General features: G+C 37.8%; 3 protein-coding genes and 1 long non-coding RNA gene across 5 annotated transcripts; 3 read left to right on the top strand and 1 right to left on the bottom strand.

Moving 5' to 3' along the window:
* Positions 1 to 14,486: 14,486 nt before the first annotated feature.
* LOC145989478 (uncharacterized) lies at positions 14,487 to 20,773 on the top strand. Its single transcript, XR_014441867.1, has 4 exons — positions 14,487 to 14,565; positions 16,537 to 16,686; positions 18,029 to 18,100; positions 20,610 to 20,773. It is a non-coding gene; the product is annotated as an uncharacterized LOC145989478 (long non-coding RNA).
* Positions 20,774 to 68,489: 47,716 nt separating this feature from the next.
* LOC146002490 (uncharacterized) lies at positions 68,490 to 69,035 on the top strand. The gene has a single exon (XM_083140412.1). It carries the CDS (start codon positions 68,490 to 68,492, stop codon positions 69,033 to 69,035), a length of 546 nt encoding a protein of 181 aa, XP_082996538.1.
* Positions 69,036 to 69,944: 909 nt separating this feature from the next.
* Positions 69,945 to 118,438, bottom strand: LOC145994298 (pleckstrin homology domain-containing family A member 8-like). 2 transcript variants are annotated; one of them, XM_083130412.1, is made up of 10 exons: positions 118,309 to 118,438; positions 114,334 to 114,450; positions 110,929 to 111,081; positions 106,688 to 106,812; positions 96,920 to 97,084; positions 92,532 to 92,581; positions 77,991 to 78,211; positions 76,423 to 76,612; positions 73,780 to 73,912; positions 69,945 to 70,709 (listed from the first exon to the last, which is right to left on the bottom strand). In XM_083130412.1, the coding sequence occupies exons 1-10, from the start codon at positions 118,346 to 118,348 to the stop codon at positions 70,524 to 70,526; spliced, it is 1,380 nt and encodes a 459-aa protein (XP_082986538.1). In that variant the 5' UTR covers positions 118,349 to 118,438; the 3' UTR covers positions 69,945 to 70,523. The 2 variants fall into 2 exon arrangements, with proteins under 2 accessions (XP_082986538.1, XP_082986531.1); XM_083130405.1 differs by having other exon boundaries at positions 69,947 to 70,709; positions 110,923 to 111,081.
* A 530-nt stretch (positions 118,439 to 118,968) lies between these two features.
* cold (coiled) lies at positions 118,969 to 138,840 on the top strand. Its single transcript, XM_083130395.1, has 4 exons — positions 118,969 to 119,100; positions 133,598 to 133,717; positions 135,301 to 135,479; positions 137,675 to 138,840. The coding sequence occupies exons 1-4, from the start codon at positions 119,046 to 119,048 to the stop codon at positions 137,762 to 137,764; spliced, it is 444 nt and encodes a 147-aa protein (XP_082986521.1). The 5' UTR covers positions 118,969 to 119,045; the 3' UTR covers positions 137,765 to 138,840.
* The last annotated feature ends 5,339 nt before the right edge of the window (positions 138,841 to 144,179 follow it).

Here is a 144,179-nt window from a genome sequence, read left to right as displayed (position 1 = left end):
CAAAAAAGATTTACAGATACTCTGCTGCCTATCTGGTAGGTGGATGTGTTCAGTGGCTGTGGGATTGCTGTTTGGTTGTTGGAGGGTCAAACGATGATAATACGATGCCTACGAAGCTAAATGATAACAATTATTATCCTATGTAAATCATGTCACTATTTTTGGAACGAGTGTTAAAAATTAATTTTTATAAGTTGGAGGATGTTACCAATTGTATTGTGAAGGTAACACTGAGAGAACAAACATATTTTCAGTGCAAATTCACCTACACTAGGAGACAAAAGCATTGACTATCAATATCATTGACATAAATCAATGGATACAGTTGCAGCTCTCGCACTGGGCAGATGTGATTAGTAGTGAAAATAACTACCAATAGTTTTATGTGTGTTTCACATCTGATTCTTCTCCATGGAATAGAAATTGGCCACTCGGCATAAATTATTTTCCAACGTCATAAATAATAATTTATTAACATGTAGACCTAGGCTTACAAGGAATAAAACTGACCAAGCTTGCTGATTTTTGCACTAAATTGCAATGTTTAGTTGCACAAAGGCTAATCGGGACAAAACCTACAGCCTATAGTGGAATCCGGGCCACTTAATTAAATGTGCCTAACCGTGGATCGAACTCGTGACCCGTCCATTACAAAGCATCATTATTACCGCTAACCGAGGCGGGAAGGTTCACTCATAATCTTTCTAATTATTAACATTTAAGAGTTAGTTAGTTTCTTTAGTCTTTTAATTCCTTAAAAATTTTTGCCTCTCGGATGTTTTCAATAACAAAAATAGATGTAACGATGAAAGGATTGAGAAAACATCGCTGACAATTATGTTCATTGCAAATACTCGAATGATAAACTACAATCAAAAAAGCTGCCCCCCGTGGCGGAGTGATTAGCACATCGCGCTTCGACGCCAGAGGTCCTGGGTTCGAATCCCAGCTTGGGTATGGGTGTCCATTCATCAATTTCATCATATCATCACTCATCCCCCATATTCGCAATTAGCCAAAAGTGACGGAAAAGCCATGTAAAGTAAACTAAATCAATCAATCACTACAAACAGAAAATAAACTTGACGGTTCTTGAGATGTTGAACGTCCTCCAACTTTCAAAAAATCATTTTTCACACCTATTCCGGAAATTGGAAACACCATTTGTAGAGGATAATAATTTTACACATTTAACTCTATGTATAACCTATAGAACCAAATAACAATCTCACAGCTACTGAATAAATCCACTTACCAGGTAGGCAGCAGAATATCATGTCAATTTCGTGACAAGTTTGGCGACTCATGATTTAACAATTTCTTAATATCAAATGATCAGTGGGCATTGTTGGCCTGCCCTTCCACGATTTTAGAACACATGGTAATAAGGTAACATCTTCCTGAAGTAGGAAATGTACTTGAGCATTGTAATGACCTTTTATGAAAGTTTTAGTTTTATAATGAAAAAAAAAATATCTTGTTTCGGTCGAAATGCTTCTACTGTACAATACAAATCTGAGGGCTAAGAACTATTTTGACGGACGGACTCCAACCCTCACTACCCCCTCACCTAGGATAATCCACAAACTGCAGAAAACACAAAAGAATGTCTTCCGCCTGTTCTGCACATGTGTCGCAACAGGGTGAATAGCTATGCACTACTACAAAACATCGTCATTATTTCCCTAGTTTACAGCACCATACAAAGGTAAAGTGCTCCCCTGTGCATAGCACCACTTTCTTGATCCCGGTCGTGAGTGGGGGTGATGTGATCAGCATCACGCCCCTGACCGCCTTTACCCCCCAGGGTTTCCCCCAGGTACCCATGTTATTCGACGCTGGGTGGGCGCCGGGGCCGCTTCCATCGTTAGAAAAGTTCCCGGATTTGAACCGGCCGGGGATCGAACCCGGGACCTTGAACATGGTAGTCAGACGCGTTACCGACTGAGCCACCGCGGCACCATACATCCTGCTACTCGATGTTATAAACTATTCCATATATGTTGGTCAGAGGCGTGCGCACGGGCGGGGGGGGGATTGCCCCCCCCTTATCAGAGGGTCTGCGCACGCCTATGATGTTGGTACCTTCTTCTAATAATAAAAAGAAATTAAAATAACTGTAATATTAAATTAATAATTAAAATATTAATTAATATTGTTATTACATGAATGGGAAAAAGACGGTATATGAATAGGAATATAGCCGCACATATTCATTATCTAGCTCATGAATAGTTCAGATCGCTTCAATTTGTATAAAAACAACTGCCCTGGCAAGGTGTTTGTGAAACAGATAAGGAATTGAATATTTATTGAATAACGAAAAAGGATGCTAGATCCATTTGACGAAAAGTAAAGCTCTTAATTTAATATTTAAGCATATTACTTAGGTAGTGGTGTGTATAAATCTTCTTTGATACAGTCATCCAAAGTTGTATGACCCCAATGTAATCCTTCCCTTACAATAAGTTTGACGGAAATACACCTATCTCGATTATACGACAGATGCTAAACAAAACAAGCATATTTACATAATTTAATTTTAGTAAGTCTCTCGTGGAAGATTCGGACTCCCTGGACACCCCGCCTCCCCTAAATAGTCCTTGGCTCTATTACATGTAAGTTGTATTGCGATGTTCGTCAATGTGTGTTTTTCTTCTTTCAGACACTCGGAACATGTGTTGTCCTGTCACAGAAACCCTCTCGGCTCGGAGTTATAAACGTTCGGGCTCAAAAGAAAGGTCTATTATGGTCAGGGAACCTTGTCTTCTGTTTCTTTCGACACAGCAACCCTCCCACCAGTAAAGTCTCAAACGGTCTACCATGCAATGGATTTGCGTTCGAAGGGGGAAATGGAATCAATATTGGCAAGACTAGGAAGAAAATTTGACATCTGTCCGGTGCGTTTTTCGAGTGACGCTGATACGGGCTCTTAAGTAAGGGCTGGCTAGGATTTAAGTAGCACTGGAGCAAAATCACAAATGACCTGATTAGACAAAAAGTAAGATAAAATTAATTGAGAATGCAATAATTAGGGCTTGTCGTCATAAAACCTGTACATGTCATGTATAATTTCTTGTGTCGATGACCCCATGAGGATTGAATCTGAGAGAGAATGTGAGAGTGCAAGTGTGGGGACCTGTAATAATTCCATTTTTGTTGGTTATGAATAGAATATACTTTTTATTTTCATGTTAATTTTGGGCTATATCATTTTCGTATGCATGTCGCTACCCGTGATTTTCAGGTATACAGCTAGCCGCTTCCCGGCTACAGGTAAAGAGGTGGTAATTTGAAAGTACATATGTCTTTGTTTTTATTCGATATGGCTTATTACTATGCACTGTTGGTCACCGGTTCCTACACACGAACTTAACCTGGACCGTAACGCTATTTCGCTTGTCCGAGGGAGATTTTGTCGCCTCTATCTAGGTAGTGGTAGCATTTGTTTTCCCGGGCAAGGGAGGGCGTAACAATATATTTATGTAAATTATATTGTATATAGCAAATTGTAATGCCTATTGTAATTGGAGCAGCCGCTCTGTTATAGGCGATTGGTTAATAAATAAATAAATAAATAAATAAAGTCTTTCGGGGGGACCGGACCGCTGGACCCCCCTAAATATGTCCTTCCTGTCTTTCAAAGTCGCATGATCCCATATAACCCTTGTCTTCCAATGTTAAGCGAGCATATTTTCATTATTTAATATTCGTACTTGATAAGTCTTTCGGGGGCTCCGGACCCCCTGGACCCCCCTAAATAGTCTTTGGCTGTAGCCCCAGCTCCTCCCCTGCGTACGCCAGTGCTTCCTTTCATTCACTTTAATTTAACGTAAAACGTACTTTTTGTGTTTTTTCGTAGTAATTCCTTATAATTAAAAGTCATAATAATGAACGTATTTAAATTATCGTCCGTTTTCATAATTTCTAAATTAGGATGGATCAGGATACGCTTCAAGATTGTGTGAAGGTGTCAGCTGAGAGGGCGACGAGGAACCCACAAAAAGTTTCATTGATGACGTCATCCACAGATATGTTGCAGCATCTAGAAGGCCTAGACGTCTTAGTTTGCTGTTAATGTAAATTATTGCATGCTATAGTATTATTTTATTGATTCTCATAGTTTCATTCTTGGTTTGGTTTGATTTGGTGTTTTAAGTCCACTTTGTGCACAGTAAGGCTAATCGGGATTGGACCTACAGTTTATAGTGGGTTCCGAACCACTATGTGCCTCTACCGGGTATCAAACCCGGGACCCCTTGATTACAAGGCAACGACGCTACCACTGCGCCATCGGGGAGGTCCAGTTTCATTCTTAAAATGATAGTTAATTATATCTAATTATACTTAATTTCATTACATATCAGAAGCAAGAGCCAGATTAAAAATATTAGTGTTGTTTTATTGGTAACTGTCTGATTACCCAGCGATTCCCGGTCTTAAATCCACTCCGCAGTACTTAATAGATCGAGAAAGTAAGTGTCTCTCTCTCTCAAATGTCATCGTGAATGACACCAATTAGCTTAGCGACTCCAAAAACTATAAATTCAACACTAATGTAGGTCATTTTTTACATTTTATTTTTCACCCTCTTTCACCCCCCCCCCCATGCCGATAGGTGATGAACTTGGAGTTGAACGGCATTCGGAGTGTCACTATTCTTCTTAGCGACCCCGAAAACTATGGATTCCACACAAATATCGCTCGTTCTCGATTATTTTTACATGTCACCCCTTCCCACCCCCACCCCTAGGGGTGCCAGGAGTGTCTTACCCCACAGTATTTCTTTCCAAATTGTAAGTCATATGTGTACCAAGTTTGGTTGAAATTGCTCCAAGCGTTCGAGAGTTATGCCGGAACAAACATACACACATACATCCATTTTTACATATAACTTGATGCCTATGATATTGTCCCCGTGAAAGCTTGATATCCTCCCCGGACGAAAGTAGCTGGATACCACGCCACTTGGGCATACAATATGTGGGGTTAAAGTTATTGCAATTAATAAACAATCAATGTGTATATATATTTCGTATTCTAAGAGCAATGAACAGAGCAAGATGAAGTTAAAAACTAAGAATTATGGGAGGCTAATGAAAGTTTCTCAATTAGCGTTCTCTATCATTTCCCCGGGGTGTAAAGGGTGATCCTTTCAGTAGTACACCCAAATGTCTACCTCCCTTCCACGTAGGACGCTCTGGACTGGCATTTTGCAGACTAATTAGTTAACGAGGCTCTGGAACCAGTATAATTCTCTGCAGGATACGTCTTGTCTCGTCCGTAACTCCGTATATGTTTGTGATTGTCCTTTCCATCTATCTCATTACATCATCATTCATCCCCATCGTCGCGATTAGCCACACGTGACAGTAAAGCGACGTAAAATAACCCGATTCAATCAATTTTCATTTCCTATGCGCCCGCCACTAGTACGACGTTCAAAACTGGATGTGTTCAATATCAAACAGATATTTGACCTATCAATTTTTTATCATATCCAACAACATTCTGTATATCGCAATTCTCTTTGGTTTTTTGTTCTCAGCATTTTGACGCTATAGTTAATTTACATTGTTTCATACAAAATAATCTTTCACCTCATGATTTCATTCTTCATACATTAACTATTCTCTTTCTAATTTTGATTGAAATGTTTGAACGTGGTTTTTATGTGGTACTTTGTTTAGAGATTTCAGTACTTCTAAATACGTCAAAAACAATCTATGACGCCAGGAAAACTCGGATTTTTTGCTTAAATGGAAGCACCAGCGTCTTATAAACTCTGAATAAACAGTACACAAACATTTATTTTTATTTGGCACGGGGCCCGAGTTGCCCCTCCCTCCCAGCAAGAAACGAATCAAATTTTACACCTAAATGTCATGCCACTTAAATGCCACTGTTGCGTATTTCTGTGCATCATAATAGTGTGTGCCGGTGACTTTTTTAATACACGCTCGTCACGTCATCACCAAAAGTATCGTAACATCCTCTAAAATTGTTCACAAAGGCCTAATCTATAGCCACTTTGGACTAAATTTAAATTTGCATTCCCTGTTGTCTTAACCTTACACCCATGGTTGGGCGAATTTTGCGTTAGTTAAAAAAGAAACAAGTAAAACATGTTTTATATAGTGCAAGAGCAAAAACATAGTTTAAACAAATAAAACGTTCAAAACATATCCAAAGAAGATGTGTGGTCAGGGCATCGAGTCTCTCATCGCTGCCGTTTTCTGGCTGTAGAGACAAGAGTCCGCTATTTCTTCTATCCGGTAGTCGGACAATTGCGATGACGGGCAATTAGTGTTGCCCACGAGACGAGACGAGACGAGACTTTGGTCTGTCCCGTCCCGTCTCGTGAAAATGCTGTCTCGTCTCGAAAACATTCGTTTGTCCCGTCTCGTGTCCCGTCTCGAAGGGTTCTGTCTCGTCTCGTCTCGTCCCGTCTCGTTTTGTCCCGTCTCGTTTTGTCCCGTCTCGTCTCGTAAAAGTGATCCGAGATATCATGCCAACAAAAGTCAAAAGTAGCAGAAACACGAAATATTTTTCCGGAAAGTGGGATAAAGCTCCAAATATTTTACCCATTGCGTGGTGAGAATAAATAAGGTTCGTTAATCATGATGACATTAATATTAAAAATGCAGTTTGTTGGTTACTGATTGCTAGGTATCTTATGAAATCTACCTTGTGGTTTTTCTCGCTTCATACAACTGTCTATCCATCGTCCATTTATACCAAGTTTGTTAGAACCTGTCCCGTTTCCCGCGCTAGCGATCGCTCGACAGTTTTGGTGCCAATGAGAAACGAGGAAAAAGTCGTCTGCTGGGCAGCGAGGAGCGAATGGAAGCCAGAAGAGAGGAGCTTACGTAGACGTTGTTGCCACGTTGCGTATTTTAATTTGCTGCTTGGCTTTGGCTTTCCCCAGCACGGAGTTCAGGCGGTTTTCAGCAGTAACACCGCTTGGTTTATGCTAGAAAAGCCAGCGATCAGCTACCGCAGGAAGCCGGACAGGTTGTAACAAACACGGTATAAGTGAGTGCTCTTCTTCATTACTGCTATACCTTTTGGAAGTCTTGAAATGTTTTCCAATAGACCTTCTTTCTTTCTGAATGTCGAACTTCCGTGCACTATGAAAATGTACATTTTTTCTTTAAATTCTAAGCTTGGCGCTGGTGAGCAACAAAAAAGTTTTTAAATGTGTAGTACGAACACAAAAGACTATTTAAAATTTCAATATTTAGTATATTACAAATAGAAAGCATTTATTGTTCTTAATATTGTTAAACATCTTCTATGACATAAGTTTCAACAAGTGTTTCTTTGTGATATTGTGCTGTTTCTTATGTTCAGCTTATGACGCACATACTTCTTTGTTTTCCCTTTAGCCCCTAAGTCCGGTACCACCACCGCTTGATCTAATTTATCCTTCGGCAGGCACGCATCTAGAAATATATGTCGGGGGAAGGTGTCCGAGCCAAGTGTTTCAGAAAAAATGATAATAATAACATTAACGACAACAATTAAGCAAATGTTTAAATTAATGCATTAATATAATTCATAGGTCTATTCACTTGAATATGTAAATTAATCAATTCTATTATTGTTATTGCATGACATGTTACAAAGATGGTAGAAGAATAGTAATATAACAGCACAAATATTAGCTAATATCTAGCTTACGTGTAGTTAAGATCGTCAAAATCTGCACAAAAACAGCTGTCCTGGCAAGAAAATTAATGTAAAAAAAGGTGATGAATTGAATATTTGCTGAATAACAAAAAAAGATGTTACATCCAGTTGACGAAAAATAAAGTTCCTGATTAATATTTTTTGCTCATTATTATAAGTAGTAGCGTACATAAAACTTCATTGATACTGTCATTCAAAGCAGTATGATCCCAATAGAATCCTTGTTTTCTAGTAAGTTCGGCAGGAATATGTAACCCTCGATTATGCTAAACAAATATATTTTTTGTTTAGCTAGAGCAAGGCCCCAGGAGGATGCAAGAAGCCTTTCCTGCAAAAGTGTATGTTTCACGAAGCCAAGAAACGTGACAAAACCACCACGTATGGAAGGCAAACCTGCATTAATTTTATATCGCACGTTTACAGAGCCGTGCCTCCTGAAGTTATAAAAATCCCAACTTCAATGATTCTTTTAGACATGCTATAGTTGAAAAAAATATGTTTAGATGCACGATGTTACATCCAACAGCACAAAAGACTACACTGCAAAAAAAAAGGTGTGTTTGGGGTGAGTTTCGCTCTTTGGAGGCTTCGAAGGTCAGAATACTCGGAATCCTCACCCTTTTGAGTGAGTTTCTCCTCCCTACCCTAGGGTGAGTGCAGATCTGTCGTGAAAACCTTCCCTATACACCCCTTTGGGTGAGTTTCGGCTGCACCGTGATGCCACATGTACAAACTTTCCCACTGAAAATCCACTCACAGGCCTTGTCATAGCGAAAGAATGTTGCCGACATGACAACGTTTGTCGTCCTGGACCCCCTGCCAGGCTCTCCGAGGCAATTTTTTCTACCTGCTGAACCCTTTTCCCAACAAATTACCACCCTGTAGCAGTTCTCTAAATATTCAGCAGAGGCGCTGTACTGCAAGTGGCGCTGATTCGAGTGACTAAATCGTGAAATACTTTCAAAATAGGTCGAAAACCTAAAGTCCGTCGACGTTGTTCGTGTGGGGGAAACTAGCGGTCGAGGAACCTTGGAATAAACCTGTCAGTTTTGAGATCCCTGTGATGTTTTAATAATTAGAAAGTGTACGAAATAAATACCTGTATGTTACATGTAAATTTCAGGAATAATCTATTTGAATAGTCATTTCTTATTTTCAAGTACAATTTCACTGCTTTACGTCAGTAATTAACAAAATTTAAGCCGAAAGAAAAATATGATTTTTCCTCACTTAAACAAAGGAAATACATGTTTATAGCCTGAAAGAACGTGTGACATATGCAATCGTGCAAGTGCATACAAATTAAGGCATAAAAAACTGTGTTTTTTTTGTTTACAATATTTCTTCTTTCTTGTTGTTCGAACCTGTATGACTGCATCTTTGTAGTTATTTTCTCATGAAAATATAATGTGCCTTCATTATCAATGTTATCTTGGAGAAGTAAATTTTGTTACTTGGAGTCGGTATTTCTAGTGTTCATTCATAACGCTTATCTGTCGGGCTGCATTACACTTTTCCTATTCTTATTTCATTACTTTTTTCGGCTAGGAGGAAGCTCTTATGCAAAACACAGATTACAGATATAGCACCAGGAGTACACATCCTGAGTACTCAATGTAATTGGAATTATTTTTTAACGCTTAAATAATTTCTTTAACCTTACTATTTTACAGTAAATTTAACGAGAGGCGTCAAGACAATTCTCTGTGCTGAGATGTAAAATAAACTTAATGTTTAAAATGTGACCCCACCACAATTAAAAATTTAATATTTCCGAAGTCACTGGGATTATCGTAAAGGATTATGACCATAAGAGAAGGGTTATGCCTTCTTGTTATGAGGCACGTAGCCAGGGGGAGGGCTAAGGGGGCTGAAGCCCCGAAATCCTACAAATATCTAATTTAAATAGTGCATAGAGGTAATTAATTTTACTTACTTAGCAGGATTAAACATTAGATCGAAAAAAGTTTAGTGTATAATAGAGAAACCAGTTTATATTGTTATATTCTACCATTTAATCCAAAGAATAAATGGATCCACCAGCTCTCAAAATTTATAGTTTTCTTTGTGACAAGTCATACTATATAAACTTTATGAGTAAAATTTGGGCAAAACTTTTAAAGCCTTTACTGACGGAATGTGTAAAGGATAATAACAAAATACAATAACTATGAATTTCAGTACACTAACTGTACAAAATGTAAAAAAAATGGACAATGTGTTGGATATACACTCATACAGTGGATCGAGTAGCAGTCTCTCTCCATTTACACAATAATAATAATAATAACAAATAATTTGGATTAAAATTGGTTAATTTTCAATAACTTATAATAGTTGTTATTGTAAAATGATAATTATAACCGTGGTAAACTGGTAATAATTATTATTGTCATTATTCTTTCTACCAATCAATGGCCTGTCCCCTTCTGCAAATATTTCTGGCGACGCCTGTGGTGATAAGGATGAGCCCCCCCCCCCGAAATAAACGGGCCTGTGTTATAGTCATGTTCCTAGAATTCCCATCGTTCCTGCATTTGAAATTCTTTTTTTAAAGTTCTCTGCCAAACAACTTACGTACGCCACCAATATGACATGTGACGAATACTTCAATTTGCAATTTGACGAATGGCTTAATTGTAACGATGAGGATAACACTGATGAGACAAAGAAAAGGACATATTCAAACTTTACCCAAACCCTCTGCTTCGTAGTTTACTACACCAACGACTATCTTTTGCATTTATTCAAAAGGTATGCCTAAGGGCGGTAACGTCAACAACAAACAGTCTAATAGAAAATGTTTCATCCCACTTTGCGTTTTATCCTTGCAAGGGACCGCAACTCCAGAAGACATTCAACTTTCATTACTTTTCCCCCACCCCTACATCACAGTCAATGTACAACCTAAAATGCTTATCCATATTTTTGAAATCTTTAGAGCTGCATAAACAAAAATCATAAAAGTTTCTAAATAGGTCCGCTTATCTAAGTATTTAAAAAGAAATTTTGGTTAAGCTAATTAATTTCAATGAGCACATAATACCATAAACGCAGTTCCAATTTGTTATTCTTGTTTCATTTCCAAATATACGCTACATTTAATGAGGCAAACTGGTTCCCTTTCTGAGCCACTGTCTTCAAATAGATGTGGCAACAAATAAATTTTGCAACGACGTGTTGAATACCATACGTGAATATCCTCCAAAGTTCCGTTTCTGGACTTTCTCTCCTTTTCCTTTGTAACGAGCAACCCCTTGCTGTGCGCGTCACGCGTCAATGCACCAAACCTGAAGTCTTCCCTGGGAATGACATTACAAGTCGAAGCAATGTTTTATTTCTGGTACACGATTATATTCCTCTGATAAACGCTGTGATTAAAATTTCTAACTAGCTTTGAAAGCTTTTTCTTGAACAAACTGTACAAAAGTTAATTGTCCTCGTCCTGTGCTTTGGCCTCCGACGGCATGGGTTCGAGTCCGCCTGGGTTCAGTCTCTGGGTTCTCGGCCTGTGCATAGGACCGGTGGCAACCCACCATCGTGAGGAAATTGGCGAGCTACGAGTGAGTAGTGTAACCCGGTCACGGATATCTCCTATAACGGCTGGGGGTTCGACGTGCTGACCCCACGTCACCCCATTACTGGTTGAAGATCTCCACACCTCTAGGTAGGATTGTGGGATGGAGCCTGGCAGCCGGGAGATAGGTCAAGGCCCTTCGAGGGCTGTAGAGCCACGGGTATTATTATTATAGAAGTTAATAACAAAATTTAATGACTATAAGCATCTCAGTCAAGTTACTGTTGCGCTGGAAATTCATTTATCAAGTGGATCGAGAAGAAAATTCTCTCCAAGGAGGATATAATAATAATAATAATAATAGTAATGATAATACATTTGGAATAAAATTCGGTTTATTTCAATTAGTTTATAACAATAATAATCATAAGCATGATAATTATTATTGTTATTAATATTACTGTTTAAATTTTATTGTTGGCCTGACCACCCCTATAAAGAATTCTGCTTCCTTGTAATCCACGCGCACGTCACCTACTAAATCAAGAGATTATTATTATTATTGGTTTGGATATATACGTGGATCTTTTCATAAGCCAACTAATTGACCGTCAAGCATTCGGTAGCAAAATCCTTGAGTCTACTATTCAACGTGCTCGGTCACGGCTAACTTATTACATTTATTTCAGACAGTTTGCATTATACTGGCACGTAAGATTTCTCAAAATATGGTCAACTGAAGTTAATCAATGCCATTGAACATAGGATTACTTTTACAAAAATTAATAAAAGTGCAACATGAATTTAGGTTACAAACTGAGACGAGAGTCGTGAATGAAGGGACCTTTCGTTCTTCGCCAGACGTCGCTGTAAGCAGACTCGTTCTCGTTGCTCTTTCTTTCCCGAAGGAAAAGCCTCGGTCTCGTTTAGATTATCTCAATAATAAATATATAAGAAATGTTCAAAGACATTTAGTAATATAACTTAAAAACGAAAGTTTTAGAAAATTAAACATCTTTAAATAAAAAGTAAATCAAGTTGCATATTATAGAAATTTTGATTATAACGAATTCAAAAAATAATTTACACTACGATTTACCAAATCCTTGAACAATACAAGGCTTTCGGACAGTATAAGTCTCGATTATACAGACGGCTGTCACTCTCGGTCTTGTCTTCATTTTAAATTGTGCTCGGTTTCAGCCAAAGTGGCACAAAAGCGAAGTAAAATAAAGCAAATCAATCAATCAAAATAATCATAATACGTAATAATAAATTTTATACCAACGGCCGATCTTCCTTTAAAAAAATCTGGTTTTCTATTGTTCTAGTCAACAGTCGAAGGCAATCGATATATGTAATACCTCGAATGACGTGTCTGCCTGCCAGTGAGAAGGAAAAGAAAACAGCATTATTCCTGCTTACCACTATCTAAGATACAGTTTTATTAGTAGTGCAAGACCCTGCATTCAACGACTAGTTAAAAAAAATGAAGTTACTTATTGTATTTTGGATGATACGTCCTTCATATCTTCACATTCACGCTTGTTCATTAACTATCTGGATTATTTTTAAAAAATGTTATTTTTCGCAAGTTCTCGTGTCCATTGGCAATATGTACAAATACAGGAAAATAATTTATCTTATGGAAATGGCTATTTCAACAGTCACTCACCCAGGCTCGAACCTGGACACCAAGTGACGAGAGCGTTGCACCACAGCTCTGCACCCTGTCCGTGGGGGTCCCCTTATTGAGAAGAACTTATTGCTTACAAATCCCGCAGGAAGAGTACATTATCTTTGGTAACGACCACCATATAAGTTATATTTTCTGGAGTTCTTTGTTCCAATCAGTATATTAGGACACTACAGTAAATGCAAAGACAATATTTTCAACAATAAGACATTAAATACTCATTTATTATTATAAAATTTTAATTACAGATTATTGTAACGAACTGATAATAACCAGCATTACACAATAAACGCAGTTTGAAGTTTTCTTTATATAAAAGCGACAAAAAACATTCTCATGTTCACATTAGTTTTTTAGGGGGTAAAAATCTAGATTTTTGGTCAACTAATCATGTGTATTAGAAAGTATCAATGTCAACTATTAACTAATAAGTTCTGGGGAAATTTGAAGTTGTTTGTTGCGGAACCTGAATCAACTGCCCTTATCCTCCCACCCCCCTACTATAGGGCTGTTCCTGGATGAGAATTACAATATTATATTCTACATTAATATTATTATGAAGTACTTATCTCTGTGAAGGAAAGCCGGTCTCCATGGCGGAGTGGGTAGCGCAACGAATCCAGGCCTGGGGATGTGTTTTCTTTGCGAGTGTCCCTTCATGAATTTAATCATATCATCAATTCATCCTCATCTTCGCGATTAGCCAAAAGTGACACAAAAGCGAAATAAAATAAACCAGCTCAATCAATTTGTGGAGGAGAGAAATTCTGTCCTTTATTTTCTTAGGACTTTGGTATCCACAGAGCGCTTTCAAATTGCCACAAACCAGTGGCGGATCCAGAAGTTACAGCTGGGAGGGGCGAATTTAATTCGAATGCCTCACCTCACCGAACCTCAATTCTAACATACACTACACTGCTATATATAAACAACATATTATACTGTAAACAGGAACGAAGCTGATTTTGTGTTCTAGAAGATAGAGAATTCCTTTGCAAAAATAGAGGTCGAGGACTGGAATAGGTGGTTATTATTGTATCATAATGCCTCTTGACCTCCTATTGCCACAATGTAATCTGAATGAGCAGATATGAGAAATATAGTGAATATTCACAGAACACGAAAGCCTATTCCCTCAAGGGGTCTCAGTTCGATTTCATTTTGAAGCATATTGCACAGTGATTCAATACAAATTTAAACTGTAGTGTCAGTTTCGATTAGCTTATCTTGATCATAAGGTTGATTTATTTTATAAATATTATCGAGCCTTTTAAATTTGGGGATAAAAGTCGGAACATTTGAGTCTCAAAAATATCAGGTATAATATCATATCCAAGAACTGGCAGTTGGGAATGGAGATCGCTCCCATCGCCCCCCCCCCCCCCAGTGGATCCGCCTGCCACAAAAGTTGTCTAAACCACCCCCACCCCCAAAGATCGTTGCTTTGTTTAAAGGACATTCACTTTTAGTGTCTTTTGTTGCAAGTCACGCGTCGTATACGGCGCGCTTTTCGTGTGGACCAATCGAAGGTCGTCTGGGACAAGCAGGCCCAGAATAGCCTTGCCGTTGACATTGTGTGAGGTCGTCTGTGCCGTGGGCCAGAATAGTTTGTCTGCTGAGTGGGTATTTGAAAGTGAAGATAAGAAAGCAGGATTCGAAGGTAAGTAAGTTCAATAACGTTTTCAATATTTTTACACTGTAAGTTTTCTTTATATATGCTCAGATTGTCCTATCCTAAATGCTTAGACCAAAATGTGTTTCACATTTCGAAATAATGACGGTACACGGTGAGAGGGCACTGTTTAGCATGCAGTGTGAGCCCTTTCAATAGTTCTCGTCCGAAGATTGGCATTCGTGATGGTTTGATTTGATTTGATTGATTCGTTTTATTTTACTTCGCGGTTTGTGCCTCTTGGCTAATTTTGAGAATATGGGGATGAGTGATGAAATTGATGAATGGACATTTACAAACAACCATGCCCAAGCGGGATTCGAACCCGGGACACCTGGCGTCGCAGCTCGACGTGCTAAGACATTTAAATAACTAGCGAAATCACAAATATTACTCTTTATTACTTTGCTCCTCAGGTCGCCTAACTTGAAGATTCTAACAAATGTGAAAATTTTGGGGGTCCTTGTCCCCGCCAATTTACGCCTATGGTTACGGAGACTGAGAAATCATGGTTTAAGTTCGTTTCCGTCCTTCCCACTCCCATTTTTGGAGAGAAATAACTGGAAAACTATAACGATAAAAAATAAAATTTCAAGTGCACAAACGAAATTCTATCCAAGAAGTTGCTTGATTTTTTCTTCCTCCATGATGGGGAGCTTTTAGTTGTTTAGTTTAGTTATTTCAATGGTACAAACGTAATGATTTTGTCCTTCATTTTAAAGTTGGGGGCGAGGGAACTTCAAATATTAATTTAATTTACTCTCAAATCGTTACGGTACAATCAAAAAAATGCGCTGGGATAAAACTGTACGGGCTACCTGAAGTCCCCCCCCCCAAGTTCAATTTGTGAATACTCGAACTCTGTAATGTTGCAAACGAAAGTAAATGCGATACAATCCGGTACAAACGAAACATAATCTTACTTTAAACAGAATATGTGGATGTTTGGGGGAACAACGTCACAAAGGTTGACCCTACTACAATTATCACTGCTACTAGGATTCTCTATCATCTTTATTTCTTTCTCCGTTTTCATATGTTTCAATTTTTCTCTGCTCTCTTGGTTCCTCTGTTTCCATTTCCGTTATTCTTCTTTACCTTTTGTCTCTTTCTTTCTACGCTTCCTTCTCTCTTTCCCATTTCCTTCTATTTATGTTCTCTGTCATTCGCTGTCAATGTATCTTCGGTCTCTTTCACCCTCTCTCTTTGTGTTCTTCTGTTCTTGTGTGATTCTCGCTGCGCTGTAAGCAATCCCAATTTTTAACTGTTGGCTATTTGTGTTAGGAGGAGATGGGCCAAAAATATTTCGTTGTGGGCTAGAGCCCCCTTTGGTGTCGACTATTCTGACTGCGACTGGCACCTTCGTTTGGTGTGTGATGTTCCTAAAGTTGTAAAGTAACTTGTTGCGCATAATTCATAATCTTTCGTTATTGCCTGTCGGAACGTACCCCAGAGGGATTTGTAATTGATTTTTAAGTAAAGAGGCCAAAATAATGCAGTGGGATACTGTGGGACGTAAAGTTAATTTGCATGGGAAATATTATTTACAAAACAGGCTTCTGTAAGAGTTTATAAGATTTGTAAGCTGCTGCTTAAACTCCATTCATTCGTTGTAGTCGATTGCATCTAATTTACAATTTTTTAAAGGAAAAAAGACACATTGTAAACAAGGGCGTGAAAGTTAAATATACCTTGACATTAATTTTCGGGAGCAATGATCGCCTTCCCACATTCAGACGCTGATATTCGTGAGGTTTTCTGTAGTGTGCGTCCATAGTATCTTCTAATTTTCGGTCCTTGGGGGATTCTAAACATTAACAATTTAAGTTAAGAAAACTTACAATTTCAAGCAGCAGCTAGAATTTCTTTTAGAGTGTTGTCTTAGATTTCTTTTACACATAAATATGGTTGTGTAACATAAAATTTTAAGTATTATTTTAATTTTCAACTCCTTTTCAGGAATGTGCCATGCATAGAGAGGAGTGAATACGGATAATACCCACAAACACACTCGCCTTAGTTCCAATCTACACTGAACATTTCGCCACTCATCACCGATAGCAGTTTTTCAAGGATCCTGCATGGGTTGGGTTTACACAGATATGCAATGTAAGTAGAGTAGTTCAAATCTAATTTTGTTCTCTTTTCAAGGGAATTTATTATTCATTATTTTCATAAGTTTTAAGCTGTAGGAACTTGAAATGACAGAGGTCTCTTAGGAAGTAAGCTTATATGTTGAGGTGGGAGGACCAGTGGCGACCACTATATGTACCCAGGTGTAGCGCACGCTAGAGGTGGTCAGCTAGTATTGAACATTTAGTCATCATAGTGAGTGTGAAAAGAAAATTAAAGTGTCAAAAGTACATGCATACATAAATACATGTATCAAGGAGTCCGAGGTTCCATACTCGGTAGTGGTTCAGATTTCACTTTGAACTTTAGGTGCAGCCCCGATTAGCCTTTCTGTGCATAAAGTGGACTTAAAAACAAATTCAAACAACAAATCTGGAAATAGGAAAGGGTGGGTGGGTGTCTCATAGCTTCGGTTATTTCTGTTTCAAAGGGAGTGTTCGCCACTGGGAAGGACAGTACTAATAGTTATACACAGTGTAGGCTGGAGTGTAAAACTTTGTTGTGACTGTCTTAAGAAGTATTTGGAAATTGATATGGCATACTAATTACACAATGTGTACAGCGAGATGTTAAAATATTACCAGGCAAGTTGTTCATAATTTTCAATATTTTTTGACGTCCCACGTGTATTTAAGGAATTGAACTGCATTGAACTTCTCCGGGAAATATTTATGCATCTCACTCTTTACATACCTTTCCTAATATCTTTGTTACACAATTAATTTCATGGAGGATTAGTGAAAAAAAAATGGTTGACTAGACCACACAGCAAATATATTTCTGTGTCAGCATCTTTAAGTTCTGAGAATCGATTGCTGCTTGTGTACAATTTAGTGTTCTTGTGGATGTGGGATGAAGTAAGTGATTCATACATTTTATTTGTTTTCTCTTTTCAACTTGCAAAGTGAGGGTCTGTGATGCTACATTTATTGGCTATCAGTTACCCTGTAAAAGCCTACATACAAATTTTGTCTTTGGAAATTAAATTCATTTTGAGATGTTATGTAGAAGAAAACACACAGATAAAGAAATTAATTCTTATTTGAAAAGTATCTAAACTTTCATCATTCTGGGTTTCTTTCATTCAATCTTCCACTGTATATATAGACATTCCTTAGGAGAATTTAAATTGCTGGGGGGATCCAAATGATACTAACTTTGCATGATAATTAAGTTTTATATGTTAAATCCACTTGAACGCTTCAAATAGTCTTCCATCTATTAAGAAATATAGTTGTACAATAAACTGTTGTATTGAAGAAGTTAAATTTTTGCTACTTTCAAGATTAATCTAATTTAAATTTATTCCTTATTTCAGACATTGAATGCTGTTTAACTAAAATAACCACATCTGATGTTTGAAGATGATCCTGATTTTGTAAATGGAAATGTAAGTAAATAAATCAATTAACCTGAAAACATCTCTGAAAATGTCAGAATCACATAAATAGAACTAGGAACGTAAAATATAATGCTGCGTGTGCGAACCATACATACACACCTTTCATTTTGTAATCAAGAATCTTTGGATATGCATTTCCAAAATGCACCTTAGCATAAATATACAAATTATAATCTTTATGTATTTCTTTCGTAGCCTACTAAACTTTCAATAGAACTTTATTTCTGCTACTTGAAAACAGAATCATATCCATGCTTTTATTTTTGGAGAGTTGAACTTTCATGTAGCTATGTCTTGTTTCTATAGAAAATATTTAAAATTGTCAAGGGTATGTGTCTCTTGTCTGCTGGGTGAAGGGATGGAATGAGGCATCCACTCACTTCTCCTTCTGGCACTGTACCTGTTACATGCTAGTATAATGTACAGAATAAATAAAATCTTTTTACCTTTTCGCTACATGATGTTTACACATACACTTTGACAGGACAGAACTACAGGGTGCAAAATCATTGAAAACTGGTGGGGGAAGAAAGTTCTTAATTTACATTCCCCCTCCGCCACATGTGTGTATTATTAAAAGTAAATTAATTTGTTACTTTTATACATATCAGATATTGTAAAGCAGCCAACTAATTCCTTTAGTAACTTGGTTAAAGATGTTATAAATTATGAAATAGTTGAAGTGCTTTTATTATGTGTAAGTTTTTGTTTTGTTTGTGCTTTATGTTAATATAAATCAATTAGATTTCATAGTTATAATTTTCTTGCATTCTTGTTTTACTTTAATTGTGCGTATTGGTGTAGATTTGTTAATGATTTCTTGAGAGAGAAAGCATTCAATACTCACAACTACACTAATTTGTGTGTGTTTTCGAAATTATTCTTAGTACAGTATATTTGAAATTAAAAGTAATTGCTTATCTTTCGTTTGTTATAACAAAAAATCTTCCCCCCGGAAATTTTTGGTGGGGGGATTTTTAAGGCCAAGATTGTTGGTGGTGGGAAATCCCCCTGTCCCCCCAGGATTTCGCACCCTGCAGAACTAACAGAAACAAAAGAAAGCTAAAGCTAAACACTCAAAAATTAGTAAAAAAAATATTTTTCACACCAACATTGAATGGTACTGTTTGAGCTCTTAGGCGACACCAGAAAGGTGTTTGTGTGTGTGTATTGGGGGGCAATCCATTGACTTAACTTAATAGTAGAACAAATATTAACAATAAGAATCATGGTTATGATAATAATTTTACAGTAATAACTATTATTACAAAAAAATAAAATTATATTATTATTATTACTATTATTAAATCCTTTGGGAGAACTACTAGATGAATGAATATCAAGTACAACTTTTCCTTATTACTATAATTCTTTTTTTTTTACATTTTACACAGTTAGTGTACTGAAATGCACAGTTATTCTGTTTTATCTTTAAGTTTTAACTTTTCAATAAAAGCTTTCTAAACATTATTTATGTTATAACAACTTCTGCTTTTTGTGACTTGAAATGGCCGATGGCAATTCCAGGGGGTGGGGGGGGGGGTCAACGGATATGTTCCACCTCCATCTCCCGACACCGATGTTTCAGCACAAAATATTATCCTAAAGTCATTTCTTACTTTTGAAGATAGTGTGCCATTTCCAGTTATATGCTGTGGCGTGCCCAGTAGTCAGCCCTCATTTCGCTATTTTTTCCTGCCTGTTTATAGCCCCATCATCACCCTCCTTGTATAGGCCCTTGCTTATGAAATAAAAGCATGCATGTTTATATTACCTTTGCATAATAGGGTGACATACTCTTAGTCCCTCCACCTGTTCATTCAATCAGTGGCGCACGCAAGGGGGGTTACTGGGTTTAACCGCCCCCCCCCCGAGCTTTAAATATTATGGGAAATGCTGTGTAAAATAAATTGCCAATTTAGTGCTATTGCATTCAATGTAGAAACTGATCAGCTTGAGGGCCTCCCCGATGGTGCAGTGGTAGGTCGTTGCCTTGTAATCAAGGGGTCCTGGGTTCGATACCCTGTGGAGGCACATAGTGGTTCGGATCCCACTTTGAACCGCAGGTCCAGTCTCGATTAGCCATACTGTGCATAAAGTGGACTTAAAACACCAAGTCAATCTATCAATTGAGCAGCTTGACTGATTGATTTTGTTTATTTTTCTTCGCATTTCTGCCACTTTTGGGCTAATTGCGAACATGAGGATGAGTGATGATATGATGGAATGGATGAATGGACACTCACAAAGAACACCTGTGCTCAGGCTGGGATTCGAACTCGACACCCCAGGCTTTTTAGCATGCTTTCGTAACCACTCATCCATGAAGGCTGGCTACTCAAGCTTGAATCACTTTGTATGCACACATCACTAGTATACTTTTCAGGGAAGTATTAAGACTCATAAATGTTATAAGTACATCCTAAACTATCACACTCTGACCTAAATGCATTCTTGGTTATATTCTTATTTACTCTTACATTTTTTCTCCTTTCAGATCATGGACGCCTTTCCATACAGACATTTTAAAGGAATACAGCATGCAAATTTTTAGCAATGAAGTAAAATTCCTCTTTTTTTGGATAAAATTGTGAGAACTATGTTGAATTATTGCAAGATGAAATGTACGAATATTGTAAATAAAGTTGAATTTTTTGCTAACTGGTAACTTTATTTCTTCAACCTAATCTTTGGGGCGAAAAAAATTAAGCTCTGTATTTGAAATAGAGTGGTTAAAAATTATGTATATGAACATTTATAACTTCTACTAAATTTGCTCTGCCTTCTTAAGAATGTACATTTTCGTTTCTAATTAATTTATTAAAGTACTGAAATAGGTTCTAAAAGCACCAAAAATCACTCACATTGTAATGATTGTGGCATTGAACTGAGTGTGCAGAACCAACAGCAAAGGAAAGGTAAGGTTGAATTATTGCTTAATGTGTATGCATTTAGTGGCAAGGTAGTATTTTTCAGAGATTATCCCCTTACCATGTATGTATATACTTGCATCCAACGTATACATAAAATTTATCTACGGATATACAAGTATACAGTATTTTGTTGTGTTAAGTATGTCATTTATTTATCCTAGCAATGTATGTGAGCATGAGTGTTGCTTTCCAAACAGTACAGAAAAAAGTTGTTATTTTATAATTAACAGGTGTGACTTCTGAAGATCAATACCCTTCATGTTATATTGTACACTCAAGGACACTTCTGGGTTGTAACAGCACCATTGACTTTCAATTAAATCATTACAACCCAGCAGTGTATGTGACTGTACATATATCCAGTCGCAATTGGCTTCTAAGCATCAAGTGGAAGTCTCAAAAAAGACTTATTGGAAAATATGTATGTACATTAAAAGTTGCGGCTTTTTTGTATGATTTAGAAATCGATACATAATATTCCTTGCAAGCTTCATGTAATTTAGGGATGGCTTGTTCTTCTACATGAATACCTTGGTGAGCGTTCTGCATTTAGTTTCCTCTAAGATTTTTAAGCTTTGTCAAATTTTAATGCTGAATTGAATGGTATTATTTTTATAAAGAAGACAATTAATCACATTAAAATCTGAACGCATTAAATGAAGAAACACTGTTTTCACTGTGATGTCGTATATTACACAATGCAAGAGTTAACATTGCATTTCTCTACTTTGATACATTTGCCATCTGGGAAGAAATTACAATGAAGTTATGATTGCTCTATCTTATTCTGAATTCATATTGGATAAGATAGAAAAGATCTGACTGATTCTTCAAGGTTAAAGGTAAGCATTATTATACTAAATGAAGATCATTTACCTCTTCCTCACGAACCCCTCAAACTCACCCTATGGGAGGAAAAACACACTCTATACTAGGGTGAGAATAACTCACCGTATGGGAGGAAAAACACACTCTATACTAGGGTGAGAAAACTCACCCTTATGGGAGGAAAAACACACTCTATACTAGGGTGAGAAAACTCACCCTTATGGGAGGAAAAACACACTCTATACTAGGGTGAGAAAACTCACCCTTATGGGAGGAAAAACACACTCTATACTAGGGTGAGAAAACTCACCCTTATGGGAGGAAAAACACACTCTATACTAGGGTGAGAAAACTCACCCTTACGGGAGGAAAAACACACTCTATACTAGGGTGAGAAAACTCACCCTTACGGGAGGAAAAACACTCTATACTAGGGTGAGAAAACTCACCCTTACGGGAGGAAAAACACACTCTATACTAGGGTGAGAAAACTCACCCGTACGGGAGGAAAAACACACTCTATACTAGGGTGAGAAAACTCACCCTTACGGGAGGAAAAACACACTCTATACTAGGGTGAGAAAACTCACCCTTATGGGAGGAAAAACACACTCTATACTAGGGTGAGAAAACTCACCCTTATGGGAGGAAAAACACACTCTATACTAGGGTGAGAAAACTCACCCTTATGGGAGGAAAAACACACTCTATACTAGGGTGAGAAAAACTCACCCCAATATGGGGTGTGGAAACTCACCTTTTGGGGACGTCTATTTGTGACAAGCCAAACTCACCCCAAAAGGTGAGTTTCCACACCTTTATTTTTTTCAGTGTATTTAAAATTTCAATATTTAGTATATTACAAATAGAAAGCATTTATTGTTCTTAATATTGTTAAACATCTTCTATGACATAAGTTTCAACAAGTGCATATAACGTGTTATTGGAATCAACATATTTGTGTAAATTGGGTGCCTCCCCGATGGTGTAGTAATAACGTCGAGGTCTTGTAATGAAGGGTCCTCGCGTCGATACTCAATGGAGGCACAAAGTGGATCGGATCGCACTTTAAACTGTAGGTCGGTTCGCGATTTAGCCTATTTGCGAATCAAGTGGACTTAAAAAAAACAAAAAAAACAATATCAACCTTAAGAATATTAGAATAAACTAATTCACCCGCAGGTAATTCAAATTTCACATATCCTTCTTCATCTTCGTTCATAGACTTCCTGCAATACTCTTGTGTTGCATCCCGAAAAATGTGAAGTTATTATTTCCCCGTACTGCGTTATTTCTTTTCATAACAGTAAGGCTAAATTCTCGTTTTATCTGAACTTTTTAAAAAATGTGCAAAATACGTCTCTATCTTTAAACAACCACCCTTTCCCATGTATGTGTAAAATAATCCCACTCTGTCTCAGAAAACCTCTTCCTAAGATCAAATGAAGGAAACAACTCTCAAGTCTCAACAATTATAAATTTTTGCTTAAATTTCCTATCATTTATACAAACAGTAGCACATATCACGTCCTTTGGTGCAACACTGTCAACGGCTAATGTTACTTTCCTCGTCCTAATAAATTTACTTCCAACCAGTGACGGCGCCAGGGAAATTTGACTGGGGGGGGGGGGGAGGCTGGCAACAAAATATTGTAAGGGGGCAGTCACATTAAAACGCCCGAAAACACTACACATATATATACTTATATAATAATAATTATAATAATAATTATTATTATTATTATAATTATTATTATATTCATGTATGGTGTTTTGTGTGTGTCTTTTATTTAGAGTGGACGTTTACTGCCTAAATTTACTTCTTGATTACGAGTTTATCTCCACATGATTCGTTTTAATAAAGACATTAATTCTTTTTTATTGGTAAGTTGCGTTGTCTCTAGTGGCCTATTTCAGTATTGAAATACATTCATATTTTTATAATTCATCGTCTTTCTTGAGATGAAACTACTGATATAAATATTTAAGTTATAAGATAATAATATAAATGATGAAAATAATGGTTCTAAGAGTTTAATTTTCTTGCAAAATAAACGTGACGTTGGAAGAAATGAATCTTCTTAAGTATTAGAAACAATGTGAGGCACTTAGTGAAGTGCAGTTCTCCTGTAAGATAATTCTGCTCTATGTGCTTTGGAGAACACATTGCGCACCTTTGGTACGTCCAGGACTTGACATTTCTTCTCAATGGCAAGAACAGCCAAATGAGGCAGTTTGCATCCAGCATCCTGTTTCGAGCAAGCCTTTTCAAAGATTTTAAGGACAACCATCTTCGTAACGCTGAAGTGTTTTGGGCAAAATTTGTGTTTCACCTTTCAGGGAAATGTTATCACAGGATAAAAAATCAGACAAAGGTTACAGTTATCTCATAATTCAAGAAATATTCTGACCCTGGCAATACTTACTCTTACTCTACCACTCCAACGTATATCTGTGCTCTCCAATTACAGGCACCTATGGAGTTCTTGGGAAGAAGTTCTTCGATTTTGATATGTACGAGAAAGAACGAACCTGCATCTAATGATTGAAGAGTGGCAAATCCTAACAAGCGTTCTTTTACCTGCCCGCGATATGTTTTGAATCGAACTTTAAGTGTAATTTGCATTTTAAGGTTCACGTTCAATACATTTCCAAATAATATCCCCTCATTAGCTTTAAGAGTATCGAAGAAATCCCCTTTGTTAAGGTTTCCTCAGACTCATCATCTCGAAATTCAAGTCCCTGAATAGTAAGAAACCGCGATGAATCCACAACAACTTACATGTAGTGACGGGTTTTCTCCGATCACCTTTGGTCCTGGGTTCGATACCCAGTGGATGCACTTTAAACTGTAGGTCCAGTCCCGATTACCCTTACTGTGCATAAAGTGGACTTCAAACGCCAAATCAACCAACCAACAAAATCTTGAATCAACTTTGAATGTCTTTTAATAATTAGCGTTGTTACTAACGACCACGATTAGAATAATTTCCCCGTACTACAGATGATGATGTCTTGTGGTCCTGAAAATATTCGTGATGTTTTAGAACCATCCACATTCAACACTTTTACCCAGTTCTTAAGACTGGTTAAAACGTAGGATAATCTCGGCTATTACAGGACATAAATGAATGAGAAATCACCTATGCCCAGGTCGGCGCTCGAATCTCGGACGAAGCAAATTAATATTTGTTAATCAAGTTGGTATTATAAGCAGGAAAGTGATATCATGCAGAATACACCACTTTGAAAAGGTGAAAATCGTCATACTCTTATAAATGAACTCTCTTATTATTCGATATTTAATTAACTTCAGTTTGGGGGCCCGGGTGGGGGGCGAAGTGTCTGACATGGGGCGTCCCCCTGCCCACTCTGGCGTCGTCACTGCTTCCAACCCTCTAATAACTTCGCTGCTGATAGCCTCACCTTCGAAATGGAAGCTTGTGTGTCGGCAAATAATACAAAGAACTTGTGTTCACTGTCCCTCTTTCATTCAAAGTCTGCCGTTTTCCTTTTCAGCTTTTCCTGCAAAACTTCCTGTCAGCAAGCAAAACAAATTACAGAATTTTTATTGCCCCTCTCTTGCATCAACTTTCATTCCTACTTTAGGCCTGGATTTATGGCACGTACCCGCTACTGCAGGTCAACCTCGCCCTATGTTTGGTGTTTGCCCCCTGAAGCAACGGTGTCCATTGTTCAAAGCGAAACCTTTGTCAGTGGGGAACGGCGAAAAATAGTCTCGGAATACACCCTGGTCGTAAACAAGCTCCCGCCACCCTGACATTGGTGTCAGCTTCCCTCTGAAAGATAAAATAAAATAAAAATAATCTTCAAACAGACAAAAAAAAATCGAAACCTGCAGAATGCCTGAGGGAAACAACAAGAATTTTCTCAACAAAGACATATCCGAAATTTCCATAACATTCGAATAATTTCGCAACCCGTGCAAATAATCATGTGGTAAAATCTTGTCGTGGTTCCCTGTAAACACTAAAATCACCAAATTACTTCTTTCCATATTTCCCGTATTTTCTCTTCCTCTTTAGCTCTCAGCTGTTCGGAGTGGGATAATGCAAGATTATTTGTCCCTAATTATCTCCTTCTCTTAATTTGCTTATATCTTGGACTCCTTAATAACTTTCCCAAAAACTCCTTATCAATTTGTACTGCCATGTTTCCTACAATGCTTTTCCTACTTCCTAATAACAATCACTTCTGTACACCCTTTGATGTAAAAATTAAATAATAAAAATAAACCATATCCGTCGGTCCGTTTATCTTTCCAACATATAGAGCTGAGACTATTTTTACAAGATAAACCTCCGACGCAGACATTCCACGATCTTTTGGCCCCTCCTTCCACCTTCTCTACCTGCCCTTTTACTTGATGTTATTCAGAATTGTATTAGTATCTGGAGTACTATCGTAACATAAAGTTACTAACCTGGAATATTTTCTTTAAGAAAATGGGGAGTAACGCTGTGTTTCGAAAGAGTATAGGAAATAAGTTTAGGTATTCATTCATGCCTCTCTCTCTAGAATAGTCTTCTTATTTTGACTTAATACGCGCTTATCAACGTTTCTAATTGAAATACTTTATTCCAAGCAAACAAGTATTTGCAACTGATTAAAAATTTTGCTTTTATTTTTTCGAGACATTCGAGACGAGACGAGACTTTTCAAAAGCCGTCCCGTCCCGTCTCGTGTCTCGTCTCGAAAACGAGACGAGAAAAGCATTCCGTCTCGTCCCGTCTCGAATTTCAAAAGGCTTGTCCCGTCCCGTGAGCAACACTACGGGCAATTGCCATGAACACAGTTAGAAGTGAAAGGTTGGGTGTACAATTGCGATGACATTTTAAATATTCTATCAAATTGAAGAGTACAATACCTACTACAATATATCTTACAAGAGGATTATGCCAAATATTGATGTTTTCGGATGGGAATTTGGTTCAATCAAGTTTTTGAACATGGGCTAGAGCCAACAGACACCTTTTGAAGTCACCCGTCCGTTTGCCCTATCCCCATCCTTTAAATGTGCCTTCATGGCGCAGTGGTACGCACAGGGAACTTTATCTTTTTATAGTGTTTGCAATGGAATTGAAATATTAAAATATTATATTGGCATAAATACTTCTATTTTGTGCATGAAATGTTTCATTGCATTAGTGATAAGAGCTTACGAAATGATTGATTTAATAGTTAATTGGTCTTAATGTAGCCAATACCTATGTAAATTTTCGTGATACTATTTCTAATTATAATTTAATTTAATATAAGTAATTCACCTTATGTAATAATATGTACCTCTCTTTATACGCGTAGTTTAAATTAAAGTCATACATCCACAAGCCGAAATCCGGACACTGCGTGCTAAGTGAGTAGCATAGCGTGCTAAAACGCCGGGTGTCCTGGGTTCGAATCCCGACCAGGCCATAGAAGTTTTTTGTGACTTGCCGTTCAAGAATTATTGTTCAATCAAGTTTTTGAACATGGGCTAGAGCCAACAGACACCTTTTGAAGTCACCCGTCCGTTTGCCCTATCCCCATCCTTTAAATGTGCCTTCATGGCGCAGTGGTACGCACAGGGAACTTTATCTTTTTATAGTGTTTGCAATGGAATTGAAATATTAAAATATTATATTGGCATAAATACTTCTATTTTGTGCATGAAATGTTTCATTGCATTAGTGATAAGAGCTTACGAAATGATTGATTTAATAGTTAATTGGTCTTAATGTAGCCAATACCTATGTAAATTTTCGTGATACTATTTCTAATTATAATTTAATTTAATATAAGTAATTCACCTTATGTAATAATATGTACCTCTCTTTATACGCGTAGTTTAAATTAAAGTCATACATCCACAAGCCGAAATCCGGACACTGCGTGCTAAGTGAGTAGCTTAGCGTGCTAAAACGCCGGGTGTCCTGGGTTCGAATCCCGACCAGGCCATAGAAGTTTTTTGTGACTTGCCGTTCAAGAATTTTATCTAATCTCCATTCTTCATTATTGTTGCAATTATCCAAGTAGCAGAAAGCGACTAATAATAACCAAATTAATCAGTCAATCAACGGACACTCGGTTCTAGGATCAGATCCAGGTACCCGGTTCTGGTTCGGTTACCCCCAACTTTATATTGTTTGCTATCTCTTTTTATATATATATATATATGTATGTGTGTGTAACCATGTATTATTTATACGCGGACCTTCCTGATGCCGTAGTGGTTACGTCGTCGTCTTGTAATCAAGGAGTCCCGAGATCGATACCCGGTGCAGGCAGAGTGGTTAGCACATCGCGCTACGATGCGGGGTCCGGGGTTCGAATCCTGGCCTGGGCTAGGCTGTTTGTGAGTGTCCATTCGTCAATTTCATCGTATCATCACTCATCCTCATCTTCGCAAATTAGCCAAAATTGGCACAAAAAGCGAAGTAAAATAACACAATTCAATCAATTAAACTGTAGTTCCAGTCCTGGCTAGCCTGGACTCAACATTTATTTATACATATAAAGTATAGTCCGTTACCTAAATTCATAATGGAAGAATCGGCAATAGGGTTAATAATAATAATGCCATAACTAGCCCCGTTATGGAAACGCCACTGCTTTAAAAACATAAATGGCTTTCAGACTCATACCCTCGCACCACATTCCAACTTCATATTTTTCTTGGTTCGGAAAACAATTTTATGCCACCATTTCCAGTCCATAATATAAAATCTACCAAGTTAAAAGACATGTTGCTCTCTGTTCATCTTCTAACCCTGATGTCTGTGGGAGCGAAACCACCCGCCGTGTTCCAAACCCTCTTTACGACCGCGAGCACCTGCAGTGAGCCCGCCAGCCGGTAACAGGGTTGCCCTGTCAAGAAAAGTGAAAAAAAGTACAATATTTCACAAGTAAAATGAATTAATTAGTTATGGGGACGTTGATGCAGAAAATGAAAATATCGATCAGTGGCTCTCTAGACACATCCTTTCTCAGTGTTCAGTTAAAATTTGAAAATGTTCTGTGGACTGGTTCTCGAGATAATCGTGACCAAAGTTACGCCCATAAGCTTGCATGAAAAATTGCTCAAACCTTCGCCGGAGTACTTGATGTTGGTGTCTTCTGCTTGGCTCTTGAGGCAGGCCAGAATGTCATGAATTTTTGGACGCGGTCTTCCAAGCCACCTATTTATTTTATTGTTCCAACCTTCTACAGCATTATTAGTTCTGTGGCGCCTTTTGTTAGGTTAGGTCCTGATCGTCGAAATAGTCCTACCATTAATTTGTAAAATGACCTTCACCGTCAAAATCATCGCAATTGTCCGTGCTTTTGGCTTCATCGCAATTGTCCGTCTACACATTGTCCTAGACTCTTTTCAAGTACCTCTCCGATTTTTCTCACGACTCTGGGTCCAAGAGCAACATTTTGGAGGCGTCCACCGGGAACCGAACCCGGGACGGCTCGCATAAAAGGTGAGTGCACTAACCATTTGGCTACATGGAAGCTCGATACCAGGCACGTATCTAGAAATGCATTTCGGGAGGGGTTCGAACCGACTGTCTCACAAATAATAATAATTTAATTTTTATAATTAACAGGATGATATAATATGTATTGTTATTTCCATTACTACACACATAGGTAAAAAATACGGTGTAAGATGTAAGAAATAATATAGATATAATAGCAGGTAATCGGGGTAGATGGCGCCTGAAAATTTTCACCTGCCGCCTGACTTCTTATATTCAGTTGATTTTTTTTTTTTTAATATTTCGAGTTCGTTTACGAAATTTCCATTACCTCTTATTTACTAATGAGTTCAGGATAGTCGGCTAGAGGCTATATTAGAATGTATTGCATAGTTATTCATGCTGTTACGGGGTAGAGTGTTCTTCAAGAAGGCCACTCCGACACAAGAATTAATTACTTTTAATCCAATTTTGTATGAATTAATAAAGTAAAGGTCTTAAGATCAAATTTCATAGCTTATTTTACTTGGATTCTTTTTCTTAGACCCTATTAGTAAAAAAAATGCTGGCTCCTGAGAAAATTACTTTTAGTTTTCTTCTACCGCTATCATTATCTATCTTAGTAAAGATTGTACAAAAATTGGATGAAAACAACTGTCCTGGCATGGAAATTAATGTAAAAAAATACAAATATTTTATATTCATTGACAAAAAGGGAAGTTAATGAAAATGTAAGTTTCTGATTAAAATATTATGCATATTTTTAGAAGCAGTAATGTGCATACATCATCTTATGTACTATCAATTGTGTAAATAAATGACCCTAGATTACACTGGAAATGCTAAATGCGAATATTTTGATTACTTAATTGTAGTTCATGGTAAGTCTTCCAGGTGAGAAGGGTGGGGGTGCGGTCCGGACCCCTTGGACTCCCTTCTGAATACGTCCGTGTGTGTCTATACATACATGCATAGTTGCATACATAATACATACATACATATATATATATATATATATATATCTGTCTGTGTGTGTGTGTGTGTGTATGTATTAACTTTACATATGAAACTCTTTGTCAAGTGTCTTTCGAACTTGTCCTATCCCAAGAACCGCGTGGTGGCACCCAGTCAACTTTCCGGAAAAGAACCTGCTGTGAGCGGTCTTTGTGGGTGGTCCCATTTGTGCCCTGGGAGCAGGGCCGCATCGAAGGGAAGGCGGGAGGGAGAGGGAGGCTCATAAATTTCCACCAGAATTAGTAACGTGACAGTAGCCGAGTTAATTATGCTCCATGAAGACACGTGGTGTCAATGTGGAACTAATTGAAGGTCAAGTAGCTCGACCCACAGGAGGGGATGGAGTTGTCACAATGTGCATGCACCCTCTTATGCATTTCACCAAGCCCTTGACACGTTCCTTTAGCCAAGAAACATTATTTAAAATCAAACATCCCCCCCCCCCCCAAAGATAAAATGATCACATGAGACTCAAGCATTCACTTGATGCCTCTCAGGGTATGGGTAATCTCCGTTCGTTGCTCAAATAAAATCAAAGTCAGACGAAAATCGTGAATGGAAGCCAGCTTTCCCAAAAGGGTAAACAATTGAATTAAATGAACATCACATATCCTCAATACTTCGTACAGTCAACGACAAAGGTAATGGTAGGCAAATATTCCACCCCTGTTTTCATTACTTTTTTTATTCTACATCCTGTGTTGTTTTCAGGCATTAAACTTTGTTAGTGATACACTTCAGATCATGGTCTTTCCAGCTTGCAAGCTTCAGGGCAATGGCGTATTTAGAGGGGGTCAATGGGGTCCGGAGTCCCAGAAAAATTGACAAGAACAAAAATTAATACTTTTTTACTGAATAAAGTTAAAATGAGTTTTTCATCACTAATGTAAATTTAATTTTAAATAAGCAAAATACAAGTTTATTAAAAAGTAATGACGTTTTCTTTCTTAAAAATTGTCACATGCGGTACACTTTGAGACAGAAGGATACATTCTTCTTATTGTACACGGAATCTCTCCAAGTCAACATTTCTGCCCATTTCTACAAGATAATCCATTTCGTCTGGTTTCAATGGCACTTCTGTTTCGTACATTCAGTTTCGGAGCAGCCTACGTACAGGAACTAGTATAAAAACTATATCGTTGATGTAGTCCCTTAGAAAAAAAAAATACTTGGGGTTAGGTCTGGAAAATGAGGTGGCCAGGAAAAGAAACTTTTGTTTTTAAGCGATGAATTTTTATGTATTCTGATGCAGAAGTTGTCAACAGCTTATTTTGAGTTTTCTTTTAATTCTTGAAGCTCATATTTTGTCAAATAAAGTGCACGAACATGGTGATGGACAATTCGCCTACTGATTCTTTTGCCGTTGGGTGTACATCAACAACGGTAAGAAATAAAACGCTTAGTAAAAAGATAAAAAGAAACAAGGCGTAACAAAGTCATGTGGTTTTGTTTCCGTTAATGCCATTTTTTGAGTGGATGAAGATTAGTATGCGATTAGTATGCCTACTAATGAAAAAAACATGTTTCCCATTCTACTGCATTGTTGGAAAATTCCAGCAGTTGCCGTCACTGGAGATTTCGTGAAATGAAGAGAGTATGTTCTGGCAGACAGGCTCTTGGGATTGAAGATGACATCTTTCTGCCGGTAGCAACGATCCGGATATAGGAAACTCGGAGATGACAGCCGGAATGACAAATGGCCCTGGAGGCCAGCGGGGGGCCACGGGCTGTTTTCAATTCCTCCAATCCTTTATTCAAAGTCTCCGCGGGGAAGTTGCGGAAGAATCGCATAGTTGATTCCCCTGGAGGGCTTTCAGGAAACAAGCCTTTTTTTCCCTCGCCAGAATCTTGTTACCAGAGTGAAAAACGCTTCATCCAATACAGAACGCCTCAACTGACCTCCCAGAGTCAGAGTTGCAATCTGAAGTTGTGATAGTAACCCCCTTTTTTGTAGATTTTTCATGCCACAATGGAAATATTTCCCTTTTCTTATTTAAAATTTTCCCATTCTACGGGAACACTTACTTTATTTAACTAACTAACTAACTCTCTAGTCTTCTTGAACCCGAAGGTTCATGTCTGCAGCAACACAGGCCTTCCATCTGCCCCTATCCTGAGTAAGATGCAAGATCTATATACTCTTTTCCATCCCTACCAATTTCCTTTAGGTCCATCTCAACATTATCATCATTTCTTTTAAAGATATACACACTGAAGCATTTATATTTTTTATATTTACTGTCTCTTTTCTTCCGCTTTAAAATAATCGCGGCATTGATGATAATGATGATTGCATGAAACGACAAGGGGAAACCCACAAAACCTCCTTAATGCCATCGACATGAGTGTAAGGAAACTTTCAGACCAATGGGACAAGCGACACGGGATGTTTACACTGATGTGACTAGTGACACAGACACTTCCATACTGTAAAATAGCATTCATTGCGCATCAGACCGAAGCGACGCGCTACAGGGGGAGTTCCGAACTAAGTGACAAGGGACAGCCTTGAAGCGGCACTTCAGTCTATTAGCAAGCGTTTGCTGCTAATTATGCGAACAACAGATCTAAGCGACACGATAAGCCACACGTGTCGCTTTGTCGCTTGTGTGTCGCTCAAACTGGGCCATTTCTTCAATAGCTTGCAACGTGTTGCCGTGGTTTGTTGTTCGCGCATGCGCGATGCAATGAGTGTCTTGCTTTAGGGATATTGTGCACCAAAGCGACACTTATCGCTTGAGGATTTCACCAACCGAACGCTGGCCTGTGCTGCCCGTCATGTCTTTACAATGTGAAATGTTGCTCTTGATTGGCTCGTTTCCAAGCGATATGTGTCGCGTCTCGCTTCGGTATGAAAGTTGCCTTGGACCGAAGGTCCTGTGTCGCTTTCGTGTGAAATCCTCGTATCGTTTGTCGCGTGTCGCTTTGGTCTAAAATCTCCTTGATGAAACGGTGCAGTCAGAGCTTGTGTCCCTACGGTTCGAAAGGCTGCATTGATTACCGACTGCTCGCTTTCGAGCGACACTTGTGGTTTGTCGCCTCGGTATGAAATATCTCTCAGGATACTATTTATATTCTAATAACATAGAAAAATAAGCTCTAATACACAGTCCAAGACCTGACGTCCGGAATCACATTGCAATGTTTCTTCTTGTGTTACGCATGCTATTTATTTATTAATTTTATTTTACTTTTCTTTCCAAATTAATGCCATTTCGTGACTGCAGATCACTCCACAAATATAACTGTTTCCATAAATTCACGTACCGCCTTTCAAGACAAACAAATCTACATAATATATTCCAAAAACTAACAAAGCTGCATTACTTTCATAAGAAAATTAGCACCGATACTGATCGCACTGCCATCTATGTTCTCATCCGTCTCGGGAACCAGTTTCTTGAGTCGTTTTCCACACTACGTTATTCAAGGCGCTGTAGTTAGGGTGAAAAGACACACACATTCAAAAAAGAGGACAGAGCATGGTGAAAAAGGAGGACAAAGTCATAAAAAAGAGGACACCGCGAAAAAAGGGCAGCACATTTTGCCATTACTCATAATTTAATCAATATAAAAAAACTACCAACACTTTACTCACAGATAATTCTGATGATTTTTTCAATAAATTCCTCCTACTTTTAAGCAACGAAAGCAATTTCCTAATCTATTGTTTAACATGACAATCATAACTAAGAATATCTATAGTTTTGAAGCACAAAATTTTACTTTTTTTTTTTTCCAATTCTTGGATATTAGAATGCAATAGCCCCATATGTGAATGTAAATGTTAAAAGTAAGCTTCGCTTTAACTTACTTCCAAAAACTAAATTTAAATATTAGGTAGTTTAGATTATGTCAGGAAATATGATTTTAATGCCACGAACATTTTGGCACTCTTTCAACAGCAGGGGAAAGTGACAGTCACCTTACACTTAACCTCATATTCGTTTCTTCCATCCTTTAAAAGCGGAATATTTTTTTGGAAGATCATGATGAATTTACACTTTCGCTTCGTTATTTCATAATAGTAAATGTAAATATGACTTAATAATCAAAATTCTCACTACGCGTTTCTGTATCGCATATATTTGACTCTAAAATGAACTGGCCGACCTCTGTGGCGGAGTGGTTAGCACACCGTGCCACAACGCCAGAGGTCCCGGGTTCGAATCCCACCCTGAGCATTAGTGTTCTTTGTGAGTGTCCCTTCATCAAAATTATCATATCATCGCTCATTCTCATCTTTACGATTAGCCAAAAGAGGCAGAAAACCATATCCATCAAAACCATATCAATCAATCAAAAATGAACTGCACAGATTACATGTGTTTCAGAAGTCTCAGATTGCGAAGCAACGACTTTGAATAATACTAATGACCAGGGTTGTTCAAGGTCCAGGAACCCATAAATTCTAATGGGTTCTATTGGGTTTCGCTACAGGACCGTGACCTTTATCTCGCAGAATTTAAATTAGGTCCAAGTTGCGTATTGTTTCATTGAAAAAATGTTCCTGGACCGAATTTAAATTCATCCCGAAAAAAGGTTGTTCCTGGACCGTATTTAAATTCATCCGGAAAAAAGGTTCCTGGACCGTATTTAAATTCATCTGGAAAAAAGTTCCTGGACCGAATTGAAATACTTCACAGATAAAAAGGTCTTTACGGTCCAGAACCCATTTACGCGTGCTGATTTTCTCTCCGGGACCGGAATTGAATTATTTAAAATTCCTGGACCTTCAGAAACCCATGACTAGGGAGTGTGCGGGACAGAACTTTTTTTTGGTCGGGAAGGGAGAGAATCGCGATTTCCGGACCAAGCCGGGAAATTTTCGGGACGGGAAATGTTTAAAATTTTCCCGACGTTGTGGAAATCACGAATTATACGTCAGTCTTTTATTTTATTACTATTTTTTTTTACAATTTCCGAGAAGTGTCAAGACACTTATAACGCAGAAAACATCAAGAATTGACCACTTTTAAAAATAACCATATGAAAGTTCCTGACTGCTCGGAACCCTGAAAAGTCTGGAAATCATTCACCGAAGTCGGGATCGGGACCAGAGATGTCCAGCCTTGTGAGGTTCGGACTCGACCTCAGCCTCCACGACCATTGCGAGGCTGAGGCCGAGATGGAGTTCGGAGACTGAGGCAGGATGCCGACCTTCAACTCGGAGGCCGGGCCTTGCGGGGCCGAAGTTAAATGGCCGGGAAATTATTTTTACCGCTCTCGGTACCGGCTATTCTGGATTCTGCACACCCCCACTAATGACTTAGTCGGGAGAATGATCGTGTTAAACTCTCAGATGCTAGGTGAGCATTGCTCGAATACTTAACGCACCCCAAGTGACATGCCTTAAATGATGATCGTTATGTGTGGAAGAATTCTTGATGCAGCACATGTGCTATGGTCGATGCTAAACTCTTTCCAAAAAGGAGGACATTTACCGATTTCTAAAAAATCCACCCGGGCAGACACCTGAAAAGGAGGACATGTCCGGATAAAAGAGGACGTCTGGTCACCCTAGCTGTAGTTAAAATGAAACTCTATTTAACATTTACCGATAGCCGGATCACCAGAAGCAGGTAAATAATGAGATTACATTAACGTTACTTTTAACCAGGGGTAGAAAAATACAGGGTGCCCAGAAAATGTTCACCTGGCGCCTAAATTTTGAAATTCCGTTCTCTCTCTCTCTCTCTAATTTTTCAGCTTGGGTGTCTACAAAGGGATTCTAAAGCATTCATGCCACTTCACTAGAGCAACTGGGCACATATTGAACCTTACATTTGGGAAGCACACTGTCGTCGTGTCGTCGGGGGGGGGGGGGAAGGGGGGCCACCACGCCTAGAAGTCACGCGGGAAATATACTTTTTAGGGGATTTCGTTCCGATTCTCGACGAAGATATAGGGGTCGATGAGATAAAAATGGCGATAAGGAAACTGAAAAAGGGGAAAGCGGCAGGACTTGACTCCATTGGGGCGGAATTTTTCAAAGCCAACGAAACTGACATTCATATGTTGCATGCACAAAGCAAATTAATGGACAAGATTTTTAAAGAGGATTACTTTCCGAAGGACTGGGCAAGCTCCATAATCTGTCCTATTTATAAAGGGAAAGGGGACAGAAATGACGCAAACAATTTCAGGGGCATTTCTTTATTACCTATATGGAGTAAAATTTACACACACATCTTAAACCGTAGGATCCAGAAATGGACAGAAATATTCGACAAAATCTCACCACTACAAGCGGGCTTCAGGAAAGGGTACATCACGTTAGACAACATTTTCATATTACAAACTCTCGTACAGAGGAAAATAAAACAGAAGCGGGGGAAATTGTACGCATGTGTCATTGATTTTGAAAAAGCATTCGACAAAGTTCATAGGGATATTTTGTGGGGAAAATTGTATGAGAAGGGAATGTCCGCGCGCATGATCAGAGCACTGCAAGCAATATATGCGAGGGTAGAATTCGGAGTAAGATGCGAAGGAAACCAAGTCTCGGCACTGCAGCCTTCGCTCAGGGGACTCAAACAAGGATGCATCCTTTCACCAGTGCTATTTTCACTGTTCATAGATTGGGTAGCGCATGAAACTAAAATGGACCAGTGCAAAGTATACCAGTCCTTATGTATGTAGACGACATAGTCATCTTGTCCGAGACAATAGAGGGTCTTCAAAGGGGCATAGATAGCATATATGAGGGGTGCATCAAATATAAAATGAAGGTAAACATTAAAAAAACAAAAAATATTGCCTTCAAAAATGGCTACATATTTAGCAGACAAGAGACATGGACATACGGGGGAGAGTTAATCGAGCGGGTTAAAAACTTCACATACCTGGGGGCAACACTCTCCATGACAGGGAGTTGGACACACCACATAAGGGCAAGAAAAACTAAAACAAAATTTGCAATAGAACAAGTCATAAGGACAATTAATAAGGCACCTCAAATGCCTTTCCCGGTCATTCAAAACCTCTATTCATCAATAGTGTTGGGTACATTAAACTATGGAATAGAACTGTGCGGGTTAAGGGGGGACAACACAATAATTGGCATACAAACAGAATTTTATAAGAGAGTAATGGACGTAAGCAGAGGCACAGCCAACTGTGGCATTCTTAAGGAATTGGGACTGAACAGAGACGCGGTACAAGCACGGATGAGGGTTGTTAAATATTGGATGCGATTATCACAAGAGGGCCAAACTACGCTGAAGGGACAATGTTTGGAAATACAGACAAGAGAGGATAACGTTTACAGCTGGGGCCTGGAAGTGAAAAATCTCTTATATAATAGCGGAATGGGTTGGGTATGGGAAGAGGGAGGAAAGGGGGGGGGGGCATCTCAACAGAAAATCAAATCAGGGACAGGTTACTCGACATAGACAGACAAGAAATAATAGCAGACTGCCAAACAAAGACCTCAATCAGGGAACAGCTAAGAGTAAGAGAATGGGGGAAAGCGAAATATATCCAGGTTGTGGGGAAAAATGAAAGAGGCGCGCTGGCATGGTTCAGATTAGGGGGATGGAAACAACTAAGAAAGAGAAACGAAGCAGGGGAAACGATATGTCCTTTGTGCGATGGGGAGGAGACGGACAAGCATATCCTACTGAATTGCCCTTCTACACGTGACCTAAGGGACAAATGGATGACAAACTTAACAGGCAGGGAGATGATAGAAGTGGTAGACGACAGAATTAAGATAAAGGAAGCGGGGCAGCACGTGGGGAAATACCTGGGAGAAGTAAGAGAACGGCGGGGGAAAGCTATTAGAGAAGGCAACGAAATGAGTGATCATGCTCCAGACGAGCCATCTTTATAGTGTAAGTGTGTGTAAAGCAAAATGTATCGTGTTTTGGTGAGAGTGCAGGAAAAGAGAAATGGGGCGAGGAAGAAAGACTGGAAGAAGAACTGTTGGGGGAGGGGAAGAATGTGTATATAGGGGACAAAGTAAGAGACAGCTTAAACGAAACCTAAATGTAACAAAATGGTGTAGAAAAATCAAAAAATATGTAGTGCGTACAGCCTATGGCTGGCACAAAAAGAAAATAAATCTAATCTAATCTAATAATTCATAATTCATACTAAAAAAATCCACAACGAAGTAGGCTATTTAAAAGAGTTTTAATTCAGGGAACAGTTTGACTTTGTTGAAGTGATCACAATAGGCTACAAGTAATAGTACTAAATAATCAAAAAAACATAAAATATAGCATAGGTATTCCTGATATTAGTTTGATTTTTTTAATATTTTTTTTTTATTTTGCCTTTTTATCACTTTTGGCTAATCGGGACGATGAGGATGAGTGATGATTTGATGAAGAAATACTCGCAAAGAACACCCATGCCCAGGGACCCCTTTCCGATGTTACTTATAACGGGGAAAAAACAATACATTTGCATTTCATTATTACTCACTATATTCGTTCAGCGTGCATGAAATGTGTCAGATTGGCAATTAACTGCACTTTCTTGTACGCTCCTGTTCACAAATGCTGCGACATTTTATAAGGTTGGAGAGTTGAAGTTTGTCCCACGAACATGAATATCCGAAGAGGCCGTATAAAGGATAAACGATAAAACTATCCGGATAAATTGGATATCTCTCATTGTAATGTTATTCAAACTAAAAGTTATACCAATATTAGAATTTGCAACTGGAATTGCACTAAGAGTAATACTCAACTCTTAGAGACTGTACAGAGAAAACTAGTTACATTTATTTATTTTCAATTTAAATTATTTGGTCTCTATTATGACTGAAAATATATTAATTACATAGATTGAACCTCAGGTCAATAGTAGACAGAAATAATTTTCAAGTCAACTTTATAGATAATATTTTGAATAGCAAAATATCATGCCCCAATATTCTTATGAAATGGGCCTAAAAACACCAGTATATGAAATTATAGAGCGGTAACAGTAATGCATAAAAATAATGCGAAGAAATATTTTTTGCATGATGTAATAACTCAATATAATGTTACCAAGAATAACTGAATGTATACATGTTTTGTTTTGATTTTCTGTTGTTTGACATCTTTCTTTGGGATTTGATTATTTTATATTACTGTTCAAATTTGTCCTTGCCAAACATTTTGTATTTTAATCTTATGTTCATTGTTTCTTTTACTTTGGAATTTTCTGTATACCGCATTATAAAATAATAATAATAATGCACGCATTTGGATATTCGGGTAATTAGGATAATCCGAATATCGGATAGAAAATTATCCGATTATCCGATATCTGGATTTAGCCATCCCTAGTTTGAACCCGCAACCCTTTTCTGTACACGTCCTTGAAATCACGTATGATTTTGCACCCTCCAGAAATCCTACACTCTATTCTACAGCCTACTGAGGACACTGGAAGGGTATTGCCTCCATTGCAGTTTTGGATATATTTTCCCCGCGACATGTGATATTTTTGTGGTAATTTCCAAAATGACCTTCGGGGGTCAGCGTGGGGAATTTGTTAGTTGTATCTGTTTCTAAGAACCAATAAGGTTCGACCGGCGCATGAACAAGAAAAAGCAAATAAAAGTTTGAAAGACGAGACCTTTTTCGGGCTACATGTGGTCACTTGGAGAGCGGCTCTCTTCGCCCTTCAAAAAAGACCGAGAGGAATTCTGCGGAAATATTTCAGAAGGGGAAAAGAGATCAACAGGTTTTGGCTTCTCTCCCGCTGCGAGAACAGCGTGTTTTTAAAGCAGGGCGGATTTTCACAAAAAGACCCGCTGTCCCCCTTATTCGGCGTTTACCCCCGCTGGGTTATGTCCACTTCTTCCTGTCACACGAAGCCGCTTCAACATATTCTTTGTGAGCTGATCGATTTTCACAACTCAAGGGCCGAAAGTTGACAAAGCACTCCAGATCCACGTTTTTTTTCTAAACGAGGGGAGGGAGGAGGCACAGTGCAACAGGTGAGATTCAATACAGCAACATGGTTTAGCAGGTTAGTGAAATTGGAGACAAACACAGCAAAATCTTCCCTCTTATTTCACAAGATATCACGATTGTGACAAATATTTCACACAGTCCTGTTAGACAAACCTTCTACTTGTGATTTACACTTCACATACTCTACAACAGAAGTAAGCGAAACCTGTTTTTGGCTTGTAAAAACAGTCAAAGCTTGAGTGGACTTGCAAACCATTTCAAATGCTCCCCGCTTTCATTCGGTAATAATATTACAATAGGTCGCTTCACTTGTACAGTATCTCTCAAAAGTTTTAGGAATAATACATTTTAAACTAGGCAACCCAATTTACACAAGGCGTTGGTGGGTTGCCTGAAGAGTTAGGCTCAATTTCAGGGTTGCCACATGCACAATCGATATTTATGAAATACGTGAAAGAAAGAAATCTAGGTATTATTGTATAAAACTAGAAAAAAAATATCAGTATTACATTTGTTGCAAATGAGAAATACTTTCTGAAAGTAAGAAAATCAATTTTCTAGTACTTCATTGCTGATGAGTCTACACAGAGAAAAGAGGGGAGAGGAAACGGAAGGGGACAGAAGAGAGAAAGGGGAAGAGGAAAAGTTAAGCGGGAAAAAAATAGAGGACAGAAGTGGATAGGAGAAGTAATGAGGAGAAAGGAAAAAGATTCGTGAAGAGATGAGGAAAATGCAGCAAGAGGAGATATGAGGAAGAAAACGAGATGAAAGAAGAGGAGAAGAGGCGTTTGGAGAGGAGAGAAGAGGGGAGTGTAGAGTAAACTAGAAAAGATAAAAAGAGAAGAACGAAAAGAAAAGGAGAAGAGTGCAGTAGAGTCGGAAATCGAAGACAGGAGAGGAGATAAGAGGAGTGGAGAAGAGTGGATGGAGACAAAATGCGAGAAAAGTAGGGAAGGCGATATGAGATAAAAACAGAGGAGAAGGAGGGGAGAGAAGAGAAGAACAGAAGGGACTGGAGACGAGAGAAGAGGTAGTTTCAGAAAATATCTTCTCAGCGTCAAGAATTGATGCATTTATCAAATTATCGACATGAAACATTCAATAACATTTTGAAATGTATTAGATCCATGCGAAATGCCTTTTGGCTGAGTACAGATCAAGAAAAAATCTCCCACGTAAGATCTTTGATTTTACCTGCGATTATATCACTTAAAGCATGAATGTTATTTTAATATTTATAAGAATTATCCAATTTTTCTCCACTTCTCGGTTCGTTGAAATGCAGATTTTGGAATTTAATATTTCTCTTCCCCACATTGTTAATTCCAAACTGAATCATTTCATTTTTACACGGCGTGGACAACGAACACAATGTGATATGTCTAAAACTTACGAAAATTTTCTGCTACCGGAGGGGTTTGAACCTACGACCATCAGCTTGTAAATCCTCAATGGTAACCACTACTCTACTAGCTTTTTTTTATATATATAAAGGAATACTATTCGGTAGCATCCCCCGTCATTCACACATTTTTCAAACTTTCACACATGACAATTTTTACTGTATTCTCGCTTTTACTCATTTTCGGACAACACAAACATCCAAGTCCTGGCCGGGATTCAAACCCGGGACCCCTGGCTTCGTAGCGCTCTGCGCTAACCACTTAGCCACGAAGATCGACTTCGCTTCTTAAAGCAGAAGAAATAACACGCATTTTCACAACTACCAATATTTCTTCATCACTTCGAATATTATTTCTCGAAGATAGCTGCTATGCTACAAGAAAGCAATTCAAAACTAAAGTAACAGTTCAACTACATGTATACCCAACGATACTTTCCGTATTGGAGGGACAGAATACTTAAAAATTGTTGCTACAACGGAAGGAATGGGCGTGGTGTAGTGGTTAGAGTTCTCGATTGGGCTACTAGTGATTCCAGGTTCGATTCTCCTTACGAGGTGTTCTCTTTGTTAATTCTATTTTTATTAATGAAGAGCATGGTGACATTATTTGTAATAGCAGAGTAAAGTGGTTACATTGTTCTGCATCTGGAATTTATATATATATATATATATATATATAAATGAATTGACACACGTTGACATTGACATTGACACGTTCAAAGGGATATTTTCATGTATAAGATTGTGAATTATGATACTCTAACGATAATTGTGTACTGCTTCAAAGACATTGACATATATTAATGAAATAACTATTTATATTTGTGGCAATTCAGGACATGCTAATTTTACCCATTTTCCCCTACGCGTATACCTTCGTTTTCTTTGTTACAAACAAGTATTCTTTGCACATTATCTGTAGGAGGAGAGTTGCATCTACATTTCACATTCGGTAGCTCCTTCTACCTGCTTTCCCCTCCCCTCCTTCTCCTCTGCTTTTATCTCATATCGCCTTTCCTACCTTTCTCGCATCTTGTCTCCATCCCACTCTTCTCCACTCCTCTTATCTCCTCTCCTGTCTTCGATTTCCGACTCCACTGTACTCTTCTCCTCTTCTATTACTTCTTCTGTTTTACTCTACTTTCCACCCCCTTCTTCTCGTCTCCTCCCCTCCTCTCTTCTCTTCTTTGCTCCATTTTCCTCATCTCTCCTCGAATATTTTTCCTTTCTTCTCACTACTTCTCTTCCCCTCGTCTATCCTCTCTTTCTTCTCACCTCTACTTTACCTCTTCTCCTTTCGCTTTCTCTTTTCCTTTATCACCTTTCGTTTTCACTCACCTCTTCTTCTTTCTATAGACTCATCAACTATGAAATACTAGAAACCTATTTTTTTTTTCTTTCAGAAAGAATTTTGTCATTTGCGATATAATAGTGATATTTTTACAATTTTATACAATAATATTTATTTTTATTTCTTTCGCGTATTTCATAAATATCTATTGTGCATGTGGCAACCCTGAAATTGAGCCTAACTCTACACGCAACCCATCAACGCCTTGCGTAAATTGGGTTGCCTAGTTTAAAATGTCGTTGTCCTAAGGCTTTTGAGAGACACTGTACCTAGAGGTTGAACAAATTAATTTGAATTTGTTTATTCACGTTTCTTTGTCATTTTTGGCTAAATTCGACGATAGAGATGAATGATACGGTGATATGAATGAAGGGTAACACATATGAAATACACAACACAACCCTCAGGCAGGATTATCTTGGCTATGGGTCCAGGCACCAATCAGACTCAGATAAGACAATGCTGCAGTACAGAAACTCGAAGCTTCTGTACGACCTTTTAATATGCTTGCACGAAATAAGAGGGCAATTTATCGAATGGAAAAATAACTGACGCGTTTCTTTTCTTCAGAAGTGAAAAGCTAGCATGGAAGTGATTAAGGGACTTCCAAAGGTAGGTACGTAAACCCATGGATACGAACTTAGGACCGTAAGTGGCGAAATTCAAATTTACTAATAATCTTTAGCAATATTAATTCATGTGAAAATAAGGCGCCGGATTTCCGCAAACGTAAACCGTATTGCTATCACTTCTCTAATACCTTCATTACATAAACCTGTGCCAGTGCATAATAACAAGCTGGATGTCTTGTTCGAAAGCATTTTTAACTGCGCATTTTACTTGTTTGCTTAGTCATGTGGGTCAGTCTTTTTTGTAAACGCCATGAACAGTTAATTATTCTGTAACTGCTAGCTGCATTTAAATGCGTTTTAGTTTTCGATGTTTTCTCCGTTCGGTAAGTACAGTATACGTGTATGTGCACTCGAGTGACTACGCCAGAGGTGAAGATTGAAGAACTGCCGAATAGATCAAATTCACCTGTTGAAAGTACAGCGAATTTTTGTTATCGTATGGACTTTCATTGTACATGATTTTTTTTAAAAAAATGTAGCCGGCCATTGCAGCTATTATCCAGTACAATTTTCAGTTTCTTATGAAATTAGTAAATTTACTTACCTTGCGAAAATTTGTAAGCTCCAGCAAGCAGTGAGGATAAACATTGCTCAACGGTATCACGTTCATCTTGTGAATTACTATTTGATTGGTGTATGGAAATTTGCACGCACATAAACCAAAATATAAAAGTTGTAATTAATTTTCACTACATCATTGCACAAAATGCACTTATAAAACCAATAGCCAGTTCATCAGATTACGGCTCCTTGAATAAACCGTCCGCCTTAACAAGATTAGACCCAATGTTGCCAAGACATGAATGACTAAACGTTGCATACTCATTAAAAAATCCACACAGTAGTTCGCCCATATGATGTGTTATTTGCAGTGGCGCAGGAACGTTTTTCATTTGGGGGGGTACAAAATTCAGCATCTCATATATATATATATATATATATATATATATATATATATATATATATATATATATATATATATATATAATAACCACTGCGTGACAGCCCTATGAGAGCCTTGGCTTACCTACCGACTGCTGGTCTCCCTCCCACACTGTTCCTCCGTCACCTGTTATAGCGTGGAGATCTTAGACCAGTATTGGGGTGACGGGTGGTCAGCCTGACGAACCCCCAGCCGTTGTAGGTCTTCTCGACCGGCATATATATATATATATATATATATATATATATATATATATATATAACATACATACTACTGCACCTAGAAATACATTTCGGTGGTCCAATCAAGTGTTGCAATACTAATAACAATAATAATATTAATAAATAATTATATTTAATTAAATTAAAATATTAATTAAATATGCATGTTATCTAGCTTACGTGTAGTTAAGATAGCCAAGATTTGCATAAAAACAACAGCCCTGGCAAGGAATTTAATGTCAAATTGAAAAATTATTGAATATTTATTGAATAACAAACAAGGAGTTAGATACAATTAACGAAAAGTAAAGTTTCTGATTAATATTTTATGGATATTATCATTAGTTGTGTGCATAAATCTTTTGGAACCCTTCAAAGCCGTATGAGACAAATTCCTTGCCTTCCAATAAGTTCAGCGGAAATAACCATCGATTATATAACAAATGCTAAACAATTATATTTTGATTATTTACTTTTACTTCTTGGTAAGTCTTTCGGAGGAGTGTCCGGACCCCCTGCTAAATACGTCCTTCATACTTAGGTATAATGTGAAGGCATGGGAAATATTCTATTTTAGAACAGCACATACGAATGTCCTGTTATTTAATGCAAAATTTTCATAACTATTTCTTTCTTTGCTTTTCTTAGAATTTATGTTTTTTAAACAGATTTTAAAACCAGATAACAATTCTGAAACATATAACGCTCTGGACTTCGTTCTGGGCTTATTTGAATTTAACGGAACGGAAAATCAGGAGTTCGAAATGTGAACAAAGATACATCTATTCATTTTAATGCAGGTTATGATTAAAGGGGGTGAGGAGGATCTTGAGTCACCCCAACCAGGAATAATCACCTCCCACCCACTGGATATAGAAACCACATTATTGAATATACCATACTTATAGAGTTCCACTTCAGTTCAGTTCATTCTAATTTTAAATTCCCATAGCAATGCATAAAAATATATTTAAACAATGTATGGCAGATGTGTTAAAAAAATAAAAAAACTCATGTGACATGATTCCCGATCAACTCGTAAGAAGTCTAACTTTGAAATGTTTGTGAAACATTTGACAAAGCATTTATTTGTTATATAATTAGCTGTACCTAATGACACTCTTCAAGCACTGAAAGTACTATCATTACATATACAAAACCGAAATCATTCAGATGTCAGAGGAAGCAAGGAAAGATACGCTCAAAAGTTTTTTTTTTTTTTTTTTCAATCTTTGGTGGACAATATGAAGAAGCGCCCAAGGTTTATTTTCGTATGTAGTAGTATTAAATGCAGATACATGCGTGTGTTTTAGCGTGACATGTCAATTTCTCGTGTATGTGAAAAGGTAAACTTTAATGTACGCAAAAGCATGTGCACGTCACAGTTAAAGACATTCCCACCTCGCCGGCCTCCGTGGCGGAGTGGTTAGCATAGCGCTTTGACCAGTGCCGGATCTACAAGCCGCAAAACGCCGCAGTGCGGGGGGGCGGAGACAAGTAAGCATTTAGGGGGTCCTAAGCAATTGACATAGTATGGGGTTCGTATATGCGTATGTAAAAAGTATGTAAAAAATAAACTCAGTTACTCAGGGGTACAGAAATGAATACAATATATACAGGTAAAGGCAGAGGCGTGGCGTGCATGTAGCCGGTGTTACCGCAGGTAACAGAAAAATGTAAAGAATTAAAAAGTTGTTTAAATAAAACGACAACATTGTTAAATACGTTAATGAACACCGTTGCCGTCGAGTAGATGTTGCCTAGGACATTTTTCCTGCAGCCGACAGAAGCGAAGAGGGAGGCCGTTCCGCTACCCTGCAGAGGCAACAAGGGAGAAGAGGGCGCCAATGCAAGGAAAGAGCGGGGAAGGACTTTGGTGTATTATTCATATACCCTGTTGCCGTTCAGACCCACCGGAGCAGCCAGTGTTGTCACATCGTATTGACAGAAAAGAGCTAAATCCCGCCTAAAATAGGAATACAATTTCTGTGAAGCAACCAGAGTAGACTGCAAAGCAAAGGCTGGATTGAACTACAACTGAGACCAGTTAGGTAATAGACGAAAATATAGTTCCTTGGTGTGATACCGGATTTGGACAAACCTTGCTCCAAAATACTAAGTTGGCAACAGTAGTACGTACAGCTGGGTTTCCCTTCCACGAAGGAGCGGAGTTCTGTCGTCTGCTCAGTGCTCACCACACAAACGTCAAACTGGCCCGGGAAAAGTGTGGTTCTTCTTCTTCCCCTTCGCAGCTCATTGCAAAGAAACGGACACAGATGAAGAATTGACAAGGGTCTATCACCATTCATTGGATTTCCGTGGTAACTGTCTCATGAGTGGTAGTTCTTTCTAGAAATGTTTGTGGCTAAAATCATTGTGCTGATTGCAAAACAAGAACGAAATGAACAAATATCTAGCTCGAAGACGTGTTTTCTTTACCGAAAGGGGGGAGGGGGGGATTGTAATAACTAGGGAACGGAACTTTATGTGCTAAAAAACTCAGAAATATTTATTTTTTATGTGTCATAAATGTTGAAAATATGTGATAAAAACAGGAAATATGTGACAAAAATAAAAACATTTGGTAACAAAAACAAACTATAACATGCATTTTAAACACCTGAAATTAGTTTCTAAATGATTACCTCTTAGCGAGCTATTTTTTGGAAGAGTTGCAGTGGATCACCATAGTTCTTTCCAAATTCTCCATTGTAAATCTGTGACGATTATCTCTAAAAAGCATCTTATATTGTGAGAAAGATGGCTCCACGTCACAAGAAACAATTCTTGCATATTTGAAGCACGAAATGTCACTAACGCTGAAGTTTTCCAAAGCTTCCTCTTCCTCTACTTCACCTCCTTCCAAAACACATGCAATTTGGCACAATGTTTGAAAACCTTGGTTTTTCCCCAAAAATTCTGTACATTTAGACATTTAGATCCAGTGAGTTCTTTCAGTTTCGTTTCTACTATACGGACTTCACCAATGGAAGCTGCCAAAGTGTTCGCGGACGATTCAAGCTTTCATATGGAATTAGAGAGAATGGACAGGTTTGTTGAGATGTATGCCAATTCGACTTTTAAGGAGGGCTCCATCAACAGTTCTTGCAGAATTCTTCTTTGTCGAGATCATTTACAACAGATACAATTTTTTTCAAAGTTCTGGGCATAACATCTGCATCGCGTAACTACAGGTGTAGGGGGAAGGGGAACCTCAGGACATTTTTGTTTAAAAATGTCTATTCTTCTAGGCGACTTGATAAAAACTTTCTTCCCATTTGAAACCAGTTTATCGACATTGGGATAAAGAGCTCTTATCTTTTCACATATTCTATGCAACGCATGCGCCACACATGTAACGTGCACCATTTTGGGGTAGCTAACGGCAAGACCACTGCATGTAAGCTGCAGCATCTGTCAAGAGAAGAACATTGTCAAATTTTATGTCTTCTGGCCACAATAGCTGCATTGCTTCATTAAAAAGCCTTGCTATCGTTACGTGTAGCCAGCCCCAGCTACTTACAGCTATTTTCTCCCGATAGGATCGTAGGCGAGGTGCCAGAAGTCTGCCAGCGAGCGTTTTCAAAGACAAAACAAACCTAGCACTCTCGATATGAAAGAGGTGCGGAGAATAAACATTTTTCCTTGGAGGATTTCGAGGTAGATGAAGTCAACGAGCGATTTTATGTATTTAAAATGAAAATTCGCAAAATATGTATTTACATACGGAAAACTGGAAAATATGTGTTTTTATGTAAAATAAAATTTGCTGTGTTGACATATAAGGCTATGATAAGAATTTTGGCAAAAATGAGGGTCTCTATCTTATCGCAGAAAAAACATTTATTTACCTAAAGTTCCTTTCCCTAGTAATAACGTCTAGCAGGCATAATTGTCGTACTGATAGCCGGTAACACTTTTTAAAATGTCACGCCACGCCACTGGGTAAAGGTAAAGTTCCCTGTGCTGTGCATCTCTGTAGCACCGTGACATGAAGGCACGGGGTAGGGCTCCACATATTTTCGTTGTCGGCCATCTTGGAGGTGATGTGATCAGCACCACGCTGCGGTCGCGTTTATCCCCAGGGTACCATTTAATTTAAGACTGGGTGGGCCCTAGAGCCGCTTTATGCTGGGACAAAGCCGGAAAAATTCCCACCCGGGTTTCCCGTGTGACAGTCAGACGGAATCAAATGAGGTTAGAATTTTACTAGCAATGCAGACGTGAAGGTTTCTTCAAACTATCTTGAATCAGGAACAACTTACGACTGCATGATTGTAACAAATGTATCATTTTCCAGGTGTGAGAAAACAGTGTAAAATACTCGTATATACCACATCACCTCCCTTTCCATTTTTTTTTAAAAAATGAGTTGAATTCAATATGGTGGGCGTTGGACCCACCTTGAAGGATATTACACTTCATGGGGCCCATAAGCATGACCGCTGGCAGAATTACTTGTAGGGTTGTTTACCGAGTATATAATCATATTGTTTCCTAACACCGAGTACTTTAAGAAGCCCTCTTTTACGCTTGCTTACACAAATTACATATACTACATTCGAGAAAAGTAAATATGTAATTTAAAAGACTAACCGTGAAAAAATTCCAGTGAATTCTTAAAACCGCCGCAATCCATTTGTTCATAGGCGGTTAGCTTTGTAATCTAAGCAATCTCGATAGCACGATAGCGATGTAAAATGACTACAGGTGACACCTCTCGGCAATCGCATATATATATATATATATATATATATATATATATATATACACGCACACACACACACACATATATATCGTATGTGTGTGTGTAGAGGTTGGTAGGTAGAAGGGGCCTCTTTGGCAATATTTTGCGGGGGCGCCTAAGATTTGTCATACTGGCTATGACGCCAGAGGTCCCAGGTTGGGCATGTGAGTGTTCATCAATTTCATGATATCATCACTCATCCTCATCTTTGCGATTAGGCAAAAGTTGCAGAAATGCGAAGTAAAATAAACCTAAAAAATCAATTAAACATTCCCATCTCACTCAAAGACCTTGTGAATCCAATCCAAAATCTACCAACAGAACCTGCAGTGAGTTTCATTTATCTCGTGCATTCATCTGACTAATGTAATTTTCTTACAGATTGACTTTAGGGTTTAACTTAAAATGGCGTTGTTTGTGTTGCATTAGATACCAAAATTAGATTTTAAGCAATTAATGTCCAATTATAAGTATACCTAATACATAGGTAAAAATAATTCACCCCTCCTCTGATAATATAGCAAATTGCACCCTGTTTAAATGTCTAGGAAAAATTTCATTTCACCTAGGAATGATATCGCGATGCGATGAGTCTAGAATTGTCACAGCCTCATCTCGTCTCCGGTGTGGCGAGGTCCGTCTCGTTCTTGTTTGTGTTTATTTTTGTTTCGGTTTCCACTCAGAAGTTATTAAAACTTATTCTAGATTCACTTCATGCTCAGATAGGCTAATCGGGACTCTATTTTCAAAATCTCTTAATATATAGGTTTAAGTATAGTTTTCCGAACACCACCTTACAAAGTTATAAAAAATGTGGGTAAGGTGAGGTACAACAGTACATTGTACCCCCAAGTTGGTCTGTAGTGTCTCGTCTCGTTCGTGTAAAATTCCATTTTAAATATTCAAAAGAAAATGGGATCAGTCATATACTCTTCTGATGAAAACTTGTATCTTATCTTCGAATCGACGCGACCATTTCTTTAGAAAAGTGTACCGCCGCCCCCTTACGCAAAGGAGCATTCGTCTGCAGCGTGATTTTCTGAGAGCAAATGAGCAGCCTACGGCTGAACCTCGCCCGCTAAATAAAGGAATTATTATTATTATTATTATTCCATCGTTCCACACACATTTTAAACTATTTTCATCTCCTTAAAGAGGTTTCCAAGAACTTAGGTCAATGAGCTAACTAGTAGCAACCACAATGTAGTAGAATAACTTTAGAATGGTTTGAATTTCTGTGGTGAGGAAGATAATGTTGATAAGTTATAAACAATATACACTTTTTTATTGGGCGAACTGAAAATAGGTTATTTTAACAGTAGCATCTTGCGTCTGCTGTCAAATTATCAAGGGGGGGGTACAGGGGGTACAACTCGATTTACGGATTTAGGAGGTACAGTACCCCCTTCAAAAATTTAGGGGGGTACAATGTACCCCTGTACCCCCCCCGTTCCTGCGCCACTGGTTATTTGCGTCCAGGCAGTGCTCGAAGTGGGGGGTTCGAGCACCGTGCACGAGATAATAATTTTTATCTTTTTAATTAATAGTAAATTGCAATCATGGGTGTAACTGTGCAACTTTCGAGGGAGGGTAGAATCGGAAAATTTTCCATCCCATAAAAATTTGCATCGAGGATTCTTTGCTAAATAAATGTTATATTTGCGAAATCACAAATATTACTCTTATTACTTTCAGGTCCCAAGGTCAACTAAAGTGCCCTATAGCGGAATTCCTCCTAGTAACAAATTTTTCGCCCCTTGGGAAGATATCACACATGCAAAACTCCTATGCATTGTTTGAAAGAAGTTATTGGAATTCTCCACCTTGCTGGGAATTTTCCAAGTACCACACTGGTCAACATTCCTGCATAAAATGTTCATTTGGAGAGTTGCTTATACATGTTAAAGGGAGATTCTTTCTTAGCTACTAAATAGTTTTGCAGTTAGCTATTATTCAATCTGAGCAGTTACATCATCACAACAAAAAAAATAAAGCCTCCCCAATGGCGCAGTGGTAGCGTCGTTGCCTTGTAATCAAGGGGTCCCGGGTTCGATACCCGGTGGAGGCACATAGTGGTTCGGATCCCACTTTAAACTGTAGGTCCAGTCCCGATTAGCCTTACTGTGCACAAAGTGGACTTAAAACCAACAAAAAAATAAATGAAACCAGACCTATGGTTTGAAATGGGGTCTGAACTCATGACTAGACTACTCCATCAAGTATCAAACTTGGGACCCTTTGATTACAGACAGCATTAGGGCATTAGCGGCATACTATCAAGGAGGCTGTGAAAAGTGAGGTGGGTATATATAACCTCAAGGTGATGACTTGAGAAAGAATTGTTGGGTATTTTTTGTTGTGTTATGTATGAATGATTTTGACATATTTTAAAAAGTTATGTTAACCCTATCCAGACTGGGCTAAATATACTGAGTCTTTCCCAGGAGACTACATAGAAAATATGTAGTGTGTTATGATTTAACATTTTTCTTAAATCTACAACACATCCTTTTTGACAGATATACCGGGTGATCCGTTTGAGATGTCAGAGAAGTAAACCTTAATACACAAGAGGTTAATGTACGTATCTCCGAGCAGGTTGCTGTAATACCTAGGCACAGTGTGTCCGAGAAAAAATATACCAATAAAGAATTTAAAATAACTCAACAATCGTTAACGATAGAAATGTCAAATAACGTTTATTTGGAAGAGAAAACCATAGAATTTTTTTTAACCAAAGAACAAGAAAAAAATTTCACCCTAGTAGATCTCAATGTGTGCTCCTTTAGTGGCGCGACAAACATCAAGGCGGTAATCAACCTCCATCCAAGTGTTCTTCAACATTTGATGAGTGACGGAGCCAGATGCATCGATAATTCTTTCACGGAGATCATTGAGGTCTTGCACAGGTGTTTGGTAAACCATAGTCTTCACATAACCCCAAAGGATTCAAGTCTGGTGACCGTGGTGGCCATTTAATGGGTCCACCCCTCCCAATCCAATTACCAGCGAAATTGTTATTAAGGAAGTTAGTAACACAACGGGCATAATGTGGGGGGGGGGCATCCTGCTAAAACATGTACCCATGAGTTATACGAGGCAGCGGCGGCTCAAGGGGTAGAGCCGCCGTGCCATGGCACTACCCTCAGAAGAAATTCAAACGTCGCCAAGTAAAAGTTAAATGAATACATTGATACTTTACAGACAAGGAGATTCGAATCTTACAATCGGTCAAGCTGACGTGACGACCGCCCCAACCTCCTCACTGCATCGCCAGCTGTTTCGTTCGTATCCTCGCGAGGCAACAGTCCGTGCCGCGGAAGAGGTGGCCTAATCAAGGGCCTAACCAAGTTGACACACGTGCAGAGGGTTGAAGAAGTCTCAGGAACATTTCCACCATGAGCCGAGAACAAACTGGCAGGAGGCGGGGTTAGCCCATAAGAAACCGTGCCAGTGTTAGCCTGGCCTGGCGAGGGAACTTTCCCAGTGTTGACACGACACAGTTGCCACCTTCAGAAAAAAGTCGCTAAATACGACTGGTTTGTAAGACCCGTTGGGGAAATAATTTCTGCCTACTTTTGGAGAAACGAACCTAATATTTTTCCAAAGTTACATGAACATTTTTGATAATAGATAGATGCACCAAGAGGGCCATCCAGACTTTATTTAAAAAATATCCTATGATGATGCGAGTTTCCTTTGGCATTTCGACAATTTCTTTTCATATCAAAGATATTTTCGAAATCCAGTTAGAATACGTGTGCATGGGGGAGGAGAAGGTGATAGGATTTGTTTATCCTTTCCTCTTGTAATTGTTATAGTTTTAGGGAAGTTTCCTGTAGTGTATAAAGATGAATCTGATTAGTACGTTATTACTTAAATACATGTTGTTCTCCACGTTACCAAACTAGGACAAACATCTTGGCTAGTGGCGCAACCTCAAGGAGGGGGCGGGGGGGCATTGCCGAGGTTTTTTTTTTATTTACTTGATCACGTTGGCACTACCCATGGACGTCCGCAGGATTTTTTCCAGGGAGGGGCAAGGAAGGTATTTTTTTCCACGGGGGGGCAAACAAGTAACTTTTCCCCCCAAAAGTGTGTTGTTCCCTAAAAAAACATTGCTTACATTTGAATTTATGGTGTTCATGCAATAATTAACACATATTATTGTGGCTAAAATGAAATTTTGTGTGAAATACATAATTTTTGGTTGACTTTCATTTTCCAGGGGGGGGGGGGCATGGCACTACCCATCATAGTTGCCGCCGGCCGCCACTGATACGAGGTACAGCATACTGTTGTAACATTTGCAGGTAACTTGCACCTGTAACTGTAGCTTCCTCAAAGAAAATGGGCCCAATTACGGAATCTCGTGTCAAACCATACCACACCACACATTCAACTTTGGACTGTCGCCTTCATGTTCAATAACTGCATGGGGATTCTGCTCACCCCATATTCTACAGTTATGCCTATGCATATGCATGTGGAAGGTAGCCTCATCTGAAAATGTTACGCATGTCAGGAATTCATTGTCATCATCAATGCGTGATAGCACTTCACTAGCATAATCAAACCTAGCGGGTTTATCACTGCACTTTAGTTTCTGAACAAGCTGCAACTTGTAGGCTCTAAGCCTTAACCTTTTATGTACGATATCATGCACAGTAGAACGTTGAATTTGAAGTTGAGAACTAGCTATTCTCACAGATTTACGAGGGCTTCTCTGGAAAGCTTCCTGAACTGCAACCACTTTACTCGCTCACACGCTTCCGACCACTACCTTTCTTCCTCAACAAATACCCTGTTTCCAGCAATTGTTTATGCCATTTAACAATGTAATGAAGTTCTGGTGGTTCCTGTCCATATTGTTGCCGGAATCTTCCTTGTACCGTTACAGGAGACTTCAATTCTGCAAACCAAAAGCAGCACTCAACTTTCTGAAGAACAGTAAACGGCGCCATTGTACAGACTACTCATAAACAAAGCTGCGCATGCGCTTAATTATGTTACGATTCTTTCCCTTCTGGTGGTAAAAAAAAATCCTTTCTTCCCTCTTCCAAATAAACGTTATTTGACATTTCTATCGTTAACGATTGTCGAGTTATTTAAATTCTTTATTGGTATATTTTTTCTCAGACACACTGTATAAGCACAAAGGATGTAAGTTTCGAATGAGTGGAGGTTTACAGACTTCAGGCACATGGCGGCGCTAATGTGCATGGTAACAAAGGTGGTGATCATGGTGGCACAACAGTGCACACAGTATGTTGTATGGTATGCGAAATTTTTGAGTATTACATGCATGCTACTGCCGCCACGCCACACAGCTGCAGAGAGAAGAAAAGTGAGAGAAACATACTGGCCAAAAGTCACCAAACTAGGTGAAGGCCAATAAAGAAACCAAGCAAGAAGCAAGCCACGCAGCTAAAGTCAGTAAACCTCCACTCATTCGAAACTTACATCCTTTGCGCTTATATTACAACAAGCTGCTCGGAGATATGTACATTAACCTCTTATGTATAAAGGTTACTTTTCTGACATCTCAAATGGATCACCCGGTATAATATGTTACATTTTATATAAAGCTTTTCCCATTTATGATTTTTTTGTGTAACAACTTTTTGAAAGTAAAAAATATATAACATTGTATAAAAGACACTGAAAAGATATTTAAGAGAATTAATTAATGAAAATAACCTAAAATCTTCCTATTAGGATTAAAATCAAACTGCGAAATCCAAAGCAGAATCTTTGTAAAACATTTCCACAATGTGCACATAAATTATTTAATGCTATTCTCAAGAGAATAAAAGAAAGCACAATGTAATTCGACACGAGTACAAGTAAAATTCATCAACGAAGAAAACGTGGCATCTAGCAGTTGGAATTTGAAAGAGGTGGTTACAACACACGTGCACAAGATACACAGTGTGATTGTAGCCTGTTGTTTATTCACAGTAGAATTTCATAGTGAATGATGGGCTATGCTTGTTGCTCCTCCGGAAAGGGTTAAACAGTATCTTCTCTCACACAGAAATTAAGTATCAAACTCCAGGGACATAACTTGACAGATAAGTTCCTAGTTCAAGGGATATTTCCCTCAGTTTTAGATATGAACATCCCCCATTCCAACAATTTCCCCTTTGAGCACTGATTGCAAACTTATGCTATTCATTAATAGAACATTTCTATTTCTACTACTATTTTTATTACACAGGGTGATTCGTTCGCTACTTTAACCTGGAAAATGCAAATATCTCTGTTCGTTGAAAATGTACAAATATGGAACATGCAGTAAAAAGAATCTTATACTTTAAGAAAGGAAGGAAATAAAGTTGGCTGATGGTGAGTAACAAAGTGTGGCCATAACAATATAATGCCATGATAATGACCTGCCACATTATTGCCATTTACACTCTTCCTCTTGGCTGTAGTTGGTATCCTTGGCTTCTGTGGAGTACAGGGTGGAGTGCACAGTTATTGACACACAGATTTATTTTCAATGTTTGCTTAGTGTATGTGAGGTTAATGAAGAGGAATGGGTTACACGGTAATGGAGCATGTGCACTGTAGAGTTCAACTCTGCCTAGAGAGCAGTGGTGGACATTTTCAACGCCTTCTGTAATATGGACATGTTTATCATGAATCAAGCTATGTATTCATATATGTACGTTTTAAATAAAATGCATAGCCTTCCATATATTTGTATTTTCCAGGGTTATGTAGCAGAAGAATCACCCTGTACTTACTCGTGTGGAGGTGTGCCTATGATCATTACATTAAGAACTCTCTCCTTTCTTATTATGTGCAGAAAATTCACTATGCTAGAATAAAGTTTAGTCACTCGTTTAAAAAAAATGTAAATTACGACACCTCTATACCATATTCTCTGAACCATATGATGCACTTTTTTCTTTGAAAAATATTGTCTAATTCACATATTTGTGTTGAGTTATGAGTAGTGGGTGTACCGAAAATGTGTTGTGTACAATAGTCAACAGTTCTAAGTGACATTCAGTGAACACGCTTGAAGCACTACAGCAAATTTCTATACAATGCCACCTATACGGCAGAGATACTCATACAGTCGCATTTAAATTAAAAGTTGCATAATATGCAAAAAAGCAGTGACGCCACCTTATATGGGCCTGTGGGGCTTGAGCCCACCCACTAATTTGCCTGTTAAAAAAATACCTGCACTTAAGAAAACAAAATGTTTCATCATTATACACTTAAGTTATTTTTACAACTTAATTACTGACTGTGTGTTATCAAAATATTTCGTAATAATTTGTTAATCTCTTGTTGTAAGATACTTATCAAGAGTCCTATATTATTTACACTATGAGTGGTTACATTAGAAAAGTAAGGGAGGATAAGGGTCGATAAGCAATAAAAACTCAAAATAGGCCTACAAAAAAGCAGCAAAAATACAAAATAGGCACTAGAAGTGATGAACTTAGATTATGTCATCACTTTTACAGATTAGGTACAATATCCTTGTTACAAACAACCAATGTGTAGATTTTTTACTTCCACTTGACAGATATAAAAGAGTAATAAACTTAGTACTATAGAAAACAAAATTCTGATATAATATAGATTGTTAAATATAAATGTTACCATTTACAGTGTGCAATACTTATGAGTGAGTTACTCATAAACTTCTTGCCTAAATGTATGTAGATAAGTGTATATACGTTCTCATGTGTTATGTGTTGTGCGTGTATGAATATATGTTTGTATATTCCCATGTACGTTGTACTGTATTGACTAAACACAGTCTATGCCTTCTATAATTGGAGGTTTAATAATCTGTAGAAGTTCGAAGAATAAATAAATTACTCAAAAGTAGTAATCTTTTAAATAGACAATTATGACTAAAGTAGGCAAAAATGGTCACTATAAAATTCATGTATTCCATTCAGAAATGGCCTACAAGGGTTTTTAAATGGAAAAGTCTACATTTTGTGGCCAAGGAGAAAAAAGGCATTTTAGTGCAAAATCCCAGGTTACTTATGGCATACATTATTGCATAAAATTATGAAACAAATCTCACAGTCCACATCATGTTTCTCAAAAGTTGGCACTGTTGCAAAAGAGCATGGTAAAAAGTTTCGGGCCAACAACTGAGAAAATAACTAATCAGTGCGGGAAACAAGTAAATCAGTTGATCACACTCAAAAACCTACATGAATGCAGCAAAATTGCCTCCATTAGAAACAGAGGTGAAGAATTTTGCGAAACACTACAGAAATAATGTCATCTCAGTGCAGTACTATGAGTGAAAGTAAAAATTAAGTGTAATGGATAAAAGTTCTTTATTTTACCTTTGGCACCAGAATAAAAAAATATACAAAAGAATTGTATAAATAGCACTCCATCCAGGGTCCCTCACAATATGGTGTACAAACAGTAACTAAAGTTCAAACTAAATATATATAAACAACACAGGCATAACTAAAAAAGCAAAGAACAACAAACAGAATAACAAAATCTTGAATAAAACTGTAAAATCATATAATAAATATACAACATACCAAATTTAAAATAAAACAATGTGTACTTTTGTACGTACAAAGGAAGTCAAGCAAAAGTGAGTCACAGCATTCCACATGGACAAATGGTTTGGTCCTGACCTCGTAGTGGATTGAACACGGTTCTGCACTGTAATGGACATTTCAATAGAAAAATGGAATGGCATTGTTGCACAATTGCAAATAGCTAAAGTGACTATTGAAACAAAGCAGTTTCAAGTGAAGCAGTCTTGCACAACCTCTCTAAACGGATCTTTCACCTTGTGATCAGAGATTTATCTATAATTTTGGCAACAAAATGATCATGAATTAGGTTTTTGTGAACAATTTTGGGAGTGCATGGATAAAAAACTACTTGTGATTTTCACACTTTCAGTGAGGAGCTTCTTGGCTAATTGCAATGATGACGATGAGTGATGATATACATTTAATGAAGGGACACTCACAAATGACACCCATGCTCAGGTTGGGATTCGAACCTGGAACCCCTGGTGTCGTAACATGCTGTACTAACCACTCTGCCATGGAGGTTGGCGAAACAGATTTAGCACTGGATGTTTATGTGCAGAAGTAGGTTACGCTAATTATGAACTAATCTTGGCATTTTTGGTATTATGTAGCATCTCATTTCTTTTCTGACACTTGTGGCTAATCATGCTATAACAGTTGCATATTAATGTATTTGTAGGTACCAATTCATGGACGTCCGTATGGATTGTTTGCCGGGACGGGCAAACGAGGCACTTATTCCCCTCAAAAAACATTGCTTCAGTTTCAAGTTATCATGTTCCTGCAACACCCTTTCAAAAATTAATTATTATATTACTGTGACAAATGAAATTATATGTGTGAAGCATAATTTTTGGTTGACTATCATTTTCCAGGGATGGGCATCCGTCCTCCCACCATCTTCCAGACATCCATGTACTGAGTCGTTTGTAAAAGAGACCTAGAAGTAGGAGTGTTACAGCAAAGGCGAAGATATAGTACAAGCAATGCAAGCACTGCTTGCGTTATTCGAATATCATTTAATGTACTTAATATTTTAGCCTTATTTAGTTTCCATCGCAATCGATTTTGTGAAAAAATTATGGCCGCAAACTCCCTCAGCAGCTCTGTAGCGAGCACCAGCCTTAATGCTTGCGGCCGCACTGTGGGAAAATAATGCACCCGAAGGAGACACATGGCAAAGCGTGACATTGCGTGACATTCGGGTAGAACCCGTCCACAATGCTTCTAGAAAAAACTCTGCTTCCTGAGCTTGCGTGATTCCTGAAAATAGCCAAGCTCAACTGAAAGCAGAAGGATATATTGCCACCAAAAACTAGTAACAAATATTTGTCTTCATGAACACGTAAACAAGATCGCGAATATAATAATAATTCTTATAACTAAAAGAAGTTATTGTCACTGTTCTAAATTCCATATATATCATATTATATTACAAATTATTTTAGATTTCGCGAAATGTAAAATGCGTAAAAAATTGACATTGGGAGTTGGGGCGACATGCCAAAGGACGAGCGTTTGTGCTTCCGGAAGTGGAATGTGCACCCCCGTGAAGAGTTTCCCCAGTGAGGGAGGGAAGGTTCGACGGACCTTGGTCTACACTCTGCGTCCAGCTCGGTCCAGCTCAAATTACGTCAGAAGTGTTGACCGCAACCAGTGTTTAGAACTGCCAAATTATTTACACAGTAATTCAAGTGAGCTGTTTCTCAAATTTTACAACTACATTCAATAAATTGACGGCTTCTGAATAGATCTCGAGAGTGAAAATAAAGCTATCTGAAAAATAACTATCTACTGATATTTGTATACAGCACAGAAGTAAATCGTATACATTGTGCACAGAAGAACATGTTTTAAGTTTTATTGTTGTTGTTGGTTCGTGTTTTAAGTCCACTTTATGCACAATAAGGGTAATTGGGACTGGACCTACAGTTTAAAGTGGGTACTAATAAATAAATAAGAAATTCCGTACACCTTTAGTCATATGTGGAAAGTTCGCATATGTAAGACATTTACTACCATATGAATAATGTTACCTGAAATTTTGAAAGTAAATGTTACGTTTGTAACACTACGCTTCTCTATTGTGTTACAGTAAAAGTAACTGACCTCAGAGCTCTTCTACTCCTTGAGAGCAGTTGATATTATTCGTTTGAGTGATAGCTGATTTTCATTACTTTCCACTGTCATCATGCTGTCGAATGACAATTAAATGACACTGAACACAAACATCTAAGTCAAACCTGGAGCCTTCAGCAGTACCAGATTTTTGCATATATAAATATGTCAAATATTCGTGGCAATTCTAAAGTGTTGACCTTTTATTTATTACATAAAAGTAACTACTTGATACTTCTTTTATGCACCTTCTTTCTTCTGTTCCTTTTATTTTCATTATTTTTACACTGCTTTATTTGCTTCTTTGCATTGCAAAGAAAAGATGAAAGATGAATTGATTGATAATGGATGATAGAACAAACAGAATGAATCATGCCTTACTCAAGAATCAAACCAGAGAACTCTAGCTCTATAGCATATTACGCTAACCACTCAGCCTGTGGGGTCACTTCCATTTTACTTACCCTTGTATACACTTGTGTACATTTCGTAAAAACTATAGTGTAAAAATGCTTGCATAAGCCATGAAGTATGCTATGCTGTTTTTCAGATTTAATTCCATTAAGAGGAAGTTTTTCTTCTATTCGAACAATTTAGCCTCTAGTGAACTAATCAGTTTTTCAGAATTTGCAATGATGTCATGGTTTGTTGAAACTGAACACATTGTAAGAAAATCTTAATAAACACATTGTAAGAAAATCTTAATAAGTGTTAATTCTGCATTACACTTGTTGGTTTTAACTTTAAATAAAACTTACAGAGTGAACAGAAGGTGAATGTGAAACTTTTGGAACATAAAACATGCTTTAAAAATGTATAACCTATCTCCTGTGTAAGTGTACTACACTTCTGACACTTGTTACTGTTTGTATGTCAGGATTCGTAATAAATAAATCCTTAAGCATTCTTAAAAACTATTTTGGTGATGGCACCACTACAAACATCCAACATGAAATACACAAAAATATACTTCCCAGATGCTGTAGTAAAATTGTCACATACTTTTACTTTTCCATACACCAAATAATTATGCTAATCTTTAAAATGAGGAGCATTGCTGAAACATGAATTGTTTATGTTTAATCTTTAGTGGACGGAGCCTCACATGGATTTTTACCCTCTGCAGAAGGGGGACTTTTAAAACACGTGCTTTTCTTCAGAATGACATGGCTCTTAGAAGAGGTAATATTTATACATTCTGCTACCCAATAATGAGTTAAAGGAAAAAAGAAGAAAATTAAAAAAAAAAATGGTTTTCAGCATGTTCCTGCGGCCACAATAGACTGAAGTGAATGGAAAAATGTAGCATGTAGCAGTGGTACATTCCTACAGCCATGCAATGTTTTGTTAGAAACAGGCGATATTTCTTGGGGGGTGGGGGTAACATTGTATAAGTGGCAGTGTATGGAAATCATTTCCAGAATTTCACTTCTAGTACGGCCCTATGAATGCTGGATGGACCAAATTTGGAGGGAAGCATGACAAAAGGCAATTTTTTGAAGATATGTAATGCCCGTACCCAAATTTTGAAAAAAGAAATTATGCAAGGTTTCTGAAAGCTGTAATTTCGGCAAATTTCGAAAATTTGGCATTTACCCCTAGGTTCTCACTGGACCTCTAATTGCAGCACTTGCTTAATGTGTTATTTTTTACTCATTATTACATGTAAAAGTGAAATATAACAGAAAAAAGCGGTGGTTGAGGAGTTATAGGGTAAAGGAGGGTAAGGGTACGCGGGTGGCTAAGAGTACTATTGGCTTTTCCCAAAGGTTGATAGCACTGATCGAGATAATTCTTCCACCACGCCAGTCGCTGGGAAAGTCTAGTGCAGCAGTACCACAGATATTCTTGCTCCCGCATTTTGTCTACGTATGATAGGTAAGTGAACATTTTTTTGCTTTTCGTTATAAAATTTCGCATGTTAAACGTAAGATATATGACCATGTAAGTATGGTAAATTCACGAAGTGCATGTAATACGAAGAATATGCCTTATTAGACAATGCACAGGTGAGGCAGACCTGTTTCTGTCTAAGCAGTGCACCCCTCTGGTGATTGAAATGAGAAGTAGTGTAGGCAGTGGCGGATTACCAATTAGGCCCACTAGGCACGTGCCTAGGGGCGGCAAATCTTTTTTCCAGAATATCAAGAATAATAAAAAGTGTCTTACGTACACAGTGACAATTTAGACCTATGAAACCAATGTTTCAAATCAACGGTTTGCAACACTTTCGCTTCATACGAAAGAAACCTTGATGTATCGGATTTTTGTGTTATCGAGAAATGTTTCGTTGCTCTGCCTCCTTCAGGTGCCAATCAATTTGTTTTTAACCCATGCTGTGGCTTTTATCACTTACAATGACAATGCAAGCCGCCCAGCCTTTGTTGATTTGTTTTTGTAAATACATACCCCTCGATCTTCCACTAAGCGTTTGTTAATGGCCAGGCAGGAAATAAGACTGATTGTTTGAAACTCGCATTTGTAACAATGCCAGTCTTAAAAAGAAATAAACACATAAACACTGCTGATAAGTGAGTGAGTGAGTGAAGCTTTCGCGTGGACCGCAACTAGTTTTTGTCTTACTGGATTCTCTGGCTGGTGCACTCAGTTTGTTGCTAGTGCATTTGCGATTTGGTGGTTTTTTTTTTATGCAGCAGGCAGCATGAAGCGAACAAAGTTAAGTGGGGCGGCTTATCGTAAACTTGCAAACGAAAAGCGTGAAAGTGATGCAACCTTACAGAAAAAGCTTGGTACAGTGGACACGTTTTTAAGGCGAAAGGAACAAGTGATTTCCGAAAGCAGTCCAAAAATTGAAGTGGAAGCGGCTACATCGAGTGAACTCTGTGAAACGCAAAATGTCGAAAATACTGTGGGTTTAGTGGAGGAAGAAAGTGCACCTGAGATAGTGTCTCCTCAGTTCGTAGGAGTTCCTGATTGTGACAGTGAGAGTGCAAATTTCGTTAGTGACGATCCTGCCGAGTGGTGTCTGAATGAGTCTACAATTGACATTCTTCTAAGACGTGGAATTAATCAGAATGCTGAAAACTATTTTTCTAAATCGCAAAGACTCATAGCAGGTAAGACAAGATTTTTTAAATAATAGTGTTTTTTTCGTAAACTTGTAAATGGCGAATCAATTTTGCGGAATTATTTGGTATATTCGTGCAGCACTGGTGTTGTTTATTGTGCATCATGCAGGTTGTTCAAGGGCAAGACAAACATCGCAACTCACGGCATTTCAGACTGGAAAAACATTTCAAATATTCTAGCATCACACGAAAATTCTGAAGAACACAAAAACTGCGAGTTGGCAATCTTAACAAGGCAGAAATCTGTTGGGACCTTGGGGAACCATTTTCAATCAATATTCAGACGGAACTTACGTACTGGGTCAGTGCAAATAAGTTACTACTTTTCTTTTGAGAAGGGTGCACATTAAGTTTGTGCCTAGGGGCGGCGAGGAAGCTTAATCCGCCACTGAGTGTAGGTGGAGGGCAAGAGTTCGCATTTCCATGCGTGCGTACCCTTGGGCAACAGTTTGTAATGAAAGATGTATGTAGGTTGTCTAAGGTGAGCATTGTACATACCTTGCAGGTAAACGAGTATGAAATGTTTAATCAGGGTGGCTACAGAGAAGCAGAAAGGAAATTTCCTGGCTTTTCCCGGTGTTCCAGGTCTGTCGCCATCCTGTTAATGTACACGTGCATATGAAATCGTTACATATAATTGTGAGTAAAATTAAATGTAAATTGTATGAAAGATGTCTACGTGTCATACCATGTACGGCTAAGGAATGTTTTTATTGCAGAGAACAAAGATGGGAATGTATAAAAAGAAGACAGAGAGGAAATTGCAGTTTACGGAGGAAAATCTCCAGGAGGCAAAGAGAAGAGTAGCCCAAGGTGAAAGCAAGCGGCAAGTCACGCGTACCATGGGAGTGAATGAGTGCACATTGAGGAAAAGATTGAAGCAGGTATCTAAGCCCTTTTTACGACATCAGTTCCTTCACATGCTCTTACTGCAGAGTCCGGTCAATTACAGGGAGGTTATTTCAGTCGTTCACCGCCAGAGTGACGGCCGTTCAGCGGACTCTTCATGCAACAGGTCCCGGCAAATTGCGTTCAGGAAGTCCGTAACAGAAACAGCTTGTTTTCTAATGTTTCCACTTTTCACAATTACAGTTACAATTACAATTGAAATAAGCACGTACCTTGTCGCAAGTATGCTGGAAAAGGTGTCCTCTCAAATACAAATATTTCTGGCACCATATTTCTGACATCTAATCTTAGATTAGTCATCGCTACTTTATCCTCAGTTGTCGCGACAGCGCCGGCAGCTTATCGGGGGTTGGGTGAGTTGTCAGCCGCGAGAGGGCGCTTCATACTGCACGTGTCGACAGTGATGCCAACCGTAGGGACATGTCCCTAAGCATAGGGACTTTTCACTAAATTTCGCCCGCGTAGGAACGTAGGGACAGATTTTGCCAAATGAGGGAAAACGTAGGTACTTTTTTCAATCTCGGTAAATGACATTTTATGAATTAGTTTATCTGGATACTTTAGCGAAGAGGAGAAAAAAGAACTAACTAACAAATCTCCATCAGAATTTTGGAACATGTTATCGGTTACCAAAAACTTTCAAGGCAAGTTCCTTTTTGAAAACATTTCCACTCTCGCGAAAATAGTGCTAACATTGCCACATTCTAAAGCGGAAACGGAAAGAATATTTTCAATGTTAAGTGATACAAAAACAAAAAAGGGAAATAAAATGGGACCAGAATCGTTAAAGACTGCAGGAAATACAGCATCACCAACCAACATCTATCTCTGCACAGCAGCAGCATGTATGACTTCAAATAACATAATCAACAGTAAACGACTCAACGTTATTCATTAGGGGTGTGCGGGATCCTTTACTTTAAAAAGTCGTTAATTCTCGACGTTTTCTGCCTTGTAAGTTTCTGGAACTTATCGAAAATTGTAAGTTTTTATTCTAGAAATGCAAAAACAATCACTTAAAGTGAAAATGACTTGTAAAATTCGAGATTTCCAGTGCTTCGGGAAATTTCGAACATTTCCCGTCCCGAAAATTTTCCGACTTGGTCGGGAAATTGCAAATTTTTCAGTCCCGAATGTCGGGATTTAAAAAAATTACCGTCCCGATCCCGTCCCGACCCAAAAAATTCTGTCCCGCACACCCCTATTATTCATTAAGGCAAGAATTTACAATACCGGACCCTTCTGTAATTTCTATGCTACGTCTTATACTCAAAAAAGGTAAAGTGCTCCCCTGTGCTTAGCACCACGCCATGAAGGCGTATAGGGGGTGTGGGGGTAACGCCCCACACTTTCTTGATCCGGTCGTGATTGGGGGTGATGTGATCAGCATGACGCCCCTGACCGCCTTTACCCCCCAGGGTTTCCCCCAGGTACCCATGTTATTCAACGCTGGGTGGGCGCCAGGGCCGCTTCCATCGTTAGAAAAGTTCCCACGAAATAATTATTCGTGATGATTTATCTCAAGTTAACATGTTGGGGTGAGGGGGAAAAAATGTTAATTAACGTGTAGAAGTTGTAAAATAAGCATTTCAATTCTCGCAATGATTCTCCGTATACAAGTATGGTAGCCATATTTGTTGATATGAACAAATTACAATTAGTTACGCTGTCTACAGCGTTGCCACACTGTTGATTTCATACTTGGAGAGCATGGATTGTGTAAGAATAGCGGAAGAGAACAGTAAAAAAGTTGTTAATGTTATACAGATTGTTAGGTGGAGTGTGCAGGAGGGCTAATTAATAAACTTATTCATTTCAGTATATTGCCCAAAGAACGTGCTTACATGTGACAGCGACAATCACGATGTAGAAGAACTGATTTGATTACAGGTAAATTTGGCAACATTACATCAATAATAAAATTGCAGGATACTAAAATGGCGTCTTCGATGATGTTAAAGTGCTACGAAAAAAATATTTTTTATCGGTTCGTAATCACAATTACCGCAAAACCATTCAGGAATAGCCCCACTGAGCATTCTCGGTAAGGTTAGGTTAAGTTAGGTTAGGCAAGGCAAACATAGTTAAAATTTGGGCTCGAAAAACGGGTAGCCCAACAAACCATTGACGGATAGCCCCACGAACCATTCACGTACAAAAAAGGTAAAGTGTTCCCCTGTGCATAGCACCATGCCATGAAGGCATATAGGGGGTGTGAGGGTAACGCCCCACACTTTCTTGATCCGGTCGTGAGTGGGGGTGATGTGATCAGCATCACGCCCCTGACCGCCTTTACCCCCCAGGTACCCATGTTATTCGACGCTGGGTAGGCGCCGGGGCCGCTTCCAGGTACGGTTAGGTTAAGTTAGGATAGGCAAATGTAAATTCGCTCCTTCATTAATTGTGGAAGCACCGAGCAGAAAGATTTGGTAAGTAAATGTGTATATTTTATCTTCTGTTTTGCATGCTCATGAGGTGATAATTTTTTTAGTCGCTTTACTTGGCGTAGGGACATTTGGTCAGTTGTAGGGACATTTTGACTACGTCTGTAGGGACATTGCCGAAAAATGGTTAGCAACACTGTCGGCTACCAGACGTCAGTGTACGTTCATGTTCACTTCTGTTTGCGTTTATCAGTACACGTGTTGCTTATACTGTGTTATTGTAATGTGCTACTCATGGCCAGTGCTTTATTGTGTGTTAATTGTTATTCATTCATTAGTTATGTCGTTAAACAAATATAGTCTTGAACAGAGAGTTTTTATGTACGATAATTACGTAAAAACGAATTCTTGCAGAAAAGTGGTCAGGGAATTACGATAGACAGGATCTCTTGAACCTAAGAAACGTGTTGTATTGCTGTTAAAGGAGGTCATTTTCAACATCTCTTATAACACAGGAGGTTAGTGATCATCATTATTATTACTTTTAAATATAATTTTACGCTTTCGGTTTGCTTTATGCGCCGGGATGCTGTCTTCCCTTTCTGACAACTGACGATAAAGTAACGATGTCTAATCTAAGATTTTCTGTCAGAAATAAGGTGCCAGAAATATTTGTATTTGGGAGGACACCTTTTCCACACACACACAGCATCCTTGCGACAAGGTACGTGCTTATTTCAATTGTAATTGTGAAAAGTGGAAACTTTACAAAACAAGCTGTTTCTGTTACGGACTTCCTGAACGCAATTTGCCGGGACCTGTTGCATGAAGAGTCCGACGAACGGCCGTCACTCTGGCAGTGAACGACTGAAATAACCTCCCTGTATATTTTTAATGAGGCTAAACATCACTTAAATAACAGCCAATAATAAGAATTTCAATTATAACAAAGTCAGTTATGGAGTCCTCTCAAGGCCTATACGATAAATGTAACTTTCGTTGTGTGATAATGAAATGATCGTTTTATAATTAAATAGGCTACTTATTTATTTCCTAGAATGTTCACAACGAAATATGATTATTTTATGATGGAGTAAATTTTTCTCTCATTGAACCCGATTACCTCCTTCAAATTCCACTGAAAGCCTACTGATATTCAGAATTGAAAAATGTTTTAAGCATGCCCACATCGTCAACGCCACACACATTTTTTTCTGTAGCCTATTAGGTTGATGATGCAATAGCCTGAACACTTTTTGTGGCTCCTTGAATTGCAGAGTTACTTTGCAAGCCAACGTTATGCTTTAGAATTGAGTATTCATTTTACTACTTTCTTATTCCCAGAAGTGCAAATGAGATTATTATTTACCTAGCCCTAGTAGTTTTGAGTAATTCATGACTTAACCTTGTAGGGACAACATATCAGGCATAATGTCTCGAAAATGTAACAAGCTAGCTCACTTCAAATAGCATGAGGTGTCTTCAAGACACGTTTCTTTCCACTTAAAATTCATTGGAGTGTGGTGGAGAGAGTACTTTAGCCCTATGTGCTAAGTGCATTTGTGCATGAGTTTTTCTTGTTTTGTCATTTCAGGGAACAGTTCCATCATCCCTTGGTCGATTTAAAATGGTCTTCAACACTACCCAGGAAAAGGAGTTAGCTGCCCATTGCACAGACCTCAACGCAAGATTCTATGGCTTAACGTGCAGGAAACTGATGCAAGTCGCTTACCAGTTTGCTGAAAGTCATCTGGTTCACACAAGATTTAATGAAGAAAAAACAGGTAGCAGGTAAAGACTGGGTAACCAATTTCTGCAAGAGACAAGGTTTATCTCTACGTACACCAGAACAGTGCAGTTTACGTCGGGCAATGGGATTCAACAAGACTGATGTGAACCATTTTTTTGGCAATTTGCGCAGGTGTTTTGAAGAACGGCCCCTGCCTCCTCCCGGAATCTTCAATATGGACGAAACAGGAATATCCACTGTGCCCCCCAAGTCGCCAAAAGTCGTCAGCCCAAAAGGACAACGAGCGGTCTGCAAAGTGTCCGCAGGGGAGCGTGGCCAATTGGTCACTATCGTTGGTTGCGTCAGTGCTACTGGTTTTCCTGTTCCGCCTGCCATGATATTTGCAAGGAAAAGACTGAACCCTGCCCTCTTTAACAATGCTCCTACGGGAACACTTTCAATGATTTCAGACAGTGGTTACATGACTGCAGATCTGTTCCCTGAGTGGCTCAAACATTTCACCTATCATGTGAAACCCACTGCTCAAGATCCTGTGCTTCTGATAGTTGACAACCATTCATCTCACTGTTCACTACCTGCAGTTCTATATTGCCGAGAAAATTTTATCACGTTACTTTCTCTACCCCCCCTCCCCCAACAAGTCACAAGCTCCAGCCGTTGGACGTAGCAATCTTTGGCCCCCTTAAAACTGCCTATGCAGCAGAAGTCGAAAAGTGGATGGTGAATCACCCAGGAGAGATTGTTTCTCAATATGACATTGCTGGATTATTTCGAGCAGCTTACAGTAGGGTTATGACCGTGGAGAAAGCTGAACGAGCGTTTGCTTGTACGGGGATTTATCCCTTTAATCCGGACATTTTTACGGAAGAAGACTATGTTTCTGCTAATGTTCACACCACACTTACGCCAATCGTAGGAGGTGGTGCAGATTTGATTCCAGGGAGGCTTGGCAGAACCCCAGATAACGAACCATCAACGTCAACGTCTACTAAACCTTGTCCTACTCCATCGGCGAATGCCAGTGTGTCTCAACCAGGGGAAGTGGGTCTGTCACCAATAGAAAAGCCTGCACAGAAGACTCCTTCCGGATCTAGGAAAGGGGGGTCATGTGAAATTCTCTCGGGATCACCTTTTAAAAATAAGTTAGTGGATAGGCAGAGCACCAAGAAACAGCAACCCCTTCAGAAACTAACAAAAAAGCCATTAAAGATTGTGCAACGTCAACAAGATAACACACAGGCGGTTGCAGATGAAACCGAAATTATCTGCGCTGGGTGTGGAGAGTCCTTTGCTGACGACTGGGTTCAGTGTGGGGTGTGTCATGAGTGGTGGCATGAACAGTGTTCTGATTACATTGGACATGGACCATATGTGTGTGATAATTGCTAATGCGTACTCTTGAACGACCTGTTTAGTACTCTTAGCCGCCTATGTGTCCAAGAGTACGCATGTGCTATCCTTTCATATCTTTTCTGTAGTTTTTCCTTTTACAGTTACTTTCTTTGATTTCTGAGCAATGATTACTAAAGGGTTAATAAACATTGTGACAAACTTTCATGTGTATCTGTGATTTACCTTACTATTTACACGGCCTCAAACGTTAGGTGTGTACTCTTGACCTCCTTTACCCTAGCCCTTTTTGTAAAATCTATCCCATAATACTGAGTGAAATATGATACTTTTTCAAACTTCGTTTGTTAATAGTAGTAACAATGGATATATTGGTTTGTAGGCAGAGTATGTCATACCTTCACATGTATACTAATGAACAAAAGAGACTGAGCCGAAATATCATGTGTAGTTTCAAGAAATAGCATGTTAATTGCTGCCACATATCGAGCTGGGAAAACATTTCCGGCTGCTAAAGGTTAAACATATGTAGCATATCTACTAAATATATATGTATATATCTGTAAGTCAAATTAAATACACACCTGAGAATGTACTACCCTTCTGGCACTTATGTTACTGTTCGTATGTCAGAATTCATAGTTTGGTGATGGCACCACTAAACTCTTACAAAAGTCAACATGAATTTTTTCCATGTCGAAGTAATTATGCTAATCTTTAAAATGACAACCATTGCAGAAATATCAATTATTGATGTTTTAAGGCCTACTGGTTCATATTCTGTCAAGCACAGTGTTAGAAAATGTTATCTGTGAATGCAATTTTCCTCGTAGAATTCCTCTAGAGATTTGAGCAGAACTCCCAGAATTGTAATGTACATCCGAACATCTTCCATTAGTTGCTTCTTGAAATTTGGCTTCTTGACATCAGACAAACCCAGCGCCAGAGATGTGATGAAATCCTCGCGTGTTGGAGCCCCTCTAACAGACACCTGCAAAAAAAATTATAATAATAAATGTTCTGCCACTCTTGGCTCATTGCAATGATGAGGATAAGTGATGATATGATGAACACTTATGACCAGGCCAGGATTCGAATCCAAGACCCCTGGCATCACAGCTCTGACATGGAGGTCAGCATTTTGTTAATATGATTTAAATGTTGGAATCATTACAAATACTCCTAACTTTTCTTGTACATTTCTTATTTTGTGTAGCTTTTCTGTCTCTTCTGGTTATCTGTGACAATGAGGAATAACCCTTTCTGGATGAGACTTAGGATATCCCCAGTTTTTTAAAAAAAATCATAGAAAATATGTTGTCAAGTGCGTTATTATTCGACATTTTTTTTTCTAAAATCTACAACACTTCCTCTTTCCACAGATAAGTAATATGTTACATTTTATATAAATTTTCTCACATTTATGAATTTTTTCTGTAACAATTTTTTGAAAGTAAAAAAATATAACACTGCATGAAAGTTACTGAAAACATATTTCGAAGAGCCAATAAAAAAAAAAATTCATGAAAATAACAAAAACGTTCTATCAGGATTGAAATCATCACTAACTGTGAAATTCAAAGCGGAACCATTGTAAGAAATTTCCACAATGTGGGCTATTTTCAAGAGTATAAACAAAAGCGCAACATAATTAGACACAAGTACAAGTAAAATTCAGCAACGAAGAAAACATGGCATCAAGCAGTTCAAATTTGAAACAGGTGGTTACAACACATGTGCACAAGAGACATGGTATGATTATAGCCCTTGACCAGGCATGTAGCCAGGGGAAGGGCTAAGTGGGCTGAGGCCCCCCTGAAATCCTACAAATATCTAATTTAAATATTACTTTTATTATTAATAAATTAAATAAAGTTATACCCGCAGTAAAAACTGCATTAGATCGAAAAAAGTTTAGTGTATATTAGAGGAACCAGGTTAAATTTTTTATATTCTGTCATTTCATCCAAATCATAAATGGATCACAGCTTCCAAAACTTATAGTTTTCTTTGTGAGAGGTCACAGAATATAAACTTTATGAGTAAAATTTACCACAACTGTTAAAGCCTTTTTTGAACGATTGTGTAAAAGTTAATAACAAAATACAATAACTATGATTATCAGTACACTAACTACAAAATATAAGAAAATTAATGCACAACAATTGTGTTAGATATTTACTGATACTGTGGATTGAGTAGCAGTCTAATAACAATAAATTTGGATTGAAATTGGTATATTTTTAATAACTTATAACAGTTATTATTGTAAAATAACAATAATTATTATTGTCACTTTTATTTGTACTAATCAAGTTTTATCTATGGCCTGAACCCCTCTAGAAATATTTATCGTGACGCCCGTGCTGATAAGGGATGAGTCCCCCCACCAAATAGAATTTTGGCTACGGGCCTGAGTCCTTCGCCGCTCATCTTATTGGACAGTAATTCTATGACAGGCAATTCTTGTCCCTCATCCGGAAAGGGTCAACAATGATTACATGGAATTGATGGATACTTGCTAAGGAGTACCCATGCTCTGCTCAGGGAAGGACTTGAACCTGGAACCATTTTATGGTTAAGATCATTACTCAAATACTCAATGAGAAAATGTATTTGTTGGAACACAACAGACACATGCCCAATTATAGTGTTCAATACAGAATTACACTATTACATAAACAAGAACATAATTAAGATAATTAACAAGAAATATGAATGATTTAATATACACTAGGAGTATGGCATTTTCATATACAATTTACATTTAATAACAATTATGAAAAGAGAAATTCAATTACAATGTTATAGAGACATTATAAACACAGAGGTAATACAGTCAAAATGAAACTCAATTGCAGGATGTAACCTTACAAGTTAACCACATACAAAAATTCTACGAACAGAACCAAAGTTACAGTTTCATCTAAACAGGTCTATGATTTTGTTGTTTTCAGAAACTACATCAAATAACTTGTACATTCTCCTCATGGGTTCAACTTCAGCCATTTTGGTTTTTCTGAAGAGGTCATTTTTGGGCCTTAACACACAAGTTTGGAACATGTAAGAGCAGATAAGAAAAACTAATGTAAGAATACCAAAATGCAAAGACAGTGGGGGGAGAAACCAACAATGGAAGATTTTATGCTCAATTAAGTGATCAGTGCAATGACTGATGAAAGGACCGATTGATGATGTAGTTTTTTGTATCACTCAGAGGCATGCATCATTTTGCTGGTGGTGTTAAATCTACATTATTTGATTTTTCTCTTCTTCCATAGACTCTTGATTAAAAGGGCATACCTAGGGTGACCATATGTCCCGTTTTGACCGGGACAGTCCCATTTCGGAGACGTGTCACGGTCATCCCGTTTATATTTTAAAAATCCTTATTATGTCCCATTTTATAAATATCAAGAACTTAGCTCAAAAATTAATTTAAATTTGAGACATTTCATGCTAAAAGAAGTCGATGGCATATTTTTATACCAGATTCATAGAAATTTAGTTTTTATATTCAGATTTGCTTTTTCTGCCACTTTTGGCTAATTGTGCTTTGTGCATAATAATCCAAATGGCACAATTTCATCGAGAAGCTTCGAGCAGGCAGCAGTTCACTGTTTAAGTTAGCTTCGTGGTTTTTATTGTCTTCTGTTGGTTCCATTATTTCTAGAGCAGTGAATAAGTATGACCAAGAAGCGTACATGTAGTATCAATGCATGCCTGCACAAAAATTTAAATTCCTGCATCTCGAAACAAATTCGAAAGAAAATTCCTAATGAATCGGTGAATGCTAATATATTTTCTACTTTAACTAATAATAATAATAATAGTTTTATGATTCCCGATTTTTCAGAAACGGTAAAGTGACTTCCTTGAGATGTTCCGTTTTGGGGTCAAAATATTATGGTCACCCTAGGCATACCCTTCTCCAAAATAAGCAAAAAAAAAAGTGATTTTGTTAAGTTTTGAATCCAGCAATGGTACGCTAAAAGTTAATGTAAAGGTCATATAACTCTTGGCTTTGTTCATCATTTTAAGTTCTGTTCACTTAAACTTACCGCAAACACATTCCGTGTCATCCAACCGTGATGTAGCTTCAGAGTTCTGTTATAGGCCACCAAAGAACAGGTACTCATATCTGCTTCACTGTCCACAAATTCTTCAAGCAGCTCCCGGATAAATTTGAGTTCCCTGTTAAACAAAATAAGAATTAGTTGCTTCAAATGAAAAGTATATTTCAAATAATTAACTAAGTGATTTTCCCCACTTAATTTTATTGGCTTCTCTCACGAGAGTAGCACAATTTTTTCCCCCAACTTTTGATAAAAGGAAAATCTGTGCTGGAAAATTGTTAATGGGAAACAATATTGAAAAAACAACTTCAATGTACCCATCACTATGTACAGGGTGGACCATATTACAAGAATGGGTTTCAGTAGTTCATAGCTTTTATTGTTTGTATTTATGCCCATTACATAGGGGAGATTTCTCAGAAATGTAATTTTCACATGAACGTGGGCAATAATTAACACAGACATTATGAACTTTTGAAATCCCTACGTGACTAACGGTCCATCCTGTAACTATGACTACTGTATTCAAAACATAATACTTTTCTTGCTAAAATGTTATTGAAAATTCACATAGCAGAAAATTTATGATTTTGTGGCAAGTTTTACAAAATATATGCAACATGTGGCAAAATTTATAATAAAAAAATCATGTAAACTACTACGTTAGCATTATTTTGCAAATTTGTATTCACAAAAAAACGTTCTGAGCATGTAATTTATTCATATCAATTTCTCAGCGGTTTTTTGTTTACCATTTTTCAGTTATTGAAGGTAATGAGATTCTACTATACAGGGCACAGGTTCAAAATCTGCAAGTGGTTTCAGTTGGCCTTCCCTGTATAATATGAAAACACAAAAAAATGATGTCAAAAAATATATATGCACAAAGGCTATTTTGGTTTCTGAACAAAACTTCAGTTATAGAGCAATGTAATGTGGCAAAATTTTAGGCTCAGTCACTCCATGCAATGGCTTATCTTGACACAATTTGGTTTCAAATGCCAGTGTTTGAAAGTAATAAGTCACTTGTAACACAGTTACTTTTTCTTGCACGTCCCACTTTCAACAGCAACAACAGGTACTCAAAATGTTCCTAGAATTTCCCTCCATATGGGGAATCACAGGTAAGACAATGGACACATTGATTGTTGTGTGTGTGTTTGGGGGGAGAGGGGAGCTTAGCATGTCTGCTCACAGTTGCAACAGGTTTGGACACGTTTCGGCATGCAGTGTCTCAACTATTCCATTTCAGTTAGATGTGAGTATTGGTAATTCAGTGTAATGTTACAATTTGACATGGTAATCCACTGAGCCACACAAATGGATTCATTTTGCAACAAATTGAAAGTGACAGCAGAACTTCAGAGAATTACAAAAGAAGCCTTCCACTGGTGTTTCTAACAATGGCAGGATCAATCAATGTGTGTGTGTGTGTGCTACATATGTTATTACTTATAACTCACGACCATATGCACTTTCCACAGGAAATATACCATATACGAGCAGCTTGGGAGTAAAACTTGATAACCCACAAACTGTTCAAAATTGAGTTAACATTGGATTCAGTTTCTGCAGACTCTACAGTTACAATAGTGAATGAAGTTCCTTCAGTAGCCCCTGACAGCCAGAAACACATGGAAACATCTGAGTAACCCATAATGCAATGGACGAACTTTCACCTAATTTTTTATCGGTTTCATACTTTTGTGGGCTATAAAGATTTACTTCCGAGCAGCTCATACAAAATATATACTATATCTTACAAATGTTCCAAATGCACCATGGCCGTTCAGTATCAGGCTTTGGGTTCAGGCAACAGGATGCATGCTGCTTCGAGTCTCCTGAGATTTCGATCAGTGTCCACCCACCATTCTGAGGAAACTGGGGGGCTATGAGTAGTATTGGACGATATATCGTCTAGATGATATATCGCGATATTGAAAAATTATCATCCAGGGGATATCAACTAGACGATATATTGTCAAGACATACACATTCCATGTCATCCATCCCTGATGTAGCTTTTAAGCAATATATCATCACAATATTTTGGCAATTTAAATCATGTCGATGATATATCCTCACAATATTTTGGTGATATATATATCATGTCAGCAATATAACCTCATGATATTTTGGCGATATATATCGTCGACAATATATCCTTATGATATTTTGGTGATATATATCATGTTGGCGATATATCATCACAATATTTAGTGATATATATCGTGTTGATGATATACCGCAGATATCATGATGCGGAAAAAAATATTGCATAATATCGTCTGTGACAATATTTTCTTGATGATATATCGCGATATAAAATTTCCGATATTGTCCATCCCTAGCTATAAGTAGCGTAACCAGTTCGTGGAAATGTACAACAACTAGGGGTACCTCGTGTTGACCACATGTCACCCCATAACTCATTGGATGATCGCCCACTTTGCTGAGGCATGTGGGAGTGATGCCGGCAGTCGGTAGGTAGGGCCTGGCCCTCAAGGACTGTTACACCATGGGGTTATTTATTATATTTCAACAACACATAAATCCTACCTCCACATCAATTAATGGGAAGATTAAGAATATCATCATGACATCTACGTGGCTAAATTAAGAGCTTACCTCTGAAGCCACAACAAGGCTTCGGTAGCAGAGTTCCTTTGTTGAAAACTCTTGTCTCGTACTTCACTCATAACAAGTGATTGCAATGTTGACAAGTTAGCAGGATCCTGTCCATGGTACTCGAGCAATTTCTGGACATTGTTCTGAAGATCAAGTTTGATTGTAGTAAAGGCTGCTGTGCCTAAAATGTCTGTAAAAAATAATAACAACAACAACTACAACAGGTTCTATGCATGTCATAAGTTGAAACTGTACTGGGTTATTCATAACCGCTGCCCCTGCAACCCCCACAATTCAGAGGGGCCCTGAGGTGCAGGGCACACACAACAATCACTTATGGTTAGCATCAAATACAGGTGAATATATGAATATCTAAGTTCACTGTTGCAGTAAATGTACTCTAGTAAGGAGTCATTTCAAGTGTGACGTTTATTTCAAAATTCCTATCAAGTTTGAGCTTTACAGTACACATATCTCAGATCTGAATGGCAGAGTGATTAGCACAGCAATATGATACAAGGACTCCCAGGTTCAAATTCCAGCCTGTGCATGGAAGATCTAAGTGAGTGTACGTTCATTAAATTTACCATATCATCACTCATTCTCATCTTTGCAATTAGCCAAAAGTGGCAGAAAAGGAAAGTAAAATAAACCAAACCAATCAGTCCACTCATTAAAAGTATATAATTGAGTAATTTATACATTGTTGATTTATACCAATGCCAGAACCACAAATGTGAAAATTTTGACATTCTCAATTGTCAGTATATACTTTTTAGCATGTAATGTTAATTGGACATTATCCATTTTTAAGTGTTTTAAACTATACTTAATCTAGCACCCCATTTCGAGAGAGTACCCACCTTTTATCAAGTAATCAAGTGACCAAATTTATTTTGGTTGGAATTGGACCTACGACAGACCTGTAATTTTACTACAAATCTATTGGTTAGAGCAACGGATTTTTAGTAGTAAAAATCCCAGGTCTGTCGTAGGTTCGATTCCCACCACCAGCAAAAGAAATTTTACCTGAAGACAAGAGAAGAGGTGTTATCACAAAAAGTAACGTTTGAATCAGTATAGTTTGAAAGCACTAGACCAGTGGTTCCTTGGGGTGCCATGGTTGGCTTACAGGGGTGCCACAAAATGTTCCAATATTTTCAATGAAATGACACTTACTTTAAAGTATGTGCTTGATTTAACTACACTAACTGAACATTGGAAGAGTTAGATAGGCCTACATTCTGACTTGGGCGCTGTGGAAAAATCTTGAAACATTAAGGGCATAGTGAAACGAAAAAGTTTGGGAACCCCTGCACTAGACAATGGATAATATCCAATTAACATTGCATGCTAATGTAGAACCATTGTCGCTAACATTCAGAGAATGATTATGTCCTTTTTTGACAGATTCCCATGGTAACTTATATGATCTAATAAACAGCCATAAGTAGGGACATGTTTTACTGATGACAACATTTATCCAAATGTACAACCTGTCTTTTGCAAGACCTTGAATATTTATGGTTTTGGAATTGGTATGACGATATGAAACAATCATTACTGACCTAGTAATGAAGCGATTGAAGTTGCTGCATCAAGAAATATCTGAGCTGGAATTCCACCATCCCTTTGGATCTGAATTTGAAGGAAGCTTGTCGGTAACTGATTGAAAAAATTCCGACAGTGGATTCCTGGAATTTCCCGTGACCAATACAGAGAATCTTCATTATCTGAGGCATCCAAGCCATCTGAATCTCTATCAGGACTGATTTCCCTATCACAGAGTCTGAGGGAGAATGAAATAACAAGGATAATTAGCTGTATTACAATACACTTGGTTCACTTAGTAATCACAATTCGCTCTATACAGCATTTTTGTCAAAGGTGCAGTTTGGCCAACACTGGACAAATATGCTGTGGAAATAAGGCAAATGCAGTACTACTATAGATACTTATTAAATTGTTAATCTGCATACTGAAATTTCTCTGAGTAAGCCATATATGGTACATGGTTACCATTATTTACCACTCACCCAGTACAGGGTGAATACTTATTTTTTCACTGTCTTTCATCGAAAAAATAATTATGTATGCATATGGATATTATAGATTTTACTCATACACTATGACTTAGTAACTCTGCATTGTGGTGAATAAAAAAAATAATCAAATGAAAGTACTGTACCTATTAGAGTTCTTATGTAATATCTAGAGCTGAGCTGATATCACTTTGAACAGATATCAATACCAGTGCCAATACTCCTACAGATTTGCACTGATACCGATACTTAAAAACTGTAAGAATTCAAAGCAGTTCAGAGTATTTAAAAATTTTACATAAGGTTTCCATTGGAACTACAACATGTCAATCTACCAGCGTTTGTTTTCCTTTAAAATATTCTTAATTTCACATGAGATATAATTTAATCCAAAATCCATTCTCCCTAAAAGGTTGTTGGTAAATAAAATACACTGTCCACACACTAATGGAAGATTTTATAATCTAATATTGAACAGACAGACAGAAATATTACCATCATGTGAAAGAGGGATGTTTGAAGTTTTGTATTGGCCTTGAATGCATTCTGTGTGTGTTCCACGTATGACACGACAGATGCCCAGGCAGTACTTCCATTCTTGCCAAATCCTCTCAAGCATGTTTTGTGTGAGGTTCCGATGGTGGTGTTGATGCACCTTTGCAATTCCGACAGTGTCTCTGAAGTTGAGGAACACAAACATTGTCTTTGAAGAAACCTCACAGCAAGAAATCGCTCACTGTGAGGTCCAATGACTGAAGATACACAACATGCTTGAGAAGGTATGGTGAGAATGGGATTGCTGCTTGGACGAAATTTAGACTTTCCAAAAACACTTTTTAAAACCCTACGACATCTGATAACTATCGGCTGGTACCGGAGATTAACAGATACTTTCTGATGCTGATGTGACTGGTATCAGCCAACACCAATACATTTTTATCAGCATTGGCTCAGCTTAGTAACATTGGTGGACGTCTGCAGGACTTTTCCAGGAAAGGTATTTACCCAGGTGCAGGGAGAAGGCAAAGAAGGCATATTTTCCACCCATAACATTGTCCCCTCAAAAATTACTCTTTCAGATCACAGGGACAAGCGACACATGTTGCTTGAGGATTTCAACAATCGTTACTATCAAATACCACGAAACCTTAACAATTACAGTAATATTTGGAAACAATTTCAAATACCTAATGAAACGTATGCAAAACTACTTTTCCATTTCCTTTTACGTTTAATGTTACTCGGTGGTAATGTAAGTCATACGAATAATAATAAAAATTAATTTTAAATTTCCCTCATTTGGAAATTGGAAAAAAACACAAATACTATATATTATTCTGATCTTATATTCTTCCACAAAGAAAATAACAAAAGAAAATGCGAACATTTACCAGGAAGACAAAACTTATCACATTAGTATGAAATTCATGAAGTACAGGAAACACAAGTTAAACAAATTTGTCATTTCATACGCAAGAAATTATACAATTTAGAAATAAGTTTGTATTAGTCATACATCTATGATTTTTGTGTATTTTATTTTGGAGCTACCTTCCATGCAGTGTAACTGAAACTGTGCCATTAATGTACAAACATGCATTTTGAAATGTTTACGAATCATATGAAAAGACAAATCACACTTGAAATATTGAACCTGTAATAGGCAAAAGTGCAGTTTCTACTGAAAAAAATATTTCACTTCATAGTTTTTCGAAAATATTTTATAATTCCACCACTCATACAACACTGATAACTGTTCTTCAGAATTTATTCATTATGTTTACTTGAACGAGTCTTCATACTATGTTGTAAATTGAAATATAATGTCTCTGAAACATTTTTCCTACATATCATGACACTGAGCAGTGCTGGGAGTGGACAGGGATGGCATCCCCCCCAAGATAACCCTCTGTTTCCATGTTAAAACATATGAGCAACCCCCCAGCAAACTCCAAGAAACACCCCAACAATCCCCTAAATTTTATTCACGAAGGCCAAATTTATGGTCATATTGGCTCTAAATTTACACTTACCCCCCCACCCTTTTTGAGAATTCTGGATAAACTCCTGCAATGATATTAAGACATAAAGAGAAGTAATAGTTTTTTTTCATAACACAATTAGAGAGGGGGAGAACATTTGCAAAAATGACACCTCTAATACCATTACAAAATAACACAATAGTTAAAATCAGAAGTTTATTTTTAACTTCATAGAGGTTGCATTTCCCATAGTATTAAAGAACTTCACATAAATTTTAATAATAGTGAATTTCTAAGAACACTCCTAATCATTTGCATGTCAAATAAATTAAGATACATAATCACAGAGATTATGACAAAAATATTCCCCATCAGATGGAATTATTTTCCATGTAGTCATTGTCCATGGCTGTCAAATTTATACTGAAGCCAATTTTAAGCTGAAGAAGCAAACTGAGAATATTATTTTAACACATTTCAAAGCTTCAGAAATAAATATGAAACCACAAGATTTATAGTTTTAAACCTTTTTTTAAAACTCATGGCCTGGTCAAGAATTTAGGGGGTATGGGCTATAGCCCTGGGCCATCTCAAAGAGGCTTCATGTGGGGAAAATTGCTTTGAAAAGTCACAAATATAAAGGGTGATTTATAATTCCATCTGGGATTTTGAACATTTAGAGTACAAGAACTATTAACACATACAGTAAAAAAGCACATATCAGTAGGTAAAGAATCTCTCCAAGTTTGGTATGTACCTTACAGGTGTTTGATATGTGCACCCATGGTAACATGGCAGACATCAATCCTGAAATGAAGCCAACATATAGTTTTGTATCGCACACGCAGCCAGTCCCCTTCAACTTGTTGTACCATGCACGAATTGTCTTCTCTGTAGGTGCTTCTGTAGATATTTCGTACAAAAATTTCCCCTATTACCGTCAGAACCAACTCACATTTAACGAAGTCCAAGATGCAGAATACTTGCTGTATGCCTAGTTCGAGTTAACTGCATTATACTGCCCCTTAGCAGCTAAATTTACGATTACATGATGGGGACTATTACAAGTGCAAACTTGCAGAGATTCTTTGTGCACCTTTTTGCTGTATGTGTTATTGTTCTTGTACTATAAATGTTTGAAACCCAGAGGGAATTATGAATCACCCTGTATATAGATAGACAGATAGATGAAATGTGGTAAAAATACAGAAAATATAAGAATATATATAACCATTTGAAGTAAAAGGCTAAACATTAGAATGATGTTAGTGCCAAGCCTGAACATAATTTGAAACCTTTCCATTCTTTGATCAATGGTACCTTCTAGATGGTATGAGAATGAACCTACAACATACCAAAAAACCAAAATGCTCTTACCAAATACACAGTAAAATATTTCTGAGCTGCAACAGCTCTATCAAAAACAGTTTTCGAAGTTAATGGTGATTAATTATATATAAAATGTTGACATGTGGCATTAGCTACATGCTCCTTTATCATTTGGTTTCAAAACTGATATTATGTCTGTCATACAACCAAATTGTTACATAGCTCTTTGTTACGAACCGAACTGTTAATAAAAATATATGTAAACAGCTTATTTTCAAAATCGCAAATACTTCACACACTCTGCAATGTGTAATGATGATTCGGTCTTACCAGGAAAAACTGATTGGCATTTAAACTAAACTTTAATTTTTTTGTGATCAAATACATTTCCAGTGGTCAATCTTTGGTATGATTAGTATGTACATTATATTGCTACATGCTCCACAGTTTGAACATTTACATCAATTTAAATTTATACAGGGTGTCACCGTTCAACAAAACTTTCACAGGTCGTGGAGGACAAGATGAACAAGCTTACTTGGTAATGTTTTGATCATTAAGGGTCTTGTTTCAAAGGTACAAACCCTTAAAAATGGTATTTTCTATCCTATATATATATGCAGTCATGATGTACAGGTTCATTGTTGCCACTGACATTTATTTTTTTTTCTGTGTGAAGAGCATACAAATTTAGTACACCATAGAGACAATGTGTGAATAATCAAGGGAAGGGCTGCTGTGTAAAGACTTCTATAAAAGTATATAAATCACCTCTTAATAACAAATTATAAAAGAGGACATGCATCATCATCATCATCATGATGCCTGTCTCTGATAGCATGAAATTGTTTCTGTAGAATATTATATACTGTGCTGTTACCCAACAAAAATGTAAATGTCAGTGTCAACCATGTATCTGAAGGGTCAAGGGGAAAAAACAGGTCTCGAAAAGGAGGGAGATAAAAGAGAGAGAGAAAGAAAGAAAGAGGAGAGGAGAGGAGAGGAGAGGAGAGGAGAGGAGAGGAGAGGAGAGGGGAGGGGAGAGAGAGAGAGAGAGAGAATAAAGAGAAGAGGAAAAGGAGTCCATTTTCTGTCATAAGCAAAGTAGTGGTGTTGATGCTGTGCAGGACTTTACAATATGCTTTCTTTCGTTTCATGCATTTGACACTTCCATTCATCAAACATTATGTTTTTTGTACATTTTCATTTACATTTTCAGTAATGATTTGCACTTAAAAGTTCATTTTCATTGGCCTAGCTGTTTTGCCCTCCTCTGATCCTTCATCTGTGCTGCATGGCTGCATAAATACAAGATAGGAAATACCATTATTTGAGTATTTTAGCATCGAAGAAACAGTCTCTTGATGAGAAAAATGTTACCAAGCAAAGTTGTTGTAATGTTGTAATGTTGAGTTACATCCTCTACACCGTGGGTCTCAACCTTCACAAGACCACAGCACAGTAAAAAAGTTATTTTTAAAAGTCGATGCCCTGATCCCAACAATTATACTCATAAATACCTTTATAATATTTTGAACTTTATACATTGATTAATATTTGCCCTTGAAATTAAATATTAATAAATAAATTATAGTAGAATCATAAAGAGTAATAGTTCAATTATGTCTAGGTTTGTTGACAAATATAAATACTTGTTAATGAAAATTGCTGCTCAAACTAAAATAATGAGTTTCAGGGGATCCTGTCATAAGAACCGGCAGTTGAGAAACACTGCTCTATGCCCTGTGAAAATTTGTCAATGTTGTGTAACACCACCCTGCACATCAGATAAAAGAAGGTAAGAAGTTTAAGCCAGGATGCAGAAAAGTCTTCCCTTTGTAAACAACGTATAATTTACTACCATCAAGAAATTTCAAATCTTACCCAGGTCAAATAAACAAATAAAAAAGCACTAATATTTAGAATACACATCACATTACTACTATGCAATAAACATACGTTTACATAACAAGGTATGTACATCTTTTTAAATCCAGAAACAGAATCTAAGATGGTGACAGCTAGTCATTTCTTAGAATCATGTCATGAGCAAATAAAACACAATTGCAATTATTAACATGTACCTAAAAGAGGACCCTCATCTACTCTGTGTAAAGTGCAGTGAAAGGTGTGCTAATAAAAACATTAAATTCACAACTGACATTAGTTTTCTTTGGCATTCAATTAACTAATCAACTACATCTTACACAGCATAAATAGTACCTGAAATTTTGTTATTGTTGAGTTTTTGATCCAAATTCACTCTCACTGTTACTACAGATATCATTTTTTTTAAAAAAATCCTGTTATCAACTTCACCTCTTTCTTGAGGTTTTGTTAGACCTTTGGTCTGTTTCACACACATTTTGCTAACAATTACTGTGATATTCGAAATCCTTGCCAGGATCCTTAAAAAAAAAGTCCTTATGAGGATCTAATACATTGTTCCCTGGATATTTGCTGGGAAGGGTGTTAGTATTGTGATGATGGATTGATTCATTTTAAGTAGTAAAACCAATAAAGGGAATATGAAGTTGTTAAAAAGTTTGTGGATATTTCCAAAGTCTTCATAATTATTGATATTGTAATACGTCTGAAGTTGATAAATACATGAACTGTATCATAATTGTGTAAATTCTATCAATACAATTGAGTACTAATAAAAATTTAAAGATATCAATAATGTAAAATGCCCTGATCATGGCAAAATGGCAAGCATTTAGATCAGAAAAAGTAAATGAATTTTGCTTCTATGAATAATAATGAAATAACATAACTTTTTACAATGAACCTAATTCTGTTTGCACAAATATCGTATCACATTAATTAAATTTTATTGCAAAGTTATTGATATGCTACTGGAAAACAATCAGTATGAGATGATTAATTTTTCCCACTTCGAATAAACATTTGAGGTGGAACCGAGAGTACCACGAGTTCATAAAGACACAACGAAATATTAGTTTAAATCATTTAACCCATCTGGTTGCCTCTTCACCGTGGCATGGTTCTTCATAAAATTATTATGTAATGTAAAATACTGGTGTACTTTATTTTCATGGTATGAAATGACCACAGATATTAGTTACTTGAAAAAGAAATATACAAAGGAAATAGATTTCAAACCAGCAGTTGCTTTTTCTAACATGTTATTCAATTGTGATAATATACAGCCATTAAAAAATTCCATGGCAAATGTTTCATAACCAATTACTGGACTATCAGGAAAGCAACTAAGATCAGTCATTATCGCTGATCATTAAAAATCATTGTTCATTCCTAAAATTAGTATTTTTAAGTATCAGAATGTTTTCAACCACCCTCTCTTTCATACACATGCACACACACACTTATAGTTAAAATTAATTGTATGTATACTTCTTAGAAAAATAAGTTAATGTTGGCAAACTGATATTAGTAAATAAATAGAAATTGTAAAACAATGTGACGAAAGATAAGGAAATACAATAACAAGCAAACAAAGGTAACCTTGTTCATTGTAACATGCTATGGAGGCATATGGGGGGGGGGGGGTAGGGCCCTACATATACATGATCTTGGCAATGTGGTCAGCACCATGCTCCAACCCTGTACTATTTATTGCCCACTGGGTGAACCCCAGAGCCACTTTCATGCAATGACATTGCATGAAAATTCCCACATGAAAGCATTCATCCTTGGAATTAACTTGGGAGGAACGTGAAAATAGTGTGGTAAACTGGAAGGTTGATGAGGATACCATCTTACAGATAGATCCTGTAACTTCGCGTCAAATTGGAAATACTTCTAAGTTTGATCTCATGTCTTAACACCCACTTGACCACAAAAGATGTTTTTGATGTTATTGTCAAACCAATTGTAAATAATGCTGTGAAGGGCTTCAACGGTATATGGTATATGGTATATGGTCAGACATCATTAGGCAAAACTTACACAATGATGTGAAATGCTGCTAGGCCAGGTATTATACCAATGGCCATTAATCATATATTTTTAGAGATAGAAAATGCACAAGATAGGGAATTTCTTCTGTGTTTATCTTATATGGAAATTTGCAACAAGAGAATAAGAGATCGTCTTGTGAAACATTCAAAGCACCTAAATCTGCAAGAGGTTCAGAAGGGTGTTGTCCCTGTGAAAGGTCTCACAGAATGTGTCATAAACTCACTGGAGAGTGCAACAAGGTGTATGCGGAGACAAACATGAATGGGAGAAGTTCATGCTCTCACACCATCTTCCATATAATCATCAATAGTAGGGGGAGGGAGGAGGATATGGAAGGAGCAGTCCAAGTGTTCCATGTCAACTTAGTTGATCTGGCCGGATCGAAGAACACAAGTCAAACTGGCACAACTAGAGAGAGGTTGAAGGAAGACTGTGCTATCAACAAATCTCTCCTCACGCTGGGACGTGTAATTTCTCAACTTAGTGACGGATGTGTGAAATATGCGAGTTTTCGTGACAGCAAGTTAACGAGGATATTGCATTCGTCATTAGGAGGAAATTCCGACAAAATACAACGCCATATGTACATACAGGAAAAGTTTAAAGTTCTATTACACAGGTTGCAGAAAGCAAACAAGAAAAAACATTTGAGAGTTTAAGCCTGTGCCAGAATACACTAAACTTTGAACCATTGCTTCATTATTATGGTTTGCACTGGTGATTCCTGTTTATTTATGGTGTTTCAACTGGGGATGGAGATAAAGGCCGTAAAATATGGGATGTTATACTTTGACAAACAGTATATGTGAAAATGTTTGTTGCTTCTAAATGATAAAAATTGCCATTCCTAACCCTGAAGTATTCTGTAACTTCCTTGAAAGAAACCTAAAGAAACACTCACATAATCTCCAACCTAACTAAATGCCTTGAGATGTAAGAGGGCATAATCTTGCCTGAACGTGACACAGGAAAAAAAACAAAACAAATACAGCATGGAAATAAAATGGTTCAAAGAGACATCAATGTTTCACAAATCTCCTCATCAGGAATCATAAAAGATGTAAATAATGAACATTAATTAGCTAATGTACTTGTTACTTTCCTAATTTACCCTTTCCAAACGACAGAAATCTCCAGACAGTTAAAAATTGTGTACAATATTATTATTATTATTTGATGTTTTGTTCCTGCATTTTGTTCAGGAAAGATGACAATGCCACTGAGGCTAAAATAATTCTTACAAATATTTTTTCTGGCATTCTTGTAGTGGAATAGGGGGCATGTAGTATCATTGCTACTTGTTCACAAGTTCTCATTAGGTAAGCAGCAAGTTGTTATGGTGACATGGCAATTAATCTTAATCTGATGACAAGACGACATGATATGTCAATCATGTGGCAAAATGTATTTCACTTCAATAATGATGTATATGTTTTATGAAATCAATGTTCAGAAAGATCAGTGCCTGAATAAACATACAGCTTCCGTTAAATCATATTTCTTACATGCATTTCACATAAACTGGATTGAATGCACTTAACATCATACTAGTTACTGGCAAGTTAAAAATATATACATTATTCATCAGTGACCAAATATTCATATGTGAAACACTGTGAAAAGTAAATAAAACCACCGGATATATATATTTCACTAATCAAAATTGTAAAATCAATATGTACAAAAAAAATTATGCATGTGATGCAATATTTAGCTGGCAAACAAGACAAAAAATATAATTAAACCAAACAAAGCAACTTTTCATTGTTCCACACTGTGTCTTTAAATTTAATAATGATACCAACAGGCATAACTGGATAAGTTTATCATCAATTGCACAGTAAAATCACAAAGCATGGGGTATATCAGATGAGTGATGTTGCAATAATTGAACATTATATTCACTGTTGCTAAAGGCTAACTAATGTCTACTTTACAATGCCCATACATCTACATTTACAAATGGCTTTCATATTCTAAGAAGTAACCAGATAAAGATGAAGTACAGAGCACCATTTTTTGGCCAAGGAGATGAAACATAATAAACAAAATCATTAAAATGCTCAATCCATTAGCACTGGTTCAATTATATTTATACATTTTTCAGGAATGCGACATATAATCATTTTCCTGTGATAAAAAAATATATATATGCAGAACAGAATCCACCACAGAAAATGTTGTAACTCTCTCCCATGTAAATTAAAAGAAAAACTGTTAAGTAGAGTTGTGTGTAAACACACCTTAATACAATAACTGCAGTATCCTAGTTCTACATTGGTACCTCAATTATATCATTCTGCTTAGCTTCATTAATATTCTAAAAGGAAGTAGTATTGATAGTTACCAGTTGAAACTTTTGCAATTGTAAGAGAACTATTCCTTCTAAAATAGTTTTTCCACTAGAATATTGAATTTTGCCTATTTTCCTAGTAACTACTTGCAGCTAATAAATGCGTTCATAGCACTGTCATACACCATCACTTACAAAGAAGCTCTACTTAAAACCTATATTAAATGGAACGCAGATATAAATATACTTATACGTGTCTATCTTCCATTTAGTATAATTTCTAAATAGTAGTAGTATTACATTTACGATAACTATTTACAAATTTAAGATGTAGTCCATCTAATTTGTTTTATTCCTATTTTACTAGGATTTCAGATAATTTCTTCCTTAAATTAGGTTTGAGAAACTGATGCCTTAGGGAGGAAATATTTGTACTTTTTACACTTATTAATACATCTGGCAGACATTTAATAACTCTACTAAATAATAACATCTTGTATCCGACCTCTAATATCTCCACAAAATAAAAAAGTACTTATTGCACTTAGCCCTGTTATTCATACAAGCATGAATTGAAGCAATAAGACTCATCCTATCCAACAATGCAAAAATAGTTCCGTAACAAAATATTTACAATCTTTAAGTTGTACAGGATTTTTTTTTATCTTTTCTGTCTGTTAAATACATATACAATATATACACCTTAGTTCTGGTTTGTAAAAATCTACACACTTGCACACACCCATACATACAGACACAGACGCACACATATATATACATACACCGGCTGTAGATAAAAAGATACAAATGTGTATTTAACATAAAGGATGGATGGAATGTTTTTTGACACTTGTTCTCTCAAGTTTATCCTCATACCAGGAGGCTGTTTCCTTTCCTGTGTGTGTAACTGGTGTTAAAACGTTTGAAAGAAGTGATACATGCAAACATGCCTCTCCACTCACTGGACACTCAATGTGAAAAGTTCACGTTCTCTCCTACAGACACAACTAAGCATTAATATGAAATGGCATTCTGCAGAAGAAAGTAGTCCAACACCCCATGAAAGCACCTCAGGATTTTCTACAAGAGAAGAAAACAAAAAAGCAATTCAGCAATGTACAGAGCATGATTAACAGCAACTAGAAAAATAGGGATAGATAAAGAGAAGATAACTATTTTCTTCTACTTTTCTAATCTACATGCTCTAAGGCCTTGCCGGACCGTTTGCCAGTGCTACAAAAATTACTGTGGTAGGTAAGTTCAAGTCTTTTGGTACAATACATTTCGACTCTTTCATCTGGTCATTCATTGAATAACATGTAGAGCATGATTGTCATGTTTAATGTTAAAAAAAATATCCACACAAACAAAGTTAATGCCAATGCAAGGATCATGACTATCTCTTCATGTACAAAAATTACGTATGTTCAAAGTCTCGACACGCTGTAGAAGGAACGCATGTAAAAACCTCACTCGTTTCGAAGAACTGCAATGACATTGTAAATTCTGAAAAACTGGATCTGTTCAAAGCAGTGTTTGAAATTAGCAATTGCAAGTTGCAAAATACAACACCATGGCCCAACAGCCCTTTGAAGACAAAGGCTTACCAAGCAGTTTTCATTCCGTGAAGTGTTTTCTGGCAGCAACTTTTGCTTTCAAAAAGAACACCAAATGCCCTCACCAGGCTATGTCAGCAGAAATTTTGGAGCTCCTACCAGTTATCGAACCCAGGACCAACATGTGATATATGGGAACTCTTGCAAAATGTGACAGTAATCTTCAGTTTGCGATCTTACTGCCGATTGTAGCCATATACAGAGGTTGTTCCGTCTACGTTTGGCCAATTTCGTTCCTCCCCCCCCTGCACTCAGAATGAACTCACCCAACCTTGGTCAGGCATGTTTGTCAGTGTAGTGTGTGAGCTGTAAAAGAGTGGTTGTGTTTTCTCACTGGGCCAAAAATCCCGCCAAAACTGAGCCGCTTTTTGGGAGGAGTGCGTTGTATAACTTTCCAAGTGTTTGCATTTTCTCGCTTGGCCGAAAATGTTGCCAAAACAGTTGCTTTTGGGAAGGTTATGTTGTAGCCTTTTATGACGCAAAGTTCAGTGTGTCAATGATCAGGAAGTAGTGTAAGAGCAAGAATTGTGACGTTAGTTTGACTTTATTCAAGAATGTGATCGGCAAGTATAAGGATTGCATGGCCCCAGTGTTCGGTTCTCCAACAAAGGGGACGAGAACACGGCCGTGCACACAAGCCACCACCAGTATGCAAGTGCAAGGTGCTGTTAACAGTTTCCAAAGACATATTTAGATGATTTTCCATCTGTCTTTGGGTCGGTGGATTCTCTTGCATGCCCATTCTGCGAAGTTTCGCCTGCATACTGGTGGTTTGCTTGTGTGCACGGTCGTGTTCTCGTCCCCTTTGTTGGAGAACCGAACGCTGGGGCCATGCAATCCTTATACTTGCCGATCACATTCTTGAATAAAGTCAAACTAACGTCACAATTCTTGCTCTTACACTACTTCCTGATCATTGACACACTGAACTTTGCATCATAAAAGGCTACAACAAAACCTTCCCAAAAGCAACTGTTTTGGCAGCATTTTCGGCCAAGCGAGAAAATGCAAACACTTGGAAAGTTATACAACGCACTCCTCCCAAAAAGCGGCTCAGTTTTGGCGGGATTTTTGGCCCAGTGAGAAAACACAACCAGACTTTCACAGCTCACACACTACACTGACAAACATGCCTGACCAAGGTTGGTTGAGTTCATTCTGAGTGCAGGGTGGGAGGAACGAAATTGGCCAAACGTAGGCGGAACAACCTCTGTAGTTCAGATCCTTATGAGCATCTTGAATCATTAAATGAGAGAATACGAATACAATATTTTCGAATTTTTGGATAATGGGTAATTTCATTTAACTTTCTTTCCTCAATCAAATGTATACTTTGCTAGCTTCATTGTAAATGTAAATTCAATGTTCAAAGCACTATGTTGACCAGACATTTTCATCTTCCAGGATAGATTTCAATATAAAAATAATTGAATATTTAAGCTCTAGTGGCTGGCAGATAGACATAAAGACTCCTACTGTTAAGGTTGGTTGATTTGGTGTTTTAAGTCCACTTTATGGACAGTAAGGCTAATTGGGACTGAACTTACAGTTTAAAGTGGGATCCGAACCACTATGTGCCTCCACCGGGTATCGAACCCCTTAATTGCAAGACGACAATGCTACCACTGTGCATCGGGGGACACTGTTAATGTTGTAAAAGGAATTCTGATCATATCAAATTATCCAGAATGTGCAAAGTCAGTATACATACATACATTGAAACATTGATTTTGTGTTTTTACGGGAACCAAGATGAAAAAAAGAAAAATGTAAAATACAGGAAAATTTTAAAATATGTTGCTTTGCTGGAATCATGATGAATGAACGTATGCGGTATAAAAAATTACTGTATAATCAGAGAACATAAATTCGAGGTTCTACTGTATATATTTCCTTCACTTAGTATTAATATTACATTAGCCCTTCTGGCCCTCGTTCTTTTCTTTCACTATGTACAGTTCTTCACAAAACATTGCACCACTCTTAAAAAATTGCACGCTTAGCGTGATTTAATAAAAATCATGATTTTTATCCACCCTGTATGTGATCATGGCTCCACCCTAGCTGTTGTCCGGTTCACAGGCTCAGAACAAAATAAATTGTTTTCTACATCATCCAGTTACCGGAAGATCACATAATTAGTAGGGAACACAAACACATTGGTGCTATTTTTTTGTGACAGACTGTATGCTGCGAGTTCTTGCTGACACAGGCTGAAAGGTACAGTACAACCCTAAGGAGGAAATCATAATTGTTGAAAATAGAACTGATAACTTCACTATGGTAATTACTACAGTTTTTAGTTACTCATTCAACGTTTATTATTTTTTGCTGAAATTGTTATGAGATAACAGGGTAATTGCACATGCTTACACAGAGTGAATTTTGCAGATGAAGGCAGACGAGTGTAATTTGTTAATTTCAGACAGAAAGATTAAAGAAGATTTGAAAGGAAGTAAGCTTTTATATTCAGTTCCCTACCCATTACATATGAGATTATTCTCTAGTTATGTGACTGCTGAGCAGTAAAACTGACGCTGACACAAGTTTTCTGATGGATTCACTCAAGAATGAATATCCACATTTGAATCGTAACGAATTCCACTTTATGCATATCAGGACATGAATGATGAATAAATAGTTTCAAGAACCTTCAAAGTTACCTGTCCAGCTTCAAACAAGCTCATTAAGTGCCAATTGGAATTACAGTATGTATAACTCCACAAATTTTGAATCAGAAGCTTGATAAATATTACCCCACCCTGTCTGTTCTGTGTACAAAGCCCAAGATAATCTAGCGAAGAACAAAATTGTCACAATTTATGTCTTAATCATTTGTTTCATAATGCCACTTAGAAAATTAAGCATGACATAGTGCTCTAAATGGTTATGCTACACCTACCTGTCCACTGAATTGGATCTCATCATCACAGGCACTGTCGGTTTGGAGACCTGTGAAGAGAAAAGTTTACTAAGTCAATTTGCAGTACAAAGATAGTGTTTTCGGTAAAGATAAAAATCACAGATCTAATTTATTTTTTTTGGTAACTGCAATGCAGAATTAAAGATAAAACAACAACATTCAGGAATATTGCAAACTATTAACAGTTTAAAAAAATCACATATTTGAACATTTGTGTGTGTAAAACATAGCTGTTCTGTGTGTGTATTATTGAGCCTGACACACATCATATGCATACTGAGGAGTTTAAGTCCAAAGGAATCAACTCTTATGAATACATAATTTAGGTATGTCTGAAGCAAAATATCCCAAAACCTATAAACTGAAAATTGATTTACGCCAAGGGGTCCAGTTCACCAGTCAAGGGGATCCAGGTTTGCCCAACTCCCTGCTAAAGCAGAAATGTTTTCTTAAGGTGCATCCACACTATGCCGGTTGGCAAGGTCAATCCACTTTGCCGAAATCAATGGATGTCCCCACAGTACCATCGTGTAGGGACATTCATCCGTCTAGTTCCACGCCTAGTTGGCAATACATGCGAAATACTCCATGAAAATGAATGATGAGGAAGAGGAGATTTTAGCAGCACCTTCTGTAATTGTTATTTCTATGAAGCGACCTCGGAGATTTTTGATTTGTCCGAGTCTGAAAAGTCAAACTAAGTATAGTGGAAGTGATTTAACCTTTAGCTGACAGAGCCTTGCGTACAGATTATTCCTGTTAAAGATGGTGCCTTTTAAAGAACGTGTTTTTCAAACTTGCTGCAAAAAAAACAAAAAAAAACAAAAAACATTAACTCGAGAACTAATTGCCCTAGAGATATGAAATCGGTTTTGTTTTCATTCTTAAAGACAGTGTATTTTGTAAGTTATACATTGTGCCTCCGAATAATTAGTATTAAAGGAAGAAGAAGAAAATTGGCAATTGGGTTCACATTATTGATGTGGTGTTGGTGAAACAGGAACTGTGCCCAAGAAATCATATAACGAGACACATTTGCCACAAACTGTTCCAAGAAACTTTCATACCAACTAAGCAAGGACACCACCTGAAGTCAAAAACGTAAAGTTCTGGGATGAAAAGTTCAAGAAAACAGGGAGTGAGTCTGAGCTTTCTTCAAAGGGCTGGTAATTGACATCAGAAGAAAGTGTAGAGCAAGTGCAAAAGTGTTTACCTCTAAGTCCAAAAAAAATCAGATTGCTGTTCTGTGTATACAAGGTGCAAATTGTCCAGGCTTTGTAACCCACAGGTCACATCAGGCACGTATCCAGGAATTCCTTTCAGGAACACCATTTTTTTAAGAGGTATAGTAAGAACCTCACAATTGTATGTTTAAGACCAGTGGTGGCAATTGGGTTCCAAAACAGGGGGGCAGAGGGCGGTGCAAGGAAAGTTTACTTAATCTTGGTAGACAAAGCTTAACATTAAGAGGCCATAATGTTGAGGCAAAAAATGGGGAGCAACTACCCCTTAAATCATCGCCACTGTAAGGCTGTCATTTTAATCAGAACGTGAAATCGGAACATTTTTTTCCACTCGACTCCTCTGTTTGGATGCATTAACATTGTGTGCCGGAACCATCTCAGTATGTGTGTTTGTCCATTTCTTCTCATCAGGCATAAAAACATCTATGGTGTCTTTGAGTGTTTTTACGAAACTGTTACACATGCACAGGATGGATAATCCACTCGACAACGCGAGATTCAAATTGTGGGCTGCGAACTGGATGCAGACAGCTCTCGAATATGTATCTCTGATTCGAGCCTGAACACCACTAACGTGTCTTGTCCTCCTATGTTTGCAGCTCTTATAAAATTGTTCAGATTCAGGCCTTAGCACTCACAAGTGTTCAAAAATGTCTGTCACAGCTTCCGCTGTCTTGTCATATATCGGCAAGAAACAAAGGAAGTCTTCTCGAATACAGCTGGATCTCGAAACAATTAATGCACAATGAAAACCCTTCCGTTCCCAACACATCTAATGTTTCGTCTCCCAGTATGATCAAATGCTTATTCATTTATCTCCAGTGACGTACCCAAGGGAGGGTTGTTGAGGTCATAACCCCATTTGACCCAGTATTCCTTTTTTTTTTTTTAAAAAAAAAAAAAGAACGTCAAAGACAGGAAAAAAATGGCAAAATCAGGACTGACCACCAAAAATAGTACGCGTAAAACCACTCTCCCTTCCGAAAATCCTGGGCACGCCAGTCTTTATCTTGGACACATTTTTTAAAATCAACTCACCAGAAGTTTTTATCATTCCGTATTCGAGATTGAAGTAAGATGCATTCTTCCTGCAGGTTTGGATATGATCCTTTAGGGTGCTGTCGTCTGCCTGCCTTCACACCTAACCTTAACAAGGCCCTAATTTTCCATCCTTGTAACTTAGATTTTCAAGACTTAGGAAGGTTTCAGACCGAAGGGACATGCGATACATGTCGATTGGAATGGGCCAATCAACAGCAACGTTTCACACCGTAGCGACACAAAAGGCCGCACAAACCTAATTTCGACTTGTGAAATCCTCAGGTGACACGGTGTGAAATCTCCCTTATAAGGCCACTGTCATTGTAACCTCGAAGTAGTAGCTCTTACAGAAGAAAAAAATTATACTCAACCGGTGGAATGATCCTCAGTTTTCTTCTCTCTCCTATATTTTCTGTGCTTGTTCACTATACAGGCAACACCTTACGATTTGATATACACAGGACATGTACACACAGGGTTATAGAACATTCTCAGTCTTGCCTCGATAATTGTCTATCTCCTTAAATCATCGTCACATTATTCAAGAAGGCAAAAACCTAATTTTATCTAGTGAAAAATAAAAAAAAATCCTGGGAGGCCCCGAGCCACCTCAACCCCACCTTGGATACGTGCTATTAACAATAACAGGGTTATAGAACATTCTTCGTCTTGTCTCGATAATTATTTCTTCCAAATTATCATCACATTATTCAAGAAGCCAAAATCCTAATTTTATCTAGTGTAAACAGAAACATTTCCTGAAGGGAGCTCGAGCATCCTGATTCCCACCTTGGATACGTGCTATTGACAATAATAGGGTTATAGAACACTCTCCGTCTTGTCTCGATAATTATTTCTCTCAGATTTATAAATTTATTATCTTCACGTTATTCAAGATGCCAAAAGTCTAATTTTATCTAGTGTAACTTGAAATATTTCCTGAGGGGGGGCTCGAGCCACCTCATCCCCACCTTGGATACATGCTATTAACAACAACAGGGGTATAAAACATTTTCAGTCTTGCCTCGATAATTATCTCTCTCCTTAAATTATTTTCACATTATTCAAGAAGCCAAAAACCTAATCGTATCCAGTATCTATCGTAAACTGAAAATTTTCCTGGGGAGAGGATCGAGCATTCTTCGTCTTGTCTCGATAATTATTTCTTCCAAATTATCATCACATTATTCAAGAAGCCAAAATCCTAATTTTATCTAGTGTAAACAGAAACATTTCCTGAAGGGGGACTCGAGCCTCCTGATTCCCACCTTGGATACGTGCTATTGTCAATAACAGGGTTACGGAACATTCTCCGTCTTGCCTCGATAATTATTTCTCTGCTTAAATTATTGTCACATTATTTTATTTCACCCCACAAGAAACCAAAAACGTCATTTTATCTAGCGTAAACCTAAAACTTTCAGGGGGGGGGGCTCGAGCCCCCTAAGCCCCCTCTGGATACGTGCCTGGGTCACATATTAACACATTGAATAACAGGACATATATGCTGTCATTACATCAATTCCCTCAAAGGAATGTCAAAACTGGCCTCCCCGATGGCGTACTGGTAGAGTTGTCACCTTATAATCAAGGGCTCCCAGGTTCAATACCTGGTGGAGGCACATAGTGGTTCGGATCCCACTTTAAACTGTAGGTCCAGTCCCGATTAGCCTTACTGTGCATAAAGAGGACTTAAAACAGCAATTCAATCAATCAATCTATCAAAAAGGGGGCAGAAGTAGAATTTCTCTTAGATGTGCTTCGTGCAACTAAAAGTGTTCACATGGAGGTTTACTGAGGATGTCCGAAATATTTGTCCACACTTTTCCCAAGTTTTACTTCTCCAAAAACTTCGGTAGGTGCAAACAATTGTAACGAGGGAGGGGCTTTGTAGACACCCACTAGATTTAAGTTTTCAGAATATCTGGATGCTTTGTTTTAAAACAAGAGACACTAAAAAAATGTTGTGGAGACAGACCCAAGGACCTGTCTGAAAGGACTTTTGACTTTGCATGACCAAGCTACTTGCCTATTATGAACTTGGTTACCAGTACAAAATAAAAAAACAACAAGTTTCCTCACCTTTCCTTTCACTTGGTTTGAAACTGCTGGAAGAGCTGTATCAGTCACGTGTTGGTGTGGAAGTTCGTAAGTGAAATTGGCATTTGAGATTTTCATACAATCTTCTAAAGTCTTTATAAAAGTATCACAGGTAGCACTTAGCAAACTAGTTGCTTCATCTAGTTTCTGAAAAAAAAAAAAGAAGCATATATGGGCATCAAATTTTTAAAAAAAGCAATGTTGTATTCTTCTTTAAGAATATATACAACTTGTAAATTAACTTATCACGTTTTCATTTTAAACTAAGGCTGAACCAATACAGATGTATCGGTAGGGGCATGCATATTTGCTTTTTGACGAAAACACGAAATGTGAAATAACACATTGTAATGTTAATTTTTAATGTTTCTGAAAGATGGGAGGTGCATTTTCCTACCCTGTTTTGTCACAAAATGATGCGAAACGAACTGCAAAATGCGATATTGACTCTTATACGTGAAATTTAAGAGTTTATTTACCGACGCCACACTTTCTGAAGTTTGAATTATCATGTGACTTATGCAATTTAAGGAAAATTTATTAATTCTGCTGTAAATATTTGAGAAGCAAGAATGGACCTCTATATAAAGGAATAAACTTAATACCCTGGTAACTACATAAATGTACTATTAAAAGGGCTATGTTTATTATTTTAAAAACAGTTTTTGAATCAAATATTCGATTATGTTCACAATTTTAAAACCAAAATGTCATCTTATATACTGGTTTGATCAGTTTTTTCACCGCTATAACACCGAAATTTTATTTTATTTACCGCTTTAGAATCCGAAATTGACTTTGTTTTTGTGCCGAAATTTTGCTTTTTATTTACCAAAAATATGTGCCTCTACGTATCGGAATAGGACAACACCAGCAACTTTTCTGGAGTTTTGATCGTTCGCAGGGTTCACAAAAATGCTGTGTGACATGTAGAGTCTAATTACCCTGAAAGTTGTGCAATACTCAAAGTTTCTATTGACTTTTCTCAAATATCATATGAAAAACTGTATTTTGTAATTATGTAACAGGTATCTTTACATTCCAATGTAATTTTTTGAATATTGTTTAACCTTTTGCCGCCCAAGGTCTTTTTCACAAGTAAGCCTCTATTGCCCGAGCCGATTTTGAGCAAAATGCAGAGTTTCAATTAAATGAGTGTAGATCGGAGGCTAATTGCCCTAGAGAGATGGGTGATATACCGTTGTACGCGGAATGAACCAGAGATTCAGACTATATGAAATTTTTGCAAATTCGTCGTATATGTGGCGGGGGGGAGGGGCTAACTCTCAAAATTCCAAAATTTCGGGGAAAAAAAAATTTGTTCCCCCACCCTCCCCTCAAGCAAAAAGTACATGATAGTGTCGACATGCACATGGAAATGATCGCTACCATGTAAGGAACACAAAACTATTTGCATTATTATCATATGACCAATGTAACTTGAGTTATACCCCCAAAAGGAATTGTCGGCACGCCACTGATTCAAGCTTTAAAATGCAGCAGTACCTTGAAATGACTTTAGCTCAGAGACTATTTGCCCTGGAGATATGAACTACATACCGTTGTACGCAGAATGAATCACAGAATCAGACGATATATAATTATGCACATTCGGCGCACATATGGAGGGGGAAAGGGGGGAAATCCCCTGAATTTTTTTTTTTAAAAATGGTTTCTCCCCCCCCTGCCCCCCCGAAAAAAAGGATATGAAAAGTTCAAAATGCACATAGAAATTATCGCTGGCATGTAAGAAACAGAAAAATATTTGCATCATTGCCGTATGACCAATGTAACGTGAGCTGTACCCCTGAAACGAAAGGCTTGTACGCCACTGTCTCAAGCTTCGGAATTGAGCGAAATGCAGAGTTACATTGAATTGACTACAGCTCAGAGACTATTTGCCCTGGAGATATGAACATTCTATTTTTAGACAATGCTTTGTGACCTCTGCTCAACATTGTGGAACACTTGTGCTCACAAACAAAGGTTTCCTTCAGCATGCTTCGAATTCCCATTCTCACAACGCAGATTCAACAACCAGTTCCCCCCCCCCCCCCCCTGCTTCCGCCCTCACAGAAAACTTTCATTTTGACATCGGATACTTATAAACAAGCTTCCTTCGAACGCAGATAGCAGGAGGACGTGAAAAGCATTGCTTTAGAACAACAAAGCCGGTCTTCCTTTGTCGGCAAAAATTTGACGTTGAAAAGAGCCGCAAAAGAGAAGTACCTTTTCCCGCCTTTTCCCCTCCATTTTCATGAAGACAAAAAAAAATGCAAAAAACCATTTCTGTTAAATACATGTGTTAGGAACAATATAAAAAAATAAAATCGAAATTCTAGACAAAAATAGAAAAGTTATAACGTAAAAACTACGACCTTGACACAGCGTCTCGTTCAAGACGCTTGGTTTTGTGAGGGTTACTTTTGGGTATCTCGTTCGAGACGCTTGGTTTTGTGAGGGTTACTTTTGGGTATCTCGTTCGAGACGCTTGGGCAGCAAAAGGTTAAAGGCAAAACTCTGGTAAATTGATGATTATAACTGTAGTGCAATTCTGACCCACTAATATTAATCAATGTCTTGAACACCTTTTAACTGTTAAAATTTTCCAACATTGGTATTGGTATCGGTGGTAATTGGTAAGAATATTGGTATTAGTATATGTTGCAGCAGTCCTATTTTAAACACACACACACATGTGTATATATGAGGCTATAGAAATAATAAACAAATACCTATTTTCTATTCATGGTTGAGCACAGTTAAACGTGACTGATATTTTCGCATTGCTGCTCTTGTTGATTTCTGATTAATTTCGAACGACCACTACCTTTATGAACACATTGCAGGAACAAGGATGGATAAGGTAGCACATCATTTCTTTGTTTACTCCTGGTTGGTGGTACAGCCACAGACACTTCTGCATTGTAACACTCCTATTATTTTCCAATGGAATCGTTGAAATCCAGAAGTGTCTGACTGTGGTCATTTTTGATACACTCTGTTTAATGCAATGTGCAATGTACTAGACACAACAGCAGCAATGGAGCAAATAAAACTATTGTTCCACTATCTAGCAGAAAGAGCGAACAAGGTGATGAGACAATTTCGTTACTACAAACTATATTTGAATTACTGTAATTTTTAATTGAACAAAATACGAGGAGCATGCCGAAAGTTTTTAGCAGTGCAATAATGTAACATTGCAGCAACTGTGCATGTGTTGCATTTGACAGCCTGATGTTTATTGACCTTGAGCAAACAATGGCTAGAGTGAGTCAGCGATAGTGGGGTGAGAGGTAAGAGCGATAAAGCAGCGCGCGTCATCCATTGTTGTTGTTAGTCATGGAGTTGTCAAGACGTGACTTTCGTGCCATGATTTTGTTCAATTAAAAAAAAGGCTTAACCGCAGAGCAGTGCGTTGAAAGTTTAGTGAATACTTTAGGGGAATCTGCCACTTCACGAGCCAGTGTTGGAAATTGGTTTCGAGAATTTAAAAGGGGCCATGTGTCACTTGAAAATGAACCTCGTACCGGACGGCCTAACACTGCAGTGACACCCGAAAACATCAAAGCTGTGAGGCAAATGGCGAAAGATGATCCCCATAATTTTTTTTTTGGTGATAGAAACGACTCTCAACATTGGGTCAACAGCAGCACAGACAATTGTGCATGAACACTTAGGATTACTCACGGAGATGGAAAAAGAGGGGAGGGTGGAGTGGTGTGAATTTATGTTGGAGAAATTCAACCAAGGTGCAAGTCATGATGTTTACAACATCGTCATGGGTGACGAAACATGGATTTACCATTACGATCCACTTACAAAGCAGCAGTCGCAAGTGTGGTGCTTCGAGAATGAAGAACCCCCAACAAAAGTGAAGAGAGCTCGAAGTGTTGGAAAGAAAATTGTGGCATCTTTTTTCTCACGGAAGAGACATGTTGCGCCAGTTGCACTTGAAAATCAGCGTACAGTGAATTCTGAGTGGTACTCAACAGTTTGCCTTCCCAATGCGTTCACAAAATGGAAGGCCCAACACCCAAGATCAAAACTTGGTCATCTGCTGCTGCATCATGACAATGCAAGTTCCCACAGTGCTTCAAGAACCGTAGACTTTTTGAGCCGCGAAGGAGTCAGAGTGTTGCCACATCCACCCTATTTGCTGCCCAAAGTGAAGGAACAGTTGCGTGGATGTCACTTTTCATCTGATGATGATGCCATTGCTGCTTATTTGGAGGCTGTGAACAACATTGCCGAAAGTGTGTGGAATGAACAATTTTCTAAGTGGTTTCAAAAGATGCAAAAGTGTATTAGTGTCCATGGAGAGTACTTTGAAAAAGTGTAAATGTCTGGTTTCAGTTGGATGATTTTTGTGGGCAGAGCTAAAAACTTTTGGCATTCCCCTCGTAGGTATATACACTACAAGAGAGTATCCGAATGTTAATTTTTCTCTGAGCATAAAACTATAATTTGCAGTGGCATATTCTCCACGTTATCTGGTTTATCGCCGGCAACAACTTTTTTCATAAATATAGAAATTGCCGGAATATTTGAAATTGTCAGACTTCTGTTTTGTTACCTGCATTGGAGTTTTATTTACATTATATCTAATTAATATACAGGGTTATTACAAATGATCTTTCCGATTACAAACTTGAAATACTCAAGTTTAATAACACTCAAATACATGAAAATGATATCTATGGAAAGGGAAACTCAAAAAGTTTTGAATTACATTTAGTTCACAACATCACATCACATGTGCTCAATGTGAGCTCCCTGTGTCATCCGACACACACTGAACCTGTAGCCCAATTCCTGCCATACAGGTTGTAACATTGGACGATCCACTAATGCAATGGCCTCTGTGATGCGAATGCAAAGATCCTGGATGGTAGGTGGTAAATGTGGCCGATACACTTGTTGTTTGACAAAACCCCAGAGAAAATAGTTACAGGGTGTAAGGTCAGGGCAACGTGGAGGCCAACGCAAACGTTCACTATCGTCACGACCAGAACGCCCAGTCCATCTCTTTGGTAGTCGCCTATTCAGTCCACGTCTGACATCTAAGTGGAAATGGGGTGGTGCACTATCCTGTTGAAAAATTAAACCTTCAATATCCTGTTCCAGTTATGGAAGAAGCCATGTACGTAACATTTGTAGGGATGAAATCCCCGTGATTGTGTTCTCGTCGAAAAAGAAAAGGCCATACACCTTTTCATGGCTGATAGTGCAAAAAACATTCAACTTGGGGGAGTTGCGTACATGCTCCACATAACCTCTAGGATTTTCTAAACCCCAGATCCTGACATTATTTTTGTGCACTTTGCCTGACTGGTGGAAGGTGGCTTCATAGCTGAACACCAATGATTCCGTGAAACCATCAGTTTCCATTTCAATTTGCATGTCCTCGCAGAAAGACAGTCTCTTGGCTTTGTCGTACGGTCTCAGGGCCTGCAACAATTGCAGACGGTACGAATGGAACCGCATACATTTGCGTAAAATCTTCCACACAGTTGGTTGCGGGATGTCTAATTTGCTGCTGGTTGTGGTGGTGGGTTTCTGTGGACTTCGTATGAAACTCTCTCTCACACGCTCCACAGTTGCCTCACTTACTGGTGGACGGCCGGTTGACTTTCGCTTGCAGATGCATCCCCTTGCTTTAAAGTCAGAATACCACTTAAGGATACTAGGCCCACTGGGTGTATCTTCACCAAACTTTATTCTAAAATTACGTTGCACAGTGATAATAGACTGGCAGATGTGAAAATCCAGCACACAAAAAGCCTTCCTGTCTTCCTTGCCAGCCATTTTCTCTCCTATCGCCCCTAGTAATGAAATCAATAACTACGTGACAGTTATACCAACCACTGAAACTTTTTGAGTTTCCCTTTCCATTGATACAACTTTCATGTATCTGAGTGTTATTACACGTGAGTTATTCAAGTTTGTAATCAGAAAGATCATTTGTAATAACACTGTATAACAAATACATATAATAATAAGAACTGTTGCTTTAAACCAGGTCAAATTTTCAGAATAAGCCACTAATAATTTGGGATGTTGGATGTCCTTTATTGTTTGGTTCTGGATGCTTCACAAAATTTAAATATTTTACAGATGCGCTTGTTGCAACGTTTACTTCCATTATCCTCAGGATATCTTAATACATAAAATTTCATGATAATACATGGTAACTTGGCACTTTTAAAAGCATGTAGAACAAACCTCTCTTTATCTGATATTCTGGTACCAAAGCACAAGCTTACCACACGATCCAACTTCCTGCAGTTTCAGTTTGGGAGATCTGTTCTCCAACCTGTTGCTGGAGGAGCAAAAAAAGACTCTACCTTCCAAAAGCTAATTTCACCCATTCTCTCATCAAGAGCATACATTATTTGTTGTACAGGGTGTTTATAAAAAAAAGGTAGCTGGAACTCAGCACTCAAACCAAAGCTTTATTCTGCTCATTTTTACGCAACTACATGCTCCACATGGTGTCCGTCATTATTCACTACGTACTCCATACAGTCAATGATCAGTGCAACCATGGCAACACACTGATCTGGAGTTACAGCAGTTATCTCAGACTCAATGCTTGCATGCAGTTCATGAAGGGTACATGGTACCGGTTTGAAAAACTGTTCCTTTCCGATGCTCCCCAGAAAATCATCACACAATGTGAGGTCCGGCCTTCTGGCAGAATAAGGAAAGGTACATCCCCTGGAAACGACCCTATTGAGAAAGATTTCCTCGACGAATGCCACATTACCACTGCTGATGTGTGGGGTGGCTCAGTCTTGCTGAAAGACTTACTGCTCGAAATCCAAACCACTATTTGTACAAAAGGTTTGTAAATCGGCATGGAAGCAGGTAAGGACCTGCTCCATTTAAACAACAAATGTATGTTCAGTTACCTTCTTTTTTTAAACACCATGAACCATGTTTACTGCACACATCATGAATACATATCTGTGTTTGGCGTCTGTTGCAAACACACTATTCATTTCAAAAGTTTACCATTTTATGAGGAAAAATGATTCAATTCTGAAGAATGTTTCAGATACCAGAATACAAAAATAAATGAAAAATATAGAAAATGAATATTCATAACAAAACACTTACCAATAACAAATCTGCAATACACTCATTATAAAGGCTAGTCTGTTATTAAAATAACTGATTAAATTAATACTAGAATTTGCTTGCCAGCATTGAAGAAATTCTTCTTGTCTAAAGAGATAAGTAGAAAACATCAGATTAATATATACCAGTATCTATCAGGCAGTGATAATTATAGGGATCACACACTTGGACCTTAGGGAACAAGAATGAAGAGTTACTAAGAATATGGGAGCAGTCAGAGCGAGCAAGCTGGCCGGTGCTGCACTCATCCAATTGTTTCGATGAACCAAGTGGTATTAATATAGGAGACTAACTAAATTTCCCCTGCTACAGCTGAAAGTACAACAGGAACATGCCTGAAACACTTAGGTTGTCAAATGCATTATTATTCAAGCAAAAACACAGTTTGGGCAGTTGAGAGGGGAGGATTGCCACCATTGCCTTCCCTGTGGATCGCAAGTAGTTTCAACAAGAATGACGGAAGTGCTTGCAGAGTTGATTGATTTTGATATTACGGGCATGTCAGTGCATAGGTTATTTTGGGCCATCACACAGTATAAGCCCCTTCACTACAAAAAAATCAAGGACAGGCCCTAGCAACAAAATAAAAGATTTTTTTAAACCCGTGGCCCAACAGGCCATGATGGCCGGGACCTACCTACCACCTCACTCCCACCTGACGAGGTGGGAAATCATCCAACCAGTTACGGGGTGGTGTGGTCAGCATGGCGAGCCCCTAGTCATTGTTGTAGGTTTCGAGACCAGGTTAGTAGCTCCCCAATTTCCTCATGATAGTGGGTGGCCACAGGTCTCATACACAGACCGAAATCTCAGAAAAGATATCTATTAAAAACTCCCTAACATAATTTTAAAAACAAATTCCTTCTTTCACTACTTAACAAGAACCAAAAACACAGCGTTTCAGACGATAAAATCTCTTTACCTATTAAAAGCTGAAGATGTAAAGGAAAAATTCAGCACACAGAGGATTACCCTGGCTGTGGATCCAGGTGCCAAGGCCTCGTTGCCCTGCAAGAAACAGTTACCTGGCTGTACTAAATTCATATTTTGTGCTTGTGCGAATTACTCACTTTATGACAAATTACGTATTAACATACTTATGAGTTGTGAGTATGAATCGTTTATAAAACAACGTTTCGTAAGTCGACTGCTCACTTCTTCAGGTTCTTTCCTTGGGTAGCGCTATCGCATTTTGCCACGTCAGCTTGGTGTAAAACAAGGAGTAAGGAGATAGGTTTCACTATGGTAAAAAAGGTTGCTAAAAACTTTCCAATGTTTTGTTAAAATATCACGCCCAATTCTTTCATCATAAAACCCCATTGTGTGTTAAAAGCCAAAGAATTGGGCATGGAAGTTTTATCTAACATTGGAAAGTTTTAGCAACCTTTTTTACCATAACCTATCCCCTTACTCCTAGTAGCGCTAGCCAAGGAAAGAACCTCAAGGAAGCAGTCTACTCCCGAAACGTTGTTTTATAAATGATTCACTCACAAATTGTAAGTATACTGTTTTTGGTATTTTGTTAAAAACGTAATTTGGCTGTACTATGGGGAAATCTACAGCACTGTTGTGAACTTAGCTCATTTTGAGCCAGGTCTGGCTCTTTCGTTGAACTGGGGCGCATGCCTCCCTGCCCCACTATGGTGCTATCATTGGCTCCGGCTTACATACACCAACTTTTGCCATAAGTATACATCTTGCACATGATATTGTTATATTTGCTTCGTCGCCCCACCCCCACTTACCTCCCCAGCTACTTTTTTTTATAGTGCCTTGGCTAACGTGAAGAGGACGTAATATTGTTATCTGGGAAACCTTTATTTTTCATTTCATACGTCCATCTGTGGATTATTGATCTAGATGGTAAAAACTAAGAATAAATTGCCATCACTAACGGCTAACGGTAAACACAGCAGCCCCACCCCCATTCATTGACACCTAAAATTTCCCTAGGAGGCACTTTATACAGTTTCGTAAATCTTTACGTAAGTTTTTACTCTTTTATGCACATCAGGTTTGGCAACACTGCCAGAATGGCAGTAGGAGGCAAGGAGAAATTCATTGAGCTTATGGAAGTATTATTTGACTTGTTCTCTTCGGAATATCAAATTCTGATGGCATAGAATAGATATCAACGGGAAAAGGACAGACTGAAGTAGTAATTGACAGGGAGAAAAGTCGAAACTTTCATTTGACTAGCCATAACTTGAAATTGATTCCCCATAAGGAATACATGGGTTTCTGAAAATTCTTATTCATCATATTTTTCAAACATCGTATCTAGTTTAATAATCAACTTTAAAAACCTTTTTCACTTGCAACGTGTGAAGAAATTCATACTCTCTTCAACACCGGCATTTTTTCTTCAGTAGCATTGCCCATTCGGACCATATTGAAATAAATGCACAACTGGTGCAAAATTGTCACTCTTCTCCTTAACACAACAAACTTGGAAAAAATAAGTATATGTTATAACTTCAATTCTTTAAAAAAAAACAATTGTATTATTATTATTTTACCATTTTGACGGAATTAATTGCAAAACGAAAGCTGTTGGGTAAGTGATGAACTAAGCCATCAATTAATAATTGAAATACAACCTACCTCCACCTGAGGCCCACCCTCTTGAGTTGCAGAAGTTTTCACCATATGCACTTGTTGCATAAGAAGATCACAGTAGAGCCTCAGTTCAGACTTCTTGGACTTAAGTGTGTCAGGATTGGAATCGGCTGCAGAAAAACAGCTTTTTAAATGAACTGGGAGTTATATGTACATAATGCAGCTATTTTCAACACACATACATACACACACAAAACAAAAGAACAGGCAAAACACTGTACTGTACATTTTCTATTCTTACGCTAGATGCAAGGATGAGGAAAATTATGAACTTACAAAAGAACTACCACAAAAATTGCATCTACAGTCCATACCAGCTAACTGTAGACCTGGCGAACGAGAACAAGTCTCTGCGCAAGTAGTGACGTGAGACAGCTCCTCCAATGAACAGTGAAACGGGATTGCATAATCGGTGAAGGGAATTTTCCCGATTTCCTCCAGTGTTGCAAACTTTTGAAAAGGATAATACTGAACGCACATGGCGCACCTCTGGGAGGTAGTGTTTACGTAATGTGGATTCATCGGGAGGCAGATATTGTATGTATTGTAACAGGTAGTTGTTTATTTTCTTCAGTGGAATGTTCACTGCAACAAATGTTCTACTTAAAACTAAATATTATTGCGAACACTTAGAATGTCCTTCATATGAACATATTGGGGCTTCTATAAACACTTGCCATGAAAGCAACATGTGAAGCTGCATCGGAACATTTGTTTCCTGATAAATACTGGGTGACATCATTTGACCGATTGATTTGATTTATTTTACTTCGCTTTTTTTGCCTAATTGTGAAGATATGTTGAAGGGACATTCACAAAGAACACCAATGGCTGGGTTGGGATTCAAAACCGGGACCCCTGCATGAATTGCTTTGCCACATGGTTGACAAAGTAACATTTTCCCTTCAGTTGTAAACACACTCAGGAGTTCACTGAAGAATTCCTGAACGTATGAACCTGAACTTCCTTTCACTTTCAACACCAATCTGCTAACTGAACAAAGCTCGCACACTGCAGTAGCACTCCAGTAGAGGAATGGATCTCCACTATATCCTGAAGGGCAGCTGCAGATGGGATTATGGTTGATGACTTCACAACGTGCATTGATGCTGCAGGTACCTCGGCAAGGATTGGTGCACTTGAAGTTGCTGCATGCAGGCACGTATCTACAAATATGTTTGAGGGGGAAGGGGGGGGGGGGGATCCAAACCAAGTGTCTCACAAATAATAATAATGTTTAAATTAAAATAATTTTATTAAATCAAATTAATACTATATACAATACATAAATAAATATTATATTATTATTACATGAATAGGTAAAAAGACTATAAGAATAGAGATATAACAGCGCATATTCAGTACGTAGCTTACCTGTAGTTAAGATTGGAATAATTTACATAAAAAGAAGTGCCCTGGCAATGAAATTAATGTCAAATAGATGAGTAATTGAAAATTTATGAGATAACAAAAATGATGTTACATGTAGTTGGAGAAAAGTAAGTTTCTGATTAATATTTTATGCATATTATTTTGAGTAGTAGTGTACATAAATCTTCTTTCTAATGTCCTTCAAAGCCGTATGATCCCAATATAATCCTTGCCTTCTAAAAAGTTCAAAGGAAATTAATAACCATCGATTATGCAACAAATGCTAATATTTTCATTACTTAATTTTAGTACTTCGTAAGTCTTTTGGGAGGGAGGGGGGTCCGCACCCCTGTACCCTTCTAAATACATTCTTCCTGCCCTTCAAAGCCGTATGATCCCAATATAATCCTGGTCTTCCAACAAGCTCAGAGGAAATTATACAACATATGCTAAACGAATATATTTTCATTATATTTAATTTTCGTACTTCATAGTCATTCGGGTGGGGGGGTCCAGACCCCCTAAATACATCCTTCCTGTCCTTCAAAGCCGTATGATCCAAATGTAATCTTTGACTTCCAATAAGTTCAGAGGAAATTATACAACAAATGCTAAATGAGTATATTTTCATTTAATTTTCGTACTTAATAAGTCTTTCAGGTGGGGGAAGGGGTCCGGACCCCCTAAATACGTCCTTACTGTCCCTCAAAGTCGTATAATCCCAATGTAATCCTTGTCTTCCAATAAGTTCAGAGGACAAACAAAGGCTAAAATAATATATTTTTCATTATTTAATTTTAGTACTTGATAAATCTTTCGGGGATAAAACGTCCTTGGCTGCATGCCCTGTTCTGAGGACATTCCGCATTGACCACACACTCTTAGTATGTTGTGGAGTCCCGAATTGGATAGCAATTTATTAATTTACCGCATATTTTCTCTCTCTCATGCATTAACTCCAAAATATGCCTTTAAATAAAGATTTGAAAACTTTATTTTGTTTATAATGGCTAAAATGTCCTTTTCCTAGAAATATGCATTTTATGTGTTACAGGTATAAAATTATGCATTTATATGTGAAATAAGACTTCACAGATAAGATTGCAGTACGGTCAGCACTCTACTTCCAAAGAAAAATTACCTAAAAATCTGCTCCCTAGTCATCATGTATCCTCCAAAATCTAATAACAACAGTGAGGATAAAAAACATGATTTTTATTTTAAAAAAATATTTCAAAAGGTAAAAACGATAAAGTGCTTTCCTGTGCATAGCCCCACACTATGAAGGCATATAGGGGGTGTTGGGGTAATGCCCCACACTTTCTTGATCCGGTCGTGAGTGGGGGTGATGTGATCAGCACCACGCCCCTGACCGCTTTTACCCCCCAGGGTTTCCCCCAGGTACCCATGTTATTCGATGCTGGGTGGGCACCGGCGCCGCTTCCAACGTTAGAAAAGTTCCCAGATCGAACCCGGGACCTTTAGCATGGTAGTCAGACACGTTACCGACTGACCCATTATTTCAATTATCATTTTTGATGATTTTTCTATTTAAAAAAAAAAACATGCTTAAAATTGCTTGTACATTTTGTACATAAAAAAATATATGTAAATACTGTATACATTTTCAGTTTTCGATACTGTTTATATGAACCTACTATGGAAATGTTTGTTGTGTGTGTTAATGAAACTATAATGATGTCAGTGTAAAACACTCTAAATGTACTATTTTGTATATTAATCTACACAAAATGTTTGCTATTTTTACTTATGAAAAATATTGAATGTTAAATCAAGATAAATTTACGTGTGTTTACAGTTTACATATTCTTTCATAAGAGCTTCACCCCATCAGTACATATATTTAGTTTCTTTTCTTAGAGCCTAATAAACATCATTCAATGATTACGAGATTGATGCACTTCCGCCACTGATATCAACAAAATCCTAATGTACATTATTCTATAAATTATTTCTATAAAGCGATTTAAATCAGTGATTATGATTTTTTAAAAATCACCTGATTTAAATCAAACCACCTTGAAAAACAATAACAAAGAAATCACAAATTGCAGTCAACACAAAAAATACTGACTTTACTGACAAATCTTGCAAAAAACTGACTTATTCTAACCATTTTCAATCCTGGCAGTCTATTATTAATGGTGTTTCTACTACAAACACGTAGCTGAATACACTGCATGGATTTACACTAAAATACTGACTGAAAAGATTTTATTTGAAGATGGTGCATATATTATTAAGAGCAAAAAATACAATGCATGATATGTATAAATTATTATAAAATCTAAAATTAAAAGAACATCAGATCACTGTAAAAAAATATATATATTCAATAATTTTGTCCACTCCCTACACTCTTAACAACATTGCATCTTAGGAGTACTGATCTAGAACTAGGCAATAAAATATTCAATTTTATGGTAATTTTATAAAAAAAACATGTAACATTTATATTTTATCGAGCTGACATGACTATAAATATATTCCCTCTAATTTAGTGCAAAATTCCGCCATATAATTCATGTATCATGGTTTAGTAAAGTAAATGTCTAAATATTTTTTCTAAAAGCCAAATACATTATAATCAGCTGGTTACAGACATTAAATTAAGGAAGTTCACGAACAAGTTACACTATTTAAGGAACTTTTGCAATTTTATATCGGATTGGTAGGATATTTGGAATTGGTAATTTTTCTCAATTGTTTATCTCAATATCTGCAAAAATTTCGCACTGGTCCATACCTAATACACACCAATACTACGAAAACAAATCTATTACAGAGTTTCGTAATTCCTAGAGGAAAAAACAAAAGCACATACTCACACTTACTCGAATCTTTCCTACTTTTTGTAGTGACACACGCTTTGGCACTTCCCAGAGCTACAAGCCATTGTTGGCGTTCTTGAGATGTGGCTGCCTTAAGGTAGAAATGTTGTTCTCCCGGTATCACTAAATCCATGCGTGTACTGTCTACAGGATGAACTGTGTGGAAATTAAGGACAAAATCAAAATGTTGATGGAAAAATTGTTGTTTAGTCAGTGTTTGAAACTGGACTTCAATACTGACATTCAAACATGAAAGGATAGTCCCCACATGTGGATAAGTATCAACTATTAAAAATTATATATTTCTGAACGAATATGGAATAAAATTAATACAATAAGACTTTGTTAAAAAAAAAATCTTGATGGTGTACATTGCTTGTTACTTTCAATAACACTTTTATTTCAATACATAAAATAATTTTTGTAGCAGTGTTTCAGTTGCCTACAAAGCTCTCACTTGGCTAAATTATTTTAAAATGCTGTTTTTTCCACCAAGGTTATCAATGATTAAGTCTTTACAATTATTTGAACGAAGACATATAAAACCTGTTTAAAATGACAAATTTAAAACACAACAACAACAAAAAAGTTAACATGATATATTAAGATCAAGATTACCCTTTCTATTATTTTTATAAAAAAATATAATCTCAATAAATTGTGCAAATTATTGGATTTTATCATAAATTTGTCAGTTTAATAGTTATTCTGGATCCAGAGACTGTTAATTGTGCAACTGGTTTGCTTACATGCCTCAATTCCCCTGAATTTTTTATTTCTACTGTGTTTGTATGGCAAGATATTTGTTTTCACGGATAATCTTTTCAATGTTTTGCAACAGAAATGCACTGCCGATGTCATGCTCTAAAATACACTAACCATCTCTGCCTTGAAAGAAATGCACTCCGAGAAGACCGTTAATGAAGGTTTCGATGAATGTGCTAAATTGGGTCAACTAAATTTCACAAAATGAGAAAAAAATACTTTGAAAGTTTTGGCATATGAAATTTTGGATGTCATTGTAGGTCAAATGGAAACACGTTTTGAGATCTGTCATCATTAGAATTTGTTGAGTTGATTAATCACACACAATTTCCTGGCTTCAAAGTAAAATTTCCGTTGGACAAGTATTCATAGTTACATTAGCACTACCCTTTTTTCAACAAAGAGTTGCTCAGCAGGGAATTAATAGTGATATACGCAATTCCAGAAAAACACCTTGCACCTTCAGATATACTGCATTACATCCAAAGATCTCCATAAAGTTTATCCAGAAACACTGCATCTTTTGCAATTGTGTCTATATGCATACCTGTCACCACAGCATCGAGTGAACGCAGCATGAAAAGAATTAAAACATTTCTGCGAAATACAATGACCAAAGTCAGGCTTACTTCTCTGACATCCCTAGCGATAGAGAAGAAACTAGAGGGAAACCTTTCCTTCGACCCATCCTTCCGGGAAAGGGTTATTGATGTGTTCGCAGAGAACAACAACAGACGGATGGATCTTATATACAGCAAGATGTAATCATCGGTAAGTAGGACCCACTTTTGTTCTTTCATGTTTGTTTCTTATAACACTTTAGTGATGTGATATTTTATTCCTAAAATGTTTTCAACTCTATTATTAAATTTTCCTTGCAAGTAACAGAGCATTTGGAAAAAAATAACGTTGTTTAATGCATTAACACTGCCGTCGAGTAGATATTGCAAGCAGACTTTTTTTATGCAACTGACACAAATGAAAATGGAGGCCATTTCCTTTACCGTGAAGAGTTAACAAGAGGAGAGGGCATTGAAAATACAATGCATACATTGGGACAAACAATGCAATGGGGTTATTTGCTTGGCCCATGTTATCCTTCAGGTCTGGCAGAACAGGCCAGTGTTGTTACATCGGATTGGCAGAAAAGAGCTAAGTTGTGCCTAAAAATTATTATTTCTCTCAAGCAACATGTATTATAACCTGTTAATATATTATATAATAACCTGCCATGTTGCAATGATAGAATGGTCCCAAACAAGGATCCTCTGTTATGACATAAAGGTGTCCCAGAACGAACCACAATGTAATGTTATGTATTCACACTGAATGAGTGAGAGCGGTTATCTAATGCCCCTTTGTTTTGAAAGCTTCTACCCCGTAGAGGTCATCATAACATGCTAGGAAGCCAGGAGTCCTGGGTTCGAGTCCTCATTGTGATCCAGGTCATGGCAGTGTTTCTTGGTTCTCTTTAATCCTTACCCCATACATCCTCATTGTCACGATTACATTTATCTAGAGCAGAACAAATGAGATGAAAATAACCATAATATAGACTATGTTTACTTGCACATACAGGTGTCAGAAATGCATGTATCTTCAATGCCAAGGCTGCATTTAACCACAACCATTTCTTACGTTATGCTAAACTGAGACTGGTTAGGCATGTCATCTGCCCACGGCACAATCATCATACTGACCTGTGAACTGTGGGGTTCTTCTTCTTACCCTTTTCACCTCAATTGCAAAATAAATAGATACATTTAGGAAAAATTGGTGAAGAATTAACAACAAAGCTCAACTACTATTTGTTGGGTTTCGCGATGTCTCATGATTGGTAATTCTTTTTAGGGGTGTGTGGATAAATCACTCAGAGGGTTGTAAAAAAAATAATGAAATGAACAATAATCTAGATCAACAGCATCTGGTGGGCAGGAGATGATAATGTCTAACAGACATATTTCTCTTAGTGATGGCCGGTAACAGTTTTCAAAAACTTATGTCACGCCACTGGTAAGTAATGAGATGGTTTAGAAAGACATTGAATTACTCTCCATGACATACCCCCCCCCCCTTTTTACAGATGCAATCAACTAATATCACACTTTTGTGTACGCTGCTGGCAACTCTACGCTTCGCCACTGTCCATACTTCAAATTATCCAATATCCATTTTGGATGCAACGGATAACTTCATATCCAGAAATTTTGGATATCTCGATAATCCAAATATCCAGATAGTACAGATTTGATGAAGAATTTGTAGAAAATCTGCACAGTGAAACACGAACATGACAAATAGAACATGTAAGTAGCCCACAAAAAAAAAGTCAGGATAATGCACACACTTGGATATCTGGACATTTAGGACAATCCAGATATTGGACATCTGGATAATTCAGATTATCTGAATATCCAGATAATTGGATAATCTGAACATCCAATATCTGGATATTTGAAATCCAAGTAGAACATTATCCGATATTCGGATCAAATTTTATCTGGATTTGGCCAAACTTTTTAAGTTAGTCTTTTCATACATACATAAACACATTAGCACATCTTAATAACACCAGAAGTTACAATCATTTCAAAGTGTGAATTTTTTTTTTGAATAACCCTGTATACAAATGAATAATCTTACCTATAATTTCACAGGCAGACACTTTTATCGATCCTTTGCAACCTTGATTCACTTCCTCCTGGGATTTGTAATAAGAAAGTACACAGTTATCCAACACAAACCACCGTGTCTGCCATCCTGCAAAACAAATATTTAATAGGTATTGATTCCGAATGTTTAATGATTTTTTGCAAGTTTTACAGGAGTATTAGGAAGAACTTTAGAATACTGGAAATAATTGGAGAAGAAAGTTTGAAGCTTAGAGAACTAATCAGCACAGTTAAAAGCTTCACAAGTATTATTAACTGGAGAAATTGTGATTTGAAAAGTAGCTTACACATGAATCTGCACTTTGAGGCAATAAGTCATTAGTTTATGGACATCTCAATCAAGCACATTTTCCTGTGAGGCTCGTAGGGGGTTTCGTCCACTAGTGCAAATATAACACGATCACGTGTTGGAACCACTTAACCCATTTAACCTTATAACAAAGACATTGTGGGATGTTTTATTAATGGTAAGAGCCCTAAACCTGACCTGCCTAATCTAACACTATGCTTATACTTTATACTTAGTCTGTTCTCTTCTACCTTGTGGTGTACAGGTTCTAACCCAACAAAGAGAGCATTTATGGATGCTTATGTGAGATACTCTTCAAATCATAATTTCTGCTTCACATATGATGTAGATGGCAGCAGCAGTCAGTATCCAAAATGACAGTAAACTAAGTAGCCATTTGACACTTTCCACTGAGATTAGCAAGAGTGAATATATCCATAACTGACAATCAATAAATTACATTTATTTAAATGGCTACAATTTATTGTAATAATTACCTACTTTATATGCAGACTGACACACACTAAGATGTATAAATAAAAGAAGGCCAAATCAGTCTTCTCAAAATTAAAACTAATTAAATTATTCTCATAGCGAGTCAGATTACAGTCAGACTTCTGCATATTGGAAGTTGTAATGCCTATAGGAAAATGGGGAAAGCATTTGGAAATTGGGAAATGAGAATGAATCAATGTTCGAAGTTTGTCAATGTGAAGTTGTTATTTTTAAGTCATGGGAAGCAGTAATTGTGCACACATTTGTGCTGCAAAGTATGTTGAAGAAGTCGTGATTGGAAATGTTTTTAGCTGCTCAATATTTTTTTTTTAGGGGGCAGTATTATATATATTATATTATAGTTGAAACAGTATTAGTTGTAGAAAGAAATCCAGGAACCTGAAGAAATACTAAGGTAATACAATCTAATTTGTCCAGCACAATAATATATGCATTTTGGCAGAGGAATGATATGATTTCTTTGCTTTAACTAACATATATTGTAATCAAATACAGGCTACACTGGGGAAATGGTACTGCAACAAAACTTGCTCAACCTACTCACATAGAACAGAAAAATGATTCTACAAGAAAGATGTAGTAGCTATGAATTGCATATCTTCAGTATGCGCATTTATAAATTTACCGAATTCACATTATATAGGATGTGCATGAAGAGCTGAGCTTGGCAGATGGAACTTTAACCCTTCGTTGGTCACGCATGGTTTCTAGTTCCTGGTGTGTGGTTTTAACGTTGCCATTAATCAATCATTGTTCTGTCAATATCCTTCCTCTGTCTAGCTGAGTTTGTGACCTTCCTTGTATTATTTATGTTGAAAAAATTTCCAATTAACTTACACAAGCATGTGCGCTTCCCATGGACAAGGTATTCTCCGTTCACAAGCGACAGTAAGTATTGTAGAAGCGTGGGAATGAATGTACAAATTGGAACCCTAGTAGAAAGCATTTAGGGACTTTATTCTAATGCTAACAGAACCAATCCTGACTTGCCTAACCTAAACACGAAAGCATATATTTAACAAAATCTTAAGTAATTGCTACAACTCCGCAGTATGTGTTAACAGACGTAAATCAAACAATGTAAAAATTGCATTCGTATAATGATGAAATCGCAATAAAACAAAAGGAACTTGGGTCCTCAAGAGTTTGCAAACACAGATTTAATCACAATAATTGCAGGTTTGAAGTTTTAGATCTTTAATTGAACATATTTTAAGAACATGGTCCCTGGCACCATCGATGTTTTTTTCTTGCGCAACCCACGAAGAGTTAAACTGTAGGTCCAGTCCCATTTAGCTTATGTGTGCAAGAAAGTAGACTTAAACCAAAAAGCAATCAATTAATAAAGCTGAAATTAGATTACAATGCAATTAACAAATTATTTGTACCTTTGGAGAAAATTACTAATGTATGCTGGAGCAAATTACAAATGTATGGATGACTCTAACCTTTCGAGATATGTGTAGGGCAAAACACACATTTGTACAGTATTTTTTCGGTAAGAGTTATCAGAGACACATTAAAATCTGATATTTTGTGTTTCGCATGGTTCGTACTTACCAATTGTGTATTGCCTAACATAGTTCAAGGTGCCATTATGCATTTTAGACAAAAACAAAACAAATTCACATAGAGAGTAATTTTTGTTATTACTTTCTTCGCTTCCGTAACACAGAATATGGCGGCTACAGCCTGACTACCGTTGTGGTTATGCAGTGCTTTCAACCTTCTTCACAAAAAAAAAACCTACTATCGTGTTCGTCACGTGTGCAAATTGTGGAGCGAATGTCTCTAATTTCGTTAATATTTCTTATACTAACTAAATTTGGCCTTCTAATCACGAGTCTGTTGTTAAAATGCCGCGGACACGTCTGGAAAACGTGAAAAAAGCTGATGTAAGTTGATTTTTTTTTTAAAAAAATAATCTTTTTTGCATTGGTTTTCAAACAAAATTTTAACTATGCTTGCCTAACCTAACCTTGCTGGAAATGGTTCGTGGGGCTATCCGTCAATGGTTTGTGGGGCTACCCGTGCATAGTTCGTGGGGCTACCCAAGAATTTTTACACGCGTCCGCATCATTTTAACAACAGATTCGTGATTAGAAGGCCAAATTTAGTTAGTATACCAAATATTAATGTACTGATGGTAAGAGACCTATAGGAAGGCCAAGACGAAGATAGAGGGACAACATTGAGATGGACCTAAAGGAAATCGGTAGAGATGGAAAAGAGTATATAGATCTTGCTCAAGATAGGGACAGATGGAAGGCCTGCGTTGTTGCAGCCATGAACCTTCGGGTTTAAGAAGGCTAGAGAGTTAGTTAGTTAGTTAGAGACATTGTCTATATTCTTCATTCATACCCAAATTGTACATTATACACGGGTAGCTGATGGATAGCCCCACGAACCATGTCCGATAATGTTAGGTTAGGCAAGCATAGTTAAAAAAAATGGGTTGGAAACACTGACAGGGGGTTACGTCATCAAACGTATGCAGCATCCGGTTCACGTAGTGAAAGCAACGACACTTGTGCGTCGGTGAGATATTTCTCTTAAAAAATACATGATTTCCCTGTCAAATAGATTACACGATGAAAGAAAATACCTCCACGAACGTTGGAAACCTTAGAGAAACTCATTTCAGTAAGTAGTTTCTTCTGTAAAAATGAATAAATGTGTCTCCGATATACGGAACTGTAAAATACATTTTTTCATCTCGTCAGTTGTGGTCTCTAAGAGTTCAACACAGTAAATATTTGCCAGTAGCATACCAAGCTGAAGAAGGTGGAAGCAGTGGCATAGGTATCCTATTTTTCAATAATACAGGAGACAAGTAGAAATTCAGATTATTTTTATTACTACTTACGTGATATTAGTAAATTATATAATTTATTTTCTATGCCTTACGTAAGTTTATTTTCCACAATCGTCTATATTGGGAAAGTTCCTTTACTTAAACTTGTTCAGTACGAACATATTGCATATCTTATAAAACATCTAGTTGATTTCAAGACCAGTAATCCCATTCTGGTTTCTATCATAACAAATTGTTCTTTACGTGTCAAAATATTTTTTTATCATACAATCCACCAACATTCGTGATAATTTAGTCTATAAAAAAAATTGGATCATTGTTCTTACCGCTCCAATAATTTGTCCATTTCCACAACACACCCTCCATGTTGGGAGAAATGAAGATTTTTTTTAATATTCTCTGCTTGTTTTATATTCCTGTGTTTTGTTATACAAAATTGATGACGAAACATATATCTTTTACCCAAAATGCAGAATCGTAAAACAAAAGAAAATCAGATGGCAAAGAATAAGGAAAGATTTAGATGGCTACCTCACAATATGGCCACAGATTAGAAATAGTTATTTATTTTTAATGTGCTGTCTATGAAAGTAGTTTAGAAATTCTGGTTCAGCTTGTGGCTGCTCTACCATTTAAACAAAGTGATTTTCCGAGAAATTACAATAAAATAAAAAATAAGATAAAACAACAACAAATATTTTAAAATTTAGGGGGGTACAGGCCGAAACATTTTTGTTCGGAAGATTTTCGGGACAAGAGAAGTTCCTGACTGTATGCATATAACTCTACACTTAATTTCATTCTGAACTGATTGTTTTTTGCATTTCTGGAGTAAAACATGATAATCTGCTAGTAGTTTCAAACAATTAAGGCAGAAAATATCGAGAATTAACCACTTTATGCATAATCCCGAACAGAGAACAGGAACACAGATTATGATCCGAAGTCGCGATGATTCAGGCAACAGTCTGTGCCTGTGCAAGAGCTAATATGAGAAAATGAACTGAATTTTCAACTTGGGTGTGGTGGTAACGAGTCGTTATTGATGTAAAGTAATATTAAAATGAACGTGTACGTTACTGTAATTGTCGCATTAATAATCAGCTTCATAACGTTAGGTAAGTGAAAAGGTTTTAAAATTACTCAAACCTTCATTAGAAGAATTAGCGTTCCAAGCTAGCAAGTGAATATCTGGTTAGTCTTCTAATTTGTATTCGTGTTCGTGTAAACAATACTTTTCTACTTAAATATTTCGTTGTTCTATTGAATAATTTCGCACTCAGGTGACCGACAATCAAGGTCTTTGGTTCGAGCAAAATTTCCTAGTGTAGTTCTTTCACATACTTATAAATAGCCTACAGTAATTATGCATCTCTCTAACCTGCATGGAATAGATATTTGGTTTTGAACGCCCAATTGAAAATACTTGTACTTTACATTAAAACGTGTTCTGTTCTCACACTTACGTATTAGAAAGTGTGTGTACATGCTCCAACTCTTTACGCCAAGGCTTTTTGTTAGAAGAGCGTTCTCTAGAAGACACGCAGCAAGTAACCACTAAAACACGGAAGCGTGTTAACACTCAAATGGTAGTTAAACCATGTAAAAGCAACACAAGTCCATTATCCAGACAACAATTGAAATTGGGAAGTGAGTTGAACAAGATAATTATTTTGCAAGACAGTAAGCATGATCATAGCATGTATAATTCATATGACACAGAACAGGCATATGCATAGCGCCTAGATTAGCCTCCAGGATGCAACGTCCCACCTACACAAAATCACCACACTCTAAACACTTCAATTAGGAGGATGGCAAAAGTCTACCCATAAATGCTAACTTCTTACCAGTCGTTGAACACAGATTCTAGATATCTCAGGGCTTGCTGGGTAAAACGTGAACAACAGCTTTATATATATATATATATGTTTATTATAAACTTATCGTAAGAAAGTCTGTTAGCACACTAGTCTTTAACCTTTATCACTCAAGTGCATTTACATTTACCATACACGTGCATTCACCACTTCTGGATTCAAAAGGGGGGAAGGGACCATTCAATTTATTCCTCGCAGTGAGGCGCCAGGGGGAGTATAGGGACCTAATTTTATTTAGGGCTCTGTTCTCTGCTGACGTCACGGGCTCCCCTGTAAGAGAAAGCAGTATGTGCGCGGTACCCCCAACCACAGCTAGGAACTGGCCGAAGCCAGCCGGCACCTCCGACAAGCGGGCGCAGGGTAAAGGATTTAAGGATGCCGCGACACCCCCGGCGTTAGCTAGGAATCGGCAAGCCGACCGGTGTCTCCTGTAAAAGGGCGGCAGGTTAGGAAGGAGGTCTAGGTGCTCCTAGACAAGCCAGGCAGGTAGAACCTGGCACCTAGACCGGGTAGTTAGGTTGCTGCTAGGCTCTTCTTCTTCTTTCTTCCTCCTTCCTTCCTTCTGGGATGGCTGCTAGGCTTCTGGCTGGATGGCCGGTTTTTCCCAGGATGTTTGCCAGTTGACATCCGGGAGCCAACTGAGCTCCGGCTCTTTTTTTTTTTTTTTTGACCTATGTCGGTCAGGGCATCAGCAGTAATAGGGCCTGCATCTTGTGTTAGAATTCATTCACAGGTGTCGAACTTCATTTTTATTTACAATTTTAATAGGTTACAATCGACATTTACAACTCTTTGCATCTGTCGCTAAAGAGGACAATGCTTTTGTTCCCAAAAACCCAATACATACATAATCAATTACAATACAAAACATTACAACATAAAAGTGGTAACTTAATTACCACATTGGTTCTGAGAAGCCAACAGAATATCTATTGTGGACGTGGAAGCGCTATTTTATTATATTTAGATTTAATTGTCCCTATATTTTTAATAAGGGGATTTGTGTGGGTGGCCAATTTTTCCCAAGTCTTGGTCCTATGGTGTTCCAATACCTCACGGATATATGGTATTCCCAAATCCTCATGTAGTTGCACTATTGATGTTAGTCTCGGATAGCATCCAATAGCTCGAAGCACACGATTTTGGAGTCGTTGGAGTTTAACCAGGTGAGTATTGGCCGCCTGCAGCCATACTGCTCCTGCATATGTTAGAATAGGTCTGACCATCATTAGGTACAGATGTAGTCTAGAGTTTATAGCTAACACCGGTGAGCGAAGCAGAGGGGTTAGGTATCCTATTCTCTTCCGTGCTCTTGTGCACACGGTATCAATATGTGGGCCAAAGGTAAGAAGGGAGTCTATGAAGACCCCTAGATATCGGATAGTTTTCGCAGCCGGTATATCCGTACCGAATAGCTGAAGACGTACTTGGGAACCACCATATCCCAGTACCATAGTATTGCACTTTGTTGGATTCAATTTGATTTTCCACTTACTGGCCCATTTTTCCAACAATGGTAAGTACTTTTTTATTCGATTTACACAGGTAGATACTTTCTTCCCATGCACAAAAAAGGCCGTATCGTCTGCGTATGTGGCTATTAAGCCATCTTTCATATCCGGAAGATCGGCTGTATAAAGTGCATACAGCAGAGGTGATAATGCCGAACCTTGCGGAACTCCTGCACCAATAGTATAGGCATCGGATTTAGTTCCCTGGACTGTCACCTGGAATTTTCTGTCTGTTAAATACCTGAGAAGGAGCTTTTTATAGCAGATCAGTATTGGTAGGTTGTCCAACTTGTAGAGGAGCCCTTGGTGCCAAACGCGATCAAAGGCTTTTTGGACATCTATAAAAAGTCCCAATGCTCTATGTCTTCGATTTATATGCGAGGCAGCATAATCAATTACCCTCAACAGTTGCTGGGTAGTCCCGTGGCCCATGCGAAAACCAAACTGATGGTCTGGGAAAAGATGGTTGTCATCAACAATTTTAGTCAATCTGTTACGCAGTACGCGTTCTAAAAGTTTGCTTACATGCGATAACAGACTAATGGGCCTGTAATTTTCGACCTCTCTGGGACTTTTACCAGGTTTTGGTATAGCAACCACTTTGGCCAACTTCCATATAGGAGGAAAATAGCTGAGTTTCAGTATTGCCGTAAATAATTTGGCCAGGAACACAAAACCTTTTCGTGTCAGTTTCTGTAATGCAGACGTGGGAATTCCATCCAAACCGGGAGCGGAAGTAGATTTTAGAGTTTTCACTATATTACTTATTTCTCGAGGTGAAATATGAGGAGCATCTAATTGAGGCGGAAGCTGTTGTAGTTGTTGGTATCTTTGTGACACTACGTGCTCCGTTGTTAGGTCTGTTAAGTCATCATTTAGTTGGAAGTTTTTAGTGAAGTGTCTTGCAAGAAGTTCCGCTTTTTCCCTTGGATCCAATACTGTACGGTTATTTCCAGTAAGTGCAGAGAGGGTGCCTGTGTCTCTGGCGTTCAATTTCCTTGCTAGTTGCCAAAAGGATGGATCCTGTTCAGTAAGGTTTTGTAATCTTGCATCCCATTGAGCTATTCTGTCGCGTTCCAAATATTTATGTAATTGATTGGCAATGAACTTCCATTCATATCTATGGTGCAGTGATCTCGTTCTTTTCCATCTTCTGCGCGCCCAGCGAGTTAGGTGTAAGAAAATTGTAAGGATAGGAGAAGAAATAATCCTGCCCCTATCTGGCGTCTGAACAGTGGTAGAGTGTCGGTATGCTTGTGATACTTCGGTGGTAAAATGTAGGACAGCATTATCAATGTCCCCCGGGGTTGTCATGCTTAGATGGAGATTTAGTTTTTGGTGGATGCGACGTTGGAATTGCTCCCACTGTGTGATATATGCATTTGGTAGTTGAAAGCGATAGCAGTAGACCCCTTGTGCTAAAGCTGTGAAGACAGGTAGGTGGTCCGAAATTAGCGAGTCTTCAACGTAGGGCGCAATGCTCGTCCCCACTCCCTTACATAGCAGGACATCTAATACATCAGGAAGTCCTCGACCCGTTGGATAAAAGGTTGGGTCCTTCGGGGCCGATATCACAAATGCAGTAGTTGGAAGTGTTCGGTATAGTAAATTTCCCGCTGTATTAGACACCCTGGAATTCCACGTGGGATGCTTTGCATTGAGATCCCCTGCCACCACTACATGGGGTCCTAAAGAATGTAGTGTATAGATGTCCTGTTCTTGCAGAGCAGAGCCGGGAGATCTGTATGCTGCTACTATAATAAGTTCTTTGTCTGCAGCATGCAGTCGAATGCCAATTGCTTCGATTGAATGCAACAGAGGAAGTGCAATTTGTGCGACATTCATGCCTTTTCGTACAAGGATTAGTAGTCCTCCCTTTTGTCGGCCTATTCTATCTTCTCGGATTATGCGGTACATCGGTACGTTCCATTGAATGTTTGGTTTCAGGTGTGTTTCGTTAATGAGAGCTATATCTATCCGTTTATCTGTTAACAGCTGGTACAGTTCAGGTGTTTGCTGTTTAATGCCATTTGCATTATAAAATAGCACATTCATTTGTCGCAATAAATTACGTTTCCTAGAAGCAGCCATCTGACTGCATTTCTAGCAAAATTTGTATGATGGTGCTAATTACTGCCATACCAGTCGTCGCCTGTGAGATCTGTTGAAGTCCTCTTGATAAGTGGCGCCAAATTTTGGTAAAATTCCAATGTTTGGCCAGGTCTATGAGTGCTATGATACCCTCTCCGGTAGATGTTGGTGAAGGGACGTAAGATCTTCTTCGCTGCCGTCTCTGCGGATCCGCATATTGCGCATAAGATATGGGTTGAGATGCAGCTGTGGGTCGAGATGGTGCCTGCCTTGCTGTCGATGGTACTTCTTGCGATCCGCTGGATGGTCCTGCCGAAGATGCTGGGTTGTCGTTAGGTCTGGTATCTGGCAATGATGCTGTTCCAGGAGGAAGTTTACGTGGTCGAGCGACAGAAGCTGCATAATTTTGGCTCGATGTGAAAGTGCTACAACCCCGATAGTTCGCGGGGTGGGCACCCCCGCAGTTGACACACGTCGGCGGTTGGTCGTCTGTCAAGGGACATTCTGCTGCCAAATGTGCTCTCGCACATTTCACGCAGCGAGGCGTTGTTTTACAACAGCTCTGGGTATGCCCCAGCCTCTGGCAACGGAAGCATTGTAAGATCAGTGATGGCTGGTATGGGTCCACTTGTACGCTGTAACGTCCAATTGCTTCTAATTGATAAATGTTAGAGACTTCTGGAGATTTCAGTAACGTCACTAAGAAGAGCGGAATCTTCTTTCTTCCTATAGATGAGGAGGCTCGTTGTGTCAGTTGTTGGACGGATAAGGCTTCGAATCCTTCAGCGTGCAATGCCGCACATATCTCCTTGGGATCCAGGTCAATTGGGAGAAGACGAAGAACGACTTTAACTTTGTCGTTCGTCCTCTCCGGGGCAATTGCATGATGTATTTGCTTGAATTCCAAGAGAGCACGTAAGCGATCGAATTCTGGTTTGGAGTAGAGATGAAATCTGATACTATCTCGAGTAATCCGGATTTTTGGATTGATTTTCAGCTGCTGCGAGATAGTACTAACAAAATTATGTGGCGAAGGTTGATCATAGACGTAGATTAATGGACAGCGGCGATTAACCGTTGGATTTTTATCAGCTGGTTCCTGTGGGCCAGTTGCACCCCCCACTGCCCCATCTATTTGCATATCATTTTCATCTTCTTCTTCTTTATTGTCTTCTTGTGGGAGGCTTTCAAATATATTTGAAGTTTCTATCAAGTGTGGTACATTTTGTGCTAATATCTGCGGATCGCTTGCCTTCCGGTGAGGTGTCTGTTGAAAACCTTGCGCATCGATTACTGGATTTTTGGGTCGCAGAAACTCCTGATGAGTGGTTCGAGGAGAAGAAATATTGATATCTTCTGGTTTATCAATCTTTCTTTGTTTAGTTTTACCCCTTTTTGAGCCTGGATGCTTTCTGCTGGCCCCAGTGGAAATAGATTTAATCTTCTCTCTCGACGACAGTGATTCTGATGTTGCAGACGAACTGTCTGAAAGAACAAGCGGTTGGCGGCCGGGACACTGCTCCGATTGGTCTTCCATAACAGCTTGTTCCGACCAATCCCCGGAAGGAGTCTCCTGATTGGCTACGAGCATAGACGAATCACCGAAGCCGGTCACTGGTCGTCTCTGATTGGGTCCCCGAAATTCTGCGGAGTAGCTGCTATTGGATCCTTTTGAAGCGCTGCTATTGGTTCTTCGTGAAGTGGAGGAGGCATCCTGATTCGTTGGCTTCACCATCACGCCGGAGTGGCTGCAGCTCGGCGCGATGCTCTGCTGTCGAAACTGGCGCTTCGTTGGGCACCGTGAGGTATCCACGGGCACCGTGAGGTATCCACGCCAGGTCCAAGAGGACTGAGGTGAGCTCCGGCCTCGCTGCGCTGGGTTTTATACTCGCGGTGGCGCATGGGTGGTGAAAATTTTAACTACAAGTACGCGTTGCTAACTCATTTTTTTACATATTGCAAACTTCGTACTGAGAAATATCAAAGTTTTGACATTGAGAACACACTAGTGGGAAAATCACTAGATGCACGTGACAATATAAACTAAAACTGTGTGCATTCAGACAATACAATTAATAATGAGCCTCGCAGGACTCTGCTATTCTAAACAACACGTTGAAGAGTGTAAATGCCAATAATTGATATTAAAAAGAATATAGCGACCACGCAGGGTCTAATAATGAGTGAAGCTAGTAAACGTAGAGGTGGAACCATTAACGTTTTCAGAATACATTTAAACTAAAAGCGTACGCCTCGCAGGGACATTCCGCTTAACGCTTTCATCCGATTAAAAAGAATATAGCAACCACGCAATGTCTAATAATAATTAAATGGCGACCAAGCAGGGTCGTTACATATGCCCCTTCCTCGGGCGAAAATTTTGATGAAATTTAAATCTTACAATTTATGAAAAATTTTCATGAAACATTGATTTCAAATTCAATAGAAAAGAAAATGACAGTAATAAGAGTCTGTTTCTCCTACACATTAGTCACTAGGTCATCTTCTTCCCCTACCACTTCTCTTCTTCGCTGCGATGAACACCTGTAGAGGCGAAGGTTGTCGAAGTTGACTCGGTCGACGGGTTGCCTGGTCCTGGGGTGAACTAACATTGCTGTGTTGTTCCGAAGATCAGTGGCTAAATAAGGTCCAATATACACTTCGAAGAGCTTAGCTATCGTTCTATTCTTCCTCGAACTAAGCTTATGATTTCGAACAAGAACCAAGTCGTCTTCGTGCAGCTCGAGCGCATGGCCTTTAGTCTTAAATTTTCGTTTGATATTTCTAGTGCGCTCGTTGGACTTGGCTAGAAACAGCTTTTGATTCCAGTTGGAGATTTGCGGTCTGCTTCGTTGAAAGACCAGTTGTAATGATGAAGGCTTCGTTAGGCATGAATACATGGATTAATGACCCAAGAACAATACATTGTAATATCTGACACAGAATGTAGAACAAAGTAACTAGCCAGCTGATAACCAATACACTCACAAATAGATACCGTGATGGTCGGATAATGTTCCAAGTCTTCCACAGATATAGTTCATTCTCCAGAACTTCCATCAGGAAAAGTGGCACAGAATACGGCGTGTAAAGAACAGTTTCGGTACACTGCAACATCTCACACTTATCTTCCTTCACTGGCACGAGCTTCTCAGGGATTCTCTTCAGAGTACAGTCCAGCACACTTCTCGACTCCTGTGTTTGGGAACCAGTCAAAATATCTACTGACACTACTTTCCGTCGTAGGTCCGCGGATTTATACATCTCAGCATCCTCTTCCTGGGCCATGTGGATGTACCGCACTGCTTCAATATTCAGAGGATTCCCTTCCTCATGATCAGGAGTTCTCCCGAAAAATAACTTCACTGAGCTTCTTCTGAATCGCATCTCTACATCGTGCTGCTCGATGAATTTCTTGACTAAAAGAAGATCTATAACAATATATTTCACAATTCCGATCTCCAGTCCCACACGTCTACTTCCGATGACACGCTTCTTATGACTTCCAGAGAAATCTACCAATCGCACCTCTGGAACTTTCTGGATCTGTATGCCTGGTATCTTATCAACTAACTTAGTCCAGATTGAATAATTAAGGATCGAGCATTCACTTCCAGTATCAATCACACAGGTCACTGTAAAGTCCATTAATTTAGCTTGCACTACTGGAGATCTGTATCTGATTTTGGATTCCCTTGCAGACTTCAATTCCTTTTGTAAAATGGTCTCTTCAGTTTCTGTTAGCTGGAAATTTACTAGTAACTCTTGGACATCTTTATTTATTAATTTGGGCCGCTCCTTCGAAGTCCCTTGCCTAAACAGGAACGAAGCATTTAGACAAGGTCCTAGTTTGTCTGGCTAGACTGGGACCTTCGATTTTGATGAAACTCCCGCGCTGTTTCTACGGCCTCCTCCTGCTCCGATGTAATGTTTTGTCTAGGAGATGGAGGTCCGCGAATCTCATTCTGCTCAGCCGTAAATCGTCGTCTCGGGGAACTAGGGCTACTTCTACCCTCACGGATCCTTCTTGGGTCAGGAGATCTACGTCTTTGGTTTTGGTAAGGTCGGAAAGAATTTCTTCTAAAATCACGCCTGCCTCCTCTTTCATTAGTGAAACGTTGAGGGCGCTGACAATTACCTTCTGACCTCGTTTCTATGTTCCGGACTTTATAGTTCCTTGAGGGATTCTGTTCTTTTCCCTTCTTTTCATCTTTGTTCCTCCATGCATCTGGCTCATCATAGATTTCAAAATCCTTCAGGAAATGAGTTAGGTCATCTACCGTTGTAGGCGCATGTGCTAAACAAAGGTTTCGCATGCTATAAGGAAGTTGTCCGATGATCAAATTAAGTACTTCTCCCTCATTAAAGTTATCACTCAGGTTTCTATAGGCCGCATAAACGCTCCAGGCAAAGCTCTCCATACTTTCGTGGACAAGTCTGGAATATCTCCTGTTCCTCACAGCTGTTAGCTGCCGTTGTCTAGCCTTCTCAGAAGCGAATTCTTCTTTGAACCTGGCGCAAAAGTCAGCATAATTCACGAAACTATCAATATTTCCTGCCAGCCAGTGTTCAGCTTTATCAGTGAAAACTCTAGGAAGCAACTCTAGCCTATAATGTTCGGGTACCTGCATAAGTTCAAAGCTGACGTTGAGCTCCCGAAGATATTTTTCAACTGACTGAGCTTCAATGTCGCCTTTAAATTTAGGAATGTGGGCGATATCCGCCATTCTAGGCATCTTAAAATCTGGCCTCCTTCTAGGTGGCGATCCATCTGAAGTATCATCGTATCGAGGCCTCTTTCTTCCATCAGCCTTCATTCTGTTGGCAGCGAATAGAGGTTTCTTAGCTACCCTGGGCGGCTCATAAGGAGTAGCATCCGGATTCAGATCTCTATCCGGAGTAAAAGGGCTAGAATGAACATCTGGAGTGTGTTCTGGCTGAACATTCAATCTTTGGAACTGATCTTGAAGTTCGCTTACCCTCTGAACAAATGTTCCTGTCTGATCTTGTATTTCTCTTCGCAGAGACACTTCAAGCTTCCTTGTCTCAACCCTAAGAGAATTCACCTTCTCTTCAGCTGCCTGCTCTACGTCCTTCCGCAGAGTTAAGGTCATTGACTCCATCACTTCCTTCTGTTCCTGCACAACTTTCTCGATGGATTCGGTCTTGTCACCCAAGTTTTGGACAGCTTTCTCAATGGACTCCACTGTAATCTCTACTTGTCCGCGCCACTGAGATAATGGTTCTAGTTTTTCCTGAAGAGCCTCCTTTAATCTTTCCTCAACCTTTACTATATCTTGCTGAGAAGTAATTTGGATACTTTCTACTCCGGCCTTAAGACCTTCTATGTCAGTCCTCTGCTGTGCAAAGAGGGCTTGCAGTTCATTCCTACGCTTCTCTTCTTCTTCCTCTTTTTCTTTTTTTCTTAATCCCTCTTGACTCTCAATTAAAGCTCGGAGAGTTTCAAAGTCCTTTTCCCTTTTCTCTTCAATTTCCCGTTTTTCTAGCTCTCTTTTCTCTTCATGAAACTCTATTAAGGATCTAAGTTCTAACAGTTCCTTTTTTCTCAGCTTTTCAGCCTGAACTGCTTCTCTTTTGCGCACTTTCTCTTCTTCCTGTTTCTCTTTCTCCCTGCGCTCTTCATCTTCAAGCCTCTCTTTCTTTCTATCTTCCCTATCTTTCATCAACCATTCCAATAACCCATGGTCTGATGGAGGATTGGTCAGCGGACTTGGTTCTTGTATTGCGGTCTCCGCTACCTGGGTCAGCGGAGCAGATTCACACGTCTGGCATTTAACTCCTACAGCAGGGAAGGTAGCCACATCCTTTCCATCACAGCTCCAGTGAATTTGGCGCTGGGACTGGCAACACTGGAAATATGCTGCCTCTTCTCCCAGTTCTTCACAGCAACCAAATCCAGACTCTGAATCCATGGTCTTCCTCCCTCTACTTCTCAGGTTCATACCAGTAAATTCCTGATCCATGTTTAATACAGTCCACACTTTCACTTTCACTGGACAGTCCTTTTAATGCACGGTTCGGTTGACTTCACTTAATTGCACAGTTCTGTCGGGCCCCACGTTATGGCGCCAAATTCTTTTGCAACGTCCCACCTACACAAAATCACCACACTCTAAACACTTCAATTAGGAGGATGGCAAAAGTCTACCCATAAATGCTAACTTCTTACCAGTCGTTGAACACAGATTCTAGATATCTCAGGGCTTGCTGGGTAAAACGTGAACAACAGCTTTATATATATATATATATGTTTATTATAAACTTATCGTAAGAAAGTCTGTTAGCACACTAGTCTTTAACCTTTATCACTCAAGTGCATTTACATTTACCATACACGTGCATTCACCACTTCTGGATTCAAAAGGGGGGAAGGGACCATTCAATTTATTCCTCGCAGTGAGGCGCCAGGGGGAGTATAGGGACCTAATTTTATTTAGGGCTCTGTTCTCTGCTGACGTCACGGGCTCCCCTGTAAGAGAAAGCAGTATGTGCGCGGTACCCCCAACCACAGCTAGGAACTGGCCGAAGCCAGCCGGCACCTCCGACAAGCGGGCGCAGGGTAAAGGATTTAAGGATGCCGCGACACCCCCGGCGTTAGCTAGGAATCGGCAAGCCGACCGGTGTCTCCTGTAAAAGGGCGGCAGGTTAGGAAGGAGGTCTAGGTGCTCCTAGACAAGCCAGGCAGGTAGAACCTGGCACCTAGACCGGGTAGTTAGGTTGCTGCTAGGCTCTTCTTCTTCTTTCTTCCTCCTTCCTCCTTCCTTCCTTCTGGGATGGCTGCTAGGCTTCTGGCTGGATGGCCGGTTTTTCCCAGGATGTTTGCCAGTTGACATCCGGGAGCCAACTGAGCTCCGGCCTCGCTGCGCTGGGTTTTATACTCGCGGTGGCGCATGGGTGGTGAAAATTTTAACTACAAGTACGCGTTGCTAACTCATTTTTTTACATATTGCAAACTTCGTACTGAGAAATATCAAAGTTTTGACATTGAGAACACACTAGTGGGAAAATCACTAGATGCACGTGACAATATAAACTAAAACTGTGTGCATTCAGACAATACAATTAATAATGAGCCTCGCAGGACTCTGCTATTCTAAACAACACGTTGAACAGTGTAAATGCCAATAATTGATATTAAAAAGAATATAGCGACCACGCAGGGTCTAATAATGAGTGAAGCTAGTAAACGTAGAGGTGGAACCGTTAACGTTTTCAGAATACATTTAAACTAAAAGCGTACGCCTCGCAGGGACATTCCGCTTAACGCTTTCATCCGATTAAAAAGAATATAGCAACCACGCAATGTCTAATAATAATTAAATGGCGACCAAGCAGGGTCGTTACAAGGAATTGGAAGTTGAGTAAAGTAGATTTTTTAAAATTTTGTGGAAATAAACCTCAGTATTACATACCACATATTACTTGCTTTCTTTGTTTGGTAAATGTCTGTTATATCGGAGACACTTTTCTAACACATATTTTCAGTTTCAAATGGTTCGTACTTACCAATTGTGTATTGCGGAACCTATTTCAAGGTGTCATTATGCTTTGTACACGAAAATAACTTCGATTTTTCACATTGCGAGTAATTATTTTGGGTCCTTTCTTCCGTTGCGGAACATAGAATATTTCGCGCACAGCTGTGGATCATGACGCGTCGTACTTGTGTTTTGTCGATTTGGAGTGGGCATGCAGTGTTGCAGCCTTCTTAACCGAAAAATACCTACTTTCATGTTCATTATGTCATCACAAACCATTGACGGATAGCTCCAAAAACCATTCACGTTAGCCCCACGAACCATTTCCAGCAAGGTTAGGTTAGGTAAACAGTTAAAAAAATAAAATTCTGGTAAAAAAGGCAAGTTTGGAAACACTTCTGGTAACAGTTTCATGCATCGGAGACACATTTCTTCAATTTTACACAAGAAACTACTTACGGAAATGAGTTTCTCCAAGGTTTATAACCTCCGTCGATATATATTCTTCCTAAAACTTCATCCTACAATGCAGCAGAACAATAAATAATCACTTTTCATGTAATAATATTGCGCATTTTGTGAAAATCGACAACATCATGCCGTTGTTTCCAAGATGTACCTGCAGATGGCTCTAGCGTCGGAAGTCACGCGATCTCGCTAGTGGAATCAGGGTTTCCAAATGCGCGATTTTTTTCGAGAAACGGGCAGTTTTTTGTTGAGAAAGGAAAATGGTTTTTCGATGAATTTAGGGTTGAAATGAGTGCTAATGGAACCTAACCTAACAGGCCTAACCTAACCTCGTGCGAATGGTTTGTGGGGCTACCCGTGGATGGTTTTTGGGGCTAACGTCAATGGTTTGTGGGGCTACCCGTGGATGGTTTTTGGGGCTACCCGTGGATGGTTTTTGGGGCTACCCGTGGATGGTTTTTGGGGCTAACGTCAATGGTTTTTGGGGCTAATGAACAATGTTTCATCGAAATGTACAATTTCCAGACGTGATCCCCGGTTTTTACAACTTTCATGCACAATAGAGTTGGAAACATTGATATTCGAAAACAAAAGAAGCGTTACAATTCGCAAAGCAAGCGATATCGCACCGTGACGTGCTTTCCGTAGCATTAAGGAAAATGGTTTATTTTAGCAGAAAAAGTGTTTGTTTTCGTGCAAAAAGCATATTGGCACCTTCCACTATGTTCCGCAATACATAATTGGTAAGTACAAACCATGAGAAAGACAAAATATCCGATTTAAATGCGTCTCCGATGCATGAAACTGTTAATACACTTCTTCCTCTCGCAAGACCGTGTGACTTTCGACACTCGCGCCATCTGCAGGTTCATAATGGAAACAACAGCATAATGTTGTCGCTTCGCACAAAAGGCTACTTTATTACATCAAACGTGCTTATTTTCTGTTGTGCAGCATTCCATAGTGACAAAATACCTCCACGAAGTTTGATAAATGCAACAGATACTCATTTCCGTAAGTAGTTTTTCCTGCAAATTTGAAGAAAACTGTCTCCGATATAAGACATTTACCCTTTGTTTTGTGCATGTGTGTGCTATGACACCGGGAGTCAATGGTTCATCATATAACCACCCATCCTCATTGTTGCAATGGTTGCAAAAGTTTCCTATCCACAAACACGTGTAACTTCTTTGTTTCATCACTTTTAACATTCGTACTTACGTATCTGCCTCGCGGAACATTCTTTAAGGTGTATTCACGTTTTTTTGATCAAAGTAATTTCAATTTTTCACATTGCGAGTACTTCTTTTAGTTTTTATGCTTCCGTAAGACACAAAATGGCACATACACCTTCATAGATCATCATGCGTCGTGCTTGTGTTTTGTCGATTTTCATTGGGTATGCAGTGTTTCCAACCTTCTTAACTGAAAAAATACAAACATAGTTAAAATCCGTTGAACCATTGAGGATAACCCCAAGAGACATTATGTAAGGTTAGGTTAGGCAAACATAGTTAAAATTCATGTAACTAGTTAGGTTAGGTTTAGTTAGGATAGGCAAACATAGTTAAAATTCTTTTAACTATATTTGCCTAACCCAACCTTTCGTAATGTTTCTTGGGGCTATTGTGAATGGTTCAACGGATTTTAACTATGTTTGTATTTTTTCAGGCCCAAGTTTCTTTTGTTTTATTACGATTTCATCATGCTACGAATGCAATTTTTACATGGTTCGATTTCGATGTACGTCTGTTAACACATACTGCAGAGTTTTAGCTATTACTTAGGTTTTGTTGAATAAATGATTTCGTGGTTAGGTTTGGTTCCCTTAGCGTTAACATAAAGTTCCTAAATGCATTCTACTAAGATTCCGATTTACTTCTACATTCATTCCCACGCTTCTACGATATTTACTGTCGGTTGTCGACGAAGAATATCTTGTCCATGAGAAGTGCGTAAGGTAATGTTCAAGTTGTTTTTTCAACATAAATATTTTTTTCGAGTCCAAACAGTGCTCATTACTTTAAGGAAGGTTCAAATTTCGTGTGACAATGATTTCCAAAATTCTAAGATAATTAGTCTTTGTACTAGGAGAAATCATAAAACAATCGGAACCGTTACTGTAAATTTATTTTCTCTCCTTGTAAATGTGCTTTTTCTCTGCAGGAAATGGCCTGGAATGTTACGTGTGTACAAATCAAGAAGATAATTCAGAGAAATGTTTAAAAACCATAGCAACATGTGAACCTGGTGAAGACTGGTGCCTATCTGAAATTCGATGGGGAAGTAAGTATAACTAAAAAGTAACATCTTATAACATATGCAGGAATTTTGAGAGTGAGTCATTTTGTTTAGGTAGTGTCACTTTTTTATAAGCAGCAGTGCTAGCATGGGAATAAAATAGATGCCTCCACAAGAGCATAATGGAAACACTATCAGCTTGTAATGAAGGAGTGTCAGGGTCAATAGCTGGTGGAGATTCCACTTTAAACTGTAGGTTCAATTAGCCTACTTGTGCATGAAGTGGACTTAAAAACAAACTTTAAAATAGACGAGAAAAAGATGAAACATAGTCTTATTGAAAGACGGAGATTATAGACGAAAGTATTAGGTGTGAAAGTACTGAAAATTGTAAATGGCATGTAATAAGTTATACACTGCAGATTACATTAAGTTGATAATGCCAAGAGAAAGTAGTTTTGAACATTGAAGTCGAATTTTCCCAGTCACTTGCATATATAATTTAGGAAAGTAATTTTTCCATTTTTGGTACTACTTCCGTATAGTGGAGACACCTAGAAATCATTTATTTTGCACTTTTTTACATTGCTAACGTACAATTCTGCATTGCGGAACATTTCTTTAGGTGTAATAATATTTCTAACGAAAATAATGTATATTTCTTACAAATATGAGTACTTACTGTTGTTCCTTTTCTCGGTTCTCTAACATGCAATATGGCGATAGCGCACTGGTTCATCACGCTATGTGGCAGTGTTTTGTCGATTTGGAGTGTTTATGCAGTGTTTTAACCTATTCACCGAAAAAGACCTAATTTCATGGCCAGATTGGAAATTATGCTAATACCTCGTTAGCCCCACAAACCATTTCCGGTAAGGTTAGGTTCTGTTAGGTTAGGCAAACATAGTTAAAAAACTTCAGGATGCATCCTAGACACGTCATCTTCTTGCAAAAACACGGCATGGTTTGCAACACTTATTGGAAGTGTTACCCAATTTTTTTCTAACATCATTGTTACTGCTGTACTGAGCAATGTAAGCACACTTCATGATAATACTGTAAATCGCATTTTTCACATACTGTAGTTTTTTTAAAAAAAATATTGATTTTTCTTTTGCCTCTTCCATATGGTCCAAGTTTTTTGAAACTTGATCTAGTCTTGGTCCCCCCCACCTTGAATTTGATGAGACTACTGTACACACAGCGATCTTTTACTTTGGATGGAATATTGTGTGTTAACAACTGAAATTTAAACTGTATAGGCCTGTATTCATTCAATGCATCCCTGGAATAAGTTTTTATTATGAAAGTTAATTTCCAATCGATTCCCCAGGTGTATGTGCTGTTCTATAATTTGTTTTATTTTAGGGCCCTTCTAAGTTTTTCAGATCAACCATCGATAAAGGCTAAATGTTCTAGTATCTTTTTGCTTTAAGTCCTTTGAATTTTGGGTCTTTTCATTTCATGTTTTAATTTTAACCTTCCTAAGTTTAGTATCTAGAATGCAAGGTTTATAAATTGTATCTGTAGAGGTGCTAGTTAACTCTTGATATCTGCATGGTTTGAACATAGCTATATATAAAAAGTTCTTACAAAGTTTGCTGATGTACATGTATTCTTGAATTCAGGCACACCATATTGGTCTCAAGGAGCAGAGAAGCAATACTACATTTCTAAGAGCTGTGCAAAGAAAGAGACTTGTTACAACACAAGGGAGAAGTACATGCCATTCTGCACTCATATATGGTATGAGGATTGGAAGTGCGCTGAATGTTGTCAAGGAGATAGATGCAACTATTATGTGATTGTAAGTTATTTTTTACATTCGAATAAAAAATATATTTGCACAAACTTAATTTAAGATGGGCGATATAGATTTTTTCAGCATCAGTTAAAAATACTGTTAATCTCCTCCAGGTTTTTCTCCTAATATTCTGAGCTACACTTTCCCTACAGTGGGTTTGGGTTAAACTCCCAGCTCAAGTGCAATATAAAGTAGATGCAATCCCCGCCTACTGTAACAATACTTAAATATTACAGTTTTCTAAAATTTTGCGTATTTTCATATTTTTTTTCAAAATTGGGGATGGGTATTACATGTCCTCAAAGAGTGGTCTTTTGATGTGCTTCTCTATACACTAAACAATTTTCTGGCAATTTTTCCATAAGGTGGCAACGCTGCTTATACACTTTTCTTATTTTTCCCCCAAGAAGTATTATCAGCCTATTTTCAATGCAGCTGTGCATTATTGTAGGAATGTACTACTGCGACACACATTTTTTCTTCACTTTCGTCTATTGTGCTGGCCACAAATTTTGTGTGAAATTTCATTTTTTTCTTCTTCTCCCTTTAACTTTCATGTTGGGAGGTACAATGTACAAATTTCACTTCGGATGAAGGCCTTGTTATTCTGTGGGGCGGGGGAGAGAGAGAAGATTTAATCTCTGTATGACAATGAGTTCTCTTTGCCTGATTTTTTTTTGTTCACCCCGGCAGGTTTGAAAAGCATGCACTAGAAAATTTTTCATCTGTGAAGACTAACGTGTAGGAGTGTGTTCTGTTCACTAAAGCTTAATGTTGAGTAATATTCAGAATTATTGAATATCCAAACAAAATGCATCTACTGTATCAGTTTACTTCTTGGGAAATGGGTTTGACTTCATTCCAAGGAAAAGTATTTTTTAATGGTATAAAAATTTGCCAGTACCACTTTCATGTAAAATATGAATTAATGATAAATTTGTTTCTTAAATATGTTTGACCAAAACTTTGATGACTGTTCAAAAGTTTACAAAAAAGCAAAGGTGTAGTCATGTTTTATCCGTGGGATCTTTGTTCTCCATTGCTTTCAGTAACCTTGAACTTAAAAAATAATATTTAAAATCTTAAGAAATTAGAAGTTTGACAACATGAGATTCTAAATTTCAAAAATACTTTTCTTTGTTATTCTATTTGTGTATTAATTTATTTTGTTGATGGTTTAATATGTACAAGTTTCAAAATAACTTGTATAGGTATATAATTTAAAAATGCCAATTCCAATGTAATAGTGGTTAGCACAGCATGTTACAATGCCAAGAGTCCCAGATTCGAGTACCAGCCTGTGCATTGGTGTTCTTAGTGATTGTCCCTTCATCAATATCACTCATCCATCTTTGCGATTAGTCGAAAATGGCGGAAAAGTGAAGTAAAATAAACCAAATCAATCAACTGTGAGAAACTTTGTGTTCTGGATTTTTATTATTTTGCATCACTATTCTGCCTCTTTTGGATGATCGTAACAATGGGAGACAAATGATAATTAGATGAAATTGATGAAGGAACATGCTATTTCAATGCATTTTTTTGTGAAAGCCTCATGTTTCGATGCCAAAATTTGTAGTGGGGTAGTCAGTTAAAATGCTTCAATGACAAGGATTCCGTGTTCACAAATTGAATAAAGCGGGAAAATGTAAAATCAAGGAAAAAAATTTATAACATTTTGCTATGATGGGACAGTTAAGAATGAATGTATATTGCAGGAAAATATAAAATCAGAGAATGTAAATCTGTTCCAGTGTGTTTGTCTCATCATGTATTTCATCAAACACAAATCTTTTTTTTTTTTTTTTATCAATCAAACAGTGAAGAAAATGCACAACCAAGACTCAGAAACCACAAATACTCTTTTCCTAGCCTAACTCAAAAATTATTTTCATATGACCAAACGTTCACTCTGATTGGAAGCATTGGGTTTCAAGTTAACAATTCATATTAAATGCGGAGAAATTAGTACTCATTTTATCCGCAAAACTGTTTTTCTTCTTCGTTCTATTAATTTCAATGGCCACTGCCACCATCCTCGTTGGAACTTGCTGAAATTTATAGAACGAAGAAGAAAAAACAGTTTTACGAATAGAGTGAGTACTAATTTCTTCGTATTTATTATACTACCGCGTCTCTCTTTTCCCAATTATGAATTAACCATTTATGTTGTACAAATTGTTTTTTTATCTTTATAGCTTGGAGCTGGATCAGTCAAATCTAGTATAACACTTACAGCAGCTAGCATCATTTTGGCAGTTACTGTTTGGAGGCTTTTGGTTGCTTAAAAGAAAACAGAATCTCATCATTCATCATCATATTCCATCCAGAAAAAATCTTTTATGAAATGCATGTTCTAAAATCATCTTTCATGTGTGCCTGATGATGCATGAACAGAGAAAAAAGTGTGTTTTGTGGATAGTAGCATTAATTTCATTGTTTTTAATTCAGGTTTCATCATTGTAGATATTGAGGTAAGTTGATGGTTTGCTACAGAAATTAGGTCATACCTTACAGTTTTGTACAGATGAGAGTTTGAATGCAGCTTTGTTCATGCATGTGAATTATCATGCAGTAAAATGCTCTAACATGTATGATTTTTTAAAGGAGCTATGCAGCTATTTTTATAAGCAAGTTGTTAATTGTAGTCGTTCTTCATGTTAGTACAAAATTCAGCTATTTAATATTAATAATTCTTAAAGATTTGCACCTATATTCTACAGATAGGCTGAAAGTAATAAAGCTGACTAGGCTGAAAGTAATAAAGCTGACTTATATATAATAAACTGAAAACATGCCGGGCATCAAAAAGACGAAGCTTAGAAATAGGTCCGGTGTGTTAAGTTTTTAAGTAAATTACATTTATAAAATATCACTCATTTATCTAGTTGTCTTTACTTCAGTTTCTTGCATATTATTTTAAGTCAATGTATTTAAAAATAAGGTTGAATTCTTCCAGTCGTACAGATAGTTGTATTATTAAATCTGGTATTAATGGATTCTAGTTTTGTTTATGTTTTGAGTTAAAGGTTCTTACAAATTATTTGTAAAACTTCACATTATATTTTATATGACTGACTAGATGGCAGCCAGAGTGTGTAATGTAAATAGGTTACATTTTTTTAAACATTTCTTTTACTGAAATCAAGGTTTGTGAATTTGTGCAAACTCTGTATATAAGGGAAAACAGATTACTGGTGATTAAAAAGAAAATTGCACATTTTTTTAAAACAGAAATCATCCGTCCAAATATGATTTGCAGTAAAATGAAACTATACCTTTTTAGTAATTTATTCTCACTTTTGAAAGAGTTCCGTCCAGTTATAGTTACTATAAGCTTTTTCATGTGTCATGAAATGTAAACTAGACAAAAATTTATATTTTTATGCCATCCGACATTTATATTATTATAGGCTACTGACTGTATTTTAAATAGGAAGAATCTCATGGAGCAAATTTTAAAGTGCATCATGAAAGTAAGAATTAAATACTCTGGATGTATATTGTAAAATATATTAAGAATTGCAATTCAGAAAATGATTTTAATTGGTAATTTGGAAAAATGTTTGTAATTTTACTTGTAATATGTGAATTATATTTTATAACAGGTAGTGATCTCATACAAAATATGCCAAATATTTTTCTTTTGCTCTGTGTAAAACACTACAAGAATGTTGAGGATATGCAATTACAAAAAAAAACAACTTAACATTTAAAGCAAACATTTTAATAGTGTGCCCATGATTTTTTTGGAAAACTCTTATGGATTGTAAATCTGGAATGTAAAAAATGAAGGGCCTCATATGTTTTTGTATGTAATGTTACTTATATTTTATCATTCTAACTTTATGCTCAATTCTAAGAACACTTTATGTAGTAATGTTATTAGTTGAAGCAGTGTCTAATAAGCAGTCTTTAATATCAACACCGTATGGGATATTGAGAATTTGCGTATAAAAGCAACTAACTTAGTTTCTTCTATTTTCATCATTATATTTTCAGACAATTAATTGCCTTACTGATAAAATTTTGACAGCATCAGTAAATACTGTATTATGTATTGCTGGTGTTACGATTTGACAAGATATACATAAAACATATAAATGAACTCATTGGGAACGTGTCGCAAATGTTGTTCCTCAAGTACTTATTATTCAAATCAGGAAATAAAATTACTTTGTACATGCTATTTGTTCGTTATGCAGTTACCTACTACATTGCTGTAAATATTGTGGTAATGATATACTTTTGTATTTTTATACAAGACATATATATGAACATATTTTTTGTATTGTATTTAACATTAATTATCAGGTAAACACTGAATTTGTTCATATTGTGAAATGTTCACAAGGTGGTGTATGATATTATATTTCCTGTTATAATTCTATGCACAAACTAAAGTATGTTTTCATTATTCTAGGAATTACTTACTTTTATTTTAAAGCTTTTGTGGCGCATGTTGTGCATAATTTTAGAAAATAACTTTCAAATTAGTGCATAATACTGTTATTCTCCTGTTTTGTAACTTTATAACATTAAATTTCTATATTTTGAAGAAAAAATAACTTTACTGCACATCGAGTCTAAATGTGATAAAATGATTTTTTTTTTGTCATCTCTCCACTCAGGAAGATAAATCTGTAATGTGCTGTAAAGCAAATTTTAGACCATTGTTGTTCTTATATAATAAATTATTTCTATAAATACAAGCAATTGAGTGATTTCAATATTTCCCCTTTATGTCCCTCAGCATGGCCATGTGGTCTAAGGTGCAAGCTTTAGGCTCCAGCTATGGGATGCGCACAGATTCAAGTCTCCTGCGGGAAGCGTAACAACTTTTCTCCTGAGACCAGTGTATCCACCATCGTGAGGAAATTAGGGAGCTACAAATGAGTAGCGTAACCCGGTCACGGAAACCTACGACAACGACTGCGGTTTGTCATGCTGGTTGGATGATCTTCCATCTCAGCAGTTGGGAGTGAGGTAGGCAGTCGGTAGGCCCGCATGCACTCTTGCATCACAGGTTATTTTTTTATTATTATTTTTGTTATATGTAATGGCTTAAATGTTGGCTAATTTTCATATAAAATTTCAATGTAAACATGGTCAAGTGGAAGAAAATGCTTCAAAGCCTTAACTTCGCCATGATAACAAAACAAAGTCACAATTCGAACCCCTCTTCCATGACAATCCAGTAGAAGAAACAAGTGGTATGTTGTGATTTTATTTCAGTTTTAATATGTCTACAATGATGTGAACTAGCAACTTTTCAATAGTCCTAATCGAAGGGTATAAACAACATCACTATAAATGTGGCCGCGGTGGCTCAGTCGGTAACACATCTGACTACCATGCTAAAGGTCCCGGGTTCGATCCCCGGCCGGTTCAAATGCAGGAACTTTTCTAACGTTGAAAGCGGCACCGGCGTCCACCCAGCATCGAATAACATGGGTACCCGGGGGGAAACCCTGGGGGGGTAAAGGTGGTCAGGGGCATGGTGCTGATCACATCACCCCCACTCACGACCAGATGAAGAAAGTGTGGGGCATTACCCTCACACCCCCTATACGCCTTCATGGCTTGGTGCTAAGCACAGGGGAACACTACTTTTTTTTTTTACTATAAATGAGAGGGAGAGAAAAAAATGTAAGTCCATTTTATGCACAGATAGGCTGACTGGGACTGGACCTATATCTTAATCCTTTCTGGACGAGCGATGGGCATAGCCTGTTATTCACTTTAAAATTCCATTTTGAATGAACTATGAGCTATAATCGCACCCTGTGCACATGTTTTTGTAACAGACAGTTTCAAATTTCAACCCCTAGATAGCACATTTTCTTTGTTGCTAAAATTTACTTGTACTCTTGTCGAATTAAGTTGCACTTTTGTTTATGCTCTTGAAAGCACTGAATATTTTATATCCACATTGTAGAAATCTCTTACAATTATTCCACTTTGGATTTCACAGTTAGTGATGATTTAGATTCTAATAGAAAGTTTTTGTTATTTTCATGAATTAATTTTATATTAGCTATTCAAAATATGTTTTCCATATATTTCATGTAATTAGGGTGACCATACATCTCATTTTGACCGGGACAGTCCCATTTAGGAGAAGTATACCAGACGTCCCATCCTTATGAGAATCTAGAAGTTAGCTCAAACATTAGATCTAAATTTGAGATGAAATTTCATGCTAAATAGAAAAGTCTGCCTTTTTTAAACTAGTGTCATGGAAACACTGTTTCAAGTTATTCATAGAAATTCGTAATTTTTTTATATTTAGAGTCTCTTTTCTGCCACTTTTGGCTAATTGCGCATAACAATCCAATTGCTACAATTTCGTCCAGACGTCGAACAGGCAGCAGTTTACGGTTTTAAGTTAACTCTCGTCTCAGTTCTTATTGTTTTGCACGTGTTCCGTTATTTCTAGAGCAGTGAATAAATATAACCAAGAAGCGTACATGTAGTTTCAATGGCAGCCTGCACGAAGAATTTAAATTCCTGAGTCTCGAGATAAACTCAAAAGAAAATTCCTAACGAATTGGAAAATGCTAATATATTTTTAGTTTAACTACTAGTAATAATAATAGTTTTTTGATTGCTGTCGTTGAGAGGTCCTATTTTTGGTTCAAAATATTATGGTCACCCTACATGCGATGCTATATTTTTCTTACGTTCAAAAAATTGTCACAGAATAAAATTTGTAAATGTGAGAAAATTTATATAAAATGTAACATATTATATATCTGTGGAATGAGGAAGTGTTAAATAATAACACCTATAGCCTGATAAGTTAAGTCTCAATATGAGCAGATTGCTGCGAAGCACTTCCTATTACGTAATCCTCCCCACCACTTTTCCATGAGGTCTGGCCTTGAGAGTACAAGTGGTGCCAACTCAGCAAAATTAAGCTAAAACAGATATTACAAACGATTTTCAGTGGTTCATTTTATTTAATCCGTCCTTTGAAAATGCATGCGGTGCGCAGATCGTCAACTGTAGTATTACACATGCGTATTAAGGTTTATAACAAAGAGAAACTACAGGGTGAATGACTTCATTTTCTGAATGCGACATCGAGCAGTGGCCTGTGTTTTTTAACCCTCGGATGCTTGTCACTTTTTTTTTACAACTTTACATATGTGGGGTCAATTTGACCCCAATGCAATTATGCATTGAAATAAGTACGACAGAGTAAATAGTTCAGCTAATATGGTTTATTGATCAATAATTTATCTGAATATAACATAGGAAGCACTTACCCTTTTATTATTATTATTATTATTTAAGCCCCCCCAAAAAATAACAATGTATTGACAATTCACTGTTCTACATATTAATGGTAGTTACACTTCGCTCGCAATTATCAGAACTTCAGTTGACTTGAGAAACAGTATTTTAGAGATAACACAATACAGTACTAAATATTATTTTATATAGAACAAATAAATTAAAAAAAATAAAAATAAAAAAAATAATAAAAAAGAATGCACCGGCCTCTCATGGCAATTAAATACACCTCACTCGCATTCTGAGCACACCACAGTCACACTGCTGTGGACCTGCACACAGGTTTCCCACATCTTCGGCAACGTTCCGTCGTCTTCCAGTCCTCTTTTCTTGTGCAGACCTGGCATCTTACTCTTTTCTTTGAAGATCTTTCCTGCAGTCTCTGTGCCTGCCTTACTACGCCGGAAAGTTTTATTGCCTCGGTTACTGGTTTCTTCAAGTACAAGCTTTGGCACCTCACCCGCATGTGAGGAAAAATCAACTCATTCGCCAACTCGATAAGGAACATACGGCGTCTGTAACTGACGCCTGATTCGTAATCAGAATGCTGTGACAAGTAGCATGTGTATGCATTGAGAACGCCTACATTGATTACATTATTGAACCGGGCCATTGGCCATCGAAGTGTCTTGTGTTCTGCAGGTGTACGTTTGAACCAGTTTGTCCATGGCGCACACTCCACTCTTTGTTTGGTTGTAAAACTTTATGATTTCTGGCTTCTTCTAAGAATCATCATCATCAATGTGTATGTCATGATGCATGGTGCTGAGTAGAATGACATTCTTGTTTTTCTTCGGCACGTAGCTTACCAGGATCTCATTTTCATGGAATCCGAATTGTGATGTGCAAGGCTGTCTTGTCTTGATATTTTATAGTGCAGGTGGGATTTCATGCTTGTTTTTCTTTACTGTTCCGACATGGTTACATTTTGTAAAAGGAGATCGTTAGCCAAGTCATGACATGTGAAGAATTTGTCAGTTGTGATATATCTTCCAGAGTTCCGCAGTGTGTAGCACAGTTTCTTCACGACGTAGCTGACGAGGTTCTTTGAGCTGGCTCTCCTGGCTGTCGTACCAAGTAGATTAGACCGTCTTTGGCGTAAATGTTATCAGCATCGCACAACCAGAAGATCTTGATGCCGTATTTGGCCGGTTTACTTGGTATGTATTGCAGGAACTTGCATCTTCCACGGAAAGGCACTAACTGTTCATCAATCGTAAGAAAGTCGCCGGGTACCATGGTTCTGCGACAGTTTTTGATAAAAAAAAATGTCCAGATATATCGAAATGCACCCATGTGATCAGTCTCCAGATGTGCAGCGCAAGTATGTTTGTCATGAAATCGGAGCAGTCTTCTGATGTCTTCGAAACGATTTACTCCAAAGGTTGCTTTGTACTTCGGGTT

This window comes from Lepisma saccharinum, chromosome 1, assembly GCF_977018435.1.
Source record: "Lepisma saccharinum chromosome 1, izLepSacc3.1, whole genome shotgun sequence".
NCBI classification, from domain to species: domain Eukaryota; kingdom Metazoa; phylum Arthropoda; class Insecta; order Zygentoma; family Lepismatidae; genus Lepisma; species Lepisma saccharinum.
Note: the sequence above shows the minus strand (reverse complement) of the source record. Positions and strands in the feature narration are given on the sequence as shown.

What these genes read in the sequence shown, in the direction of transcription:
- LOC146002490 (XM_083140412.1), top strand. Translation starts at nt 68,490, where the DNA reads ATGGGATTCAACAAGACTGATGTGAACCATTTTTTTGGCAATTTGCGC.
- LOC145994298 (XM_083130405.1), bottom strand. Translation starts at nt 118,348, where the DNA reads ATGGAGGGTGTGTTGTGGAAATGGACAAATTATTGGAGCG. An exon ending in TAGGAAAGATTCGAGTAAGT is followed by an intron (nt 106,813 to 110,922) that starts GTGAGTATGTGC and finishes GTTTTTCTGCAG; the next exon opens with CCGATTCCAATCCTGACACA. An exon ending in CAAACCAAGTGAAAGGAAAG is followed by an intron (nt 92,582 to 96,919) that starts GTGAGGAAACTT and finishes TTCTCTTCACAG; the next exon opens with GTCTCCAAACCGACAGTGCC.
- cold (XM_083130395.1), top strand. Translation starts at nt 119,046, where the DNA reads ATGAACGTGTACGTTACTGTAATTGTCGCATTAATAATCAGCTTCATA. An exon ending in AATCAGCTTCATAACGTTAG is followed by an intron (nt 119,101 to 133,597) that starts GTAAGTGAAAAG and finishes TTTTCTCTGCAG; the next exon opens with GAAATGGCCTGGAATGTTAC. An exon ending in GATGCAACTATTATGTGATT is followed by an intron (nt 135,480 to 137,674) that starts GTAAGTTATTTT and finishes TTATCTTTATAG; the next exon opens with CTTGGAGCTGGATCAGTCAA.